General features: G+C 44.1%; 4 protein-coding genes and 6 long non-coding RNA genes across 31 annotated transcripts; 5 read left to right on the plus strand and 5 right to left on the minus strand.

Annotated features, from left to right (window-relative positions):
• The first annotated feature begins 23,525 nt into the window (after positions 1-23,525).
• Positions 23,526-26,179, plus strand: LOC127348811 (uncharacterized). The gene is made up of 3 exons (XR_011744458.1): positions 23,526-24,022; positions 25,017-25,903; positions 26,016-26,179. It is a non-coding gene; the product is annotated as an uncharacterized lncRNA (long non-coding RNA).
• A 297-nt stretch (positions 26,180-26,476) lies between these two features.
• Positions 26,477-30,000, plus strand: LOC127294844 (uncharacterized). Of its 7 annotated transcripts, XR_007847106.2 has the most exons (6): positions 27,128-27,323; positions 27,422-27,682; positions 28,142-28,200; positions 28,923-29,219; positions 29,328-29,418; positions 29,646-30,000. It is a non-coding gene; the product is annotated as an uncharacterized lncRNA (long non-coding RNA). The 7 variants fall into 7 exon arrangements; XR_011742886.1 differs by adding an exon at positions 26,477-27,118 and having other exon boundaries at positions 27,239-27,323; positions 27,422-29,219; XR_011742887.1 differs by adding an exon at positions 26,477-26,995 and having other exon boundaries at positions 27,239-27,323; positions 27,422-29,219.
• On the minus strand, positions 29,115-30,370 carry LOC139830537 (uncharacterized). The gene is made up of 2 exons (XR_011742889.1): positions 30,062-30,370; positions 29,115-29,962 (listed from the first exon to the last, which is right to left on the minus strand). It is a non-coding gene; the product is annotated as an uncharacterized lncRNA (long non-coding RNA).
• A 3,057-nt stretch (positions 30,371-33,427) lies between these two features.
• Positions 33,428-34,131, plus strand: LOC127294843 (uncharacterized). Its single transcript, XR_007847099.2, has 2 exons — positions 33,428-33,696; positions 33,802-34,131. It is a non-coding gene; the product is annotated as an uncharacterized lncRNA (long non-coding RNA).
• An 18,949-nt stretch (positions 34,132-53,080) lies between these two features.
• On the minus strand, positions 53,081-56,179 carry LOC127294842 (uncharacterized). 2 transcript variants are annotated; one of them, XR_007847098.2, is made up of 5 exons: positions 55,718-56,178; positions 54,395-55,533; positions 54,133-54,306; positions 53,606-53,970; positions 53,081-53,513 (listed from the first exon to the last, which is right to left on the minus strand). It is a non-coding gene; the product is annotated as an uncharacterized lncRNA (long non-coding RNA). The 2 variants fall into 2 exon arrangements; XR_007847097.2 differs by having other exon boundaries at positions 53,606-54,306; positions 55,718-56,179.
• Positions 56,180-57,465: 1,286 nt separating this feature from the next.
• LOC127294840 (uncharacterized) lies at positions 57,466-64,122 on the minus strand. 14 transcript variants are annotated; one of them, XR_011742894.1, is made up of 10 exons: positions 63,630-64,121; positions 63,429-63,538; positions 63,278-63,341; positions 63,034-63,094; positions 62,491-62,549; positions 62,122-62,404; positions 61,507-61,768; positions 59,465-59,887; positions 59,055-59,375; positions 57,466-58,587 (listed from the first exon to the last, which is right to left on the minus strand). It is a non-coding gene; the product is annotated as an uncharacterized lncRNA (long non-coding RNA). The 14 variants fall into 14 exon arrangements; XR_007847094.2 differs by having other exon boundaries at positions 61,507-61,581; positions 61,645-61,768; positions 62,122-62,549; XR_007847086.2 differs by having other exon boundaries at positions 59,465-59,586; positions 59,817-59,887; positions 62,122-62,549.
• Positions 64,123-77,405: 13,283 nt separating this feature from the next.
• On the minus strand, positions 77,406-79,315 carry LOC127294838 (GDSL esterase/lipase At5g45910). The gene is made up of 6 exons (XM_051324741.2): positions 79,052-79,315; positions 78,770-78,946; positions 78,471-78,686; positions 78,099-78,247; positions 77,719-77,995; positions 77,406-77,635 (listed from the first exon to the last, which is right to left on the minus strand). Exons 1-6 carry the CDS (start codon positions 79,308-79,310, stop codon positions 77,442-77,444), a joined length of 1,272 nt encoding a protein of 423 aa, XP_051180701.1. The 5' UTR covers positions 79,311-79,315; the 3' UTR covers positions 77,406-77,441.
• Positions 79,316-117,662: 38,347 nt separating this feature from the next.
• LOC127294836 (uncharacterized) lies at positions 117,663-119,731 on the minus strand. 2 transcript variants are annotated; one of them, XM_051324739.2, is made up of 2 exons: positions 119,391-119,630; positions 117,663-119,281 (listed from the first exon to the last, which is right to left on the minus strand). In XM_051324739.2, the coding sequence occupies exons 1-2, from the start codon at positions 119,480-119,482 to the stop codon at positions 117,874-117,876; spliced, it is 1,500 nt and encodes a 499-aa protein (XP_051180699.1). In that variant the 5' UTR covers positions 119,483-119,630; the 3' UTR covers positions 117,663-117,873. The 2 variants fall into 2 exon arrangements, with proteins under 2 accessions (XP_051180699.1, XP_071674936.1); XM_071818835.1 differs by having other exon boundaries at positions 117,663-119,731.
• A 1,532-nt stretch (positions 119,732-121,263) lies between these two features.
• LOC127294837 (uncharacterized) lies at positions 121,264-122,867 on the plus strand. The gene has a single exon (XM_051324740.2). The coding sequence runs from the start codon at positions 121,830-121,832 to the stop codon at positions 122,670-122,672; it is 843 nt and encodes a 280-aa protein (XP_051180700.1). The 5' UTR covers positions 121,264-121,829; the 3' UTR covers positions 122,673-122,867.
• Positions 122,868-124,361: 1,494 nt separating this feature from the next.
• Positions 124,362-125,049, plus strand: LOC127348810 (uncharacterized). Its single transcript, XM_051374708.1, has one exon. It carries the CDS (start codon positions 124,618-124,620, stop codon positions 124,921-124,923), a length of 306 nt encoding a protein of 101 aa, XP_051230668.1. The 5' UTR covers positions 124,362-124,617; the 3' UTR covers positions 124,924-125,049.
• Positions 125,050-144,179: the final 19,130 nt, after the last annotated feature.

The raw sequence follows: 144,179 nt of genomic DNA on the forward strand, positions 1-144,179 counted from the left end.
TAGACAAACAAGAAGTCCCTAGTATGCCTCTTAAACTAGCTTGTTAATTAATGGATGATTAGTTTCATAATCATGAACATTGGATGTTATTAATAACAAGGTTATATCATTATATGAATGATGTAATGGACACACCCAATTAAGCGTAGTATAAGATCTCGTCATTAAGTTATTTGCTATAAGCTTTCGATACATAGTTACCTAGTCCTTATGACCATGAGATCATATAAATCACTTATACCGGAAAGGTACTTTGATTACACCAAACACCACTGCGTAAATGGGTGGCTATAAAGGTGGGATTAAGTATCCGGAAAGTATGAGTTGAAGCATATGGATCAACAGTGGGATTTGTCCATCCCGATGACGGATAGATATACTCTGGGCCCTCTCGGTGGAATGTCGTCTAATGTCTTGCAAGCATATGAATAAGTTCATAAGAGACCACATACCACGGTACGAGTAAAGAGTACTTGTCAGGAGACGAGGTTGAACAAGGTATAAAGTGATACCGAAGATCAAACCTCGGACAAGTAAAATATCGCGTGACAAAGGGAATTGGTATTATATGTGAATGGTTCATTCGATCACTAAAGTCATCGTTGAATATGTGGGAGCCATTATGGATCTCCAGATCCCGCTATTGGTTATTGGTCGGAGTGAGTACTCAACCATGTCCGCATAGTTCACGAACCGTAGGGTGACACACTTAAAGTTGGATGTTGAAATGGTAGAAATTGAATATGGAATGGAGTTCGAATATTTGTTCGGAGTCCCGGATGAGATCCCGGACATCACGAGGAGTTCCGGAATGGTCCGGAGAATAAGATTCATATATAGGATGTCATTTTATGTGAATTAAAATATCGCGGAAGGTTCTATGGAAGGTTCTAGAAGGTTCTAGAAAAGTCCGGAAGAAACCACCAAGGAAGGTGGAGTCCACATGGGACTCCACCTCCATGGCCGGCCAACCCTAGTGGGGGAGGAATCCCAAGTGGACTCCCCCTTAGGGGGCCGGCCACCCCCCCATATGGGAGGTGGAAATCCCACCTTTGGTGGGAGTCCTAGCTTGGCTAGGTTTCCCCCTCTTATGGGAAGTTTTTGGTTCGGGTCTTATTCGAAGACTTGGAGACCAACTCTTGGGAATCCACCTATATAATGAGGGGCCAAGGGAGGGGGCCGGCCACCCTAAGACCACAAGCTGGCCGCCCCCCTTGAAGTGGCCGGCCACCCCCTCCCAAACCCTAGCCGCCCCCTCTCCTCCATATCTCCCGCGTAGCTTAGCGAAGCTCCGCCGGACTTCTCCACCGCCACCGACACCACGCCGTCGTGCTGTCGGATTCAAGAGGAGCTACTACTTCCGCTGCCCGCTGGAACGGGGAGGTGGACGTCGTCTTCATCAACAACCGAACGTGTGACCGAGTACGGAGGTGCTGCCCGTTCATGGCGCCGGAACCGATCGTGATCAAGATCTTCTACGCGCTTTTGCAAGCGGCAAGTGAACGTCTACCGCAGCAACAAGAGCCTCCTCTTGTAGGCTTTGGAATCTCTTCAAGGGTGAGACTCGATAATCCCCTCGTTGCTACCGTCTTCTAGATTGCATCTTGGCTTGGATTTCGTGTTCGCGGTAGGAAAATTTTTGTTTTCTATGCAACGTTATCCTACAGTGGTATCAGAGCCGTGTCTATGCATAGATGGTTGCACGAGTAGAACACATAGGTTTGTGGGCGTTGATGCTTTTGTTATCTTTAGTTGAGTACTTTGCATCTTTGTGGCATAGTGGGATGAAGCGGCTCGGGCTAACTTTACATGACCGCGTTCATGAGATTTGCTCCACGCTCGACATGCAACTTGTATTGCATAAGTGGCTTTGCGGGTTGTAACATCCCAAGTTTCAACAATAATAAACAAGAGAGATAATTTCCCCAAACCCAAAATTTTGCAACTAACAAAAACTTTTTCTATACATATAGTGCCACATATAGATATATGCATTTGAGTGATATTCTTTTGTGCAATTGCCATGATGAGTGTTAGTATGTTTAAACCTGGCTATGTGAACCCTAAGCAAGATCACTAAACCCTAATTTGAAGGGAAATGGAGAAAATGAGAAAAACTCATTTTCCACTCACATACACTTTATGCATTTTGGCAAATCTTCAACCAAGGCCAAGATTGCTTGCTCCCTTGCTTCTAAAATACTTCAATGTGATAAACTAACACAATTGCACCCTTGAACCAAGAATCAAATGCAAAGAAATCAAAAATCCTACATACATATGATAATGGTCACTTGACCCAAAAATATTTTCTTCACCTCTTTACCCCCCTGGTTTTCTCATCTCTTGAACTAAACTTGGTCAACCAAAGACATGTCATCCAAGACCATGTCAAGGTGAGCAACTTTGATGTTGACCACCATGGCTAGAGTGGACTAGGTTGACCAGAATAAAAGTGACAAGAGGGGATGCTGAAATAAAGAGAAGATTATGTCACTTTTGACATTTTGCAAAACAACTCCAAATTGAGTGCCACCACCACCAATACTTCACATTTATGTTATAAATGAGATTCACCAAAAAGAATTTCAAAATTCAAAAGAAAAGTTCATGCGGCCATTATGTCGAACAGGTGGCAGGCATCATTTCCAAATTGAGACACACCCTTTTACACACTGGTTTCTTCCCTAAACCCCTTTAATTCTTGATCATCACACTCTCTTACAACCCCTGCTTCACCCTAGTGCATGCTCTGGTCGATTAAAGTGAGAGGAGAGGGGAAAGAAACCCTAGACTAAGGCACACCGTGGCCATGCCGGCCACCTTTGGCATCTCCACCTCCAGCCCTCATCTCAACTCTTGCCCTTGTCCTGGAGCATCTACACTGCACAAGGACACGAATGGTACAAGCCCCTGCAACGCCACGGCTCTACTTTGGCCAGAACGCGCGTGGCCAAACCGCGCCAGGGCGTGCCAGTCGACGCGGTGAGCGCGCCCTGGACACGCCGGTCCGTCGAGCGCTCGAGCAGCCTACTCCTCGCCCTGCATCCCTACCGCGACGTTGAGTAGCTACTCCCCGCCCTCTACACGCTAGACACAAGCCCAGGCCTGCCCCTGCACCGTCGCCGTCGTCCTCGACCAAATGATGCCGCGCGCCCCGTGACAAACCCTGCAAGCTCCCGAGCCATCCCGTCGCCTTTCTCTACGCCAGCTAGCCGTTGAGCATCGCCAGGACGACGCCTACAAGATGCCGTCCTCGCCTTGCCCCTTCGATCGACGGAGAGGCCACGCCGTCGACGCTCCTCCACAGCACACCCGGCCACCTCGCTCCCTCTATAAATAGCGACGATCAGCACCTCATCTCTTCACACAATCCACTCCCCTCACCTCACTGAGTCTCCTCCACCCATCAATTTCACCAGACCTCGCCGGAGCTGCTCGAATCGCGAGCTCAAGACCGCCGGAGCCCGCGGAAGCTCTTCGTCGATTGGAGCCTCCCCGAGCGCCGCTGCTGCACCAGGCCGTTCCTCGTCGACAACCACTTCTCCGCGCCTACTGCCTGAGACCTGCACCGGCCTGGTACGCCCTCCGACCCCCTAGGCTCGCCGCCAGGGAGCCCGCTGCTCGTCGGAGAAGACGACGTTCACACGCCGTCGGATCCTAGTCTAATCCTACGGCCTAACGCGCGCGTACCGCTTCGGCGTTCAAAGAGGCGCCGACAGGTGGCCCCCACCATGTCAGCGCGGCCCGAGCGCACCAGATGCGTGTTGGGCTGCGAAGTGGGTTTTTATTTCGTTTCGGCCCAGTAACTCTTCCCGCCTAAGCCCAGGAATTCAAATCCAGTATATTCTTTATTCAAATTTTGCTCTGCTGAATGTTTAGTAAAATTTGAATAGTTTGAATTCTGCCAAACCAAATCTAGCAAACCTTATACCGTTGGAAAGCCCATGAATTTATCTATCCAATGCCACTGGCCCCATCCCCATTTTCATTATAGATTTAATTTGACAAAAAAGACAAGACAGGGACTTTTGCACATTCAAACTTTATTTAAAATTCAACCAGAATAGTTTTTGAAGTAATTCCAATTCTAATAAATCACAAATGATGTCCTCTAATTGATGATGCAATAACATAGCCCTGTTGCTAGTATGATCATGGACTAGATCAAATAAAATGGCTATGTAGTCATTTCTAGAGCTTTTTATAGTGGAATTCAAACTCAACCCCAATATGAGATTTACCTCTCATTTAAATTTTGATCCTAAGTACTAATAACCAGGGGAAATGACTTAGGCTAATGAACCCTTGAGAATTACTACTTAGAGATTTTAATTCATTTAAATGTTAAGTTTTAGAACTATGTGAAGTGTAGCACTTCAATTAAATTGAACTCACATATAATAGATATGAAATGTTGACTTTGGGTCAACCTATATTTCATACCTTATTATTATATGGAGAGATTAAATCTTAATAAGAGGAAATGAAAAGAAATGATTTCTTTTAAAGACCTACCCACCAAATTTAAGAAATAGGAATAATGAGAGGAAATCATTTCTCTTTCAAATAAAGACAAATCAAATAATCCACCATGCCATGTTTGATTGATGATAGGACTAGTGTGTGAACTATTTTGAGTGCCTCTAGTTTAGTATGTGAGCTTGGTTTAGTATTTATACCTCGTATTCGTATATAGACGCTAGTAACGAGGAATACCAAGAGGAGGAGGGCTACTCTCAGGAAGAAGAAGAGAACTTCGATAACTACCCAGCTCAAGGCAAGCTAACCCTTGCTGAAAACAAGTGCTTAGCTCTACAAGAGCAAAGGCACCTTCACACTTTACTTTTATGTATTACCTATCCCATGTTTTTACTTACCATTGCTCTTGCTTTTATTTCAAAGTACTTTTTGAATTATGATTCACTAGTCTGGATTAGAACAAGAGCATCAAAGTTAGCCTAAGCAAATAAAGCTAGATAGCACCCCCTCATGACTAGTTGCTTTTGCTAAGAACTAAAATTGACTACTCTAGATGGGAACATTTGTGAAATGAACTGAAGTGAAAGATTTTGAAGGTGAATATGACCTTGAGGAGATGGTGTTTTTTTTTGAATAAAATAGATGATTGAGTTTGAATGCGATACCCTTCCAATTATGCAAGTACCCCCACAATACCTGATTATGGGTAGGGCTTAACTAGAAACTTGTGTATTTTAGTATGGGTTCCCTCTTAACAAACATCATAGGGGTTACGCTGCGGCTGCCTCCGTTACTTGTGGATTGATGTTGAAATGAGGGGAATAGATCGTCCACTACTACTTCGCTTCCGCTACTATTTGTGATGTTGAACAATATATTCGTGTAATATTGGATCATGTGATCTATGGTTGTAAGACAATATGTGTTGTAATAAATGATGACTCTATGCTACTTACTATTATGTCTCGCAAAAACATTATTCCTGGGATTGCGATGTACGGCATAATAGGCATCTGGACTTAAAAATCCGGGTGTTGACAAGTTGGTATCAGAGCCATTGTTTGACCTTAGGAGACCCTAGTTAGAATGGACGCTCAAAAACTTAGTTTCAAATTCCATGATTTGACTAGTTATGAAAACCTTATTCACCTTCTTACCTTGAAGAGTCTCTTACAAACTTTAAATTCATGCCCTTCTTCTAAGTGAATTAAAATTTGGAACACTTGCACTTATCTAACTTAATCATCTCATCTCTCTACAGATGGATCACGTCGTGGACGCGCAGCCCTTTCTCCAGACTGAGTTCTATCAGTTGGGGAACGGTGGAGAGATCATCTTCGAGAGGGACCTCTTCTCCCTCTCAGAGTTCCTCGGGCGCCCACCACCGGAAGTCTTTGGCGGAATGCTGAATGACCAACCCGGTGGTCAACTTCAGTGGGTGATCATGGTGGACCTTCGTGGAAGGTTCACGCTCCCAATGAGCGCAAGGATCCAGTTCTCCTTCAGGGAGAACAACTGGGCGGATGGTCTCGCAAGGGGACTTCAGGAAGGACTCGCACGTCTGTGCGGGCAAAACTTCATGGACTTCACGGATAGTCGCTTTGTGCACTATGCAAGGCACAACTCCCTCGGAGTGCCAATGAACCTGCCGTCACACCCGCAGCTTCGCCACCATGTTGATCATCTTGACTTCATGTTGAGCGAGACCCGCGTCGACCTCGACAACTCCCGCGAATACGCCAACCACACTCACATCCAGTTGGCGCAACAGGCGGACACCATCAAGGTGATCGCCGGAGAACGCAGGGCACTCCGCCGTGCCAACCAGAAGAAGGATCACGCCATCAACCGCCTGAAGGCCAGGATCGCCACTCTGAAGGCGACCATCGCTGCCCAAGCTGAGCAGATTCAGGAGCTGGAAGGCGAAGGTGAAGGGGAGAACATCCAGGGGGACGGCTACTCCTACGTCAGCAACGACGACGACTACGAGGAGGAGGAAGATGACGACCTGGAGTTCCACCCTTACGAGGATGGCCACAAGCACCTCGATGCCGGGGTAGACAATGTCTACCCTATCAACGTCGATGGCGAGTAGTTCCGTCTGAGCACTTGCGCCCCGTGTTATGTATCGATCCTTTGTACCGCCCCATGTATCGTAGTTTGTTGAAAGGGTTCTTAAAACCCTCCTGAACATTTGGCTTGTAATATGTGCTACCTCCATGACTATGTTTGTGTGTGTATAATATTATTATTATTAATATGAATCAAGTTAAGTTAAAATTATATCCCAAAATGAGCCATAGACATTTCCCTCGTATCTCATGATCCCTATCACTGTTCAGATGGCACCCCCAACTCGCAACATGACTCAGGAGGCAATGATGCAGATGTTGCAACAGATGTTAGCTGATAGAGAAGTTGAGAGAGCTGAACGGCAAGCCAACCTAGCTGCACTTCAACAACTGGCTCAGGGCAATCAAGGCCACGGAAACCACGACCACCCAGGGTCAAAACTGAAAAACTTCCAGAACACTAACCCACCCGTGTTCAACAAGACAGAGGAACCCCTCGATGCTGATGATTGGCTCCAGACTATGGAGAACAATCTCGAGGTTGCCGGAGTGGAGGACAACGAGAAGGTGTTGTTCGCCACCCACTATCTGGCTGGACCTGCACGTGCCTGGTGGACAAGTACCCGCGCCTTACATGCGGGGAACCTGATGACTTGGGAAGACTTCAAACTCAAGTTTAGCAAGTACCATGCGCCCCCGGGTTTGATTAAGAAGATGAGGGATGAGTTCAGGGAACTGAAGCAAGGCAGAATGACCGTGGTAGAATACCGCGACAAGTTCCTCACTTTGTCAAGGTACGCCCCGGATGAGACGGACACCGTCGAGAAGAGGAAGGAGAGGTTTCTGAATGGACTGCATGATGAGATGCAGACTGTACTGATCAACATTCCCTTTGCTGACTTAGAAGCCCTCGTTGACTCCGCCATTCTGATGGAGGGGAAGATACACTAAGCCAATGAGAACCGCAAGCGCCGTTTGATGAACCAGAGTGGGCCCAGCAACAACCACAAGTATCGCCCCAACTCAGGTGGAGGGTTCGCCCCAAGAAACAACAAGCCCCCGATGCAGAATCCACGTCCGAGTTATCGAGAACCGGAGTGGAGGAAACCAGTCGGGAGGACACAACAACTACAACAACAACAGCAACTTCAACCGCGCTCCACCTCGCGCCCCCAACAATAACTCCAACACTGCTCCAAGGACTGGGAGCAACGCTGTTCCCATCACCCCCAAGGACAAGTCCACCTACAACTGCTACGAGTGCGGAGTAGCTGGGCACTTCTCTTATGAGTGCCCCAAGAAGCTCGCCAAGACTGCCGCCAACACCTCAGGCCCTGCGCAGCAGCAGCGTCGGGTCACCACCAATAAGAAGTTCGCCCCAACAACCCGAACAACCGCAACGGCCGCCTCTACCACATGAATGCAGAAGAAGCTCGGGAAGCCCCGGACGTTGTGCTGGGTATGTTCTCTGTTAACTCAATACCCGCAAGAGTCTTTGTTTGATTCTGGAGCATCGCATTCATTCATTACCGAAGATTTTGCATGCACTAGTAAGATTCAACCCATCAGTTTGAAGCATGTCATGATAGTTCAAATACCTGGATCAACAACTAAAGCTAGAAAAATTTGCAAAGATGTGCCCATCAGAATACATGAAATAGAATTCTATGCAAATTTGATTGTTCTGGGAGCCAAAGGTATGGAAGTAGTCCTGGGAATGGACTGGATGGCGAAACATCATGGACTGATTGATTGTGCCAAGAAGGCCATCACCATGACTAGTAGCACCGGAATAATAGTCGAACACATATCTGAACAGATGCCCCGAAAATTCACCTGTAACCAAAGCCTAGCCAAACCCACTTTGGAACAGATCAGGGTCGTTTGTCGATATCCTGATGTGTTTCCGGATGATCTACCCGGTATGCCCCCAGATCGGGATATCGAGTTTATCATCGAGCTAATCCCCGGAACCGGACCTATAGCCCAGAGAGCCTACAGCATGAACCCGGCAGAGTTAGTGGAACTGAAGAAACAGCTGGATGATATGCTATTCAAAGGTCTGATTCAACCAAGTGCGTCACCTTGGAGATCGCCAGTTTTGTTCGTGGATAAAAAGGACGGTGCCACTCGTTTGGTTACGGACTATCGTAAGCTTAACGATGTCACCATTAAGAACAAGTATCCGTTGCCCAAGATAGAAGATCTGTTTGACCAGCTGACCGGAGCCCGAGTATTCTCGAAGATTGATCTGCGGACAGGATACCATCAGCTGAAGATTCGTGCCACCGATATCCCCAAAACTGCCTTTACCACCAGATATGGATTGTATGAGTACAATGTCATGTCATTTGGATTGACCAATGCCCCCGCTTACTTCATGAATCTCATGAATAAGATCTTTATGAACTTCCTGGACAAATTTGTCGTTGTCTTCATCGACGACATCCTCATATACTCCAAGTCCGAGGAAGAACATGAGCAACATTTGGAAGTGGTCCTAGATACCCTTCGGGAACATCAGCTGTATGCCAAGTTCAGCAAGTGTGAGTTTTGGTTGAAAGAAGTAGGATTCTTGGGTCACATCTTGTCAGCCGGAGGAATTGCCGTTGACCCCGCAAAAATCAAGACTGTTGAAGAATGGAAAGCCCCAACTACCCAGACTGAAGTTCGTGCATTTCTCGGATTGGCGGGATATTACCGCCGATTCGTTGAAGGATTCTCGAGCATAGCAAGACCGATGACCCAATTGTTGAAGAAGGACCGGAAGTTCGAATGGACCGATAAGTGTGAAGAGAGCTTTCAACAGCTCAAGTTAAGACTGACAACAGCCCCAATACTGGTTATGCCGGACATTGCCAAACCATTTGATGTGTACTGCGACGCCTCCAAGATTGGTCTTGGATGTGTGCTGATGCAAGAAGGCAAAGTGATATCTTACCTATCAAGACAGCTCAAGCAGCATGAACAGAACTATCCAACTCATGACTTAGAGCTAGCAGCGGTGGTGTTAGCCCTGAAGGTATGGCGTCATTACCTCATGGGTAATCGATGCGAGGTTTACTCGGATCACAAGAGCCTGAAGTATATCTTCACGCAGAAGGAGCTGAATATGAGACAGCGCAGATGGATAGAGTTAATCAAGGATTACGACATGGAAATCCACTATCACCCCGGCAAGGCCAATGTGGTAGCGGATGCTACGGAAGTAAGCTGCCATGTCAGTTGAACTCCATGTTAGCAATTGAGCAACCTAGCCTGTTTGAAGAGTTTGAGCAGTTTAGGCTTGAACTGGTTAGCGAAGGATACCTCGCCAGCATTGAACTCCAACCCACCCTGATTAGTCAGATCAAGGAAGCTCAGAAAGGAAATGTTAGCATTGACGGAATCAAGAACCAAATAGCCGCCGGAAAAGCACCGGGATTCACCGTGGAAGAAGAAGGAGTGCTATGGTATAACAAGCGCCTTTGCGTGCCGTCAGACTCAGAATTGAAGCAAGTTATTCTGAAAGAAGCTCACGACACCCTATACTCCATTCACCCCGGAGGGACCAAGATGTACCAGGATTTGAAGGAACAATTCTGGTGGCATGGAATGAAGAGAGAAATTGGAAGCTACATCGCCAAGTGTGACATCTGTCAAAGAGTCAAGGCAGAACACCAACGCCCTGCAGGACTGTTACAACCCCTACAGATTCCCGAATGGAAGTGGGATTCCGTAGGAATGGACTTCATCACCGGACTGCCCAAGTCTAGTAAAGGAAATGATTCCATCTGGGTAGTGGTCGACAGACTAACCAAAGTCGCCCACTTCATCCCCGTCAAGACCACCTATCAAGGACCGAGGCTCGCAGAGCTATATATCTCAAGGATAGTCAGCCTGCACGGAACCCCGAAGTCGATAGTATCCGACAGAGGATCCCAATTCACCTCCAGATTCTGGCAGAAAGTACATGAAGGACTCGGAACTCGTCTGAATTTCAGCACAGCCTATCACCCGCAGACAGATGGACAGACTGAAAGAGTCAACCAGATACTAGAAGATATGTTGAGAGCATGTGTGCTAGAGTATGGATCTAAGTGGGAAGACTGCTTGTCGTACGCAGAATTCTCATACAACAATAGCTACCAAGCCAGCTTGCAGATGGCCCCCTTCGAAGCACTGTACGGAAGGAAGTGCCGTACCCCTCTGAATTGGTCGGAAGTAGGAGAGAGTCAAATCTTTGGACCAGATATTCTCCGAGAAGCCGAAGAGAAGGTTCACAAGATCCGCGAGTACCTCAAGACAGCCCAATCAAGACAGAAGAGCTACGCTGACAAAAGACGCCGAGAGATGACCTTCGAGATCGGAGATTTCGTATATCTCAAAGTGTCCCCCCTTAAAGGAATGCAGAGATTTCAGCTTAGAGGAAAGCTCACACCCCGATATGTCGGACCCTTCAAGGTCCTGAGTCACCGAGGAGAAGTATCCTATCAGCTGGAGTTACCGGAAGAAATGTCAGCGGTGCACAATGTGTTTCACATCTCGCTACTCCGGAAGTGTTTAGAAGTACCTGAGAAGACCGAGGTTTTCAAGAACATCGACCATCGAGCTGTGGATATCAACTCAGATCTGACATACCGCGAAGTACCTATTCGCATCCTGGAAGAAGCTTTCAGAACCACCCGTACCCGAAGTATCAAGTTTCTGAAGATCCAATAGAGTAATCACACCGAAGAAGAAGCCACTTGGGAGAGAGAAGACTTTATGAGGACTGAGTACCCAGATCTCTTTAGTACCTAGTTTTCTCAGATCTCGGGACGAGATCTTTTGTAAGGGGGAAGGGTTTGTAACATCCCAAGTTTCAACAATAATAAACAAGAGAGATAATTTCCCCAAACCCAAAATTTTGCAACTAACAAAAACTTTTTCTATACATATAGTGCCACATATAGATATATGCATTTGAGTGATATTCTTTTGTGCAATTGCCATGATGAGTGTTAGTATGTTTAAACCTGGCTATGTGAACCCTAAGCAAGATCACTAAACCCTAATTTGAAGGGAAATGGAGAAAATGAGAAAAACTCATTTTCCACTCACATACACTTTATGCATTTTGGCAAATCTTCAACCAAGGCCAAGATTGCTTGCTCCCTTGCTTCTAAAATACTTCAATGTGATAAACTAACACAATTGCACCCTTGAACCAAGAATCAAATGCAAAGAAATCAAAAATCCTACATACATATGATAATGGTCACTTGACCCAAAAATATTTTCTTCACCTCTTTACCCCCCTGGTTTTCTCATCTCTTGAACTAAACTTGGTCAACCAAAGACATGTCATCCAAGACCATGTCAAGGTGAGCAACTTTGATGTTGACCACCATGGCTAGAGTGGACTAGGTTGACCAGAATAAAAGTGACAAGAGGGGATGCTGAAATAAAGAGAAGATTATGTCACTTTTGACATTTTGCAAAACAACTCCAAATTGAGTGCCACCACCACCAATACTTCACATTTATGTTATAAATGAGATTCACCAAAAAGAATTTCAAAATTCAAAAGAAAAGTTCATGCGGCCATTATGTCGAACAGGTGGCAGGCATCATTTCCAAATTGAGACACACCCTTTTACACACTGGTTTCTTCCCTAAACCCCTTTAATTCTTGATCATCACACTCTCTTACAACCCCTGCTTCACCCTAGTGCATGCTCTGGTCGATTAAAGTGAGAGGAGAGGGGAAAGAAACCCTAGACTAAGGCACACCGTGGCCATGCCGGCCACCTTTGGCATCTCCACCTCCAGCCCTCATCTCAACTCTTGCCCTTGTCCTGGAGCATCTACACTGCACAAGGACACGAATGGTACAAGCCCCTGCAACGCCACGGCTCTACTTTGGCTAGAACGCGCGTGGCCAAACCGCGCCAGGGCGTGCCAGTCGACGCGGTGAGCGCGCCCTGGACACGCCGGTCCGTCGAGCGCTCGAGCAGCCTACTCCTCGCCCTGCATCCCTACCGCGACGTTGAGTAGCTACTCCCCGCCCTCTACACGCTAGACACAAGCCCAGGCCTGCCCCTGCACCGTCGCCGTCGTCCTCGGCCAAATGATGCCGCGCGCCCCGTGACAAACCCTGCAAGCTCCCGAGCCATCCCGTCGCCTTTTCTCTGCGCCAGCTAGCCGTTGAGCATCGCCAGGACGACGCCTACAAGATGCCGTCCTCGCCTTGCCCCTTCGATCGACGGAGAGGCCACGCCGTCGACGCTCCTCCACAGCACACCCGGCCACCTCGCTCCCTCTATAAATAGCGACGATCAGCACCTCATCTCTTCACACAATCCACTCCTCACCTCACTGAGTCTCCTCCACCCATCAATTTCACCCAGAGACCTCGCCGGAGCTGCTCGAATCGCGAGCTCAAGACCGCCGGAGCCCGCGGAAGCTCTTCGTCGATTGGAGCCTCCCCGAGCGCCGGCTGCTGCACCAGGCCGTTCCTCGTCGACAACCACTTCTCCGCGCCTACGCACGAGACCTGCACCGGCCTGGTACGCCCTCCGACCCCCTAGGCTCGCCGCCAGGGAGCCCGCTGCTCGTCGGAGAAGACGACGTTCACACGCCGTCGGATCCTAGTCTAATCCTACGGCCTAACGCGCGCGTACCGCTTCGGCGTTCAAAGAGGCGCCGACAGGTGGCCCCCACCATGTCAGCGCGGCCCGAGCGCACCAGATGCGTGTTGGGCTGCGAAGTGGGTTTTTATTTCGTTTCGGCCCAGTAACTCTTCCCGCCTAAGCCCAGGAATTCAAATCCAGTATATTCTTTATTCAAATTTTGCTCTTGCTGAATGTTTAGTAAAATTTGAATAGTTTGAATTCTGCCAAACCAAATCTACCAAACCTTATACCGTTGGAAAGCCCATGAATTTATCTATCCAATGCCACTGGCCCCATCCCCATTTTCATTATAGATTTAATTTGACAAAAAAGACAAGACAGGGACTTTTGCACATTCAAACTTTATTTAAAATTCAACCAGAATAGTTTTTGAAGTAATTCCAATTCTAATAAATCACAAATGATGTCCTCTAATTGATGATGCAATAACATAGCCCTGTTGCTAGTATGATCATGGACTAGATCAAATAAAATGGCTATGTAGTCATTTCTAGAGCTTTTTATAGTGGAATTCAAACTCAACCCCAATATGAGATTTACCTCTCATTTAAATTTTGATCCTAAGTACTAATAACCAGGGGAAATGACTTAGGCTAATGAACCCTTGAGAATTACTACTTAGAGATTTTAATTCATTTAAATGTTAAGTTTTAGAACTATGTGAAGTGTAGCACTTCAATTAAATTGAACTCACATATAATAGATATGAAATGTTGACTTTGGGTCAACCTATATTTCATACCTTATTATTATATGGAGAGATTAAATCTTAATAAGAGGAAATGAAAAGAAATGATTTCTTTTAAAGACCTACCCACCAAATTTAAGAAATAGGAATAATGAGAGGAAATCATTTCTCTTTCAAATAAAGACAAATCAAATAATCCACCATGCCATGTTTGATTGATGATAGGACTAGTGTGTGAACTATTTTGAGTGCCTCTAGTTTAGTATGTGAGCTTGGTTTAGTATTTATACCTCGTATTCGTATATAGACGCTAGTAACGAGGAATACCAAGAGGAGGAGGGCTACTCTCAGGAAGAAGAAGAGAACTTCGATAACTACCCAGCTCAAGGCAAGCTAACCCTTGCTGAAAACAAGTGCTTAGCTCTACAAGAGCAAAGGCACCTTCACACTTTACTTTTATGTATTACCTATCCCATGTTTTTACTTACCATTGCTCTTGCTTTTATTTCAAAGTACTTTTTGAATTATGATTCACTAGTCTGGATTAGAACAAGAGCATCAAAGTTAGCCTAAGCAAATAAAGCTAGATAGCACCCCCTCATGACTAGTTGCTTTTGCTAAGAACTAAAATTGACTACTCTAGATGGGAACATTTGTGAAATGAACTGAAGTGAAAGATTTTGAAGGTGAATATGACCTTGAGGAGATGGTGTTTTTTTTTTTGAATAAAATAGATGATTGAGTTTGAATGCGATACCCTTCCAATTATGCAAGTACCCCCACAATACCTGATTATGGGTAGGGCTTAACTAGAAACTTGTGTATTTTAGTATGGGTTCCCTCTTAACAAACATCATAGGGGTTACGCTGCGGCTGCCTCCGTTACTTGTGGATTGATGTTGAAATGAGGGGAATAGATCGTCCACTACTACTTCGCTTCCGCTACTATTTGTGATGTTGAACAATATATTCGTGTAATATTGGATCATGTGATCTATGGTTGTAAGACAATATGTGTTGTAATAAATGATGACTCTATGCTACTTACTATTATGTCTCGCAAAAACATTATTCCTGGGATTGCGATGTACGGCATAATAGGCATCTGGACTTAAAAATCCGGGTGTTGACACGGGTGTCTGTCTCTCCTACTATAGTGAAGATTCAATTTATTCTTCTATTGACAACACTAGTATCACCGTTGTGGTTCATGTTCGTAGGTAGATTGGATCTTACTCGAAAACCCTAAACCACGTAAAATATGCAAACCAAATTAGAGAACGTCTAACTTGTTTTTGCATGGTTTGGTGATGTGATATGGCCATAATGTGATGATGACTATGTATGAGATGATCATTATTGTATTGTGGCAACCGGCAGGAGCCTTATGGTTGTCTTTAAATTTCATGTTGAGTAGTATTTCAAAGTAGTTGTAATAGTTGCTACATGGAGGACAATCATGAAGACGGCGCCATTGACCTTGGTGCTTCGCCGACGATGATGGAGATCATGCCCGTTGATGATGGAGATCATGTCCGTGCTTTGGAGATGAAGATCAAAGGCGCAAAGACAAAAGGGCCATATCATATCACATATGAACTGCATGTGATGTTAATCCTTTTATGCATCTTATTTTGCTTAGATCGCGACGGTAGCATTATAAGATGATCCCTCTCACTAAAATTTCAAGATAATAAAGTGTTCATCCTTAGTAGCACCGTTGCCAAGACTTGTCGTTTCGAAGCATCTCGTGATGATCGGGTGTGATAGAATCAACAAGTGCATACAACGGGTGCAAGCCAGTTTTGCACATGCGGATACTAAGGTGGCCTTGACGAGCCTAGCATGTATAGACATGGTCTCGGAACACGTGATACCGAAAGGTAGAGCATGAATCATATGATTGATATGATGAACACTTTGAATGTTCGCCATTGAAATCACACCTTGTCTCGTGATGATCGGACTTAGGTGCGGTGGATTTGGTTTGTGTGATCACTAAGACAATGCGAGGGATATTGTTTTGAGTGGGAGTTCACCTAGTTTTTAATTAAGTTGAATTAAAATTTGAACTCAATTTGTCATAAACTTAGTCTAAACTATTGCAAATATATGTTGTAGATATGGCGTCCTCAATCAATTTTAAACCAGTTCCTAGAGAAAGAAAAGCTTAAGAGCAACGGTAGCAACTTCATCTAGATCGGTTCCGTCATGTGAGGATTTTCCTCAATGGCGGAAATCTGAAATATGTGCTTGATGCACCGCTAGGTGACCCTCCTGCAGAAACTGAAACCGATGAAGTAAAAACTGTTTACGCAACTCGGAAAACTCGGTACTCTCAAGTTCAGTGTGCCATCTTATGCAGTCTGGAAGCCGATCTTCAAAAACGTTTTGAGCACCACGATCCACATGAGTTGATAAATGAGTTGAAGACTATATTTGAGACTCATGCGGCCGTGGAATGCTATGAAGCATCGAAACACTTCTTCAGCTGCATGATGGAAGAAGGCAGCTCCGTTAGTGAGCACATGCTCGCCAAGACCGGGCATGCGAAGAAACTCAGTGACTTGGGAATAGTGATTCCTAATAGACTGGGGATTAATCGTGTCCTTCAATCACTGCCACCTAGTTACAAGAACTTTGTGATGAACTATAATATGCAGAACATGAACAAAGAGTTACCTGAACTCTTCTCCATGCTAAAATCTGCTGAGATTGAGATCAAGAAAGAGCACCAAGTGTTGATGGTCAACAAGACCACCAGCTTCAAGAAACAGGGCAAGTCTAAAGGCAAGAACAGGAAGAGTGGCAAGAAAGCTGCCACGCCTCCTGTGAAACCTAAGACTGGCCCTAAGCACGATGCTTGAGTGCTATTACTGCAAGGAGAAGGGACAACTGGAAGCGTAATTGCTCCAAGTATTTGGCGGATACGAAGAGCGGCCTTGTCAAGAAGAGGAAAGAAGGTATATCGATATACATGTTATAGATGTTTATCTTACGGTTCTCGTACTAGTACAGGTATTTGATACTGGTTCGGTTGCTCATATTTGTAACTCGAAATAGGAACTAAAGAATAAACGAAGACTACTAAAGGATGAAGTGACCATGCGCGTTGGAAATGGATCCAAAGTCGATGTGATCGCTGTCGGCACACTTCCTCTACACCTACCTTCGGGATTAGTTTTAAGCCTCAATAATTGTTATTTTGTACCCGCGTTGAGCATGAACATTATATCTGGATCTTGTTTAATGCAAGACGGTTATTCATTCAAGTCTGAGAATAATGGTTGTTCTATTTTTATGAATAATATCTTTTATGGTCGAGCACACGAAAAGAATGGCTTATTTCTGTTAGATCTCGATAGTAGTGATACACATATACATAACATTGATGCTAAGCGAATTAAATTGAATGATAATTCTACTTATATGTGGCACTGTCGTCTTGGTCATATTGGAGTGAAACGCATGAAGAAACTCCATATCGATGGATTACTTGAATCACTTGACTTTGAGTCACTTGATAGATGCGAAGCATGTCTAATGGGAAAAATGACTAAGACTCCATTCTCTGGTATTATGGAGCGAGCTACTGACTTATTGGAAATCATACATACCGATGTGTGCGGACCAATGAGTGTAGCATCGCGTGGTGGTTATCGTTATGTTCTAACCTTCACAGATGATCTGAGTAGATATGGGTATATCTATTTCATGAAACATAAATCCGAGACTTTTGAGAAGTTTAAGGAATTCCAAAGTGAAGTAGAAAATCAACGTAACAAGAAGATTAAATTTCTACGATCTGATCGCGGAGGTGAATATCTGAGTTATGAGTTTGGCATGCATTTAAAGAAATGCGGAATACTTTCACAATTGACACCGCCGGGAACACCACAACGTAACGGTGTGTCCGAACGTCGTAATCGAACTCTCTTAGATATGGTTCGTTCTATGATGTCTCTTACTGATTTGCCGTTATCATTTTGGAGTTATGCATTAGAGACAGCCGCATTCACTTTAAATAGAGCACCATCAAAATCCGTAGAAACGACACCGTATGAATTATGGTTTCATAAGAAACCTAAGCTGTCGTTCCTGAAAGTTTGGGGTTGCGAAGCCTATGTAAAGAAGTTACAACCGGACAAGCTAGAACCCAAAGCGGAGAAATGCGTCTTCATAGGATACCCTAAGGAAACTATAGGGTACACTTTCTATCACAGATCCGAAGGCAAAATCTTTGTTGCTAAGAACGGAACCTTTCTTGAGAAAGAATTTCTCACTAAAGAAGTGTCTGGAAGAAAAGTAGAACTTGATGAGATTGATGAATCTATACTCGTTGATCAGAGTAGCGCAGTACCGGAAGTTGTACCGATCGCCTACACCAACAACGAGAGGAAGCTAATGATAATGATCATGAAACTTGAACGAGGAAACTACTTTGAACCTCGCGGATCGACAAGGGAACGTGCCACTCCTGATTGGTATGATCCTTGTCTAAATGTCATGATTGTGGATAACAATGATGAGGACCCTGTGACGTATGAAGAAGCGATGATGAGCCCAGATTCCAACAAATGGCAAGAAGCCATGAAATCCGAAATGGGATCCATGTATGATAACAAAGTATGGACTTTGGTAGACTTACCAGATAGCCGAAAGACTGTTGAGAATAAATGGATCTTCAAGAGAAAAACAGATGCTGATGGTAATATTACTGTCTATAAAGCTCGACTTGTCGCAAAGGGTTTCCGACAAATTCAAGGAGTTGACTACGATGAGACTTTCTCACCTATAGCGAAGCTAAAATCTGTGAGGATTTTGTTAGCAATAGCTGCATTTTTCGATTATGAGATTTGGCAGATGGATGTCAAAACGGCGTTCCTTAATGGAGACATTGAGGAAGAGTTGTATATGGTACAACCCAAAGGTTTTGCCGATCCTAAAAATGCTGACAAAGTATGCAAACTTCAGCGTTCAATTTATGGACTGAAGCAAGCATCGAGAAGTTGGAACCGACACTTTGATAAGGTGATCAAAGACTTCGGGTTTATACAGTGTCATGGAGAGGCCTGTATTTACAAGAAAGTGAGTGGGAGCTCTGTAGCATTCTTGATATTATATGTAGATGACATATTATTGATTGGGAATGATATAGAACTATTAAGCAGTGTAAAGGGTTATTTGAATAATAGTTTTTCAATGAAAGACCTTGGTGAAGCATCATATATATTAGGCATCAAGATTTATAGAGATAGATCAAGACGTCTAATAGGGCTATCACAGAGTACATACCTGGACAAGATTCTAAAGAAGTTTAGAATGGACGAAAGTAAGAAAGGATTCTTACCTATGTTACCAGGCAAGGTCTTGAGTAAGACTCAAGGTCCGGCTACGGCAGAAGAAAGAGAAAGGATGAGTCAGATCCCCTATGCCTCGGCAGTAGGCTCTATCATGTATGCCATGCTATGTACAAGACCGGATATAGCACATGCTGTTAGTTTGACTAGCAGATATCAAAGTGATCCAGGAATGGAACAACGGACAGTGATCAAGAATATCTGAAGTACTTGAAAAGAACTAAGGATATGTTTTTTTGTTATGGAGGTGACCAAGAGCTCGTTGTAACAAGTTACACCGATGCAAGTTGGAACAACGATCCCGATGACTCTAAGTCACAATTTGGTACGTGTTTATATTGAATGGTGCTGCGATGGCTGGGCAAGCTCGAAAGCGATTGCACGGTGGCGAAATCCTCAACAGAATCGGAGTACATAGCGGCTTCGGAGGCTTCATCAGAAGCGGTATGGATGAAGAGGTTCATTATAGAGCTCGGTGTGGTTCCTAGTGCATTGGACCCACTAGTCATATATTGTGACAACATGGGTGCCATCGCCAATGCACAAGAACCAAGGTCACACAAGAGGCTGAAGCATATCAAGCTGCGTTACCACTCGATTCGCGAGTACATCGAAGATGGAGAAGTAAAGATTTGCAAAGTACACACTGATCTGAATGTAGCAGATCCGTTGACTAAAGCTCTTCCTAGGGCAAAGCATGACCAACACCAGAATGCCATGGGTGTTAGGTATATTACAATGTAATCTAGATTATTGACTCTAGTGCAAGTGGGAGACTCAAGGAGATATGCCCTAGAGGCAATAATAAAGTGGTTATTATTTATATCTTTATGTTTATGATAAATGTTTATATATCATGCTATAATTGTATTAACCGAAACATTAGTACATGTGTGATATGTAGACAAACAAGAAGTCCCTAGTATGCCTCTTAAACTAGCTTGTTAATTAATGGATGATTAGTTTCATAATCATGAACATTGGATGTTATTAATAACAAGGTTATATCATTATATGAATGATGTAATGGACACACCCAATTAAGCGTAGCATAAGATCTCGTCATTAAGTTATTTGCTATAAGCTTTCGATACATAGTTACCTAGTCCTTATGACCATGAGATCATATAAATCACTTATACCGGAAAGGTACTTTGATTACACCAAACACCACTGCGTAAATGGGTGGCTATAAAGGTGGGATTAAGTATCCGGAAAGTATGAGTTGAAGCATATGGATCAACAGTGGGATTTGTCCATCCCGATGATGGATAGATATACTCTGGGCCCTCTCGGTGGAATGTCGTCTAATGTCTTGCAAGCATATGAATAAGTTCATAAGAGACCACATACCACGGTACGAGTAAAGAGTACTTGTCAGGAGACGAGGTTGAACAAGGTATAAAGTGATACCGAAGATCAAACCTCGGACAAGTAAAATATCGCGTGACAAAGGGAATTGGTATTATATGTGAATGGTTCATTCGATCACTAAAGTCATCGTTGAATATGTGGGAGCCATTATGGATCTCCAGATCCCGCTATTGGTTATTGGTCGGAGTGAGTACTCAACCATGTCCGCATAGTTCACGAACCGTAGGGTGACACACTTAAAGTTGGATGTTGAAATGGTAGAAATTGAATATGGAATGGAGTTCGAATATTTGTTCGGAGTCCCGGATGAGATCCGGACATCACGAGGAGTTAGGAATGGTCTGGAGAATAAGATTCATATATAGGATGTCATTTTATGTGAATTAAAATGTCGCGGAAGGTTCTATGGAAGGTTCTAGAAGGTTCTAGAAAAGTCCGGAAGAAACCACCAAGGAAGGTGGAGTCCACATGGGACTCCACCTCCATGGCCGGCCAACCCTAGTGGGGGAGGAGTCCCAAGTGGACTCCCCCTTAGGGACCGGCCACCCCCATATGGGAGGTGGAAATCCCACCTTTGGTGGGAGTCCTAGCTTGGCTAGGTTTCCCCCTCTTATGGGAAGTTTTTGGTTCGGGTCTTATTCGAAGACTTGGAGACCAACTCTTGGGAATCCACCTATATAATGAGGGGCCAAGGGAGGGGGCCGGCCACCCTAAGACCACAAGCTGGCCGCCCCCCTTGAAGTGGCCGGCCACCCCCTCCCAAACCCTAGCCGCCCCCCTCTCCTCCATATCTCCCGCGTAGCTTAGCGAAGCTCCGCCGGACTTCTCCACCGCCACCGACACCACGCCGTCGTGCTGTCGGATTCAAGAGGAGCTACTACTTCCGCTGCCCGCTGGAACGGGGAGGTGGACGTCGTCTTCATCAACAACCGAACGTGTGACCGAGTACGGAGGTGCTGCCCGTTCGTGGCGCCGGAACCGATCGTGATCAAGATCTTCTACGCGCTTTTGCAAGCGGCAAGTGAACATCTACCGCAGCAACAAGAGCCTCCTCTTGTAGGCTTTGGAATCTCTTCAAGGGTGAGACTCGATAATCCCCTCGTTGCTACCGTCTTCTAGATTGCATCTTGGCTTGGATTTCGTGTTCGCGGTAGGAAAATTTTTGTTTTCTATGCAACGTTATCCTACACTCTCCTCTGCTAAGTTGGCAATACCATCATGCGTATCGTTTTGGCTCATTGATGTAGCAGGCCACCCATCTCTCTCCTCCCAAGCCCCGTGATACGTCTCCGACGTATCGATAATTTCTTATGTTCCATGCCACATTATTGATGATATCTACATGTTTTATGCATACTTTATGTCATATTTATGCATTTTCCGGCACTAACCTATTAACGAGATGCCGAAGAGCCAGTTGCTATTTTCTGCTGTTTTTGGTTTCAGAAATCCTAGTAAGGAAATATTCTCGGAATTGGATGAAATCAACGCCCAGGGGCCTATTTTGCCACGAAGCTTCCAGAAGACCGAAGGAAAGACGAAGTGGGGCCACGGGGCGCCGCCACACTAGGGTGGCGTGGCCCAAGGGGGGCCCGCGCCGACCTAGCGTGTGGGGCCCTCGTGTGGCCCCCTGACCTATCTCCTCCGCCTACTTAAAGCCTTCGTCGCGAAACCCCCAGTACCGAGAGCCACGATACGGAAAACCTTCCAGAGACGCCGCCGCCGCCAATCCCATCTCGGGGGATTCAGGAGATCGCCTCCGGCACCCAGCCGGAGAGGGGAATCATCTCCCGGAGGACTCTTCACCGCCATGGTCGCCTCCGGAGTGATGAGTGAGTAGTTCACCCCTGGACTATAGGTCCATAGCAGTAGCTAGATGGTCGTCTTCTCCTCATTATGCTTCATTGTCGGGTCTTGTGAGCTGCCTAACATGATCAAGATCATCTATCTGTAATGCTATATGTTGTGTTTGTTGGGATCCGATGGATAGAGAATACTATGCTATGTTGATTATCAATCTATTACCTATGTGTTGTTTATGATCTTGCGTGCTCTCCGTTATTAGTAGAGGCTCTGGCCAAGTTTTTACTCTTAACTCCAAGAGGGAGTATTTATGCTCGATAGTGGGTTCATGCCTCCATTAAATCTGGGACAGTGACAGAAAGTTCTAAGGTTGTGGATGTGCTGTTGCCACTAGGGATAAAACATCGATGCTATGTCCGAGGATGTAGTTATTGATTACATTACGCACCATACTTAATGCAATTGTCTGTTGTTTGCAACTTAATACTGGAAGGGTTCGGATGATAACCTGAAGGTGGACTTTTTAGGCATAGATGCATGCTGGATAGCGGTCTATGTACTTTGTCGTAATGCCCAATTAAATCTCACAATATTCATCATATCATGTATGTGCATTGTCATGCCCTCTCTATTTGTCAATTGCCCAACTGTAATTTGTTCACCCAACATGCTATTTATCTTATGGGAGAGACACCTCTAGTGAACTGTGGACCCCGGTCCATTATTTTAATCGAATACAATCTACTGCAATACTTGTTCTACTGTTTTCTGCAAACAATCATCATCCACACTATACATCTAATCCTTTGTTACAGAAAGCTGGTGAGATTGACAACCTCACTGTTTCGTTGGGGCAAAGTACTTTGGTTGTGTTGTGCAGGTTCCACGTTGGCGCCGGAATCCCTGGTGTTGCGCCGCACTACATCTCGCTGCCATCAACCTTCAACGTGCTTCTTGGCTCCTACTGGTTCGATAAACCTTGGTTTCTTACTGAGGGAAAACTTGCCGTTGTACGCATCGCACCTTCCTCTTGGGGTTCCCAACGGACGCGTGCTGTACGCGTATCACCCCGTCTCTCTACTCTGGGCAATACCAGTCTGCGTATCGTTTGGGCTCATTGATGTACGCATTCTCCACGGGGAAAACCCCAGGGCCACCCGTCTCTCTACTCTGGGCAAGGCAGAGGCAGAGGGCGTGGAAAATTCAAGGAGGTACGGGATGGGAGGCGGCAAGAAGCGGAGCATGGGCCGCGGCTAGAGAAGTCCGAGCGCCGCTGCCATTTCCAAGAGTGACCATGCCGAGATGGCCCACAAGCATCTGGCAAGGGATGCATCGGCATCGTGGCAAAGGCAACCATCCTGCGATAGTTTGTTTGTTCACCATGGTGGGTTTCTACCAAATCTTCTTCAGTCTTCCCTCCCCTCCCGATCTCTCTGAATGCCCATTTATGCAGATTTGACATGTGATCTGGTTTGAACTAACTTGATATTTTGGTACAGATTCGGTTATGGTTGATGCAAGCCTAGGCTCCTCCAAAGTTCACTTTCTTGGTACAGCTTCAATGATGCTACAACTTTCATTCTTGAGGTAAGGGAAATTACCTCTTATATGATCGTTTATTTTTCTGTGTTGTTATGCGAATAGGAGTTGCATTGTATGGAAATAAGCTATTTGTAATAACTGAGATGGCTTCCTTGTTTTTGACTGGTCAAGAAAATTGATGCCTTGCAATTTAGTTTTTGAAGTTGAAGTGCATACATGGGCGGATCTAGCCTATGGGCAAGGGGGGCAGCTGCCCCCACTTAAATCTCTAATCTCTTTGTAAATTCTAGCTTAAATAGAGGTTTGCCCCCACTTAAAAAATATTTTTTCTTCAATAAGTACATTCCTGCCCCCTCTCAATTCTCATCCTAGCTCCGCCCCTGAGTGCATATGCATGTTGTTCAAGCAGTGACACTTTCAGACATTTCTGATTTTTATATCTCAGTTATAGGGCTCTCCAGGAACTGGTTGTATGATGAAAGATGTGTGTGAAAAAAAAACTTGTGTCAATTAATCCCATAGCTTGTGAGTCTAATAGCCACAGTTTTTAGGCAGCATTTAAAAGCGTGGACTGCATTGCTAAAAGATGTCATGTCTACTCTGAACATTACCTTTAAGAAGCAGCAACATGGTTTTAAAGGCGACGCCTTGGCGCCTTGAGGAGGGGTCTCTTTGGCGCCTAGGTGGGCATATTTCCAAGACGGAGGGGTAGCGCTTGGACGCCTAGGCGACGCTTTTTAAACCATGAGCAGCAGGTGGATAGAATTCTCTAATGCCTATATATGTATTGAAAAGTGTGTTGACTATTAGTTTCTAGGTTGAATAGACTATGGCGATGCAAATTTTGCAGCCACAAGCCATTAAGCATAGCTATGCGGTCAATCAGGTTAATTTGTCTTGTCTCGATAATACTTGAATCACAGATATACAATGGGAAGCCTATGGGTGTTATCCACAAATACCTTTCTATATTTCCGTGATAAGTTGGTAATTAACATGAAGCTTGTTTATATATATTTTTTTTAATCTTTCCATGCAGGTTATTTTGTCTTTACAATCTGTTTCTTATACACAATCTGTGGTAGGAAAGAACACAGCTTGAGACTTCCCAGTTATACAAGGTAGCTGGAGTCAATCCTCTAGCAGGTTCATTAATTTTTCTTCCAAAACCAAGTTACATTAAATGTGAAATTAATTATATGGTATATCACCTCATATTAGGTTCTAAATGGTGACTATTCATATTAGCTAATCATATTTCCTACTTCCTATACTCTATAGTTATTTAGGGCAAGTATCCCTATTTCTGATTGAATACCACCATTGCTATTACCACTAGAAGCCAATGTTTTAGTTTTCAGTGGGGTTTTAATATTTATTTATAGGGAACCTTGCCTAATTTTATCTTTTCATATGCGGACTAACGAAATGCAGTCTACAATGGGCTCGAAGAAGGGTGATAATGTGTTTCGACAAAACTGACTACTACTCTCAGGTCCCCTTTTATCTTTCTGTCCATGCTCTGTTAAGTGATCACCAACATTAATATCATCTAGAAGGACCTAAAAGTCAAAAGATAATTTTGAACAAAATACAGGGCAGGTGAATGCAAGAGGTTCCTAATAAGATCATGAAACAACAAAGGTGCCACCGATTTGCCGGCTACCAGCCCATCTCTCCTATTTTCTGCACTCTCTCATTCTTTTCCTCCCTAACCGCAGGAGGACCAACAACAACGACGAAGGACGGGAGCCACCATGGATTTTCTATTCAAGACCTCCTGCTGGCTCATGCTCTGCTTCGAGGTATTCTCATGGCTGGCATGAGGTACAAGCAGATGCACTCGTGGTTGTCAGACAGGTCCTGGCAGCGGATTGGGAACAAACCATCGACGACAGCTACTTTGCTGACTCTGCACATCCTCGGGTATAACAGATTCAACATAGATTGTTTTATTTGTTCAGCAGCTTGCTCAACATCTTCATCTGCTTTAGTTTGACAAATTTACTATCAAGACATTTATGTTTTTTTTGTGCAGAATTTCGTGTGGAAGAAGCATGGGTATTTCAAGCTGGATGTCTGCTATATCTTGATCTGGTATTTCAAACATGGGTATTTCAAACTAGATCTAAGTTTCTAGAGGCTTAAAAATATTGTGACATAAGAGGTATGCATTCTCTGTGGTTTTGCATATGGAAGTTGTGATATTATACCCTATATAAAAGTTAGACAAGTTAACGCTTTCATAGTGATTCAGATACTGTAGATGTGCAAATTATCCTCTCTTTCCTCTAATAATTATGTGACACGTAGTTCTTCTTTTCTACTTTGCTGGTACACATGTTTTTGGTTTCTTTTTTCTTTTAACTTACGGGTAACCGGCAACCGGTTCTAAGGCGTGCACGTCCGGTCATTGCATTGGCCCTCACTGCGATAGCCTGGTAGGTATATATATTTAGTGTTGGGATTTTTCCCATGGGTCAAAGCGGTGGTCTCTAGGCCTGCGTAGAAATATCTAGAGATCACTAGCTGTGTAGCTCACCAGCGGGAGTATCTCGAATTCTCCACCCCATCTTCCCCACTAAATTCCATTCACCATATTCCACCGGTACTGCCTTGGATGCAGACCGTCGCACCACCCAAAGGCCTCAACGAGCTCGCAATCATGGAGGGACTATGCTTCGGCACGGACCAGTCTGCTGCGTGCTTCCGTGCCTTAACTCACCGGGTGGCCGCCGCTTCCGCTGGTGGGTCGCAGCACCGCTGCGGGAGCTGCAAACCAGGGTCTTCACGGGCGGCCGTGGTGAGGGGCTTGGAGCGTGCGGAACTCTGGCTGTACGGGAGTGCCGTCGAGTCGTTGAGGTAACTCACGCGGGCGGCTGAACGTTGTCGAGCCACGGCCTGCTCCAGCGAGACACACCTCTGTGTGGTTGCCATCCGCGGCGGACATCTCGCGGCACACTTCAGGGTACGCCAAGGCAGAACACAAAGGCGCCAAGAGATAGCTGCTACATCATGGTACGGCCAGCATGTTCCTTACCGCTTGCTTTGGACTTGGGTTGCTTCGATCTGGTAAATATTTAAATTACAGCTGCTCTCAAGAAAATCAGTACGCAGATATATTGGTATACTTTTTCTCAGGTATATACATGGATCCAATAATTATAATATATTCTTAGCTTTGGATGTCTGTAGTTGATACTCATGATCAGAATTAACACTTAGTTATTTTTACGGGCTAAATAATCTGAAATCTAACAGTGTAGAGCAAATCCAATGATCAGTGCTGTCTGGGGAAGAAAAGGGGCGTGCATCAGTTCTACAGAATGCTGATAAGTACCAGAAGGTAAGGAAGAGAATGGCATGAAGAAAATTTCGTACATGCCAGTTTGCAAAAGAACTAATACTTAGGTTAACCGAATCTGGCTTCTTTGTTGTCTTAAGCAATTAGAGAAGTTGGAAAGTTCAGCTAGCCAAGGTTTTCGCAGAGGACAAAGGCATCCAACGCAATCCAGTCACTGCATGTATTAATTCCAATCAAGAGTTTCCTTTGTTCAGCATTGTATACACTCATTAGTGTTGTCTCCTTGCTTTTATTCTTTTGTTTTCACAGTGCTTGGGCATAAGAGGAGGAGCTGTCTGGGTGGTGTTGATGTGGTCTTGGCGCTCAGAGAAAGTGAATACGTCATTTTGGAGTATTACATAGTTATGAGTTCACTTTGCTTTACTCTCTTTCTTAGATGTTAAAATCTTCATTTTTGGTCAGTGGGATCTGATCATTCAGTTTTACTCTCACCCAGTGGCCCAGTAAGAAATACTTTTCTTACTATTTTGCGGTGTACTATTCTTTGCACTGAATTATTTCCACCAAATTGTATGTTCTTCAGCATCCATGTCATGTCCTCATTTCTTCAGACTGGACGTAGATTTTAACTGCAGAACTGTGACAGTGCACCTATAAGCCTGCCACCAGATCTACGAAATTTTGCATTTCTTCCTCACAGTACTAATTAACAAAAATAATTGTGGCTTTCATGGGATTCTTAAACAATTTTTGTACAGCAAAGATTTTTTTGTGATTTCTGTTTCGTACTCCTGGTTTTCTATTTCTTCATGGTTACTTATTACTAGGAATCCTAATTAGTCCCTTTCTTTTTTCCTTAGCGGCTCTGAGATAAATTCATGACCACGTATTTCAGATGGGAGGTATTTCTAATAAAGAGGTATGTAGAAGGTCTTGCTTTGATCTTTATATCCTATAACTTATTAATTTAGTTACGGGAGGTAAATCATTATTATTCTACCTCCAGTCGATCTATGTGTCCTTAGGTCTCAGTATAACCACATATAAATTTGTTGTGTGCCTTAGTTTGATAGCTATCCATAAAACTAACGGACCCAATGTGGCAAACCTGTAGGTTTTTTTGAACTGCAGAAACATAAAGTGAGATTTGTGGTTTTGATTCAGCGGTTCATGGGACCCACAGTTTTACCTTTGTTTAGGTACATTGTTTCATTAGTTACAACTAAGAGAATGCCACTTATATGAACAAAGTTGATATTTCGTATTTTTGATCAATCAACAAATTAGTCGTCAGCTGCATCGACTTGCAGACAGCAAGTATCCTATTCTTGAGTTCTACTCCTATATTGGACGGATGCAGCTGAAAATACTTTTAGCCACAATGAGATGAAGATGTTGATGTATAATCGGATGCATTATCTATGAACTTCTCGACCCCATTGATGTTGGAAAATCAAATAGACTTTCCAGGTCTTCTATATAATTCCTTTTAACCAGCTTAGTTCTATTTTCATTTCTACCAACCTCTTTTCACGGATTATTGATCTATATCATCTCACGGCTTTAAGATTTTACATCATTCACACGCATTGCAATATAGCATCTAAAATTGCATATGATCGTGTGCGTTTTGTTTTTCAGAAATACATGTCAGATAATCTTTGAACTGTTGATGCATTGGATGGTTTGCTGGATACGCTGAAAGCAACACACATCAGTTTGAATGACTTGACCTTAATGCTTCTCCAGTACTTCTTTTGATCTTTTTAAAGAACTGGATGGAGCCAACAATGAAAATACTCATGTAGTAGCAGTACCAACAAATACTTCACCAGATCATATTCCATAAATTTCTTTCTTGAAGAATTATAGACTGACCCAAATTAAATGAGGCAGTTAGCCAGTATCTCCAGTGACCTTCCATGAGAGAACTTAAAGGTAGCAACTCTCGCAAAATGAACACTGAATACTCGATTCGCTGAATGAACGCTTCCAAGCGAGCAAGTACTGATCAAATCATTCACATTCTTTTTGTATTTGTTGCAGATACTTGAGTAGGTGTTATAGGCTAGCCTCTTTGGTAGAATTTCTTGAGAAGGCATTGCTGTGTAAACATGAAAGCTTACTTTGTCCACAGGTAACAAAAGTTTCCTGTTCTTTCATGTAATGTGCGCTGGTGTTCAAATGTGTGTGAGTGTTCAGATACAAGTTGATAATCTCTACGCGATATGCATGTAGGTATTTATTAGTATGGCTATCTCTTAGGCACGCCTCTTTTCCCAGTGTATCTTGCATTCAGATGGCTACGGCGGTTCGTTAATTTTCTTTTTCTCATGGCTTACTTCGACCATCACTTCACTGCAGGACCGAAACTACACTCAGAGAATTGGCTTCAGATATCTACTGATATCAGCTGCAGATATTCAGCGCTCAAGCTTCCCGCAGCAATTGATGCAGTTGCGGACACGTCTTATTTAGCTTAGATCATCCGATTGCAACATTATGAATGTTTTTTTGTTACCAGTTTGCTCTACGCTATACTACATAAGATACACTATAGAAGATAGTTCCTTTGGTGTGCTCTCTGTTTAGCTGTAGTCAGCGTGCTGAGGACTATCCTTTTTCTCATCTGTCTTTGTACTAGGCAAACTGAACATAAAATTCAGAACATCATATTTTTCCTTCAGCGCAAGAAAAAGAATCCAGAGATGATTATGCAGCTCGCTAGCACATGTAAATAAAATTTGATTTTAATAACTCAATGAAGAGAAGAAACCTACCAGTTGATAGCAGATCAATTCGATTTGCCTCTCATGGTTCTCTATCCGCTGCAGGTGCCTGGTCCCTGACCAACTTCTCTTCGTCCAGTGCCTCTGCAATGCTGGATATCGACCGGCACTCCGGCAGTAGAGCCCCGGCTCCGTGTATGTTTATAGAATGAAGCTTCCCCTTTCTTCTCCTCAGTCTATACCAGCCCCAAAAAACTAGATCTCGACTGGCCGCAGAGCCTCATCACTATACATGCCGACAAAACAGAACCCCTTCCCTTTTTCCATGCGGTCTATCTTATACTGGTTCCTTTCTTTAGACACTCGCTCACTCAGATACATGGACCATCATTGGAAAATATACAAGCGAGAAAAACAGGAAAATTCTGATAAAAAACATCCCATACTGTCCTGAATAACTAAACCGGCCTAGCATATCACCATTGTTTATTAACCAATTTAATAGATAAAATGGCACACTATCATCATTACAGTAAGGTGGGACTCCGATCTATAATAAGTGTCATGATTTTAGTTCAAATTTAACTAAAAATGACTTGAACCACCACACTTATTATGCATCGGTGGGAGTATTAGAATTGATTTCTTTGGATTTTTCTTTTATGTAGTCCTTACTTGAGAAGCCTACACACCATCGCTTGCTGTGATATTAATATATTCTCTTTATTGAAAAACATTTGGCTGTGATGCAGCACTCCTCCAATCTAGAACCGGTTTATCTGAGCCGCTATATGCGCTTCAACTTAAGTTCACATGGTTTTTGCTCTCACTGATGTTTTCCTGTTGCCCCTCTGCTATTTGTTTCCTCATTGTAGATAGCTCTTAGATTGGCTCGACCTGTGAGGCAAGTTTTCCATGATAAACTTATGTGTCATTACTTTTCTTTGTTCCCTTCTATTTTCTGTTGATTTTCTCTTTCTTTTACCATTTTTCCTCTCTTAATTTTTTTTGCTTCACCTATTTCTTTCTTTGTTTGTTCTATTTTTTATCTATGTGTTTTTTACAACAAATCGACATTTCTATCTAGATTTCAGTGTCACTTCCTAATTTTTGCTACTACTACGGGCGCGGCGTGCCGCCGCGCCTACGCCTCCTAGTAGTTACCTACATGGCATCAATCAAATTTGTGCAGACAGTGCATGTTAATAAGATTTTCTTAAATTTGATCAGTTTCATATCAGGAAGTATGTATCTTTCTGTGAAATTTCTTTTCCTTCAATTCATAACTAAAATTCTGCTCATATTTGAGAGAATTGGAGATGGATGCTATGATGGTGATTGTTGATGTTAGAAGCACAAGCAATTGTTACTGTTGGTGTGACAGCCTGGTGCGCTATTTTGTCCTGGCCCTTCTTTTTCTTCTCTACATATATGTTTTCATTGGTTTTCTTCTTGTGAAACTTCTCTAATATTCCTGCATTTTTTTTGTTGTTGGTAAAAGTGGTAGTTAGGTTTGGTTTTGCAAAACCCTATGTAGATTTGGCAATGAAATTCTCGAGGATCAAGGAAATATGAAAACCATTATTTGCTAAATTTAGTTGCAGATGTAGTTCCTTTATGAAATGGTGGTTGCAAGGTATTAGCCATATACACCATGTTGGATGAGGATGCTCCAGGAATTTGGTCAGGAACTTTTGTGACCCAGCAAGCCATCGATACAATTGATTACATTGTATCATAGTCTGCAGAGGTTATTTTGAGATGAACATGAAACATACAGAGGGAATTATGCTTACTATCCACATGCTTTTCTAAGAACATATACTGTCGCACTCACATTATTTTTGTAGATGTTGCTGAGAATTCATATAAGTGGAGCCAGACCTTATCTATTTAGCTTTGCTTAGCATCCTTCCTAGCTGAATTATTTCAGAGGCCTTTTACCTCAAATAAAGTGTCCAGTTTCAGTACCTAATTACTTGGTACACAAATCTGCTAATGTTTATTTATACTCGGTGTACCTTCCTTCAATTCTTTGCACGATTCTCGTGTCAATTCACTAATAATCACTGGCAATCTCTTCAACAGACAAGAGGCGAGCTCTCTTCTTTTATGTGTGCCAAGTTCATACACTATTTAAACTGTTTTAGGTATTACAACCATCGAAGAAGGCTCAGATATAATAGCGCAAGAAGAAAACCTAACTTATCTTTATATGGGTGGGTCTGAGCTTCTCTGCCTTCTGTACCTGGCCATCTCCATCCTGCACGGCAGCCGATGCCTCAAGGTAATACTGTGACATAGAAATTGTGAATACGTTGACCTGTTGTCGATTCGCTGCATATTTTCCTCTATACATTTTTCTATGCTTTTCCTGATTTATTGATTGCTTTAGGTATTTTTCGAACCATAGGTTACATTTATTGACCTTCTGGTCCATAAGAAACGGAGTATGGATGCTCAAACAATGAATTCAGCATTGATATTAGATTTATACTGGCACACATTAAATTCAGAATTCACTGAGGTTAGCTTTCTTCTATTGTTGCTTAAGCCTGCCAACTCAGTAGGTTATCAGTCTAATTAAGTACTCTTAAGAAGTTAGTATCTTTCTCTTTGTGTTGTGCTTCACATAATGGCTCTGCTTGGACACTATGCCTTGTGCTAAAAATAATAATTATATGGCATATTTATGGATGTCTCATTTAGCTTTTTTAGGGTTCAATTGAAGAATACAAGTCGAGGAAACAACATGTTCCACTGATCCAAGACTTCCGAAGTTGGGCACAATAGTAAAGATGCTTCAAATTAAGAAACGGTGAACTAGATGCTAAATATTATTAGACTGCAATATCTTTGGAAAATATTACTGGTGGTGAATTTTTGACGTTAACTTACTCTAATAGATTTAGATGTTAATTCAAATGATATTCTAGCCTTGATTTTTCGTTGACCATATGCTGATGTGCATACATGTATTTTAATGCCAAATGAAATGGTCATTAATTCGGTACAAGGAACTGTTTTGCTCTGTAAATTCACGGAGCTGTAGTGAAATCTCAGTAGTGCATCAGAGCAAAAGGTTTGCGTAGAAACTTTGCTATTGACCAGATCCATTTTTGTGTACTACGTGTCTATATTTCTTCTTCCCGCGTACAGCCCGAGCTCAAATTCTATGCTTGGGTGTTCCAATAACTAGAAGCAACAACAACAGCGCCAGTGTCCGTCATCCTCTTAGTCACACGCTTGGATGTTCCGACTTCAGCCTTTGTTAAGGCTTTGGATAGCTATAAAAAAGCATTCAAAAAGTGGTCCTGCATTTCCAATAGACTTTATTGTGACCTTTGTAACTTGGATGATGAGTTGAGTTTCTTTTGACATGTGTTGCAGACCTCAGTTAAGTCTTTGGAAAGCTATAACAACATCGTGACCTAATGTATATATATATATATATATACAATTCATCAGTTGCGCAACCACAAGTCACACCATTGTGATATGCCTTAGTCTATGGCTGTTTTTTTTGTGAAACCAGTAAAATGAAACATATAGTATGCACATCCTTATTGGGCCCTATATGCTATAAACAAGATCGTTTGTGGGCCCTATATGTCGTTCGGGAGTTGTCCTGGAGAGGCATTTGGAGAAAAAGAGGAAGCATTACTTCTGTTAGATGAAACATCGAGGTTCATGAGCACTTTTTTTGTATTGAACTTGAATTGACCTTATATTCTTGCCATCTATTTCTTCAACACAAATAACTTCTGGTTATTTTTTCATTTTGTTTGCAGTAGAGCTAGCTCTTGGTGATGTAGGTTCCTTGCGCCATTCTTTTGCTCCGCATGTAGATAGAATCCATCCGAGCTACTTCCCTGGTGGCCAAGCTCGGTTTTACTTTTCAAAGTTCCTGTTGCTTCAGATGGTGCTCCCATGTTTTTCTATCAGCAAATGCTTCGTATTGTGTAACTTAGCTATGCTTGGAGGACCCTGCTAGCAGTTAGACCTTGGCTAGATTTCCATATAATGTACACAAGAATTTCATCGGCTATGTTATATAACAAGTTTAGAAGAATATTAATATATTAGCTTAACCAGTACCTATTTTGACTCCATGTTAAGATGTTTGTTTCTCTGTTTGAAATGTAATGTGTTTATCCTAACTTCATCCTATTTATTTTGCTTTGAACCTAAAAAAATATTATTATGTTTTGCCTAATTTTTATCATCGTTATACAAAATGTAAATATGTGTGAAATCCACGGGATCGTGCGCCAAGGCGCACATCTAAATCTAGTAATAAATAATGTCTACTGATTTACATACCATGATACAAGCTTGGCAAGTTTTTTTTTGCGCGACAAGAAAATAATGAAATAATGTCTACTGCTTTTCACAATTTTTCGCGACAAGAAAATAATTCTTTTTAATTTTTGTATACCAATCACACTGAAGCTCGGGAGCCAAATAAAATTTTCCCAATATATCATATTAACACATCTATATTTTAATATTATCATATTACTAAGACCGTTATATTTTTTTTACAAGATTGTACATATAGGCTTAAAAAAATTCGATATATGAACTTTTGTTAGGAGAATGAATGGTATAATCCTATCATATAAATCCATAGCTACATAACATTTACAATTTCTTTTAATTCATTTTCTTATAAAATGAGAGAAAACATGATTTAACTTATAAGAACTCCATATCAAGGAATTGAACCGAGCTTTCTATAAAATTTACCGATTAATATGCACATATAATCATGCTTTTTACACGGACAAGTACCGGGGGCAACTTTTGAAGGATCAGCAAAAAAATTTGGGAACATTAATGCACGAAGTGAAAAAAAACATCAACTCGACTCACATTGACGTGTTATGTGAAAGAAAACATGTGGAAGACACATGAAAGAGTATGTGGTGATCATGCATCAGTTTCTACGTTTAATGTTATTTATTTATATACATCCAGTTGTACATCGTGCAAACAACTCAGCTAATATACCAACTTTTTTTTTGAAACAGTGATACCAACAAAGAGATTGAATTACAACATATAGCTATGCACAAAGGATAAATATGCATTGAGCTGCTGACCATCTACACCAGAGAGCATACCCCAGTAGAGGTAAAAGCCTCGCAGATTGCAGCTTAGTTTGTCGCTGTCCTAGCTTCAACTTTTTATGTTATAAACATATTATTGAGAAAACATAACCCACTACCATCCAAATTTCTCTAGTGATTTTTTAAAATAATACGCTCTTTCATCATTTTTATAAATAATACGCGATTTTCAAAACTAGGACCCGGTCGGTCAGACGGCTGCCGATAGGCCAGCCAGCTGCCTACCAGGGTGCTGGTTTGATGCATACGATACTACTTCACGTTGCTTTTCATCCATACAGTATGATGGCTGCCATGCCTCACGGCTGGTCGGCCACCAGATTGCCAGTCGTCATTTGGTCGGTCGATCGAGTATTAGATTCGGAAAATTTTAGAATCATATATTATTCCTAAAAAAGTTTTAAAAAGGTATTATTAAAAACACATTTCTCTAAGAGATATTTCATTTCATTTTGTTATTTGTTTACAACATACTAATATATTAATTTACAAAATAGAGATAAAGTTAACCAATACCAATGTGTTTTGTAAAACAATTTCTCAATGAAGGAGACAAATAGACGGAAAATAGGTTTAAATAATTCAAAATTATTTTTTAACGTTTTTACTATAGATGATGCCCTCGCATTTGCGAGGGCCACCACGCTAGTTATATATTAAAAGTACATGATAGGTTAAAAATACTACAAAATCCCCCAAAGAATCAAAACATGTGATCGTTGATTTGATAGGCTAACAAATCATGTATATGTCGCACATGTCGGTTAACTAGAAGCAAAAGAAAATACTAGATCATGATATGCAGGATAAGATAAATTATTGGCCCAAATAGATCATGATATAGAGGACAGGATCTTCACCTAACCCCGCTCTGGCCACTCTCATGCACAAGAAGTTCGCTGTCCCTGCCACCGATTTTCTCCCGCGTGTCACCGGAGTTTGCTCGCTGCTTCCGTTGCGGTGAGATGGCGGATCGGGAGGGGTGGGTTTCTCTCACCCGGGTGGGCGAAATCCATCGAAGAGAAAGCTGTAGTCGGAGAGAAGGGAAGAGATCTGATTACAGGATGAAAATAGGCACGAATGCTAGAAGCGGAACCGCGGCAGGAGCCGGACCAACGAATGGCGGAGGAGATCCAGAGGGAGGATGAAATTCATGTGTTGGATAAGTGATGACACAAGGTTCTGTTTCTATGTGTGTACCTTGCATCATCGGAGGAGCGGGTGCTCATCTCGGAGCTGTTGATTAATCACGTTGCTAGTAGACTAGTAGTAGCAATTTCCTTAGACACAAATAATGCATCGTGCATCATGTGCTAGAAGTAGCAGTATTTGAACACTAGATTGCATGGAGGCACAAGATGGCCATGAGGCAAACGTGCAAGGCTGCAACTTGCATGCGCGGCTTGATATTTTGGCTTGCATTAGTCAAATTTCTACACCTGGAAGGTTGAAGGAGATATGCCCTAGAGGCAATAATAAAGTGGTTATTATTTATATCTTTATGTTTATGATAAATGTTTATATATCATGCTATAATTGTATTAACCGAAACATTAGTACATGTGTGATATGTAGACAAACAAGAAGTCCCTAGTATGCCTCTTAAACTAGCTTGTTGATTAATGGATGATTAGTTTCATAATCATGAACATTGGATGTTATTAATAACAAGGTTATATCATTATATGAATGATGTAATGGACACACCCAATTAAGCGTAGCATAAGATCTCGTCATTAAGTTATTTGCTATAAGCTTTCGATACATAGTTACCTAGTCCTTATGACCATGAGATCATGTAAATCACTTATACCGGAAAGGTACTTTGATTACACCAAACACCACTGCGTAAATGGGTGGCTATAAAGGTGGGATTAAGTATCCGGAAAGTATGAGTTGAAGCATATGGATCAACAGTGGGATTTGTCCATCCCGATGACGGATAGATATACTCTGGGCCCTCTCGGTGGAATGTTGTCTAATGTCTTGCAAGCATATGAATAAGTTCATAAGAGACCACATACCACGGTACGAGTAAAGAGTACTTGTCAGGAGACGAGGTTGAACAAGGTATAAAGTGATACCGAAGATCAAACCTCGGACAAGTAAAATATCGCGTGACAAAGGGAATTGGTATTATATGTGAATGGTTCATTCGATCACTAAAGTCATCGTTGAATATGTGGGAGCCATTATGGATCTCCAGATCCCGCTATTGGTTATTGGTCGGAGTGAGTACTCAACCATGTCCGCATAGTTCACGAACCGTAGGGTGACACACTTAAAGTTGGATGTTGAAATGGTAGAAATTGAATATGGAATGGAGTTCGAATATTTGTTCGGAGCCCCGGATGAGATCCCGGACATCACGAGGAGTTCCGGAATGGTCCGGAGAATAAGATTCATATATAGGATGTCATTTTATGTGAATTAAAATGTCGCGGAAGGTTCTATGGAAGGTTCTAGAAGGTTCTAGAAAAGTCCGGAAGAAACCACCAAGGAAGGCCTCCATGGCCGGCCAACCCTAGTGGGGGAGGAGTCCCAAGTGGACTCCCCCTTAGGGGGCCGGCCACCCCCCCATATGGGAGGTGGAAATCCCACCTTTGGTGGGAGTCCTAGCTTGGCTAGGTTTCCCCCTCTTATGGGAAGTTTTTGGTTCGGGTCTTATTCGAAGACTTGGAGACCAACTCTTGGGAATCCACCTATATAATGAGGGGCCAAGGGAGGGGGCCGGCCACCCCAAGACCACAAGCTGGCCGCCCCCCTTGAAGTGGCCGGCCACCCCCTCCCAAACCCTAGCCGCCCCCCTCTCCTCCATATCTCCCGCGTAGCTTAGCGAAGCTCCGCCGGACTTCTCCACCGCCACCGACACCACGCCGTCGTGCTGTCGGATTCAAGAGAAGCTACTACTTCCGCTGCCCGCTGGAACGGGGAGGTGGACGTCGTCTTCATCAACAACCGAACGTGTGACCGAGTACGGAGGTGCTGCCCGTTCGTGGCGCCGGAACCGATCGTGATCAAGATCTTCTACGCGCTTTTGCAAGCGGCAAGTGAACGTCTACCGCAGCAACAAGAGCCTCCTCTTGTAGGCTTTGGAATCTCTTCAAGGGTGAGACTCGATAATCCCCTCGTTGCTACCGTCTTCTAGATTGCATCTTGGCTTGGATTTCGTGTTCGCGGTAGGAAAAATTTTGTTTTCTATGCAACGTTATCCTACAGTGGTATCAGAGTCGTGTCTATGCATAGATGGTTGCACGAGTAGAACACAATGGTTTGTGGGCGTTGATGCTTTTGTTATCTTTAGTTGAGTACTTTGCATCTTTGTGGCATAGTGGGATGAAGCGGCTCGGGCTAACTTTACATGACCGCGTTCATGAGATTTGCTCCACGCTCGACATGCAACTTGTATTGCATAAGTGGCTTTGCGGGTGTCTGTCTCTCCTACTATAGTAAAGATTCAATTTATTCTTCTATTGACAACACTAGTATCACCGTTGTGGTTCATGTTCGTAGGTAGATTGGATCTTACTCGAAAACCCTAAACCACGTAAAATATGCAAACCAAATTAGAGAACGTCTAACTTGTTTTTGCAAGGTTTGGTGATGTGATATGGCCATAATGTGATAATGACTATGTATGAGATGATCATTATTGTATTGTGGCAACCGGCAGGAGCCTTATGGTTGTCTTTAAATTTCATGTTGAGTAGTATTTCAAAGTAGTTGTAATAGTTGCTACATGGAGGACAATCATGAAGACGGCGCCATTGACCTTGGTGCTTCGCCGACGATGATGGAGATCATGCCCGTTGATGATGGAGATCATGTCCGTGCTTTGGAGATGAAGATCAAAGGCGCAAAGACAAAGGGGCCATATCATATCACATATGAACTGCATGTGATGTTAATCCTTTTATGCATCTTATTTTGCTTAGATCACGACGGTAGCATTATAAGATGATCCCTCTCACTAAAATCTCAAGATAATAAAGTGTTCATCCTTAGTAGCACCGTTGCCAAGACTTGTCGTTTCGAAGCATCTCGTGATGATCGGGTGTGATAGAATCAACAAGTGCATACAACGGGTGCAAGCCAGTTTTGCACATGCGGATACTAAGGTGGCCTTGACGAGCCTAGCATGTACAGACATGGTCTCGGAACACGTGATACCGAAAGGTAGAGCATGAATCATATGATTGATATGATGAACACTTTGAATGTTCGCCATTGAAATCACACCTTGTCTCGTGATGATCGGACTTAGGTGCGGTGGATTTGGTTCGTGTGATCACTAAGGCAATGCGAGGGATATTGTTTTGAGTGGGAGTTCACCTAGTTTTTAATTATATTGAATTAAAATTTGAACTCATTTTTTCATAAACATTAGTCTAAACTATTGCAAATATGTTGTAGATATGGCGTCCCCAATCAATTTTAACCAGTTCCTAGAGAAAGAAAAGCTTAAGAGCAACGGTAGCAACTTCACCGACTGGTTCCGTCATGTGAGGATTTTCTTCAATGGCGGAAATCTGCAATATGTGCTTGATGCACCGCTAGGTGACCCTCCTGCAGAAACTGAAACCGATGATGTAAAAGCTGTTTACGCAACTCGGAAAACTCGGTAATCTCAAGTTCAGTGTGCCATCTTATGCAGTCTGGAAGCCGATCTTCAAAAACGTTTTGAGCACCACGATCCACATGAGTTGATCAATGAGTTGAAGACTATATTTGAGACTCATGCGGCCGTGGAATGCTATGAAGCATCGAAACACTTCTTCAGCTGCATGATGAAAGAAGGCAGCTCCGTTAGTGAGCACATGCTCGCCATGACCGGGCATGCGAAGAAACTCAGTGACTTGGGAATAGTGATTCCTAATAGACTGGGGATTAATCGTGTCCTTCAATCACTGCCACCTAGTTACAAGAACTTTGTGATGAACTACAATATGCAGAACATGAACAAAGAGTTACCTGAACTCTTCTCCATGCTAAAATCTGCTGAGATTGAGATCAAGAAAGAGCACCAAGTGTTGATGGTCAACAAGACCACCAGCTTCAAGAAACAGGGCAAGTCTAAAGGCAAGAACAGGAAGAGTGGCAAGAAAGCTGCCACGCCTCCTGTGAAACCTAAGACTGGCCCTAAGCCTGATGCTGAGTGCTATTATTGCAAGGAGAAGGGACACTGGAAGCGTAATTGCTCCAAGTATTTGGCGGATCTGAAGAGCGGCCTTGTCAAGAAGAAGAAAGAAGGTATATCTGATATACATGTTATAGATGTTTATCTTACTGGTTCTCGTACTAGTACCTGGGTATTTGATACTGGTTCGGTTGCTCATATTTGTAACTCGAAACAGGAACTAAAGAATAAACGAAGACTACTAAAGGATGAAGTGACCATGCGCGTTGGAAATGGATCCAAAGTCGATGTGATCGCTGTCGGCACACTTCCTCTACATCTACCTTCGGGATTAGTTTTAAGCCTCAATAATTGTTATTTTGTACCCGCGTTGAGCATGAACATTATATCTGGATCTTGTTTAATGCAAGACGGTTATTCATTCAAGTCTGAGAATAATGGTTGTTCTATTTTTATGAATAATATCTTTTATGGTCGAGCACCTGAAAAGAATGGCTAATTTCTGTTAGATCTCGATAGTAGTGATACACATATACATAACATTGATGCTAAGCGAATTAAATTGAATGATAATTCTACTTATATGTGGCACTGTCGTCTTGGTCATATTGGAGTGAAACGCATGAAGAAACTCCATATCGATGGATTACTTGAATCACTTGACTTTGAGTCACTTGATAGATGCGAAGCATGTCTAATGGGAAAAATGACTAAGACTCCATTCTCTAGTATTATGGAGCGAGCTACTGACTTATTGGAAATCATACATACCGATGTGTGCGGACCAATGAGTGTAGCATCGCGCGGTGGTTATCGTTATGTTCTAACCTTCACAGATGATCTGAGTAGATATGGGTATATCTATTTCATGAAACATAAATCCGAGACTTTTGAGAAGTTTAAGGAATTCCAAAGTGAAGTAGAAAATCAACGTAACAAGAAGATTAAATTTCTACGATCTGATCACGGAGGTGAATATCTGAGTTATGAGTTTGGCATGCATTTAAAGAAATGCGGAATACTTTCACAATTGACACCGCCGAGAACACCACAACGTAACGGTGTGTCCAAACGTCGTAATCGAACTCTCTTAGATATGGTTCGTTCTATGATGTCTCTTACTGATTTGCCGTTATCATTTTGGAGTTATGCATTAGAGACAGCCGCATTCACTTTAAATAGAGCACCATCAAAATCCGTAGAAACGACACCGTATGAATTATGGTTTAATAAGAAACCTAAGCTGTCGTTCCTGAAAGTTTGGGGTTGCGAAGCCTATGTAAAGAAGTTACAACCGGACAAGCTAGAACCCAAAGCGGAGAAATGCGTCTTCATAGGATACCCTAAGGAAACTATAGGGTACACTTTCTATCACAGATCCGAAGGCAAAATCTTTGTTGCTAAGAACGGAACCTTTCTTGAGAAAGAATTTCTCACTAAAGAAGTGACTGGAAGAAAAGTAGAACTCGATGAGATTGATGAATCTATACTCGTTGATCGAGTAGCGCGATGCGGAAGTTGTACCAAGCCGCTTACACCGACAACGAGAGGAAGCTAATGATAATGATCATGAAACTTCGAACGAGGAAACTGCGAACCTCGCAGATCGATAAGGGAACGTGCCACTCCTGATTGGTATGATCCTTGTCTAAATGTCATGATTGTGGATAACAATGATGAGGACCCTGTGACGTATGAAGAAGCGATGATGAGCCCAGATTCCAACAAATGGCAAGAAGCCATGAAATCCGAAATGGGATCCATGTATGATAACAAAGTATGGACTTTGGTAGACTTACCTGATAGCCGAAAGGCTGTTGAGAATAAATGGATCTTCAAGAGAAAAACAGATGCTGATGGTAATATTACTGTCTATAAAGCTCGACTTGTCGCAAAGGGTTTCCGACAAATTCAAGGAGTTGACTACGATGAGACTTTCTCACCTGTAGCGAAGCTAAAATCTGTGAGGATTTTGTTAGCAATAGCTGCATTTTTCGATTATGAGATTTGGCAGATGGATGTCAAAACGGCGTTCCTTAATGGAGACATTGAGGAAGAGTTGTATATGGTACAACCCAAAGGTTTTGTCGATCCTAAAAATGCTGACAAAGTATGCAAACTTCAGCGTTCAATTTATGGACTGAAGCAAGCATCGAGAAGTTGGAACCGACGCTTTGATAAGGTGATCAAAGACTTCGGGTTTATACAGTGTCATGGAGAGGCCTGTATTTACAAGAAAGTGAGTGGGAGCTCTGTAGCATTCCTGATATTATATGTAGATGACATATTATTGATTGGGAATGATATAGAACTATTAAGCAGTGTAAAGGGTTATTTGAATAATAGTTTTTCAATGAAAGACCTTGGTGAAGCATCATATATATTATGCATCAAGATTTATAGAGATAGATCAAGACGTCTAATAGGGCTATCACAGAGTACATACCTGGACAAGATTCTAAAGAAGTTTAGAATGGACGAAAGTAAGAAAGGATTCTTACCTATGTTACTGTGCAAGGTCTTGAGTAAGACTCAAGGTCCGGCTACGGCAGAAGAAAGAGAAAGGATGAGTCAGATCCCCTATGCCTCGGCAGTAGGCTCTATCATGTATGCCATGCTATGTACAAGACCGGATATAGCACATGCTGTTAGTTTGACTAGCAGATATCAAAGTGATCCAGGAATGGAACACTGGACAGCGGTCAAGAATATCCTGAAGTACTTGAAAAGAACTAAGGATATGTTTCTTTGTTATGGAGGTGACCAAGAGCTCGTTGTAACAAGTTACACCGATGCAAGTTGGAACACTGATCCTGATGACTCTAAGTCACAATCTGGGTACGTGTTTATATTGAATGGTGCTGCGATGGCTGGGCAAGCTCGAAGCAGTGCACGGTGGCGAAATCCTCAACAGAATCGGAGTACATAGCGGCTTCAGAGGCTTCATCAGAAGCGGTATGGATGAAGAGGTTCATTATAGAGCTCGGTGTGGTTCCTAGTGCATTGGACCCACTAGTCATATATTGTGACAACATGGGTGCCATTGCCAATGCACAAGAACCAAGGTCACACAAGAGGCTGAAGCATATCAAGCTGCGTTACCACTCGATTCGCGAGTACATCGAAGATGGAGAAGTAAAGATTTGCAAAGTACACACTGATCTGAATTTAGCAGATCCATTGACTAAAGCTCTCCCTAGGCCAAAGCATGACCAACACCAGAATGCCATGGGTGTTAGGTATATTACAATGTAATCTAGATTATTGACTCTAGTGCAAGCTGGAGATCAAGGAGATATGCCCTAGAGGCAATAATAAAGTGGTTATTATTTATATCTTTATGTTTATGATAAATGTTTATATATCATGCTATAATTGTATTAACCGAAACATTAGTACATGTGTGATATGTAGACAAACAAGAAGTCCCTAGTATGCCTCTTAAACTAGCTTGTTGATTAATGGATGATTAGTTTCATAATCATGAACATTGGATGTTATTAATAACAAGGTTATATCATTATATGAATGATGTAATGGACACACCCAATTAAGCGTAGCATAAGATCTCGTCATTAAGTTATTTGCTATAAGCTTTCGATACATAGTTACCTAGTCCTTATGACCATGAGATCATGTAAATCACTTATACCGGAAAGGTACTTTGATTACACCAAACACCACTGCGTAAATGGGTGGCTATAAAGGTGGGATTAAGTATCCGGAAAGTATGAGTTGAAGCATATGGATCAACAGTGGGATTTGTCCATCCCGATGACGGATAGATATACTCTGGGCCCTCTCGGTGGAATGTCGTCTAATGTCTTGCAAGCATATGAATAAGTTCATAAGAGACCACATACCACGGTACGAGTAAAGAGTACTTGTCAGGAGACGAGGTTGAACAAGGTATAAAGTGATACCGAAGATCAAACCTCGGACAAGTAAAATATCGCGTGACAAAGGGAATTGGTATTATATGTGAATGGTTCATTCGATCACTAAAGTCATCGTTGAATATGTGGGAGCCATTATGGATCTCCGGATCCCGCTATTGGTTATTGGTCGGAGTGAGTACTCAACCATGTCCGCATAGTTCACGAACCGTAGGGTGACACACTTAAAGTTGGATGTTGAAATGGTAGAAATTGAATATGGAATGGAGTTCGAATATTTGTTCGGAGTCCCGGATGAGATCCCGGACATCACGAGGAGTTCCGGAATGGTCAGGAGAATAAGATTCATATATAGGATGTCATTTTATGTGAATTAAAATGTCGCGGAAGGTTCTATGGAAGGTTCTAGAAGGTTCTAGAAAAGTCCGGAAGAAACCACCAAGGAAGGTGGAGTCCACATGGGACTCCACCTCCATGGCCGGCCAACCCTAGTGGGGGAGGAGTCCCAAGTGGACTCCCCCTTAGGGGGCCGGCCACCCCCCCATATGGGAGGTGGAAATCCCACCTTTGGTGGGAGTCCTAGCTTGGCTAGGTTTCCCCCTCTTATGGGAAGTTTTTGGTTCGGGTCTTATTCGAAGACTTGGAGACCAACTCTTGGGAATCCACCTATATAATGAGGGGCCAAGGGAGGGGGCCGGCCACCCCAAGACCACAAGCTGGCCGCCCCCCTTGAAGTGGCCGGCCACCCCCTCCCCAACCCTAGCCGCCCCCCTCTCCTCCATATCTCCCGCGTAGCTTAGCGAAGCTCCGCCGGACTTCTCCACCACCACCGACACCACGCCGTCGTGCTGTCGGATTCAAGAGGAGCTACTACTTCCGCTGCCCGCTGGAACGGGGAGGTGGACGTCGTCTTCATCAACAACCGAACGTGTGACCGAGTACGGAGGTGCTGCCCGTTCGTGGCACCGGAACCGATCGTGATCAAGATCTTCTACGCGCTTTTGCAAGCGGCAAGTGAACGTCTACCGCAGCAACAAGAGCCTCCTCTTGTAGGCTTTGGAATCTCTTCAAGGGTGAGACTCGATAATCCCCTCGTTGCTACCGTCTTCTAGATTGCATCTTGGCTTGGATTTCGTGTTCGCGGTAGGAAAATTTTTGTTTTCTATGCAACGTTATCCTACAAAGGTTTGTAAGTGGTGAGCTGGTATGTGCAACTTACTAATAGTACAAATTGGGATCCTTTGTAGGGAAATACAGATTGGCTCTTGGGTGCCACACACCTCTATACTTGGAGAAATAAAAAAAATTAAAAATGTTTTAAAAAAATTAAACTTTTTTTGGGAATCAAAGAGGATCAGGTATTGTACTTCAAACAAAATATTTTTCTTGGAAATTACTTTCATTGTATCCTGGGTAAAAAGAACAAACTCGAAACGCCCCATGACCAGGTACTATTCACTTTATATTTATCATAATTTTGTCTTTTTTGCCCTAGATGGAATCATTTCCCTTCCAAACATTTAACATTTTTTTATGAGTACAAAGTACAAACTTGATCATCCTTGGTTTCCAGGAAAATTCAAAAAAATTGACTTTTTAAAATTACTATAATTTTTTTAGTCTATGGGGGTGCGTTGCACCCGAGAGCCAAAAATCCCCTTCCTCCTTTGTAGGGAAATAGTTTTCAGCACACTAAGTAGTGAAGAAGAGCACAAGAGAAGCATCAACTTTGAGCTGCACCAAAACTACTCGTGTCCTCCGTTCTGTTGGAGTTTGAGTGTGTGTGTGTGTGTGTCCAAAGGTGATCCATGTGAGTAGCATAGCTCTAAGTAGTAGGAGCTAATAATTGGTATCGGATCCAAGTTGTGTAGTTATGCCGAATGGTTGAGGTGTAGGCGGGTCAAAGACGTCGGAGAAAATGGAAGTCGGGATCGAGGATGTTAAGCTTCATGCACTAGCCACTTGAACTAAAAGTCCGAACTGATGGAAAGGGCTAGGCAATCCACATATACATTTCACAACACCCCCACTCGCGTGTGATGGGAGAAGAGAAAGTCAACACGTGAAAGAAGAAGAGCACACCGAAACAGCGGTGGCTAAAGAGGGGGCAACCGCAATTTTTAGGCTTAATTGCGAAAACCATTTGAAAGCCAGGATTTGAACTCGATACCTGGGGCTCTGATACCATGTTAAGCTTCATGCACTAGCCACTTGAACCAAAAGTCCGAACTGATGGAAAGGGCTAGGCAATCCACATATACATTTCACAACAGAGGAGAGGATCACGGCTCTGCTGGCAACGAACAACGGCGGACCGGAGCTAGCAGCTCCGCGTTCTGCGTGTGATGCGGGTATGTCCTCAACTGCCATTCCTCTCATAACATGGCCCAACTACCAAGAATGGTTGCTTCTCATGTGCGTCATTCTAGAGGGCCGTGGCTGGTGGAAAGCGGTGGAAACAGGTGACGCGGAGTTCACCGACGACAGGCTAACACTCGAAGAAATCCTTCGTGTTGTGCCTCCGAAGATGCTCACCACTGTCGCCGTCAAGAAGACCTTCAAGGAAGCATGGGACACACTCAGAACTCTACGACTCGGCGCCGAGCGCGTGCGCGAGTCGAGGGTGCAAACACTGCTCCTCAACTACGACAAGATCAAGTTCCGTCTAGGGGAGTCAATCAACAACTTCGCCATGCGACTCCAAGCTCTCGCCAACGAGTTGGAGGTCGTCAGCAACCCGATCGACGAGAAGAAGGTCATCCTCAAGCTCCTCAGTATCGCTCCCAAGAGATACAAGCAATTGTGTTGGTCGATTGAGAGCTTGATGGACTTGATTAACTTGTCCATTGAGGAGCTCGCCGGCCGGCTCAAGGTCTTCGATGAACGAGATGATGACGAGCACGACTCTAGTGGAAAGCTTCTGCTCACAGAGGATCAGTGGCGCGCTCGCATGCATCGTGAGCGCGACGTTCTGTCGGTAGCAGTGGTAGCAACTATGTGCCGAACCGGCTCTGCAGCAGAGTAAGATGCGGGCACGCCTAGGGCGACACACGTAATAAGGCTGGAGAGGGCGGCCAATGTGGTCACGACGCAAACGGCGCACAGCAAGACAACAAGTGTCGGCCACTGGGCTCGTGAGTGCCGTAAGAAGCAGCAGGATGAGGCACACTTAGTGCAAGCCGGTGACGACAACGAGCCGGCGATGCTAATAGCACAAGTGATTGACGTCATGATGGATCCCGAGCGCATTGCTGGCCATGTCTTCCTCAACGAAGAACACGTGAAGGTACGACTTGGCGACGAGGCAGAACCCATCAATACGACATGGTATCTAGATATTGGTGCATCGAACCACATGACGTGCGACCACATAGCCTTCGCCGACCTTGACGAGAAGGTCATTGGCTTGGTCAAGTTTGCGAAAACTTCATGGTGAACATATACGGACGCGATACAGTAAGGTTTACTAGCTTTCATTAACCTTAGGTACTAAAATTATTTCGTGAAAATTCAGGCGGAACAATTCTACTTGTCCGGGATGAAGGAAGCCGAATAACTCTAGAAGACTGACTTCATAACATCTTTTGATAAAATTTAGCGGGGAAGCAATCAGGGCCAGGGTTTCTATTGTATTACATTTGGAAAACCGATTTTTTAAATTCATCCTCAGTATAAGGTGTTGTAAGTAAGCTTTTTTCCTCGTCTGAAACCTAGAGGATATCATCTATTTGAGCCTCATCCAAGAAGAAGTTGCATTCCTCATGTGCGTTGAACAAATCTTTGTAACAATTAGTAATATATTACTTTAGTTGCTCATGGCCTTCAATCGTAACTTCATCCGGAACTAGAGATCGAATGAGTTTCTTCATGTATCTCCCCAATACTATGGAAGTATCTTCTATTCGAATACCCTTCAGAATGAACTAGAACATAGATGTGCGTTGCTGTGCCTGCCCATCTATATTACTATAAAAATGACATTGTAATAATATAATCTGGTATGTAGAAAAAATAACTATCTCAATATTCAACTAAATCATCCCACCATTTCATAACAATGGAAGCAGCGTAGCAAATTTTATTGAGATTACCTGATGATATAGTGAGAAATATAACTTTATGGATACAACGCTACAAATATGCATGTTTTTTTTTTGGCTTCAGCAGCTATTCAGTATTACAACAACTTGCAATATTTCATTATCAAAATTTTATTACATTCCATAAACTGGCCCCGAATGACCAATCAATATCTTCTGCCAAAGGGTGAATCTGTAAAATTGTCAAAATGCCAAAAGTCCCCACGAGCCAAATGTTCTAAAGGTTGGGCTTTAGATTGAACTGAAAAAATCTCGACTCATGGCTTTGAAACCATGTGTAGACCATGTGGAGGTATCCAACTCAATTTTGTACTTGACATAATAGCGAAGCATCGACTCAAACTGTTATCTTCCCACCTATTTTTGACGAAGTGGACATCGGAGCTTGGACCGTCCCTATCTCCCGCTACAGTGTTAGATAGGCGATTTCTGAATCTCCTCCTCGATCCACCTCGCCGCTGCGCGATTCGGTCGATTCCTCGCCTCCGCCGGCCGCTCCGGCGGCGGGAGGTCGGGGAATCACCGGATCCCAGCGTGTACATAGTGTAGGGTCAAGTTGGTGGCTTGCCGGCGGCGTTGAGGAGGTGACGGCGGCGTTGGCGTGGCCTTTTGTGGAGGCGGGTTCCCTCCCTGTTGGCGGTGCTCTGCTGGGCAGCGCTGCAGGTCTGCCTCCGTCCTGGCGTTCGTGGCTCGGTGGAGCAACGACGCGCCCTTCCCCCGTGCTGGAGGCCGAGGAGCGGCGGCTCCGGCGGGAGATGTTTCTGGAGTTGACGGTGATGGCGAACCAGATCGAAGCCGATGGTGTTGATGCAGGGTGGAGGCTCCTTCGAGCCGAGGTCCGTGGACTTCCCGTCCGTCAGGGGGCTCCTTCCATTCCAAGGTTGCAGAGGAGGAGCGACGGCGGCGCGCCGGCGGCACGTCTTCTTCGACGCCGGTGGCTTTGGTTTCCTTCAGGACTGTGCTGTAATTTTGCTTTTCTTGTGGGTTGTCTTGTAAGGTTCCTGGTTTAATATCACTGTTTTCTTTCCCGCAAAAAAAAAAAAAAAAAAAGAAAAGGATCAGGACATTGATGGCTCGATGTATGTTACTAACTGATCCTGTCACGGTCTCTTGCTAGATTCACATGTGAGCAGAACTCGGGATATGCCTTCTTTTGCATCTGGACAAATGGTGACACATCCTGTACAAATTTTTAGTAGCACAATATGTCATAAATCATTTTATGTTGGTGCATATTCTTATAGGTGCTCCCTCAGTCCGGGTTTATATGTACTGCGCATCCCTAGATTGTTAATTTATTAATATAATATGAAATGTATACCATTAGAAAATACAACATCGCTGCCCAAGCTCCCTGGTGCCCGCTCTCGCACGTCTCCACCTCTATAAACTCCAAGCCTCAAACGCCGCCCCAAGCTCTGATTTCCCTGGCCGCAAAATGAGCTCATACGAGCAGACCACGCCATAAAATCCTGTTGCCCATGCGATTTTTCTCTGGCTAGCCCGCCGGCGTCGCGAGACCCCTGGCTAGCACAACGGCGGCCCGGGCCTCGCCGGCCTCTGAGCCCTTACCCTACTCCCGCCGGATGCGGCCATGAGGACCAAGGGCCCGACGAGATCTTGGCCATGGTGGGGGAGGGGTCCGGCAGTTGAGGTCCTGCTCCCGGGGAATCCGACTCGTGAGCTCGCTGCTCTTGACCTACTCCAGTCGGAACTGGAGCTCATGCCGCCGCCCGTCAACGCCATGAAAGATGTGCCTGTGGTGGCCTGGCGGGGAGGCCGCTGGGAGCTACCGGGTGGGATCGAGGTGAGAGCGCGGGTAGGGAAATCGAGGAGGGGAGGGTGGACGGTGGGAGCGGCGGGCGGAAGGGAAGACGTGGCTGCGCTGGAGACCGGCGACGGGGAAGATGCGGTAGCGGCGACAAGGGAAATATGAGAGGCGAGGAGATAAGATTAATCGGCGGTCCACCGATTAGCAAAACGTGGATGAGGAGGTTCGGCCGATTTTGCCGGATCAGTTGATCCACCTTTTTAAGGGAATATTCCCTACCAGTGGATGGTACCATCCATCTCGGTTACAACCAAACACAAGTGAAAGAGGGACCATTCCATCTCATCCCTCTTTTAGTCAGCAACCAAACGCACGCTTAGCCAGCGAACAAAGCAGGATCAGCAGCCCACCGCCACACCCAACTGGCAGCCACCTGGTCGATCTACGCCGACCAGCGCCACCGGACTTTTCCGGCGGGAGTAACGGAACCCCCGACCGAGAGAACCCCGTCCCCGACCTCCAGCCCCTTCAATCTTCGCCGGCCGCCCCTAACTCAGTTTTCCCCATCCTAGAACTCCAGCCCTTCCAATCGTCGGTGGCCAAGCTCCCTGGTGCCCGGTCTCGAACGTCTCCGCCTGTGTGAACTCTAAGCCCCAAACGCTGCCCCAAGCTCCGATTTCCCCGGCCCGAAATGAGATCATACGAGCAGACCACGCCGCAAACTCCTGCTGCCCATGCGTTTTTTCTCTGGCTTGTGCCGTTCGAATTCCTGCTACTGCTAGGATAGTGCATAGAGACGTTCTGTACCACTTGATGCTCCTATGCTAGTCTATGGGAGATGGTGTAACACGGTGAGTTAAAAAAACATTTAAATTGCTCCTGCTAGAATTTGTGTATTCAAATGGATCCATGTGTTAAAATCAGTCAAATAGATCACTGCCATAGTGCCATGGCCCATGTGACGAGTGCATGCACGTAATTACCTGTATTGCAAAATTATGTAATTTATTTAAATCTAGTGAAAAAAGCTTAATTACGGAAACACATTTATTTTTTGGGCAATTATTTTGAACTGGAGGAAATAGTATAGTCAACACTTAGGGCCTCATGAGCACCATAAAACTAGGCCACCGTACACGTACCAACACCCTCCTCCTCCCGCCGCCCCCAACTCTAGCCACCCACCAACACCCTTCACCTCCAGCTGCCATCGCCTGTGGCGCCGCCGGGCGAAGCCCTAGTGGCGTGGCAGCAGCGGGGGATCCTCTCCGGCTACTCCGGGTAACAGCTCAGCTTGGTTTATCTATGGTTTCGGGGGACGTCGTGGGGATGGTGGAGGCAGTGTCGTGTCGGAATAAGGTTGCTGGAGCTCGATCCCCATCGAGCTGCTGGCCGGGTATCCTCTCAGATCTGTGGATCTAGGGAAGGTGGTTTCCCCGGGTGCGGTAGACTTTTGACCCTGTCGTGGAGTTTGTGGAGTCTGTTCTGGAGTCGGAGGAGTGCTGATGATGTTGTCTTCCCCCTGGCCGACCGTGGTGGCGAGGGAGAGGAAGGGGATGGCACCACCGTCTTCCTTTTTAGGGTTGTTTGTGTTCTTCTGGTGTAGTGTGGCTGCCGCGTCTTGCAGCTTTTTCTGGCCAACCTTGGTGGCGAGGGGAGGATGCGGTACTGCTTGCTCTTTTCCATCTCCTGTTTGCCCGATGGTCCGGAAAAGATTTTTAGCTCTCACCCTCAAGGTTGGGCACTCCTTCGGTGTTCAAAGCCCAGTGTGGAGACGGCGGGGGCGGTGATACGATGGTGTTGGAAGATGGGCTGCTTCTGGATCCGGTCTATGTACTTGGTTGGTCACGACGAGGAAGATGGGCTTGTTTGCGTTTTAGAAGTATGGTGTGAGGTTATTCCCGAAAAAGTCTGGGATCATATTGTATTTTATTTTATTTTTGGATTCGTTTGTAATCGGTTTGCCAATAAATTTCATCAGTTGTTATCTAAAAAAAAACACTTAGAGCCTCATTGGTCCCCCCACAACGGGTTTCCCCATTTCTCCCCCTCACGTGTAATTTGGCCTGACTTGCCCCAACATTGACATTACGTTTGGAAGCTAGCAATTTTACTTAGGCGGTTCGATTGGTAAGTTGCACATTGAGAAAGGTTGTGGTTAACTAAACTAGTCAAATCATAATCACCTCTAATCTACCTAACCATTCATCGATTTCGTTGAGTGTTTCAAACTTGTTTTTGTCTTCCTTTCTGATCGAATTTTGTCAACTTTTTGCATGGTCGACCATTTCAAAATCTCCTCGGGGAGTAGCTTCACTTCACGATTTCACAATACTTTAGTGTTTAAATTTTTCGGTTTAGACCTTCGTAAACGAGTAGATCTACAATTTCGTAGCATGTATTATCTCTACTACTATAATGTAGTAGTTTTGAATTTGAATTTACCAGCTTCTTCCTAGATTTCCGCCAAAACATCTCTGAAGCTATCACAACCGTTGATTTGCAAAGTGAAAATCTACTATCCACCGTTCATCAGTTATTGTTGGACATAATCCAACGGTCGGCGTGCATTGGATTCGCTCCATCCTGGGCGCACCCAATCAATGCACGGTCTGAATGTTCTAGGACCTAGCTGAATTTTCTGAGAAAATTACACAAACCAGTAACTCTCAGGGAGAGTGTTGCACAAACCAGTGATTTGAACTTTATTTTGCACAGACCAGTCACTCTAGTGGTAGTTTGTTGCAAGGAGCTCTAATGACTTTATTTTGTTGTTTAACAGTTTACCTGGCAACCACCGTGGCAACATGCTAAGCCACTCTTTTCCCTCCAAAATTGCCACAGCTAGCTGTAACACTGATCAACAGCATGCATCAGTTTTGATGATAAAAATAGATGCATTCTAGCACAAATAATGACAACAATAGTAGGGACATTATAGAATTAACCATTCGATGATAGGTAAAAGCATTAGAACAGTAGGAGCATTTGTAAGAAAAACAACATGAACAATGGAGCATTGTAGCATCAAAGATGACAACAATAATATGATCCCATTCGGATCACCATCATGGCTCATAGAAATATTTACAAAATTTGCGTCTCTTCGCACATGCGTCCAAAAAAGAAATATGCTTGGTCACTAAGCGTAGCATTAAACATCATTCTTCTTCTTGCCGATTCTCGGCATCAAGACCTGCAGTGAAGTAACTATACAATCCGGAGCTTAGATACCCCCCTCCCATTTTTTGTCCCTGTGGAGGTGCATATGTTGGAGCAGCTTGTCTTGGTGGAATCCATGGTGCGTGTCCTGAAGCTGGAGCATGGGGCATTACATCAGAGGTTCTTGTAGCTTCTGGTGTAGTAGATGAAGTTGGGCATGCACTTGATGCTTGTGTCGTAGTAGATGAAGTTGAGTGTGCACTTGCAGCCGGGGGCACAAATAGATTAGGGAACTTTCGGTTGCTCTACACAAAGAAAAGGAAAGACAAGTATGTTAGGCAAGCTTTTGTGGTCTTAAGTTAGCATATACAAAGAGTAGCACTTGACAGTAATTTACCTTGTGCCTTTGTTTTCGGACAACAAGATGGGATTTCAACGGCTGGGTAAAGTGGTGTATCTATGCCCTTTTAGCTTGCAGTTTGAGCATGTTATGGCTGCCACATACCCTCTACCATTATACCCAGTCTCGGTAGGACCCAATCTCCTTTTATTTATTTTTCCTTACGGGGTGCCTAGTGAAAACTGGAGGATCTATGCCTGGAGTATCAGTTTTGGTCCAGTCATGCTGCCCTGGCACTGGGAATATTATATCTTGATATGCCTTTTGATAGCACGGCTTCTTGAAAAACTCTGAAACATGATCTTCCGGGTGGTCATGGTGCCTCGCATAAATAGCAGCGTTTGCATGTTTGCAAGGAATTCCTGTGAATTGCCATTTGAAACAACCCCTAAAGAAAAATTGGAAATTTGCATATATGTGCCTAAGGCAAAATCTTTGCTCACATTCAGGAAATATTTTAGAAACTGCATTTAAGAGGCCTTTTTGACGATCTGACATGATTGTGAAAGGATGACCAGACTTACTAGTGCCACCACCTAGAGCATATCTTAGTTGCATGAGAAACCAGCACCATGTTGATGTTTCCTCTTTTCCAACAACTCCAAAGGCTAGTGGGTACAAGTTGTTATTGCCGTCCCTTCCAATGGCTGCTAATATTTGAGCACCATTAGCTATCTTGATGAAACAGCCATCAACACCTACAAGCAATGTATGATAGCTATTAGGCATGCATTATCAACGGAAATAACATAGAACGTGTACAATAAAGGTAGCACATGTACTTACCAATGAAAGGTCGACAACCTTCTAGAAATCCTTCGATATGAGCATGGACGCAAAAAAGAGACCATGGAACCTAGGATTCTTTTGTGGATCCGGATTAACAATTGTCTGCACGACACATCGACTCCCTAGGTTGCAGTCTATCACGGTCTGGAGATAGTCCCTTATACGGAAATATTGTCTTTTGAGATGCCCCTCCACATTCTGCAATGCCATGTTTTTGGCCCTGTAGGCCATGTGTTTTGACACCTTAACTCCATATTGTCTCTTTATCATGGCTATCAAAGCTTTCACTTTCATATCCGAATCAGTTTTGATGTCTTCTTCATAGGTGTTGTTAATCCACTCACTGTTTATCCTTGAAGATTCTGGTGTGGTGCCACATGTGTGAGGCATCACAAGCTGCCGAATGCAATGAGTCTTCTCGCCTTTGATAATTGATGTGGTCATGGTGAATGGACATGTACCATTTAACTTGCAGCAAACTACTATTCTGCTAGGTGTATTTTCAAGAAATTCGTAGTTGCGGCAGTTATGGATGTGGTGGTTCACAAGCGCCCTTCTGCATTGATGCACATCAACAAAACACATGTGCAAGCATATTTGATCATGTGCATTTTTCCTTTACTCATCATAGTAGATTCTCTTCTGCATTATTTGATCTACTCTTCCTCTAAGTGACAGACAAGCTTGTTTTAGGGACAACTCCATCGTCATCACTAGAATCTGAAAGATTCTTGCAATCTTCGTTGTCTTGATCACTAAAGGTCAGGCCTTTATCTTCTACACCTGCTGCATAATCAGCTGCCCTCTTTTTCACTTTCCTTGTCATCATTGCCCTTCATTTAGCTTGCTTCACTTTACTTTCCTTCTGTAATTCTTCCTTCGACTTTGGTGCCTCTTCTGCAACAAGTTCTTCATAAGTGGGAGTTGGATAAAGTTCATCCACATCTGAATCTCCTTCGCAATGCACAATAAAAGGCTCCACATCAGATTCTGATTCCTCATCCGACCCTTCCTCCACCTCCAAAAATTGTTCTCCTTTCACTTGATCATGCACACAATCTTCAAAGTTGACACTCTGTTGTGTACCAGCAATCAGAGACATCATTGACCTCCCCATCCAAGCCTCATCATCCAACCTATAAATAAATATGACATCAAATTAGCGCGCAGACATCTATATCTCAAACTACCTGGTTTATGCATTATTTACCATTCTAGTGAGTAAATGGAAATGTCACAAGTTTGTACACAGCCACAACTAAACCCTAACGAGATCATCAGAGACTAATAGCAAAGGGAATGAGCGTCTCCGCGGCTTACTGAGTGAATGGCTCCAAGTCGTCGGATTTCATTGTTCCCGTCCATGCCGCCGGCCGACCGCTGCAGCCTCCGACGGGTCCTCCTAACGAGCTACCATTGACTGGGAAGAAAGGATGGAGACCAGGAACAAGTCGGTCGTGGACCAGATCAACTCGACCACTTGGAGCTGCTCCTATCTCCGGCCGGGAGTTGCCGCCGCCATCTCCTCCTGCTGGCCACATCGGGCCGCCACCGCTCGTGTCCCCGTCTCCTGCGAAGAAGGGAAGTGGACAGGGATCGAGTCGATTCCGTCCCAGAGCGGCTCGATCTCGTTGATCCACTCCCGTCGCCGGCCAGACGTCCCGCCAACGTCGCCTCCGGCGGCCACATCGGACCGCCGCCGCCTGGGGAGAGAACGGGATGCAGGGAAAAGGAAACGTCCGCTCTCGTGATGGTCCAGCGAAGGGAGCGGCAGTTTAGATGAAAACGTGCTACCTGTCAGCGTCCTAATTAACTAATACAGTACACTGTTAAATACAGAGCTGGTCTCTTTACAGCTGATTAGTTCTGAAGTTGCTGGCCTGTGCAACGAAATATTAAAGTCGCTGGTTAGTGCAACATTCACCCCAAGACTTACTAGTACTAGATTTAGATGTGCGCCTTGGCGCACGATCCCGTGGAGATCATGCCAATGTTCATTTCGTATAACAACGATAAAAAATAGCGGCCAATATGACAACACATTTCTTAGATTTCACTGGAAGCAATTAAGATAGAAATCATGAATCTCATACTCTTAGTTATTGAAAACAATAAAAAAGTTCTTATGATGTAAGTTGGAACATTTTTGGATCTCCTGATACTCAATTATTTGTTTCGTTGCTGGTCTCGCTGCTTCTGGTGTTGGTTGCTGATAGAAGAAGAGAAATTGAGGAGTCGGATGGAAGGGGCTGACAGGAAGGTTGCGCATTGGCGCACGATCGTGGAACTCGTGCCGATAAACAATATGTATAACGACAATAAAATTAAGTGAAAATTTGATAATGTGGTCCTAATGTTTCACAAAACGAAGTCAATAGGATGAAGTTAGGATAAAGCACATGAAATTACAGACATAGTAGGAAACACATATTATAGTAGCAAACACTCGATCGCTATGCAAAGAGCAATAAAAGTAAGCAAGGAACAACAAAAGCATCTTCTACATATGCATAATCCAGATGTGGTACGTGCTCGAGGGTGTCGCTAGCAACCCGAGCAATGTGTTTCTCGTTCTAGTAGCGTATTTAGTTGTACAATGTAAACGTAAGCTCTAACAGACGTATATGCGGAAGCAATATTGCAATAAGCCGTCTCAGCCGTACCTATATTCGGCCTTTTCAATTGCTATGTTGTCCGATGGGCCTCATGTTGGACGGGCTAGCCCACGAATGTTTTCCCATGCGTGTGATATGCATTCCGAGCGCTTAATCGTTTTTCTCTCCAAGCTTTCCTTTGTTTTTTAACTAAGAGTGACCAAGACGCAACATAGAACTGAGAGAGAGAGTCAATGCAAAGCAAGCTATAGATGAAAGGTATTCCATCGATGTCTGTAACTCCACATCGAAGTAAAATTAGAGATTTCAACGTAGCAGATGATGAAGGTCCGGACGCTAGCTAACCGACAGACTATCCACTGGAGTTTCGGTGCTCTGGTGTCACAAATCCTGTCAATTATATGGAAAGTCAGCCTTGGAATCAACCATTCAAGTCAAAAATGCGAGCTGACCTTCTGCTAAAAGGTATGTTCCTCTTTAATGAGTAGGAAAAGGCATATTTTATCTACATGCCCCAGTTAATTATATCAGTTAACTCAAAATTCTTATTTCTGAGTTAAAGAAAATAACTATGATGTTTCCAATTTGATGGAGAACGTTTTTATCTCTGACACAATTTTCTAGCACACATTTCCTCCTATGTCTCCCTGTAGAATTTACCCTAGCCGTATTGGCAAGAAAGTCGTGCCAAAATACACCCCCCTGCAGCCTTCCTCTAGTATGCAATTTCTAAATATATACATGAATCATCCCATGATAGGTTTACATGGGATTACCAGTTTCTCAATCCAAATTTATTTATGCATCAGAAAACTTTGACTGTTGAAGAATGACAGACACGGGCAAAATCTCCTGATTGACAATGGTACAATCAATCTATCCTTTTGCGGGTCTTCAAGCCAGGACAACTATTCTTCCAGACGCGATTGTCTTCATAAAGTCAGGCCTGCATCATCAAGGAGCAACCAGAAGGGCCATTCCAATTTTCTAAGCAAATAGATAAAATCTTTGAATAGATTATAGTTTAAAATTTATTGAGAACAGTCATGCATTAATTTTATTTTCAGAAGATCCTGGGGAGAAAAGATACCTGGAATTTGTGGTCTGAGTAATTCAAACTTTCAAACTTCAAATTCACAAAAGCAGGCAGTGCAATCCATTGAGATTTTCTGTATGCTCTCATATAACTAAGTCAAACAGTTAATTTCTTCTGAAGCAGGAAATCAATCCATTGAGATTTTCTGTATGCGCTCATATAACTAAATCAAAACCACCAAAAGAAAGCAGAAATTTAGCACATAGAGGTCATGGCTTATTACTAAGTGAGCGGCTCACAGCCATCAGATGTAACATAAAGGTGCGCAAGACTTAGGGTGCCATTTAGGACATTGATTGCAACAATACAGAGTGACAAACTGACAACACAGAGCCTAACATGATATAGCAGTAGTTGAGTCTAATTCCCAAAAGCATCTCTGCACTTCATTGACTGTTGTAGGAGGTAGAAAACTAAATATCTACAGTCAAACGTCTGCAAATATAATTGAATCAAATTCTCTCGGCTCAACCTTGTACCTGCAATGCAGATTAGACGATTAGGCAGTATAGTGTCCAAAGTAGAAGAATCAGTTTTCTAAAAAGTTTATACGTAAGCAGAATTAGTCTATACTCACTGTAGTGCAGAATAAGAAATCTGAATACAGAAAAAATTCATTTAGTGTACAATATACTTACAAAGGTGCAAAGCACAAATAAGACTAAAGAAAACTACCTACATATTATATGATCCAGAGAAACACTGACATATACATCACTTAGATGTGGCTAACTTGACATAACAGCAGTAGCATATATATTGCATCAAAGAACAAAAAGAACATCAAGCAGCACATTTCAGTTTCTTCACAGCCTGATTACAAAATCGCATTTCTAGGACCTTGCTTAACATGTAATAAAAGAAAAGTTGGCCAATTTAATTTAATGATCATGAATAATAAACAAGTAGCTATAAATACAGAGGTTATGAATAATTTAGACCTCACCTCAGCTTTCTGACACTTGAACTGCACCCTTGATACATATCATTAGTCATAAGGCAAGAAATCATCACTTCTTAGTCCTTGTAGATAATCGCAAGGGTAAAGTAGAAATAAAGAGGGGACCTATGAGTAGATAATCCCAATGGTAAAGTAGAAATAAAAAGGGGACGTGTGAGCCTACCTATGAACAAGAAAATAACCATATAGAAATCTTAGACATAAAAAATACACCACTGGGGGTTGGCATCAAGGAGGACAAAGGACATAGGGTCCACCATTTCTATTGATTCAAAACACCTTAATGAAGGATAGCGAATACGTAAACTGCAAAAGCGAGAATATCCGGGTTCAGTTAAAGCTAAACAAACGATTGTACAACCCTGCTTATCTACCTAAATGCTAAGTAGTTGTACCTCTGAGAAAAATGATGATGCAAGGCAGAGACCGTATCTTTTTCATACGAAGGACATGAAGCACAGTAAGGATGCAGAAACCATTATCACCCTCTTAAAGGAACTATTTTTTCAGATCCAACCTGCAATACAAATTCAGCCTGTACAATTCCTAGGATTCTTTATCCTTAACTAATCATGTTCCTATTGCTATAAAAACATAGACCTGTTAATCCTAACAAATAAACAAAAAAGTGAAAATCCTATATCTAAAGGTTGTTACTTGAGGCCCTAGCTAGGCTGGATAATTTTAAATTGAGATAAATCTAGAGTTCTATTATTAACAGAACAATAGTAAAAATAAAGCACATACCATGAGTGCTTTGCCATCAAGGACGGATGCTCTTTCTCCGTGTACACAATATTGCATTGTTGTACTTCCCACTGGTCAAAGCAAAACAAAATAAATTAAAATAATACATGAAGGAAAATAATAGAGCTGAAAAGTCGCCACCATGGCAATAGTTAGGAAATAATTCTCTTTGTACAGTTATATGTTAATTCTCTCAATACAGTTATATGTCTAGCCCAACGGCATCCTTTGAAAGGTCTTTATTTTTCTCCTTTGCAAGTAGCCAAGTAGACTTTCTATTGGCCTGATTGTGAAACCAGTCCAAATGAATTGTATGGATTGCTTCTAGCCTAGATCCAGCGTTGTAAAATAGGGCTTGCAGAGATGTCCTTACAACTGAGGCTGCTAGCCCCATTTACAGTATAGAGTAATAGCTGCTCTGTTTCACCGGCTGAACAAACGATTGGAAAGGTTAATAATTATTCTCGTTATATATTTAAAATTATGCCAAAGTTCACAGGAAATGAGGCGGTTAGCCCAATTTACAGTATAGAGTAATAGCTGCTCTGCTTCACCGGCTGAACAAACGATCGAGAAGGATAATAATTATGCTCATTATATATTTAAAATTATGCCAAAGTTCACAGGCAAAGTATAAGCATTTTCCATAATGCAAAATTTACAGGATTACACTTTCCAGGATGGACAACAATTGGTGATCCTCTCAGATTATTGTCTGACTTCCTCTAAGACAAACTAAGACATTCATCACAGCTATCAATAGAGGAATCCTTCAATTCTAGGCTTTCCCATTGTCCATTTTATTTTATGAACAATGCATACGTAAGAACAGCATAGAGGTGTAGATAAACCAACGTGGAAAGAACATCAGTATAACTATTTTTTGAAGGAAAATATCAGTTAACCAAAGAACACCAAAGACTTAAAGAAGCAACTGTTTTTAGAGGAAAGAAGTAACAAATGTATGCCATGGAAATAAGAAACTACTAACAAAACTGTCATATATGGCTGGCCAGTAGGATTGAAGCATTCAAGTTCAGGAAATTCACATGCCTGCCTAATAATCAGCGCAATTTGCCCAGCCTCAGATCCTTCCATATATCCAGGATCCAGCCCCAGTCCCCATAAAATTAACCTAGGGTACCAATCTCTATTCAGTGTAAAAAAACTAAAATACACACCATTCACTTCCCTTTATACGTCCTAGACAATGCATAATGCTCTCCATACTCTAAGTTACGTTTATCTTGTTTTAAGCACATAATTTATGGGTTACCACCTTGTTAGCTTTGTTGTTTGCATTAAATAACAGTGTCTCTCAAAATAACCTTGTTTTATAAGATTAGTATTCGATAACCTTACATGATATATAGAGATTTATCATCTTCAATACAAGAAGTACATTCAGCCATAACACCTGGGCGAACCAGTGAGTTTACGTAAAAGAATTAGCAGATAAAATATTAACAGATGTCAAAACTGCATTAAGTGAGATGTTATAACATGTGAATGAACGAAAAAAGACAGGTACATAATAAACATGCTTAGGTGTGCCATCCTTAGTCAACTCAAATAGGCTGACATGCCTTACTATCCAATGAGAGGCTATCTTGATACACGTAACTGTTCAATAAAAGATAATAAAAGCTAAAAACAAAGCTGCAAAAAATAACAGGTAACCATTGCTTACCTGCATCTTTAGTGGAGGAGTGGGCGTTGAGCCATGCCACAAACGCAGAGCCGCAGATGAAGGCGCAATCCATGGCTGTGCTCGAGCAGTAAGCTCATGATGCTGCATCCATACACAAGTTTAGAGTCGTGTTATTACCTCATCAAGACTCTGAAGCGTATTACACTCCCACGAGCAACGAAGCATCCTAAATGACACATCCACGTAAGCTCCAGGTCAAGGCCAATGTGTTTTACATCTCTTGTAGCTATAATATGAGCATCTGAAATTTAAAATGAAGCAACACGTTAACATAAATATCCAGATGTTTCAGCCATGGGCCTTGACTGACATGGTATATAAGCAAAACATAAGTGGGCCAAGACAATGAACACATTCAGATGTAAAAATTCTAATCTTCAGAATAGACAAATTGGAATATAACATTTAAGATAGCATGTACAATCTCCAGAAAATAGCCGTTTATTCATATATCTGAGTTGAGATAAAAGGTCCTACTCAAACACCAACACATATTAGATTTGGTTGCGATATCACAAAAAGCAATTTAGATGAAGTGGATACAGGGATAATAAATACTGAGGAAGCACATGTGAGAGACATTTATAAACTAACCTTAACTGTCTGAATTTTCTGTAGTGGAAAATATTCAGTGTCCAAAATATTTGAGCCAGTCCAGTCCTGCAATTTTCCAATTGTGTGCTTGGAGTCACCGCCAAGAGCTTTTGTGTACTTGGAGTCACCGCAAAGAGCAAACCATCAAACCCAATCATGTAGGTATAAACAAAAGAATCTGACATGCACAAATTAATTTATGTACGGAACTGTTGTCTCTGACATCACTAGGAGAGGCAAGAAGAAACCTGAATCTTTATTAAATGCAAGGACCTCTTCACCTCTGCTCAATACAAATATCAAAAGCATCACTGTCATCAGGTAGAAGAAAGCGCCAGTGTCATTAGGTACAAAAAATGTGTGCCTTACACTCCCTTGCTCTGCATCCTCTTCTACATCTTTCTTAATCGTTTCTTGTACCTAGAACACTGCACTAAATCCAGATTAGTGAGACAAAATAAAATAGACCAAACCTACAGAGAAGGCACAACCAGCGGCAAACATTCACCTAAATAAAATTAGAGAACAATAATTGATTTAAGTTGTATTTTTTAAACCATATCTACTTGGAATCTATTCGAAAGACAAGAACGCACGCCAACAAACTATGACAGGTCAAGAAAACCAAGAATCATGAAATAATTTTCATCTTCCCTGTTTAACAGGCCTAGGGAGTAAATCCAAAAGAAAACTTCTTCTGTTTGAAAAATACATGATCCCCGAACCAATTACTAAGAAACCCTTAATTAGGAGAGATTTGTGGTTACTCTGCTTTACCTCCATTAAGGTATTTTTTGTATTGTTGTCATATGCATTATATGATCTTAATCTCTCTCACACTCGCTAAAATCTTGTATGTCGACAGAAGTAAGAACAAATGATGTATGTCGACAGAATATCAAGTGAGCCTACCTGTGGGGAAATAACGGAATGCAAACGGATAGAATTTCTGGAAATTAGAAGGCCTTGTAACCTGGATTGTGAAGATCACATTATTAGCAAGCAGTTACAGTACAACTGAATATCATCATTTAGTTGTAGCTTGTTGTTCCATTCAATCACAAGACTTTGGCAATTGAATTCTGTTCAAGTGAGGGTTCACCACAGGTTATTTCACCCTTGACAAATACGATCATTTCAAATATAATTAACTTACATACTCAATTCTTCTTCCCCTTCCAATCTCCCTCACTATCAGCAGCCAATCACCCGAACAAGAACTGGATGCACAAGCTAAAAAGGTAAGAGAAATTTGCCTCAAAATCTAGGAAAAAATGTCCCAAAAAATTATTCGGGAAAGGAAATACCTCACAAGGTGCAGTGGCCATGCTTCTCTTGTTGGAGTAGATCTGAGTTCTTTCTTGCATCCTCTTCCATCTCCCTGACCCTTTGTTTTTTTCCTTTTCCATCTCCCTCACTAGCAACAACAAAGAACCCAGACAACTAAATTCACAAGGAGAAAAGGCAAGAGAGGCAGAGAAAGGGAGAGGCAGAGAAACCTGGCTCACCTCGTCTCACTCTGGTAGGGGTTTGGCGGCTGCTCGTTTTCCTCCCGTTGAGCAAGGAGATGAGGAAGAAGCAGAGTGGGGTGAGCAGCGTGATGTGCTCTCCCGTCGGAGAGCAACCAGTCCTATTGGCGAGGGCACGGCGCATGGTCGTGGGCTGCGCTGCTCTTGAGGCCTGCTCCTGGTCTCCGCCCCACCGCTGCACCTCCATCCGCAACCAGCTCTGGTTGCCAAGGGACGAGCACTGCCTGCCTCCTCCGTCCCTCCGCCTCCCGCATACCAACGAACAAGGACGGGGACGCTGTGCCATGGAGTGGTAGGAGAGAGCACGGAGCTGCCGACGCGAAGAGGGAGGAGAGCATGAGCGATTGGTGGAGCGGAAGGAGGGGGATTGGGGAGGACGAAGCGTGCGAGGTGATTGGGGTCCGGCGCCGCCATTGGCCAGGACCAAGCTCGCGTGGGGATTGGGGGAAATGGGCTAGGGTTTCTGTCCCTGGGATGTCCCCTTTTATACCCCACGGTAAAAAAAACGAACGGCCAAGATGCACATCAGACAAGATCCGACGGCCCACAAGCGTTAATCGCTCTGAGGCCCCCTATGGGGGGCATCTATTATATCTCTTAATGTGCAATTTTCTCGAATTTTCTAGAGAATCGCAATCCATTCAGCCTTTCAACGTGGGACCAAGATCTAGTGAGTTGGGCACTCTGATGCGAGTGAAAAAATAAAAGTAGGAGTAGACATGCACATGTAATTTAGGATGTGTTTGGTTGGGGATTCATACTGCATGGGTTGTGGCCAACCATATTTTGCCGGGCCACCCCATTCGTCTGAGTGTATGGTTGTCTGGTTGGAGCGAATCGAGTTTCGTGATTGGTTTCCTGAGTGGGAGTGAATGGAACAAACCACTCTCGTGTTTAGTTGTTTGAGTCTGAGTAAATGGTGCGAACCAGTTTTCATGTTTGGTTGATTGAGCGAACCAAAAAAAGTGAGAAAACAATTTACTTGTTATTTCAAATTTGTGCAAATATATAATCAGATCCCTTCGAGTAAATTGAAACCAAAACACAACAGCAACCGATTATATACCAGACTCACAAATACGAAATTTTTGACACACATAAGATCACAAACATAGAAGGGTTCGACACACATATTCGTTCGACAAATATAAGATTCGGCCACACATAAGATCACATACATAGAAGGTTCGGACACACATAAGGTTCGACACACATAAGGTTCGACACACATAAGATCACTCGACCTTATCTAATATTTCCACTCTTTGTTGATGTACCTAGCCATCCAAGTCTTCTGACCTGTGTGTCCCATCTTCATGAAAGCTTTGGCACTTTTAGGATTCTCAACCAGAAAAGCAAAATAGTTAGCAATTTGCGCCTCGCTAAAGCCTTCCATACCCAACAAAGTTTCATATAGTGCATCAGGGATTTCATCAAAATCTACCGCAGCCAAAACATTTTGTGAAGTGAAAGACTTTCTACCACGAAAAGCTGGCTCCATGGCCTTAGGCACAGAACATCTCACGTGGGTACCATCAATTGCTCCAATGCAATCCTAATTCATCAACATTACACCCAGTTAGCAGCCTAGTAATATTCTAGAGGTTCTAAAATCTCCCATCTATTGCCTACCCATCTTACCTTAAAATATGGATCCCATCGATGGTTGCCTGCAATTTGAGGTGCAATATCCAGGGAAGGTGGTTTGATGTATTCATCTCGCAACTCACCAATAGCATGCAATACTAAGTTGAAATATCTGCTTGTAGTTTCAGTTGACCTATCAAAATTTGTCGCAACTAACCTAGTTCTCAGATTGTGGCCAATTGTGTTGAGGAACATTGCAACTTGCTCCTCAACAGACAAGTGTATAGTATCTTCAAGCAAATGACGTTCCCTGAACACATTACAGAACCGAAAAAATGCTCCTTTACCAAGCCTAAGCATGTTTTTGCAAGTAGTCTCATCCCTCCAGATTTGTTATTCAAATACTCCATACACATCCTATCTCTTTCAGCAATTGGTGCATAGCAAATGGGTGGTCGTGCTCTTCTTTTTTTTTAAGACTCAACAAGAACCACAGCCATGACCATCCAAACATATGCAGCAGCAGCCCAAATTAACAAATTTGTTTGATTTCCCATCTAAAGGCAGATCCAAAATTTAATTTCAGCAAGCAATTTCTAGGGATTTCAAAAACAAAGCAACCTTTGGAGAATGATGTGTGTACCTGGATGAAGAACAAAACCAGTTGAATGCAGGAGGAGGCCGCCGGTGTCCCTTGCCGCTGCTGCTACTGCTTCACAGGCCGCCGCTCCTTCCCGTGCTGCCGACGCCGCTCCTTCCCGTGTTACCGCCGCCGCGCCGCTCCTTCCCTTGCCTACGGCCGCACCGGCCGCCGCCTCCCGTGCAGTACCTGCGCGGATCTTCGATGGGAACGTCCGGCGGCTAGGGTTCCATCGTGGAGGGAGCCAGGAGGTCGAGGGGTGAGCGAAGGGGGAGAATGAGCGAGTCCACTCGCGGGCCGGGTGATTCCACCGATTTTGCCGTTTCCCCCGATTCAGCATATTTGGGGTATATTCCCTCCCTGGCCGCTCCGCCCCCTACCCACTCGCGAACCAAACAACGGGCGAACCGGTGCGACCCGACGCGAGTCGACCCAACTCCCCCAACCAAACACATCCTTAATGTGGAGCCTAGCATGACCAACAAGTGACGTGAGTTAGCCAGCCAAGTTGTCTTCTCTCTCACGTGCAATTTCATTCATATCTCATCAAAATCCTTCTTTTATGGAACCTAACTTACATACTTTATAGGTTCTAAAAAACAAGAATTATATATGGTAATATTTAAAAGTTAAATATTTTTTATGAATTGTTTGACCGATCACTTGTTATGAGTGTGGATTTTTACAGCTCTGGCGAGAGTGAGCGCGTTTTTTAAATGATTAAAAAATGGCATTTTGAAGTTTTAATAATTTTTAAAATGTAAATGTAGGAAAAAATGTAATTTAGAAACAGAGAAAAGTCTTGCCTCGAAATACCCATTATTTTAGGCTGTGTATAAATGATAAAGTTTCACATCTTAAGTAGTGAACAGTGCAAATTTTCAAACCTCCCAAATCTGTCATATTTTCTCATTTTTCTTAAGCCCACTATATAAGGTATTTTGGGTTGCGATGTTGTGTGTTGGTAGCATACAACATTATCTATGCATGTATAGACGTTTTTTTAGTTTTTGAAACTTTGAAGTCACACTTTAAGATTTTGAAAAATGCCGATCTCCATGACACTCAAACTCAATTTATGCACTTCTTATCTTTTCTTTAGAACCCACTTACAATAAGAAATCTAATTTGGTAAGATGTTTTGTCAGTTAAATGAATCATGTAAAACTTAATATTTTGTCAACATTTAATTTCAAACATATACATACTCATAATGAATGGTCCACTATTTATTTTGTCAGTTTGTGTTCAATTATACTTATATTTCATAAGTATTTTGAACGAATAAACAATAATAATTCTTAAAGAACCGTCTGTCCTTTTTAGAAATAAATCTATACTCTTCTACTTATTTTTGGCAACGTGCAAAGCACGTGCTGCTTACTAGTTATATATAAAGACATAAATGTTACTCGTATACAAATGTTAAAATGGAAAACTATGAACACAAAAGTCATGCATGAACCGTAAGATGAAACTACTCGAAGGAATTTTGAATCGCGCGAACGGATGTGAACTTGACTAAATTCAACAAAAAAAAACTTCAAACGAGACACAAAATTGTCATTCAAATACTCTATGAAACCATAACTGTTCATGGAAATTGATTCGTAACATCAATACACATCTTTTTCAAGTACAACATATTTCAAACCGATCGGGAGGATATAGCTCCTACTGTGGTCACCTCAGGGGAGAGCTACCGCGAGGATGTGGCAGGAAGCCGCAGTGAGAGTTGCTCGGTGTAGCGCCATGATGAGAGGGGCTAACAAGTGTCCACATTATTGGTTTGAGAGGGGCTTGCTTGTGTTACTGCGGGTGCTAATAGGTTGGGTGATATGACGTCGGGAGAGTACTATTTTGTAATAAGCACATGGGAATTTACTTTTTTTAAGAACTTTTTTGCTTAATTAATAGATTAGGACACCTTTTGCCCCCGTTTTGAAAAAGAAAGTAGCCAACGTCGGTACCTAGACAAGACCTCCGTCTTTGCTGGTATAGCCCAACGTTACTACGATGCATGGATTATAAATTGTACAGTATGTTGCTTAACTCCAGAAGCGTGATTTTATAAAAAAAATATCCTCCAACACAGTGCACAACCTATAAAGGGCCAAAGTAGCGAAAATGCTGATCTGAACACGGGCATAGATGCTCCTGTATTCATTGTCTACATTTACAATTTTCTATTTGGCTAGCATGGTCCACATGTGGGTCCTGTGTAATAATGCGTTGATCTCGTTTGGAGATGGGTGCGAGATAGATGGAGGTTGCGAACTCTGTGAAGTATGCAATGACGCATCCTCAAGGTTTTGCTTTTTGGATGATGTGTGTTGATGTACCGTCAGCGAGTATGATCTTGTTCATGATCCCCCCTTCATCGTAGGTATAGCGAGTTGTCGTTAGGAAGAAGGCTTCGACTTGATCTTTGTATTCCTCTTGCAAGACATTGCGAATAATTTAATAAAAAAGAAAGTAGTGATATAAACCCTTGCAATGGAACCTCCACCATATCAACACATACCATGGTTCCATTGCCCACCACATAGTCATATTCATAGTTATGAAAATAGTGGTTTTGCTTTTTATGCAGTAGTGATAAACATAGTACTTTGCAAGTAAGTTGGTAAAAATACTCAAATGACATGAGCAAGCGATGAACTTGCCTTTCTTGACTGCAAGATTATGCAGACAAGGTCTTCGATACGCAATAACTCCAAATTCTGAAATAGCATCATCGTCCGGTAAAGACGATGTTTAAAAGATTGGCAAGGATGCAATAATGCAGAAGTATGAGATGCAATCGCTCTAAGCGTGACCTAACCCCGATGATTTAGGATTAGTGAGTTGAAATGATTTGTTTAGGATGTGTTGCACTTTTACAGTGGTTCACAAACAAGGATCTTATTAAGGTTGCTTACTTGGTATCATAAGTAAGTAATGCAATACACTACAATAATAATTTTATTAGCACACAACAATAGCATTTGGTGTAATCCTATCATGTAATGGATAGTTGTTGGTTTGATTACTATAAGACATGGTTAATGATTGATTATCATATACTTCAAAAGAATAACTTTTGAAGAACATGTTCTTTGATAAAGAACAAGTATGATAATTAGGTTGGTGGGGTTCTATGGTTGACTATGGTTCCAAGTAGCTTCTGGAATAAGGAGTAGATGGATTCTAACAAGGTTGGAAGCACACCTAAGGCAATTCATTAAACATGGTTGCTATCAAGGTTGGTATATCTTGCTGGTGATAGCTGGTTATTGGCTATAGGTCCTATTAGGCAGGATTGATGAACATACTTCTTAAGTAACAAGAAATATTACAATTAAGGTTCAGGTTGTCTAGGTTTTACTTTTGAATTCATCAAGTAAAGAATAATTGGTTCCTAAATAAGGTGGTTTATAAACATGTTATACTATTAGGGTTTAGGGTGTATGGCAATTGATGCCAAATATTAAGCATGGTTTCTATATAGAGTTCATCACAATGGTGTGATGCTAAATAGGGATAAATAAGGATGATGGCTTTGGTAATAGGATCTAGGGTTTACACTTGGTTGACCCTACTTGATTATTTAGGTCTGATGAAGATGAACACATGGGATACCCATATATTAGTGATAGGTCTTCTACATTTTATGTGGCCAAGACAAGTATTTAGTTGCTTCTATGGTTCTATGATTTGAAACAAGGTACCATGATCACATGATCTAACCTAGGGTTTAGGTTAGAAGCAAATTAAGGTTCACAAGAAATAGTGGGGCTAAGGTTCCTAAATGGAATTAGGGTTTTAGGTTTCACATGAGATGATGAGGTTCTAGTTTTCATTCTTATGGAGAGAGTGGATTTGGTAACCGCGTGTATACGTGAGCACGCATCCATTATCGTTGGATTCGCTTTGAGATTCTAACCTCACAAACGGACACCAAACGCTGTTAACCTACTTTTTCAAGTTGATGTCGTCCTCTTTTTTTTCCTCCCCAGCGCTCCTCAGCGGCTTCTGCGCGCACTGGAAGACCTCCGACTAGCCCCTCGCGCCAGCACCTCCGCGAAGCAATAGAGACCACAGGGGAGAAGCCAGGGCAGGAACCCGTGCCTCGAATTAATAACATATGAAAAAACGCATACGCAGAGACAAGAACACTGAACACGGATGTATCAAGTATACAGTATAACATAGTAATATGATTGTATAAATCTCACATCTCGTATGGCCCCAGGATTGGACTCAACGAGAGGAGAAAGATTAACAGCAAAATCTTCCGAAGGTTTCTAATGAAAGCGCCAAAGCTAAATTAAAACTCGAGAATTTGAGAGTTTGAGTTATTGGTGGTGAACCACAGCCACAAACCCACCGGGTCCCGGATCTAGATCGAGCGGCCGGGGAAGCACGCTGCGGCAGCGGTCGCGAGGGCGGGCGCGGGCACGACGATGCGGGCGAGCTGGCCGGACTCGTGGAGGCGGCGGACCTCCTCGGCGCCGCCCGAAAGTGCGGCTTGTAGAACGAAGAGCTGGCGAGGTCACGTCGGAGCGGGGGATGTCCGCGGCAGAGGCGCTGGCGAGCTCCGGGCGAAGCCGGGCGTCCATGTAGCGGTCGCGCTCGTCGACGGCGGTGCGCAGCCCCGCGAGATGGCGCGCACGGCGCTGCAGTCCTCGGAGGCGATGGATGACGCGCGGCGACGACGCGCCGGGCTGCGGCGACTGGTGGGCGGCAGGCTCCGGGTGGAGGAGGGACAGGACGTCTTTGAGGGAGGGGGCGCCGGCAGCGGCGACGAGCTCGATGGATGGGCATGGGGTGGACCTGGGAGCGCGTCTCTTCACCCAGGAAGGCCACATGGGGGCGGGACGGCGAGCAACCGAGAACGAAGGAGACGGAACAGTGGAATTTCTTTGGTTCTTTCCTTTACCTTTGTGTGCTTATCGGGTTTTGCTTTGCCGGATGCGTGGGGCCGTGGGCTCCATACAACTGCTGAGACAGATTCCACCAAACGGACAAACGAACGGTGTTATCCACGTGTCACATATTCAGCGCGTGCTCACGTATACACCCGGTCACCAGGCTTCTTTTGTTCTTATGGAACTAGGGTTTACTAATTACCCTATAATTTTTGAATTAATAACTTGTTTGCAAAGTTAAAGTTATTAATAACTTTGAAATAAAAATAATATTGGATTTGGTATTTTATTATTTTTAAAGATTTTTAGTAATTAGGGTAATTATTAATCAGGGTTTAAATCTTTCTAATAAGGATTTATCAAATTAACAAATAAATTAAATTAGTTGTAATGTTTTCTTTATTTATTTACTGGTTTTTTATTTAATTTGTAAGGTTTTCCTAACTATTGAATTTTAATTCAATTAAGAATAAAAGAAAAGGCTTAATTATTAAGTTTAAAATAATTAAATTTTTATTAATAATAAAAATTCCATATCATATTTTTATTGGATAGATTTTTCTTTTCTAAATTTTTTGATATCTTATTTATATTTTTCTAAGTTATAATGAATTTTCTAAATTCACTCAAAGTTTCAGCAATTATTGAATTTGAAATAAAACTAAAGAAAGACTAAATCTACCCGAGCTTTTTACCCACAGAGACACTGACCAGTGGGCCAGAGCCCACGTCAGCTGTCACCGTGGCGCCGATGTGGAATGGCTCACGGTGGCCGGCGGGGCAGTCGACAGCAGCACCGGCGTTCCCGCGCACCCGAGGTCTAGCTACGGGTTCTAGTCGAACCAGCTCAAGTGGGTGAACCAAATGGTGGCGGCGCCGCTCCGGTTTGGTCACCGGAGCGTGCCCGGCGACGAGGTGATGCGGCGGCGGATACGGTCACTCGGTGCGGCGACGCTACGATGCGAATTAGGACGCAATAGGGGGCTCTAGAGAAGCGGAAGATCGCCTGGATGCTTCCAGGCATGTCGCTGGGGTCAATGGAGGATGGAGACGACGCGTCGGTCACCATTTCTTTCTTAGTACCGCAGAAGGGAACGACGAAATTACTCCTCCTCCGAGCTCCCCTCGGCCTGTGACTCCACCAGACGAACGAGGACATCAAGGCGCTCCTCCTGAGCTCAACGGCGGCCTCTGGGGTGGTCAGAATCACCGGGGCGAGATGGTTGCCGGTGAGCTAGGGCTTCGGTATGGCAACGAGGAAGAAGAGAAATGGGCACTAGGGTTTGCTCTCCCGTATTTATACGGTCTTCGGTTGGTCGTCGTCGAGAGCCTGGTCAGCAACGGCGGCCGGGACGTGGCTCTCCTCATCGTGCTAGCGACCTCGCGCGCGGTCTTATCCTCGCGAAGGGGTAAGTGGGCCATCTGGGCTGCGAAGTGGCACTGGGCCATGGGCTGCTGCTGGGCTCGGTGGCCTTCCAGGTAAGTCAGGTGAGGCTTTTCTCCTCTTTTCCTTTTTCTGTTTTTATTTTCTGTTTTCAAATTCTATTTTAAATCCTGGTTTTAATTCAAGTTAGAATTCTTATCTATTTTGCAGTTGTTTATCAATTTAGCTTTCATGAGGACTAATACTAGGATCATTGTATTACTGCATTGTTTTTGAATAAACATTAATATGTATGTGGGCCTTGTTGCAATTTTTAATTAGGCAAGAATTTAGGTATTAATTTTAATGTCCTTTCTCATTTGTGATATAACTCCCTGTTGAATAATTAGAGTTGATTATTCTTATTCCAAATGTTTTGGAAGTTATTTTTAGGACTTGGTTTCATATTGGAGGAATTGGTCAATTGCACATGATTTTATGTGAGCTCCAATATTAGGGTTTTATAATTTCTATCATAACCCCTCTTATTAAGGGTAATACTATCATTATATTTGAAAGTATCTAAGTATGTATTGTTTCCATCATGGTTTATCTTGGTTACAAAGTTAAATGGTTGTTAACCATGCATGGGTTTAATTATAGGACTTAGCATTAGGTGGCTCTTTTGTTTTATGATTGAAGCATAGGATTTGATTAATGAACCATTAGGGTTAAATTGCTAATTACCTAATGACACATGGGTTGAATCTCAATTATGGCCTGGGTTTATATTATGATTACCATAGTGATGAATAAACTATGGTTGAGATATAATTCTAGTTTATAGAGTTGGAATGACATAATATTGCATTTGCTAGGGTTTAATCTCCCCTAACTATGATAAGGTGGTGAATTACTTAACATTTTATGTTCTCCTCTAGTTACTAAGATATTGAGAATTGGTTTTATCTTATACCAATAGATTTCTATTGTATCCTTAACCTATTGTTAAAGTAACTAAAGTAACTATATTTCTTTTTATAGTTAACTTTGGTTAAAATGATGAATAGTTTCTCACCATATAAAGTATGGAGTTTTACTCTAAGGTTTTCTTAGTTTTCTTAAGTGAAGAATACGTGGGATATAGATGTAGTAGGATTTTACGTATGTACACCAAGTGATTCACAAGTTAAGGTTGGGATATAAGCCTAGGGTTGCTTACTAGTTACCTCCCTATAATTTCATGTGGTGAATGATATCTACTTATCTTATTAAGATTTAACTTATCCTCACATACCTAAAGAGCATGTTCAGGGATTAGGCATGATCAACTTGTTCTTAATATCTTCTACCTCAGATTCTAAGGTTTATGATCATTACTCAATTTATAATGATCAAGGTTTGGCTTCCTAAAGTATTTCTAATGGAATGGTTTTCACTTCCATGATCAAGTGTTGTCTTGATCAACTAGGATATAGCACTTCTATTTTACTTTCTATGGTGGAACTACTATGGTTACCTCAATAATTTATATCCCAGGAGAATACCTGAGATATTCTGTTAGGGTTCTACTTAAATAATGATGATATAATCATCTAGTATATGGATAGTTCTCTCCCTCAAATTCAAGTGTTGCCTCAACTAACTTGAGTGTAGCACCATAGCTTGAGCTCTCTTTCATAGGAATAGTTATTCTAGGGTTTATGGTGTATTCACAATATCTCAATAGGTATTTAGTCTAAAACTCCACTTGGCTATCTTGGTTGAATTAATCTCCTCCTTACCTTATCAATTCATGGGTAGGATCTTGTTCCACTTGATATTGGGTTATCTCACCACTCCAAGAGGAAATGGTTTACAATCTAATACTTTAGTTCAATGGTATTTATTCTTAAATAGGTAAAGCTAAGAGTGGTATAAATGGTCTCTCTCATTTGGGAAGGAATTCAATGATAACCTAAGGTTATTCTCCAAAGATAATGATGTGGTCACCAATATCTATGGTTGACATAATTGAGTTCTCTCTCTAGAGAATGTCTTGAATAATATCCTAGGGTTCCTCTTAAAGATGATGATTTAAATACTTGGATGTATATCCAAGGTTTAGCTCAAGGTTTGTTATTGCTTCTCTAATAATTATTATAGAACTCTCACCTCTCTAGGTTTGATGTATAATAATCTGGAATAGAGAAGGATATATACTTCTAGAGTTGATCTCCTTTTTTATGTTTCCAAGATTGAAATAGAATGAATACCATGAGGTTCATGGTAGGATCAAGGATTAGTTTAAGACATGAAAAAGATAAGTCAAGAATGGTTTCTCCATTTTATTGTTACTTGATTTCAATTGAGTTGGTGTTCATATGTTATGACAAGGATTACCATATTATAATCTTTTATAAGATCAAGCAATTGATCATTGAGTAAAGTGTTGTTGTGTTGATTTTAGTTCCATTTGATCTAACCCTTTCGATCAAATCATCTCTACCCAAAACAAGGTTTTAAATAAAGTCACATTGAGATTTATAGCGCTTGACTTGATGAGCTACTTCAGTTACACCAAGGTCAAGTGAAACTTCAGTTACTATGATTGTTTTACTTTAAAGCGCAAAAATTTCCCAGATTTTCTATGCATGAATGCAATGCACACATCTGTTTCCTCTATTTTTGTAACCCCAATACCTAAGATATTACATCTTGTTTAGGGTTTAGGGTTATGGTCGTTACCTAGGGGTCGGTTCATTGTATAATGGATTAGTTTTAGGAGAGTCTTAGTTTGTCTGTACCTAGATCTTCAGTGACATTTCTCATTGTTGAGTCGTGTTTGTAACCTGTACTAGGAAGTTTATCGCGGCGGCACGCCGCGCCCTTTGTTGCTAAATTGTTTGTTATAGTATTTTTTAATTACTACAATATATGAGTTATGTGAGGTACCGCAAAAGTTTCGGTGTTTCTTTAAAGTAATACATGAGCGGCATGTTTGGATTTGTTTTTTCCAGCACCCATAGGTATCGCTGAAAAATGTAGAGCCAATTTCCTCGCAAACAAATCATGAGGGCAATATTCTTCCATAATAGGAACCTCATTTGCGTGAAGAAGTAGAAGTGGAAGGATCAAACTCCTCCAACATAGAAGTGGAAGCATCAAACTCCTCCAACCTGGAAAGTTAGGAAGGATAAAAGTGTAAAATTAATTATCTGAAACATCTTAAATAGCATTTTCTATTAGAAGTTGTATTTTCGGCAATCAAAGCTAGGGAACCGCTAATCATGAGGTGATGGAAAAAAATAGGTTGAAAGTGAAATAGGAAGGGAATGATGAAGGTACCGAGGTTATAATATTCTTCCCAAGTGGAAAAGAGGACAACCTGTGGAGTAAGTACATATTTTCGGTGGTACCCTAGAATAACACAATATTATTTTTCCCAAAAAAAGGAGGTAGCGAATATTGGAATATTTTGGAATTATTGCTGGATAATTATTACATCGAGAAAATAGCGTAGATGTTGAAGATTTCTACCGATATATTACTTTAGGGGGAAAATAGATAGCTACCGCCTCGCGGAAAACTACTGCGAAAAAAGATAACAGACAAATTAGAACTACGGCGAACAAATTACGCTCCGGTGATAAACTACTGGCGGGTAATTAAACTAATGTGAAATATTTGTACCGATGAATTACTACCAAAAGTTACTGTTAAAAACTTGGAAAATAATTGTTATAAATTTTTACAAAAATCATGAATAGATGAGAGCGCGGAAAAGTAGTAAATAGGTAAAGATATCTCGTGAGAAAAAAACTACTACGAAATAGTTAATGCGCCAAATTAAAATTAGTACTGAAGAACTATGCTTCAGTAAAGAATTAATGATGCACAATTAAATTTCTATGTGAAATTGCTACCAATGATTACTGCAAAAGTAACTATCAAATTGTCTAAAAAGTTACTTTCAAAAGAAAAAAATCAAAAGGAAAAAAACGCAGCACTGTTCATGTGTACTGTTCATGCCACACGATGAACAGTACCTTGAATCGCTGTGGATTGAGCAAATGGGCTCAGCTTTTATATATAGTATTATTATGGGCTTTCCCTCTTCTTAATATATATACATATATACATGCAATCCTCCTGCTCGGAAAAAAAAAAGAGATACTCGGGCCAATTTGGTCAAGTGGACTTCGTCGCCTGATGACCAGTACGCTGCAAAGTCAGCATTTCACATCAGCTCAGGCCATCTGGAAGAATGGAGCCCTGCTGAAGCGTATGATTTATAGACAGAGGTAGTATATGATTTATGTTTGCAATTAAAATATTTGAAACGATATTGATAATTTGACTAAACATATATCCAAAACGTGATCTGGTGAGCTGCAGGGTGAAGAATGTATACATTTGCTGGGAAAATATAAACGGACACAAACCAGTCCAACAAATTTTATCGAGGAAGATGCCACAAGACACTAGCAATGGATAATAGCAGAACTACTTCTCCCCGTTCTTTCTTCGATAAAGGGGCACTTTTATTACTCATAAGAAATTTGTCACCATACATTTTTTCGATAAAGGGAATATATTAATATCGAGAGATACCAATTACACCCAGCCTCTGCAACAACGCACCACCCTAATGGCACTACGGATACACACATCCAAAAAAAGGAAAAGAAAACTAAGAAACAAAAGTCCCGCTGCAGTATCACCGACCTAACAACAGCAATACATCCACCACCATGACAACACCTGAAATGCAGACTCTCCAAAAAACGACGCCTCCAAGAAGGGAACAGTGCTCCAACACCGTCGTCGTCCGATCAAAGATCTTAGGTTTTCACCCTGAAGATAGTCCCCACTCTCAAAACAATGCCTCCACTAAGGTCACTGCAGCACAACCGTGAGTTAAGCAGGACCTTGGGTTTTCACCCTGAAAGGTAGGACTCTGCGCTTCACATGTATTGTCGCCCCCACTTTCATACCGCTGCTGTGAAGCCCGGACACCAAGCAAGCCCCTCAACAGCGCGGAGACTTGAACCTCCCTTAGCTAGTCACCATACATGGATAGTAGCAAAACTATAAAATGACTTTCTGCAACCACAGCAAGTCACTATACCCGCAACAACTGAATATCTTATTCGCAAAAAAAAATGAATACCCCGATCATGACAATTGCAGTCTTTGGACAAATCCATGTACTACAAACATTTGCATGCTGACGTGTGAAAAACACCTTAATTGTAAGATTCCTCTTTGTACTCTGAATTTGAATCCAAGCATTATTTGACCGTTGATGCTTACAGTCCATTAAACATGGTGTCGGCAACGAACTTGTTAGCAGCCTCCGTGTAATGGATCCCGTCCCATGAGACGGACTTGGACGGGTCCGCGCAGGTGGTTGATAGCGGCGTCCCGCAGAAGAAGGCGAAGTTGAAATTGTACGGCCCACCACCGCCGCCGCAGCACGCCGCCAGGGGCTCGCTGCCGAAACCTGCATGCCGGGAAGAAGCAGTGAGAAACTCACCGCTTACTATCAAAGAGGGGACGGTATGTCGGGCGGCGTGAGGCGGTCACCGTATTCTCCGGGCGACGAGACGATTGCGGTGACAGGGGTGTACAGGTCGCCGTAGTAGATAGACGTCCGGCGGTAGGCTCGCCGGAGCTTGGAGAGCATGCGGTTCAACGCGCGGTTGTGCAGCTGGGCTAGCCGGTTGAACCGCGCGATGCAGCCGGACTCCGTGTCGTAATAGCCGCTGGCGCCGCTGGGTAACAGGGCGAGCAGCTCGGGCTCGCAGCCCATAGGTATCATCCCCGCCACCACAATTCTCCTCGCACCAGCATCGATCACGTCCTGGGTAGAACGTAGAAGAAGACATGTAAGCAACGGAAAACACCGAAATATTTGCCGACTTGTGTTAGTCGCCGGTGAGCTGAGTGAGTTGACCGGTACTTACAATCAGGGCCGAACGGATGACACGGATGATGTCCGGCACCAAACTCTCCGCTAGGCCCGCCGTGTCGTTGTTCATGAGGGCGAAGGAGTAGTCGTTGAATCCGATCTCTCCGATGTAGAAGAGGGAGCTCGCCATCATCTTCCGCTGCTCTGCAAGTAAGCGAGGAGAGGATTCTCTCCTAATCAGCGCTTGTCATTTGTCAACCGTATGAGCTGATCAACTAGCTAGTTGATCGAAATTCAAGATTCCTCGACTAACTGCACCATTTGATTACATGAATATGAGTTATAAGTTAATTGCAACTGAGACTTTTTCAGTTGCAAGTGGTGATGCAACTGAAGAAATTTATCCAAATAATGGTATACTACTTACCGTTGCGTGTTGAGTTAAGAAGCTTCAAAACACCGTTGAACCAGGTGGTCTGGTTGCTGAGAGAAATCGGCACGAACGATGTTATCCCTTTGGACTTCAGAAAAGCCATGTCAAGCGCCGTGGCACCGCCCACTGCGAAATTCACGCCCTGCAGGAAGTCGTTTGCAGTCTTGCCGGCGAGGTACGGCGTTGGCTGCGGCAACTCCAAGGACTCCACTGTATCCAAAGCAAGGACAAACAAATGCGAGCTCAGGAATGCATGTCAACGCATATCTATCACTAATAATCGCTATTTGTACCGATGAAGTCGATGACGAGGCGGCCGTCAGAGGCTCGGTTGCTGGTGCTTTTCAAGCGGGTTTGGCCGGAACGCGCGGTGGCCGGGAGGATGGCCGCGTTCCGGGTATCGGTGAGCGAGCGTCGTCGGAAGCCGTCTACAGACCTGCTGGCGAGGTACGGCAACTTGAGCAACTCCACTGTATCCACAAGGACACAATGTGAGGTTAATTATGTAATGAGGTCAGCGCAGATCAATCTTGGAAGCAGAATTAGCTATTGCTTGCGGACTGGTTTATATATACCAATGGAGTCGACGACGACGTTGGAGGCCCTGCCGCCGGCGCCGGGGCGTTTAAAGTGGGTTTGCCCGTAAGGAGCGTTGGTGAAGGGCCCTCCGGCGGTGGCCGGGAGGATCGCTGAATTCCCGGTGTCGGTGAGTGAGTCGCCGAAGCTGAAGACCCGGTCAAACCACGCCTGGCCGCCGCCAGAATCGGCCTCTCCGGTGACGGCGACGAGGAGAACGGCCGCTAGGGCTAGGAGGAGACGAGAAAATAGTGCCATTGCGATTTGCGAGTATCATGAGCTCACAATCATCACTATTTATAATGCTGCTTCCTTTTTCCAACCCCAAAAAAGTCTGAGAACATCTCCAATAGGATGACGCAAATGGATGTTGCCATTTGTGTTTGGACGGACGAAAAATGCAAGTCGGGCTGTTCGCGGAGACGCAAACCTGGCTCAAATATGCGTCTGGACGCGCCGACTATTCGGCCGAGTCTAGCGGACGTTTCGTCAGGACCGCCTGACAGCAACTCAGGCTCGATGCGTCTTCTCAGGCGCGCTAGTACCGGTGCCGAGGCGTCGCTTCGACAGTCTGCGACACGTTAATGGCGATGTCTAGCGTGCCGAGCAGCCGCCGCGCACCTCTGCGCACGAAGTAGTAGCGATGCCACGCGTGCTGCACCCATCGCCTGCCTCGGGCATATATAACATTAGTAGAAAAAGGGGCTTCCATCCAGGCCTTTAGTACAGGTTTCCTTACGAACCGGCACTAAATGGTGCATTAATACCGGTTCCACTGCCCAGGCCTTTAGTACCGGTTCCAAAGGACCTTTAGTACCGGTTCGTGACACGAACAGGTAATACAGGGTCCTTTTTTTGCTTTGTAAAATACAAATGAAAATGATAGAAAATTCAAAAAAATAAATGTTTTCAGATTCTTATATGTTATGCAACCTACTATTCGGTAAAATTAAGAAATTCGAATTTTGACTTTTTTTGCAAAAAAAGTTTGAAAAATGGTAAAACCGCATTAACTTTTGCATACGACGTCGGAAAAAAATGTATAATATATCAAAATGTTCGTGGGAAAAAGTTACATCCGAATTCACCCGGGTTTACCCGGTTAGCCAATTTTTAGATTCTCAAAATTCCAAATGAAAATATGAAAGCAGGAACATTTTAGTTTTTTCCAGAAATTTAGAATTTTATATATTTTAAAATTTTAAAATTTTTTTAAAATTAAAATTAATAATTATAAGATTTTTTGAATCCCAGAATATTACTATTACATTTAGAAAATTATAATATTTTCAAAATTTAGGTTTTAGGTTTGGAAAAAAATATTAAATAACTAAAAATAATACAAATTAAAAATTAATTTTATTTATTTAGACAACATTATTATTACATCATTACTTTTGTTTATTAAAAAAATTATTTAGAATTTAAACAATAAAGAAGTGTGACATCGATTAACATGTTAATAGGATTGATATGATACTACAATCAACAACATGCGCGCGAAGCACTTGGAAGTGGGACGGAAAGGAACTCGAAAGTTAAGCGTGCTAGTGTTGGAGTAGTGTGATGATGGGTGACTGATGACCCACAAGTATAGGGGTGTATCGTAGTATCTTCGATAAGTAAGAATGTCGATCCCAACGAGGAGCAGAAGGTGTTGACAAGCAGTTTCGATGAAGGATTCACTGTAATGCTCACATACAAGTATTCAGGGGGTTTTGATGTTGCAGATGAATAAAGTACGAGTAAGTAAAGTGCGAGAGTAACAATTGCAGCGAGTGGCCCAATCCCTTTTAGCACAAAGGACAAGCCGGTTTGTTTACTTATAATGACCAAACGTTCTCGAGGACACACGGGATTTTAGTCTAGTCCTTTCGCTACATACGGCTAATCAATCTTCATTGTTTTGATAAGTGTTGTGTGGGTGAACCTGTGCTAATGTACCGCCCTTCCTATGACTAATACATACTTGTGATTATACCCCTTGCAAGCATCCGCTGATAACCCACAAGTATAGGGGATCGCGATAGTCTTCGAGGGTAGTATAACCCAAATTTATTGATTCGACACAAGGGGAGGTAAAGAATACTTATAAGCCTTAACAACTGAGTTGTCAATTCAGCTGCACCTGGAAAAGCACTAGCAACAGGGGTGATGTGAAAGTAAAGATAATATGAGAGCGTAGTAATGATAACAAAGCAAAAGTAATAGCAATATGAGAGCAATGGCACCGGAAAATAGTTGATACTACTTCCAATGACATGTAGAACAAGTATATAATGATGAGAGATGGACCGGGGTTCCCAGCGATCTACACTAGTGGTAACTCTCCAATAACAGGTGACAAGTGTTGGGTGAACAAATTACAGTTGGGCAATTGATAGGAATCAAAGCATTAAGATAGAACATCAAGATTATTAATCATGTAGGCATGTTTTCCAATTATAGTCGTACGTGCTCGCAATGAGAAACTTGCACAACATCTTTTGTCCTACCAGCCGGTGGCAGCCGGGCCTCAAGGGAAACTACTGGATATTAAGGTACTCCTTTTAATAGAGTACCGGAGCAAAGCATTAACACTCCGTGAAAACATGTGTCCCTCACATCACCGCCATCCCCTCCGGTTGTCCCGATTCTTGTCACTTCGGGGCCATTGGTTCCGGACAGTGACATGTGTATACAACTTGCAGGTAAGATCAATAAACAATGAATATCATGATGAAACAATAACATGTTCAGATCTGAGATCATGGCACTCGGGCCCTAGTGACAAGCATTAAGCATAGCAAGTTGCAACAACAATAACTTCACAAACTTTATAGATAGACTAATCATAATGTATCATCCATCGGATCCCAACAAACACAACACCGATTACATCAGATGAATCTCAATCATGTAAGGCAGCTCATGAGACCATTGTATTGAAGTACATGGGGGAGAGTATACCGACATAGCTATCGCTAGAACCCGTAGTCCATGGGGGAACTACTCACGGAGCATGATGGAGGCGGTGGCGTTGATGGAGATGGCTTCCGGGGCACTTCCCCGTCCGGCAGGTGCCGGGACAGAGACTCTGTCCCCCGAATTGGAGTTTCGCGATGGCGGCGGCGCCCCTGGAGTCTTTCTGGAGTTTCGTCAATTGGTCCGGTGTTTTTAGGTCGAAAGGGATTTTATAGGCGAAGAGGCGGCGCAGGGGGGCACCTGGGGGCGCCACACCCTAGGCCGGCGCGGCCAGGGTCTGGCCCGCGCCGCCATGTGGTGTGGTGGCCCCCTGGCCCCTCTCCGACTCTTCTTCGGTGTTCTGGAGCCTTCCGGGAAAAATAGGAGGTTTGGCGTTGATTTCGTCCAATTCCGAGAATATTGCCCGAACGACCTTTACGGAACCAAAAGCAGAAAACAGAAATCGGCACCGTGGCATCTCGTTAATAGGTTAGTTCCGGAAAATGCATGAAATCATCATAAAGTGCAAGCAAAACATGTAAGTATTGTCATAAAACAAGCATGGAACGAGTAAATTATGGATACGTCGGGACGTATCAGGCATCCCCAAGCTTAGTTCTGCTCGTCAGAGCGGTAAACGATAAAAAGAATAATTTCTGTAGTGACATGCTACTTACATAACCTTGATCATACTATTACAAAGCATCTGAAATGAATGAAGTGACTCAAGGCAATGATCTATAGTTGCTAACAAATAGATAACATATAGCAAAACTTTTCATGAATAGTACTTTCAAGACAAGCATCAAAAGATTGCACAAGAGTTAACTCATAAAGCAATAGATTCAAAGTAAAGGCATCGAAGCAACACAAAGGAAGATATAAGTTTCAGCGGTTGCTTTCAACTTTCAACATGCATATCTCATGGATAATTGTCAACACAAAGTAATATGATGAATGCAAATATGCAAGTATGTAAGAATCAATGCACAGTTGACACAAGTGTTTGCTTCTAAGGTGGAAGGAAGTAGGTAACTGACTCAACATAAAAGTAAAAGAATGGTCCTTCAAAGAGGAAAGCATCGATTGCTATATTTGTGCTAGAGCTTTGGTTTTGAAAACATAAAGAGAGCATAAAAGTAAAGTTTTGAGAGGTGTTTGTTGTTGTCAACGAATGGTAATGGGTACACTAACTACCTCGCCAACCGGACTTCCAAGAGCGGCTCCCATGAATTATTTGCTTGTTTATGTGGCACTCCTTCCAACCTTTCTTACACAAACCATGGCTAACCGAATCCTCGGGTGCCTGCCAACAATCTCATACCATGAAGGAGTGCCTTTTTATTTTTGTTTTATTATGATGATGACAGTCCCCCCAACCTTTGCTTACACAAGCCATGGCTAACCGAATCCTTCGGGTGCCGTCCATCAATCACAAACCATGGAGGAGTGTCTATTTAAGTTAATTAATTTGGGACTGGGAATCCCGTTGCCAGCTCTTTTTGCAAAATTATTGGATAAGCGGATGTGCCACTAGTCCATGTGAGAGTCCGTCAAAAGTAAATGACAAGGTTGAAAGCTAAACACCACATACTTCCTCATGAGCTATGAAACATAAACACAAATTGAGAAGCATTTTGAATTGTTTAAAGGTAGCACTCAAGCAATTTACTTTGGAATGGCAGGAAATACCACATAGTAGGTAGGTATGGTGGACACAAATGGCATAGTGGTTGGCTCAAGTATTTTGGATGCATGAGAAGTATTCCCTCTCGATACAAGGTTTAGGCTAGCAAGGTTGTTTGAAGCAAACACAAGTATGAACCGATGACAAAACTTACATAAGAACATATTGCAAGCATTATAATACTCTACACTGTCTTCCTTGTTGCTCAAATACTTTTACCAGAAAATATCTAGACCTTAAGAGAGATCAATTATGCAAACCAATTTTAACAAGCTTTACGGTAGTTCTCCACTAATAGGTTTAAACTACATGAAAAAAACTTAATCATACTTGAGAGCTCAAAACAATTGCCAAGTGTTAAATTATCCAAGACATATGAGGCATTTTCTTTTTCCAACCAAATAATAATAAGTGTTGTAGCTTCCAACTTTTATCATTGAACATTAGAAGTAAAACGAAGAACAAGTGTTCATATGAAAAAGCGGAGCGTGTCTCTCTCCCAATCAAGGATTGCTAGGATCCGATCTTATTCAAACAAAAACAAAAATAAAAGCACACAGACGCTCCAAGTAAAGCACATATGATGTGACCGAATAAAAATATAGTTTCAGGGGAGGAACCTGATAAGTTGATGAAGAAGGGGATGCCTTGGGCATCCCCAAGCTTAGACGCTTGAATCTTCTTAAAATATGCAGGGATGAACCACGGGGGCATCCCCAAGCTTAGACTTTTCACTCTTCTTGATCATATATCATCCTCCTCTCTTGACCCTTGAAAACTTCCTTCACAACAAACTTCTCATAAACTTCATTAGAGGGGTTAGTACTCAAAAAATTTGAATCCACCTTGGTCCTGTAGTGGCACATTGCAAGAACTCAATAAAACATTAGCTACAGCCCTCTACGTCTAGAAAAGCTCGCTTAAAGTCCACAAGAGACAATGCAAAAAAAACAGAGACAGAATCTGCCAAAACAGAACAGCCAGTAAAGACGAATTTTAATAAAATACTTCCGTTGCTCAAATCAGAAAACTCAAAACTAATTAAAGTTGCGTACATATCTGAGGAACACGCACGTAAATTGGCAAATTTTTCTGATTTTTCTACAGAGAAAACAGCCCAGATTCGTGACAGATAGAAATCTGTTTCTGCGCAGAAATCCAAATCTAGTATTAACCTTCGATTAGAGGCTTCACTTGGCACAACAAAACACAAAACTAAGATAAGGAGAGGTTGCTACATTAGTAAACAACTTCCAAGACACAAATATAAAACAAAGTACTGTAGCAAAATAACACATGGGTTATCTCCCAAGAAGTTGCTTTCTTTATAGCCATTAAGATGGGCTCAGCTGTTTTAATGATGCACTCGCAAGAAATAGTGTTTGAAGCAAAAGAGAGCATCAAGAGGCAAATTCAAACACATTTAAGCCTAACATGCTTCCTATGCAAAGGAATCTTGTACACAAATAAATTCATGAAGAACAAAGTGACAAGCATAAGAGGATAGAACAAGTGTAACTTCAACAATTTCAGCATATAGAGAGGTGTATTAGTACCATGAAAATTTCTACTACCATATTTTCCTCTCTCATAATAATTTTCAGTAGCTTCATGAACAAACTCAATAATATAACTATCACATGCAGCATACTTCTCATGATTTCCAAACACATAATTTTTATCAAGTTCAAGAATAATGAAATAAAAACTTTCAAACTTACTTTTATTAATAATATAACAAGGTAGTTGATCAATCTCAAGAGATATGGGACACATAGATAAAGTTAAATCCTCTCCAATCCCATTTTCATTAATAGTACAATTAATAGTATCAAGTAACATAGGACCATCATCTAGAGCTTTATCATAAACATTTGCTAAGCAAAATTCTTTAGTACCATGCATTTCGACATCAGGCACAAACAAAGCATTATCATAAGATTTATCAAAGTAGCATGGATTATCATATATAACAGTAGCATAATTATTCTCACAAGTTTTACTTATAGGAAATATTTCAAGAGAATCCACAGGAACATAACATTCAACCTCTTTCGGTAAGCATGGAGGACAATCAAATAGTGTAAGAGATAAAGAGTTACTCTCATTAGAAGGTTGGAATGGGTAGCTAATCCATTCTTCCTCCTTTTGTTCGTCGCTCTCCTCTTCTTTTTCATCCAATGAGCTTTCAGGTTCATCAATTTCCTCCTCTTTTTCATCCAATGCGCTTTCAGGTTCATCAATTTCTTCTTCCACAGGTTCCTGCAAATTGTGAGTGCATTCTTGTGCATTAATGAGTCTCTCTTTATAGTCAATGATATAAGGATTATCACTGAAGCATTCTATGCAACAATTAAGGATAGAAGAGACATAATCTTTAAGGTCCTTACAAACAACACAAGTTTCATAATTCTCAACCATGAAGGATTCGATCTCAGAAGCTCCCATAAATACGACAAATTGTTCTACCTCTTCGAACCCATAATGAATATAGCAATTCCGATTATAGTTCTTAATTAAAAATTCCTTACTAAAGCCACATTGAAAATTAAGATGTTTAGTATCCTGTTGAGAGCAACAGTTTATATCATGGCGTTTAAGCAAGATTTTAGCAATTGTATTCACTTTTTCTATCATAGCACTCATTACTTCACCAGCTCTTGATTTTCTATAATTATTATAACATTCTATAAGCTCCAAGTAGGTTGTTGGTTCTCCCATAACAGCAGTTTTTTTTAATTTTTAGGTTTTTCAAATTTTTATGGATTTTTGGGTATATGAGGAAAATAAAACAAAACAAAAACTAACTAAGCAAAAGTAAACTAAGCAAAATAAAACTAGACAGAAATAAACTAAGCACAAATAAACTAGGAAAAAGTAAACTAAGCAAAACAAAATAAAATAAAACAGAGAGAGAGGTAGAGTGTACTCCCCAGGAGAACTTATGAGTAGAGCTATGCCTCCCCGGCAACGGCGCCAGAAAACAGTCTTGATGACCCACAAGTATAGGGGATCGCGATAGTCTTCGAGGGTAGTATAACCCAAATTTATTGATTCGACACAAGGGGAGGTAAAGAATACTTATAAGCCTTAACAACCGAGTTGTCAATTCAAATGCACACGGAAAAGCACTAGCAACAGGGGGTGATGTGAAAGTAGCGATAATATGAGAGCAAAGAGTAACAAAGAATACAAAGAGCAAAGAATAGCAATATGAGAGCAATGGCACCGAAAAATAGTTGATACTACTTCCAATGACATGTAGAACAAGTATATAATGATGAGAGATGGACCGGGGTTCCCAGCGATCTACACTAGTGGTAACTCTCCAATAACAGGTGACAAGTGTTGGGTGAACAAATTACAGTTGGGCAATTGATAGGAATCAAAGCATTAAGATAGAACATCAAGATTATTAATCATGTAGGCATGTTTTCCAATTATAGTCGTACGTGCTCGCAATGAGAAACTTGCACAACATCTTTTGTCCTACCAGCCGGTGGCAGCCGGGCCTCAAGGGAAACTACTGGATATTAAGGTACTCCTTTTAATAGAGTACCGGAGCAAAGCATTAACACTCCGTGAAAACATGTGTCCCTCACATCACCGCCATCCCCTCCGGTTGTCCCGATTCTTGTCACTTCGGGGCCATTGGTTCCGGACAGTGACATGTGTATACAACTTGCAGGTAAGATCAATAAACAATGAATATCATGATGAAACAATAACATGTTCAGATCTGAGATCATGGCACTCGGGCCCTAGTGACAAGCATTAAGCATAGCAAGTTGCAACAACAATAACTTCACAAACTTTATAGATAGACTAATCATAATGTATCATCCATCGGATCCCAACAAACACAACACCGATTACATCAGATGAATCTCAATCATGTAAGGCAGCTCATGAGACCATTGTATTGAAGTACATGGGGGAGAGTATACCGACATAGCTACTGCTAGAACCCGTAGTCCATGGGGGAACTACTCACGGAGCATGATGGAGGCGGTGGCGTTGATGGAGATGGCTTCCGGGGGCACTTCCCCGTCCCGGCAGGGTGCCGGGACAGGGACTTCTGTCCCCCGAATTGGAGTTTCGCGATGGCGGCGGCGCCCCTGGAGTCTTTCTGGAGTTTCGTCAATTGGTCCGGTGTTTTTAGGTCGAAAGGGATTTTATAGGCGAAGAGGCGGCGCAGGGGGGCACCTGGGGGCGCCACACCCTAGGCCGGCGCGGCCAGGGTCTGGCCCGTGCCGCCATGTGGTGTGGTGGCCCCCTGGCCCCTCTCCGACTCTTCTTCGGTGTTCTGGAGCTTTTCGGGAAAAATAGGAGGTTTGGCGTTGATTTCGTCCAATTCCGAGAATATTGCCCGAATAGCCTTTCTGGAACCAAAAACAGCAGAAAACAGGAACTGGCACTGTGGCATCTCGTTAATAGGTTAGTTCCGGAAAATGCATGAAATCATCATAAAGTGCAAGCAAAACATGTAAGTATTGTCATAAAACAAGCATGGAACGACAGAAATTATGGATACGTCGGGGACGTATCATCCGCAACTACAAGAAAGTAATTAAGATAAATCTAACCACAGCCTTAAACTCTGAGATCCTGCTATCCCTCCTGCATCGATATACCAACGGGGGTTTAGGTTTCTGTCACTCCGGCAACCCCGCAATTGGCAAACGAATACAAGATGCATTCCCCTAGGCCCATAAAGGTGAAGTGTCGTGTAGTCGACGTTCACACGACACCACTAGAAGAATAACACCACAACTTAAATATCATAACATTGAATATTACTCAACCATACTTCACTACTAACATTTAGACTTCACCCATGTCCTCAAGAACTAAACGAACTACTCACGAGACATTGATACGTCTCCGACGTATCGATAATTTCTTATGTTCCATGCCACATTATAGATGTTATCTACATGTTTTATGCACACTTTATGTCATATTCGTGCATTTTCTGGAACTAACCTATTAACAAGATGCCGAAGTGCCAGTTGTTGTTTTCTGCTGTTTTTGGTTTCAGAAATCCTAGTAAGGAAATATTCTCGGAATTGGACGAAATCAACGCCCAGGGTCCTATTTTGCCACGAAGCTTCCAGAAGACCGAAGAGGTGACGAAGTGGGGCCACGAGGTGGCCACACCCTAGGGCGGCGCGGCCCAAGCCCTGGCCGCGCCGACCTGTAGTGTGGGGCCCTCGTGTGGCCCCCTGACCTGTCCTTCCGCCTACAAATAGCCTTCGTCGCGAAACCCCCAGTACCGAGAGCCACGATACGGAAAACCTTCCAGAGACGCCGCCGCCGCCAATCCCATCTCGGGGGATTCAGGAGATCGCCTCCGGCACCCTGCCGGAGAGGGGAATCATCTCCCGGAGGACTCTACGCCGCCATGGTCACCTCCGGAGTGATGTGTGAGTAGTCTACCCCTGGACTATGGGTCCATAGCAGTAGCTAGATGGTTGTCTTCTCCCCATTGTGCTTAATTGTCGGGTCTTGTGAGCTGCCTAACATGATCAAGATCATCTATCTGTAGTTCTATATGTTGCGTTTGTTGGAATCCGATGAATAGAGAATACTATGTTATGTTGATTATCAATTTATATCTATGCGTTGTTTATGATCTTGCATGCTCTCCGTTACTAGTAGATGCTCTGGCCAAGTAGATGCTTGTAACTCCAAGAGGGAGTATTTATGCTCGATAGTGGGTTCATGTCTCCGTGAATCTGGGGAAGTGACAGAAATCTCTAAGATTATGGATGTGATGTTGCCACTAGGGATAAAACATTGGTGCTATGTTCGAGGATGTAGTTACTGATTACATTACGCGCAATACTTAATGCAATTGTCTGTTGTTAGCAACTTAATACTAGAGGGGGATTCGGATGATAACCTGAAGGTGGACTTTTTAGGCATAGATGCATGCTGGATAGCGGTCTATGTACTTTGTCGTAATGCCCAATTAAATCTCACAATACTCATCATAATATGTATGTGCATGGTCATGCCCTCTTTATTTGTCAATTGCCCAACTGTAATTTGTTCAACCAACATGCTGTTTATCTTATGGGAGAGACACCTCTAGTGAACTGTGGACCCCGGACCAATTCTCTATACTGAAATACAATCTCTCGCAATACTTGTTCTCTTGTTTTCTGCAAACAATCATCATCCACACTATACATCTAATCCTTTGTTCTGACAAGCCGGTGAGATTGACAACCTCGCTGTTTCGTTGGGGCAAAGTACTTGGTTTGTGTTGTGCAGGTTCCACGTTGGCGCCGGAATCCCTGGTGTTGCGCCGCACTACATCTCGCCGCCATCAACCTTCAACGTGCTTCTTGGCTCCTACTGGTTCGATTAAACCTTGGTTTCATACTGAGGGAAAACTTGCCGCTGTACGCATCACACCTTCCTCTTGGGGTTCCCAACGGACGCGTGCTGTACGCGTATCAAGCACTTTTTCTGGCGCCGTTGCCGGGCAGATCAAGACACGCTGCAAGGGGAGTCTCCACATCCCAATCTCTTTACTTTATTTTTGTCTTGCTTAGTTTATTTACTACTTTGTTTGCTGCACTAAACCAAAATACAAAAAAATTAGTTGCTAGTTTCACTTTATTTGCTATCTTGTTTGCTATATCAAAAACACAAAAAAAAATTAGTTACTTGCATTTACTTTATCTAGTTTGCTTTATTTACTACTGCTAAAATGAGTAATCCTGAAGTTGAAGTTCATACGTTTAAGCAACGAGGGGGAGAATGTTTAAGAGATGCTTGGTATAGAATTAGTGATGCCCATAATAGGTGCACTAAGAAACACTCCACCACTATCTTACTCAGGAATTTTTATGTTGGTATCTCTAGCTGGAATAGGTATGTTCTTGATAGTCTCGCGAAAGGTAACTTCCTAAGTACTCCTGCATTAGAAGCTAGTTGCATTATTGAGAGTCTATTTGGAATACCCCCTGTTGATGAAGTTAAAACTGAAATCTCTCTCGAAGATGTTATGAAAAAATTGGAAACCATAGAGAAATTTTTTCCAAGTGTTGCAACTAAATTGGAAATGTTACTTGATAAAACTGATGAACTTGATAAATCCTTAGGAGGAATTGATGAAAGAATTAGTGTCCTAGGAACTTGTGCTGTCCATGATGATCAAATCAATAGGATTGACGAACTTGAAAAAGCTATGGGAACCTTGGGTTCAACATTTTCTTCTCTTAAATATAAGGAGAAAGCTTATGTGGGTAAGGAGCAAAAGTTTATGTATGTCTCTAGAGTGCCTAAACCAAAGAAGTATTATTATAGGCCTAAAATTGACAAAGCCCTTAGTACCACTACGGATGGGGGAGCTCATGATAACGATGCACCATCTCTTGATAACACTTGATACACACTTTCTGCACCTAGCTGAAAGGCATTAAAGAAAAGCGCTTATGGGAGACAACCCATGTTATTTTGCTACAGTACTTAGTTTTTATTTTGTGTCTTGGAAGTTGTTTACTACTGTAGCAACCTCACCTTATCTTAGTTTAGTGTTTTGTTGTGCCAAGTAAAGTCGTTGATAGTAAAGTTCATACTAGATTTGGATTACTGCGCAGAAACAGATTTCTTTGCTGTCACGAATCTGGGAAAAATTCTCTGTAGGTAACTTAGAAAATTATGCCAATTTACGTGAGTGATCCTCAGATATGTACGCAACTTTCATTCAATTTTAGCATTTTCATTTGAGCAAGTCTGGTGCCTCGATAAAATTCGTCAATACGAACTGTTCTGTTTTGACAGATTCTGCCTTTTATTTCGCATTGCCAGTTTTGTTATGCTCGATGGATATTTCGATTCCATTGACTTTCAGTAGCTTTGTGCAATGTTCAGAAGTGATAAGAATGATTATGTCACCTCTGAACATGTATATTTTGATTGTGCACTAACCCTCTAATGAGTTGTTCTAAGTTTGGTGTGGAGGAAGTTTTCAAGGATCAAGAGAGGGAGATGATACAACATGATCAAGGAGAGTGAAAGCTCTAAGCTTGGGGATGCCCCGGTGGTTCACCCCTGCATATATCAAGAAGACTCAAGCGTCTAAGCTTGGGGATTCCCAAGGCATCCCCTTCTTCATCGACAACATTATCAGGTTTCTCCCCTGAAACTATATTTTTATTACATCACATCTTATGTGCTTTTCTTGGAGCGTCGGTTTGTTTTTGTTTTTGTTTTGTTTGAATAAAATGGATCCTAGCATTCACTTTATGGGAGAGAGACATGCTCCGCTGTAGCATATGGACAAGTATGTCCTTAGGCTTTACTCATAATATTCATGGCGAAGTTTCTTCTTCGTTAAATTGTTGTATGGTTGGAAACGGGAAATGTTGCATGTGGTAGTGAATAATAAAATACTTGTAGAACATTGAGCTTTGATAACTTGATTCTTTGCAAATGTTTTGAGATATTTAGATGGTAAGGCTTGCTGGATAAATGAGTTAAAATTAGTAGTGGATTGTTGTCTTTAAGCTTGTGCCGTACTACAAACTCTATTTAAATAGTTGAAGGCGTAGTTGGACTTGATAGCTTTCCATGTCTGAGAGTTCATCGTAATAACTAAGTTGTGCTGAAGGTCGAGGGAGCTAGCGGGGTACTTGTGCCACCGTGAACGGCCCTCGTTGGAGTAAATTTTAATCATGCTCTTAATGATGAACCTGCTAGTTGTTTGCAATAAGCTTGTGAGTTCTTTTTGACTAATGTTAAGTTACGGTTTTTGGCACTTCCACCATCCAAATTTGCTAGCCTCTTCGGTACTGTGCATTGCCTTTTGCTCACATTGAGAATTGTGCATACTTCGCCGGTACATCCAAACCCGTGGGAGAACTTTCTCTTGTTCTCCTACACATAAGCCCATACATCTCCTCAAAACAGCCACCATACCTACCTACCACAGCATTTCCATAGCTGTTCCGAGATATATTGCCATGCAACATCCATTTTACATTACATGCCATGTTGTCATTTATTATTTATATATTGCTTTGCATGATCATATACAGCTGATGTGTGGTTTACCCATGTTACGCTAGATCATTGCACATCCTGCTACACTGGCAGAGGCATACATTTTCATACATCATGTTTCATTCATTATGAGTTATTTGTACCAAAAAGTGTGTTTTCATATTAGGATGTTGCCCCTAAAAATGAAAAGAGCCGTGGAGGCCATCAAAAAGAAAAGAAAAAAAAAGGAAAAAAGAAAAAAATGAAAAGAAAGAAAAAAAAAGGAAAAAAAGAGAATAAAGAAAAAAGGGGCAGCATTACTATCTTTTATCCACACTTGTGCTCATGTTTTAGCACCCGCATTATTCATAGTCATCATTTGTGCTCATGTTCAGCACCTACATTCATATGAGAGAGTTTTCATGTTTTACTAGTATAACTATGTGGGGAACTTACACTATAGAACTTGGGTTGTATATTCCAATGATGAGCCTCCTCAAAAGTGCTCTAGGTCTTCGTGAGCAACCAAGTTGGATGCACCCCCACTAGTTCCATTGGAGAGCTTTCATACACATATAGCTCTATGTGCATCCGTTGCATGGCAATCACTACTCCTTGCATAGCTTCGATCATAAGGCTTCCTCTTGTCTAATGGTCATTTACAGCTTTGCAAGCCTTTCTTCTATTTGGCCTTCCAAACCCCCATTAACGTTCTTTATGCCATAACATCCTGGTGCTAATACCAAATGCTTGCGCTCACCGATTGAGTAGACTTCGAAACAGTTGATTCATGACGTTCATGTTTATGTTTACTTGACTGAATCCTTCTTATGTTGTGAAAATTTACTTGATGCTTGGAATGAAGGATAGAACTTCTATGCTGAATGCTTAATACATCTTTAATGAACTTTGTACGGTTGCATGTCTTTAAAGCAATAGTTCATGAAAACTTCTAGCTTGTCTAACTCTTGCATTATCATCTCTTATGTCAATATAGATACTTGCTTTGAATGATTTGATCTCAGCTCATATGCTTTACAAATAGTATGATCAAGGTTATGATGGTATGTCACTCCAGAAATTATCTTTGTTTATCGTTTACCTGCTCGGGACGAGCAGGAACTAAGCTTGGGGATGCTGATACGTCTCCGACGTATCGATAATTTCTTATGTTCCATGCCACATTATTGATGTTATCTACATGTTTTATGCACACTTTATGTCATATTCGTGCATTTTCTGGAACTAACCTATTAACAAGATGCCGAAGTGCCGATTCTTTATTTCTGTATTTTTTGGTTTCAGAAATCCTAGTAAGGAAATATTCTCAGAATTGGACGAAATCAACGCCCGGGGTCCTATTTTGCCACGAAGCTTCCGAAGACCGAAGAGGAGACGAAGTGGGGCCACGAGGTGGCCACACCCTAGGCGGCGCGGCCCAAGCCACGGCCGCGCCGACCTGTAGTGTGGGGCCCTCGTGTGGCCCCACGACCTGCCCTTCCGCCTACAAATAGCCTTCGTCGCGAAACCCCCGATCGAGAGCCACGATACGGAAAACCTTCCGCAGACGACGCCGCCAATCCCATCTCGGGGATTCGGAGATCGCCTCCGGCACCTGCCGGAGAGGGGAATCATCTCCGAAGGACTCTACACCGCCATGGTCGCCTCCGGAGTGATGTGTGAGTAGTCTACCCCCTGGACTATGGGTCCATAGCAGTAGCTAGATGGTCGTCTTCTCCCCCTTGTGCTTAATTGTCGGGTCTTGTGAGCTGCCTAACATGTGCAAGATCATCTCTCTGTAATTCTATATGTTGCGTTTGTTGGGATCCGATGAATAGAGAATACTATGTTATGTTGATTATCAATTTATATCTATGTGTTGTTTATGATCTTGCATGCTCTCCGTTACTAGTAGATGCTCTGGCCAAGTAGATGCTTGTAACTCCAAGAGGGAGTATTTATGCTCGATAGTGGGTTCATGTCTCCGTGAATCTGGGGAAGTGACAGAAATCTCTAAGATTATGGATGTGTTGTTGCCACTAGGGATAAAACATTGGTGCTATGTTCGAGGATGTAGTTACTGATTACATTACGCGCAATACTTAATGCAATTGTCTGTTGTTAGCAACTTAATACTGGAGGGGGTTCGGATGATAACCTGAAGGTGGACTTTTTAGGCATAGATGCATGCTGGATAGCGGTCTATGTACTTTGTCGTAATGCCCAATTAAATCTCACAATACTCATCATAATATGTATGTGCATGGTCATGCCCTCTTTATTTGTTAATTGCCCAACTGTAATTTGTTCACCCAACATGCTGTTTATCTTATGGGAGAGACACCTCTAGTGAACTGTGGACCCCGGTCCAATTCTCTATACTGAAATACAATCTACTGCAATATTGTTCTACTGTTTTCTGCAAACAATCATCATCCACACTATACATCTAATCCTTTGTTACAGCAAGCCGGTGAGATTGACAACCTCGCTGTTTCGTTGGGGCAAAGTACTTGGTTTGTGTTGTGCAGGTTCCACGTTGGCGCCGGAATCCCTGGTGTTGCGCCGCACTACATCTCGCCGCCATCAACCTTCAACGTGTGGCTCCTACTGGTTCGATTAAACCTTGGTTTCATACTGAGGGAAAACTTGCCGCTGTACGCATCACACCTTCCTCTTGGGGTTCCCAACGGACGCGTGATGTACGCGTATCAGACATCATATGGAACATGATCAGAGGTGATATGATGGTGAATAACAATCTGAACATAAACCTTGGTTCAACGGTTTCACTCAATAGCATCAATAACAAGTAGAAATCAACACCGGGAGAGTTTCCCCTATCAAACAATCAAGATCAAACCCAAATTGTTACAGCGGTGACGATGTGCAGCGGTGGAGATGGCGGTGATGGTGATGGAGATGATGTCCAACTCGATGGCGGTGACGATGGCGTCGATTTCCCCTTCCGGGAGGGAATTTCCCCGGCGGATCTCAGCCTGCCGGAGAGTTCTTTTCTCTCTGGTGTTCTCCGCCCCGTAGAGGCGGCTGTAACTCTTCGCGAGGTACCCTCTGGAGCTTAGGTTTTCGGGACGAAGGCATACGCGAAGAAAAGGAGGCGAGAGGGGGCTGTGGGCCCCCTCCTCACACGGCGGCGCAGCCAGGCCTTGGGCCGCGCCGGCCTATGGGGTGGGCCCACCTCGGGTCCCCTCGGCTCCCCCTTCTGGCTCCCTCCATCATCTGGAAAAATAGGATTTTTCGTATAATTTTCGTCAACTGTTGATCTTACGAAATATTGCATTCTGACGGCGCTTTTTCCAGCAGAATCCTGGCTCCGGTGCTCGATCCTCCAATAATCATGAAACATGCAAAATAGATGAAATAACATAAGTATTATCCCCAAATATGAAATATATCAATGAATAACAGCAAATTATGATATAAAATAGTGATGCAAATTGGACGTATCAACTTCCCCCAAGCTTAGACTTCGCTTGTCCCCAAGCGAAACTGACCTCGGTAAACAGGACCACATGTTTATAGAGTGAAGAGTCGATAAATAAAATACGGACAAGAAGCATCATATTCATTCACACAAGACATTCTAGTAAACATCGTCCTCATATAATTCAACTTGAAACAAGTAGAAGGTAATCACAAATGAAGGTGCATAAGAAATCATAATTGGTGATGGCAAACTTTGTTCTTGGTCAGAGAACAATTAACAGGTTATACTTATCTTACCGAGCAGCGCTCTCATGTTAAGGTTTATATGGTACAACTTGCATACTCAATCATAATAATCTCCTCATGATCATTGATAACTTGCAAAGCTATATTCATTTAGATAAAACTTGTACTAAACAAGGAAGAATAAAAGACATGATAAAGCAAATCACAATATAATGGTTTGATCACAACAACTCAAATGCTTGCTTAAGATGGAAGGAAATAGGTTTACTGACTCAACATAAAGTAAAAGACAGACCCTTCGCAGAGGGAAGCAGGGATTAAATCATGTGCTAGAGCTTTTCAGTTTTGAAATCATATAAAGAGAATGAAAGTAACATTTTGAGAGGTGTTTGTTGTTGTCAACGACTGGTAGCGGGTATTCTAACCCCCTTGCCAGACAAACCTTCAAAGAGCGGCTCCCATTTTATTTTTATTTTGTGTGGCACTCCATCCAACCTTTCTTTCACAAACCATGGCTAACCGAATCCTCGGGTGCCTGCCAACAATCTCATACCATGAAGGAGTGCCTTTTTATTTTAGTTTTATTATGATGACACTCCCCCCAACCTTTGCTTACACAAGTCATGGCTAACCGAATCCTTCGGGTGCCGTCCATCAATCACATACCATGGAGGAGTGTCTATTTAGGTTAATTAATTTGGGACTGGGAATCCCATTGCCAGCTCTTTTTGCAAAGTTATTGGATAAGTGGATGAAGCCACTAGTCCATTGGTGAAAGTTGCCCAACAAGATTGAAAGATAAAACACCACATACTTCCTCATGAGCTATAAAACATTGACACAAATAAGAGATAGTAAATTTTGAATTGTTTAAAGGTAGCACACGAAGTATTTACTTGGAATGGCAGGAAATACCATGTAATAGGTAGTTATGGTGGACACAAATGACATAGGTTTGGGTTAAGGTTTGGATGCACGAGAAGTATTCCCTCTCAGTACAGGTCTTTGGCTAGCAAGGTTAATTAGCAAGCATAAGAGTCGAGGGAAACAAACAAATATACATGTGATAGAAACAACCATGTATCTTCCTTGCAAGCACAAACAGTTTTAACTTCAGAATAATAAACTATGAGCTAACAAGAAAGAAAGATAATGAAACAACTACATGTATTTCTCTTTTCTACTTAAACTTCAAAGTGTTGTTGCTGTTGACCAATGCTAAGTTTGCCAGAACCAAATAGATTTATTAAATGCTCCCAAAGTGATACCAATACTAACAACAAGATAAATCATATAATAGAGATTGCAAACTAAAATAAGATGTGCAATATGTAAATGATAAGACTTCTCATTAATATTCCATAACGATAACTCACACCAAGGGATACATAGACAATCAACTAAAGGAGAGATACTTCCACACTGCAACCCATCTTATATGATAACTTCCCTACTCATGATATGGCACTACTTGATAATAAAAAGTAAAAGATAGTGATGATGTGATACCGCGGCACTCCCCCAAGCTTGGAACAAACCAAGGGGATGCCAATACCGATGATGAATTACTCCTTCGGCGATGGTGGTGATGAATTCCTGACAAGCTTCTCAACAAGCTCCTGAAGCTCATCAATCTTGTACGTGAGGTTGCGAATCATCTCCGAATTGTGCTCGACGCGGTTAAGAAGTATGTCCGACGGCGAGTCCCAACTCTTGGAGTTATTTCCCCACTCTTCACCCTCAGGCTTCATCCTTCCTGCAGTGTTAGAACGATCTATATCCCAATTGCTAGGCAATGCTGCCTTGGGAGTCCTTTCAATTTGACTATTGAAAATTAGATTGCGGAAGGGATGGTGAGTGCCTGAAGAAGATGTCTTCGGAGCTAGGTAATGACGTGGAACCCTTCCTCCGGTGCGAATTCTTGCGCTCTTATTTGCACTAAAAGGGTTATCCACCACCTCGATGCTTGCGATGGTAGCACGCGGGTATGCGCGCGAGTCTTCCTCCACCTCTTCTTCATCCTCTTCCTTGACGCTCTTGTCCACCTCTTTCCACTCGAGATCTTGAATATCTTCATCCGATAGCTCCTTGCCCTTATTCTTGGAGACCATGGTGCTTCTAGACTGAAAACAAATCCTGGCAGAAACAGCTCGAAACAAAACACGTCGAGAAAACGATATACGGACCTCCAGGGGTCCGGGGGATTATATAGCAGGAATTTGTATGTAATAAGGAAAGTACCAGGTCGAACCAGAGTCGGAAAGAGGCGACGGGGCGGCCAGCTCATAGGGCGGCGCGGCCTGGCTGGGGCCCGCGCCGGCCTATGAGGGCACGCCTGATACGTCTCCGACGTATCGATAATTTCTTATGTTCCATGCCACATTATTGATGTTATCTACATGTTTTATGCACACTTTATGTCATATTCGTGCATTTTCTGGAACTAACCTATTAACAAGATGCCGAAGTGCCGATTCTTTGTCATTGCTTTTGGTTTCGAGAAATCCTAGTAAGGAAATATTCTCGGAATTGGACGAAATCAAAGCCCGGGGCCTATTTTTCCACGAAGCTTCCGTAAGTCCGAAGGAGAGACGAAGAGGGGCCACGGAGGGGCCACACTATAGGGCGGCGCGGCCCCCCCCCTTGGCCGCGCCGGCACTGTAGTGTGGGGCCCCGTGCCGCCTCTTGACCTGCCCTTCCGCCTATAAAAAGTCTCCGTGACGAAACCCCCGCATCGAGAGCCACGATACGGAAAACCTTCCAGAGACGCCGCCGCCGCCGATCCCATCTCGGGGGATCCAGGAGATCGCCTCCGGCACCCTGCCGGAGAGGGGAATCATCTCCCGGAGGACTCTACGCCGCCATGGTCGCCTCCGGTGTGATGTGTGAGTAGTCTACCCCTGGACTATGGGTCCATAGCAGTAGCTAGATGGTTGTCTTCTCCCCATTGTGCTATCATTGTCGGATCTTGTGAGCTGCCTAACATGATCAAGATCATCTATCTGTAATTCTATATGTTGCGTTTGTTGGGATCCGATGAATAGAGAATACTTGTTATGTTGATTATCAAAGTTATATCTACGTGTTGTTTATGATCTTGCATGCTTTCCGTTACTAGTAGATGCTCTGGCCCAGTAGCTGCTTGTAACTCCAAGAGGGAGTACTTATGCTCGATAGTGGGTTCATGCTCGCATTGACACCTGGGACAGTGACAGAAAGTTCTAAGGTTGTGTTGTGCTGTTGCCACCAGGGATAAAACACTAGTGCGATGTTCAAGGATGTAGTCACTAGTTCCATTACGCACCATACTTAATGCAATTGTCTGTTGCTTTGCAACTTAAGTCTGGAGGGGGTTCGGATGATAACAAGAAGGTGGACTTTTTAGGCATAGATGCAGTTGGATGACGGTCTATGTACTTTGTCGTAATGCCCAATTAAATCTCACTATACTCATCATGATATGTATGTGCATGGTCATGCTCTCTTTATTTGTCAATTGCCCAACTGTAATTTGTTCACCCAACATGCTGTTTATCTTATGGGAGAGACACCTCTAGTGAACTATGGACCCCGGTCCAATTCTCTTTACTGAAATACAATCTCTTTGCAATCTTTGCTCTCTTTGTTTTTACGCAAACAATCATCTTCCACACAATACGGTTAACTCTTTGTTACAGCAAGCCGGTGAGATTGACAACCTCACTGTTTCGTTGGGGCAAAGTACTTTGGTTGTGTTGTGCAGGTTCCACGTTGGCGCCGGAATCACTGGTGTTGCGCCGCACTACATCTCGCCGCCATCAACCTTCAACGTGCTTCTTGACTCCTACTGGTCCGATTAAACCTTGGTTTCTTACTGAGGGAAACTTGCCGCTGTGCGCATCACACCTTCCTCTTGGGGTTCCCAACGGACGCGTGTCGAACGAAGAGACAATACGTCAACCACGCGCATCAAGCAAATTTCTGGCGCCGTTGCCGGGGAGATCAAGCAAATTTCTGGCGCCGTTGCCGGGGAGATCAAGACACGCTGCAAGGGGAGTCTCCACTTCTCAATCTCTTTACTTTGTTTTTGTCTTGCTTAGTTTTATTTACTACTTTGTTTGCTGCACTAAATCAAAATACAAAAAAATTAGTTGCTAGTTTTACTTTACTTGCTATCTTGTTTGCTATATCAAAAACACAAAAAAATTAGTTTACTTGCATTTACTTTATCTAGTTTGCTTTATTTACTGTTGCTAAAATGGCCAACGCTGAAAATACTAAGTTGTGTGACTTCACAACCACAAATAATAATGATTTCTTATGCACACCTATTGCTCCACCTGCTACTACAGCAGAATTCTTTGAAATTAAACCTGCTTTACTGAATCTTGTTATGCGAGAGCAATTTTCTGGTGTTAGTTCTGATGATGCTGCTGCCCATCTTAATAATTTTGTTGAATTATGTGAAATGCAAAAGTATAAGGATGTAGACGGTGACATTATAAAATTAAAATTGTTCCCTTTCTCATTAAGAGGAAGAGCTAAAGATTGGTTGCTATCTCTGCCTAAGAATAGTATTGATTCATGGACTAAATGCAAGGATGCTTTTATTGGTAGATATTATCCCCCTGCTAAAATTATATCTTTGAGGAGTAGCATAATGAATTTTAAACAATTAGATACTGAACATGTTGCTCAAGCTTGGGAAAGAATGAAATCTCTGGTTAAAAATTGCCCAACCCATGGACTGACTACTTGGATGATCATCCAAACCTTCTATGCAGGACTAAATTTTTCTTCACGGAATTTATTGGATTCAGCTGCTGGAGGTACCTTTATGTCCATCACTCTTGGTGAAGCAACAAAACTTCTTGATAATATGATGATCAATTACTCTGAATGGCACACGGAAAGAGCTCCACAAGGTAAGAAGGTAAATTCTGTCGAAGAAACCTCTTCCTTGAGTGATAAGATTGATGCTATTATGTCTATGCTTGTGAATGATAGGACTAATATTGATCCTAATAATGTTCCATTAGCTTCATTGGTTGCACAAGAAGAACATGTTGATGTAAACTTCATTAAAAATAATAATTTCAACAACAATGCTTACCGGAACAATTCTAGTAACAACTATAGGCCATATCCTTATAATAATGGCAACGGCTATGGTAATTCTTATGGGAATTCTTACAACAATAATAGGAGTTCACCCCCTGGACTTGAAGCCATGCTTAAAGAATTTATTAGTACACAAACTGCTTTTAACAAATCTGTTGAAGAAAAGCTTGGGAAAATTGATATACTTGCTTCTAAAGTCGATAGTCTTGTTGCTGATGTTGATCTTTTGAAATCAAAAGTTTTGCCTAATGAGAATCATCATAATAAAATTACTACTACAGCAAATGCCATTCAAGTTAGAATTAATGAGAATATAAGGTTAATGGCTGAACTGCGTGCTAGGTGGGATAGAGAAGAAAATGAAAAACTAGCTAAAGAGAAGAATATAGCTAAAGTTTGGACTATTACCACCACTAGTAATGCTAATGCTACACATGTTGCTGCACCTCCTACTCATACTAATAAAAGAATTGGTGTTAGCAATGTTTCCACTTCTAATGCAAAGCGAAAAACTGCTAAACTGCTAAATCATTTAAACTGCTGTGATAAAGCTGCTGAAATTTTTTCCAACATTGGGGATGATGATCCCATTGCTTTAGATTATAATGGTTTGAATTTTGATGATTGCCACATCTCTGAAGTTATAAAGTTCTTGCAAAAACTTGCTAAAAGTCCTAATGCTAGTGCTATAAATTTGGCTTTCACGCATCATATTACAAATGCTCTCATAAAAGCTAGAGAAGAGAAACTAGAGCGTGAAGCCTCTATTCCTAAAAACTTAGAGGATGGTTGGGAGCCCATCATTAAGATGAAGGTTAAAGATTTTGATTGTAATGCTTTATGTGATCTTGGTGCAAGTATTTCTGTTATGCCTAAGAAAATCTATAATATGCTTGATTTGCCACCGCTGAAAAATTGTTATTTGGATGTTAATCTTGCTGATCATTCTACAAAGAAACCTTTGGGCAAAGTTGATAATGTTCGCATTACCGTTAACAATAACCTTGTCCCTGTTGATTTTGTTGTCTTGGATATTGAATGCAATGCATCTTGTCCCATTATATTGGGAAGACCTTTTCTTCGAACTGTTGGTGCTATCATTGATATGAAGGAAGGTAATATAAAATATCAATTTCCTCTCAAGAAAGGTATGGAACACTTCCCTAGAAAGAGAATGAAGGTACCTTTTGATTCTATTATGAGAACAAATTATGATGTTGACACTTCGTCTCTTGATAATACTTGATACACACTTTCTGCGCCTAGCTGAAAGGCGTTAAAGAAAAGCGCTTATGGGAGACAACCCTTGTTTTTACCTACAGTACTTTGTTTTTATTTTGTGTCTTGGAAGTTGTTTACTACTGTAGCAACCTCTCCTTATCTTAGTTTTGTGTTTTGTTGTGCCAAGTTAAGCCGTTGATAGAAAAGTAAGTACTAGATTTGGATTACTGCACAGTTCCAGATTTCTTTGCTGTCACGAATCTGGGTCCACCTCCCTGTAGGTAACTCAGAAAATTAAGCCAATTTACGTGTGTGATCCTCAGATATGTATGCAACTTTCATTCAATTTGAGCATTTTCGTTTGAGCAAGTCTGGTGCCATTTTAAAATTCGTCAATACGAACTGTTCTGTTTTGACAGATTCTGCCTTTTATTTCGCATTGCCTCTTTCGCTATGTTGGATGAATTTCTTTGATCCATTAATGTCCAGTAGCATTATGCAATGTCCAGAAGTGTTAAGAATGATTGTGTCACCTCTGAATATGTCAATTTATAATGTGCACTAACCCTCTAATGAGTTGTTTCGAGTTTGGTGTGGAGGAAGTTTTCAAGGGTCAAGAGAGGAGTATGATGCAACATGATCAAGGAGAGTGAAAGCTCTAAGCTTGGGGATGCACCCGGTGGTTTACCCCTGCATATATCAAGAAGACTCAAGCGTCTAAGCTTGGGGATGCCCAAGGCATCCCCTTCTTCATCGACAACATTATCAGGTTTCTCCCCTGAAACTATATTTTTATTCCATCACATCTTATGTGCTTTTTCTTGGAGCGTCGGTTTGTTTTTGTTTTTGTTTTGTTTGAATAAAATGGATCCTAGCATTCACTTTATGGGAGAGAGACACGCTCCGCTGTAGCATATGGACAAGTATGTCCTTGGTTTCTACTCATAGTATTCATGGCGAAGTTTCTCCTTCGTTAAATTGTTATATGGTTGGAATTGGAAAATGATACATGTAGTAATTGCTATAAATGTCTTGGGTAATGTGATACTTGGCAATTATTGTGCTCATGTTTAAGCTCTTGCATTATATGCTTTGCACCCATTAATGAAGAAATACATAGAGCATGCTAAAATTTGGTTTGCATATTTGGCTTCTCTAAGGTCTAGATAATTTCTAGTATTGAGTTTGAACAACAAGGAAGACGGTGTAGAGTCTTATAATGTTTTCAATATGTCTTTTATGTGAGTTTTGCTGCACCGGTTCATCCTTGTGTTTGTTTCAAATAAGCCTTGCTAGCCTAAACCTTGTATCGAGAGGGAATACTTCTCATGCATCCAAAATACTTGAGCCAACCACTATGCCATTTGTGTCCACCATACCTACCTATACTACATGGTATTTTCCGCCATTCCAAAGTAAATTGCTTGAGTGCTACCTTTAAAATTCCATCATTCACCTATGCAATATATAGCTCATGGGACAAATAGCTTAAAAACTATTGTGGTATTGAATATGTCATTATGCACTTTATCTCTTATTAAGTTGCTTGTTGTGCGATAACCATGTTTACTGGGGACGCCATCAACTATTCATTGTTGAATTTCATGTGAGTTGCTATGCATGTTCGTCTTGTCTGAAGTAAGAGAGATCTACCACCATATGGTTAAGCATGCATATGTTAGAGAAGAACATTGGGCCGCTAACCGAAGCCATGTTCCATGGTGGAAGTTTCAGTTTTGGACAACAATCCTCAAATCTCAAATGAGAAAATTATTAATTGTTGTTATATGCTTATGCATAAAAGAGGAGTCCATTATCTGTTGTTTATGTTGTCCCGGTATGGATGTCTAAGTTGAAGAATAATCAATAGCGAGAAATCCAATGCGAGCTTTCTCCTTAGACCTTTGTACAGGCGGCATAGAGGTACCCCTTTGTGACACTTGGTAAAAACAATGCATTGTGATGATCCGGTAGTCCAAGCTAATTAGGACAAGGTGCGGGCACTATTAGTACGCTATGCATGAGGCTTGCAACTTATAAGATATAATTTACATGATGCATATGCTTTATTACTACCGTTGACAAAATTGTTTCATGTTTTCAAAATCAAAGCTCTAGCACAAATATAGCAATCGATGCTTTTTCCTCTATGGAGGACCATTCTTTTACTTTCAATGTTGAGTCAGTTCACCTATTTCTCTCCACCTCAAGAAGCAAACACTTGTGTGAACTGTGCATTGATTCCTACATACTTGCTTATTGCACTCATTATATTACTCTATGTTGACAATATCCATGAGATATACATGTTACAAGTTGAAAGCAACCGCTGAAACTTAATCTTCTTTTGTGTTGCTTCAATATCTCTACTTTGAATTATTGCTTATGAGTTAACTCTTATGCAAGACTTATTGATGCTTGTCTTGAAGTGCTATTCATGAAAAGTCTTTGCTATATGATTCACTTGTTTACTCATGTCATATACATTGTTTCGATCGCTGCATTCACTACATATGCTTTACAAATAGTATGATCAAGGTTATGATGGCATGTCACTCCGTAAATTATACGTGTTATCGTTTTACCTGCTCGGGACGAGCAGAACTAAGCTTGGGGATGCTGATACGTCTCCGACGTATCGATAATTTCTTATGTTCCATGCCACATTATTGATGTTATCTACATGTTTTATGCACACTTTATGTCATATTCGTGCATTTTACGGAACTAACCTATTAACAAGATGCCGAAGTGCCGATTCTTGTTTTACTTGTTTTTGGTTTCAGAAATCCTAGTAAGGAAATATTCTCGGAATTGGACGAAATCAAAGCCCAGGGGCCTATTTTTCCACGAAGCTTCCAGAAGTCCGAAGGAGAGACGAAGAGGGGCCACGGAGGGGCCACACTATAGGGCGGCGCGCCCCCCCCCCCCTTGGCCGCGCCGGCCTGTAGTGTGGGGCCCCCGTGCCGCCTCTTGACCTGCCCTTCCGCCTATAAAAAGTCTCCGTGACGAAACCCCCCGTCCCGAGAGCCACGATACGGAAAACCTTCCAGAGACGCCGCCGCCGCCGAGCCCCTCTCGGGGGATCCAGGAGAGCGCCTCCGGCACCCTGCCGGAGAGGGGAATCATCTCCCGGAGGACTCTACGCCGCCATGATCGCCTCCGGATTGATGCGTGAGTAGTTCATCCTTGGACTATGGGTCCATAGCAGTAGCTAGATGGTTGTCTTCTCCCCATTGTGCTATCATTGTCGGATCTTGTGAGCTGCCTAACATGATCAAGATCATCTATCTGTAATTCTATATGTTGCGTTTGTTGGGATCCGATGAATAGAGAATACTTGTTATGTTGATTATCAAAGTTATATCTACGTGTTGTTTATGATCTTGCATGCTTTCCGTTACTAGTAGATGCTCTGGCCAAGTAGATGCTTGTAACTCCAAGAGGGAGTACTTATGCTCGATAGTGGGTTCATGCCTGCATTGATACAGGGACGATGAAAAGTTCTAAGGTTGTGTTGTGCTGTTGCCACTAGGGATAAAACATTAGTGCTATGTTCAAGGATGTAGTCACTAGTTACATTACGCACCATACTTAATGCAATTGTCTGTTGCTTTGCAACTTAATACTGGAGGGGGTTCGGATGATAACCTGAAGGTGGACTTTTTAGGCATAGATGCAGTTGGATGACGGTCTATGTACTTTGTCGTAATGCCCAATTAAATCTCACTATACTCATCATGATATGTATGTGCATGGTCATGCTCTCTTTATTTGTCAATTGCCCAACTGTAATTTGTTCACCCAACATGCTGTTTATCTTATGGGAGAGACACCTCTAGTGAACTGTGGACCCCGGTCCAATTCTCTTTACTGAAATACAATCTCTGCAATCTTTGCTCTCTTGTTTTCTGCAAACAATCATCTTCCACACAATACGGTTAACTCTTTGTTACAGCAAGCCGGTGAGATTGACAACCTCACTGTTTCGTTGGGGCAAAGTACTTTGGTTGTGTTGTGCAGGTTCCACGTTGGCGCCGGAATCACTGGTGTTGCGCCGCACTACATCTCGCCGCCATCAACCTTCAACGTGCTTCTTGACTCCTACTGGTCCGATTAAACCTTGGTTTCTTACTGAGGGAAACTTGCCGCTGTGCGCATCACACCTTCCTCTTGGGGTTCCCAACGGACGCGTGTCGAACGAAGAGACAATACGTCAACCACGCGCATCAACGCCCTCGTGCGTCTCCTCCACTCCGTTTCGATCTCGTAATATTTCATATTTTCCATAAACAACAAAAACATTGTTCGGAAAGTAAATTGCGAACTTTTTATTACCAATACTGTTACCTATTCAAAGTCGAGTTCTGGCGGACTGTCAATTTGACCTTTGATGAAGGCCTCCGGTGTTTCCACTCGAATAACATCAACATCTACATTGTAAGAATCACCTGAGATATAATGCTTGAGTCTTTGTCCATTCACCACTTGTGTGGCATTGCCTTGGAGAGAGCTAATTTTAATTGCTCCTGAACGATACACCTACTCAACACACAAGCGAAGCGTCCCAGCTTTGCCTTAATGGTGACGAAGGGGCAGGCGAGACGTCTCCACGCGTTGCCGGCGTTCGCACGCCACCGCGCGTTCCCGCGCTTTCTTACCGTGGTATCTTCCCGCCTCTTATGGCGACGCCGGCGTCTATAAACCCCCCCCCCCCCCCCGGCTCAATGGCAGCCACCACAGCCGTCGACACCCCTTTCTCCGCCGCAAGCACAACCATGCATAATGATGAACCGCCCCGGCGCCAGCCAGTTCCCTCCACCACCGTCTCCACCACCACCTCCACTACCCGAAGCACCGCAGTTCGACATCGACCGAGAACAAGGCGTGGGAGGAGGCGGCGCTGGCGGACACCATAGCGGCGTTCGACGCCGCCACGACGGAAGAGGCGCGGAGGCACATGGTAGACGAGATGGGCGAGCGGTGGCGTGCAGAGCGGCGGTGCCTACACATGGAGTGGTATTTCCAGTACCGTGAATGGCGGGAGGCGATGGAGCAGCGGCGGCGGGAGGCGGTGGAACGTCAGCAGCGGCAGGCGGCGGAGGAGCGTCAGCAGCAGGAGGCAGTGCTGGCGGCAACAGAGGCGACCTGGGGGATGCGGGTGGATGCGTTGGCGGCGGAGGCTGATGCGTTGGCGGCGTAAATGGAGACGCAAATGGAGGAGAAGGAGGAGGAGGATGAGAGGCGGATGAGGACGAGGCGGAGGAGAACGAGGACGAAGACGACAACGACTTCGAGTGGTCTGATGACAACGGGCCGCACCCAGACGAGGCGGCGGATCAGCAACGAGCGCTCGTCGAGTCCTTCGAGTCGGAGAAGAAGCTCCAGGACGACGCCCGTGCCCACGAAGACGCGCAGATTCGCCGCGCCGTCGAGCTCTCCCTCCAGGCGGCGCAGCAGGGGAGGGTAGGCGACGACGCGCTGCTGAAGCAGAGGCGTCTAGTCACCGCCCTACGCATGGAGAGGCGGCGCACGGAGCAGGAGCTGCGGCGGAGGGGAGGCGACGATGGGGCGGGGCCGTCGAATGCACCGCCGGGCGACCAGTAGGCTAGGATTTAGATGAAATCTAGCCGTTTTCATTCGAACTTGTAATATATAATCAAGAGTAAAACGCTTCGGGGGTCACGAAGTTGCCATCGATGAGCGTATTAGTCACGAACCGGGAAAATGATAAGTATTGGTCACAAAGTTGCAAAATTTTGTCTCGTTAGTCTTCTTGGTGACGTGGTGCCATGAGTGGTCACGTGAAACGCGCGTGCGGCTAGCCCGTAGCCAAAAATCTGACAGAAATTATTGTAATATTGTAAAATCAATATAAAAATATCTATAGGCCCAAATTTATCAAATAATATATCGTTGGATTCAGAAAAAGGAGTGGAACACTTTGGTACTGTTGGTTTGCACTTTTGAAAAACTTACATATATTCAAATTTTAATGAGTGTTTATGGTGTTTTTGACATGATTTAAATTAAGTGAATGCGTTTAACATTAAACCAATACCAGGCGTAAACTATGTCTAGTTCGTGCCTTTAAGGTTTAGCTACGGTTTAGGTTTAGGCGACTGCGTGGGCGACTGCGCCGCCGCCTCATCCACGACCGGGAGCATCACGAGTATGAGTAGATTTAGCGTATTAGAGATGGATTCGGAGGCTCAGCAATCAGGAAATCGTGTTGGTGTTGGTGATCTCTTCCCGAGTCAAGGAAGAGTCCAGGTTCCAGACAGTCGCCGTGAGGGTTATATGCAGAGTACGATGCCTAAATCGCCCTCAAACAGATCTGCGTTCTTCTCTAACCCGCTGTTTGTTCCCGACCCTGGTAAACTCGATCCAATTCCGGTGATGTCGGCCACCAACGATGGGGGTGAAAAAGGGGGATCCGGTGAGGAACCTACCCACCCGAAGTCGCTTGGCGGACGGATGTTGCTGTTAAAGGATAAACCAGCGGATGGTGATCAATACGTGGTGGAAGAGGTGAGTTCTAGCAACTGGCATGCTCCGATCTTGGAAGGCTTGGGTGCAGATGAAGAGGATCTGATAGGAGGTGAGGTGGATATGGAGGATGATGTGTTCATTGAGGATGATCCAGATGAGGTGCCGGCCGCCGAACCTTTGCCATGACGGCTCCATGCTAGGTATGTTGGGCAGAATTCGCCATCAGCGGAAACGCTCAAGGAGCACTTTAAAAAAGTTTGGAGACTACGCACAGGGGTGATCTTTGCGCCGATCAAGCCAAAGTGGTTCACGGTCACCCTTTTTTCTGAAGGAGACTACAATTTTGTGATCAATGGTGGACCATGGGTACACTTGGGCAATGCTCTCCTGGTCAAGGCAATGGTGGGCGCAGCGCGACCGTCTGAAACTGATCTTACAACGATACCACTGTGGGTAAAGATCTTTGATGTGCCCTGGGACAAGCAGACTGATGCGAATGGAAGGAAGTGGGGAAGGAAGCTGGGTAAAGTCCTAGAGGTTGAGGCTGATCCGCTGGGCACAAAATTCAGAGACTTTCTAAGAGTTCGCATTGAAATCCCCATAGATAGGAGGCTGCAAACGAAGATCACAACTGGCGTCAAGGAGAGGCCAGAGACGCATCAATCATATCTCCTGCGGTACGAACGAGTTCCATACTTTTGCTTCTGGTGTGGATTTATTGGTCACAATGACACGACATGTGAGAAGAAGAGAATTGGAGTGCCATCCTTGGCGTATGATGCCAGCCTGCGCACGTCTCCGATGCGTAAGTTTGAGTACCGCGAAGCTTATGAACCACCGGTGGTTGGGTCTGCGGTGAAAAAGGGGCTTGATTTCTCGGTCAGTGATGATAATTCTGGAACACTTGGTCAGCCCAAATCGCGCAACAGAAATAGGCCGGTATACCGCAAACCTGTGGCTGTGATGCCTGAGGAGATAGGTGCCAGGGATGGGTTTGAAGCAAAGGAACAACAAGGTGATAAAAATACTGACAGGGATCTTGCAGTCATGTTGCAAGCGCTGCGCGTGCAATATCCAAAGGAATCGTTAACTGAAATAAGGGAAAGATGTTGGAACCATCTAGACAAGCTGGCTAGTAAAGGGGAGATGAAGATGCCTGTTCTGGAGGATATAAGCCAGCAAAATAAGGTACCTGCCGTGTTAGTGCAGCCAATAGCCATGGTGAATTATCCTGGACGGGTCGGTACATCGGACATGATCCCTGCACTGCGAGGTTTGAGCTCATGGGCACCCTCTGAAAGTAGTGCTGATACAAACATGGAGGTGTCTTCAGTTCTTGGGAAGAGGTTGGCGAGTGACACAGAGGAAGAAACAAAGTCACATGATCAGTCTAAGGCACTCACTCTGCATTCAGGAGAGGAAGGAGGAAAATTTCAGAAAAGGGGTAGGGTGGTCTCGGATAGGCAAGGAAATATAAACTTTGGACCGATGGAAGGAGTGGAGGTTGTGGAGGCTATCAGCCATGGGGCCGCTGATCAACTGACGGGTTCGCAAGACGCGACCCGTCAGCAACAATGAGTTGCTTCGGATGGAACTGTCGGGGTGCGGGGAACAAACCGACAGTTCGTGAGCTTGCAGCCTTGTCAAAGGGTGCAAATGCTAAACTAATTTTCCTCTGTGAAACCAGGCAGAAAGCGGATAAAATGAAAAGGTTACGTGGTAGGCTGGGAATGAGAGGTTTTGTTGGTTTTGATAGCAATGGCCTGAGTGGTGGTCTAGCGCTGTTTTGGGATGAAAGCTTGTATATTGATGTTCAGGAAGTAACAGCTAGATATATCGATGTGTTTGTTCGGTTGGCGCCGCAGGACCCTTTATGGAGGCTGACATGTGTGTATGGTGAACCACGGCTAGAAAATAGACACCTAATGTGGACCACCATGGAGAACTTAAGGGTCCAATCTGACTTGCCCTGGTGCGTGCTTGGAGATTTTAATGAAGTTATGTGGTCGTTTGAGCAAATGTCCAAGAACCGGCGGCCAGAGCAACAAATGTTGGCTTTCAGAGATGTGCTTGAAACATGTGGCCTTGTTGATCTAGGATTCACAGGCTATCCTTTCACATATAATAATAAGCGAAGTGGAAACAATAATGTGCAAGTTCGTTTGGATCGTGTTGTGGCGGACAACGCTTGGAGAAATATTTTTGTGGAAGCTCAGGTTAAGCACTTGGTGAGCCCCTGTTCTGATCACACACCGTTTACACTGAGTTGTGAAAAGGAGAGTGGGCCGCGGATCCGGGCCAGTAGTGCTCGCTATGAGGTGATGTGGGAAAGAGAGGCGAGCCTCCCGGAGAGAGTAGAAACGGCATGGAAGCAGGCTGGGCTAAAAAAGAACTTGGGAGAGGTGTCGGCTGGGCTTGGAAGGGTCATGACTGACCTCCAAACCTGGAGTAAGGAGAAATTTGGAAATGTAACAAAACAGCTTGAGCAATCTAGGACTCGGCTAGAAGAGTTAATGAACATGAATGCTGACAGGGCAGAAATAAGAAGGGTGACAGACCACATGAATGAATTGTTGTATAGAGAAGAGATGATGTGGATGCAACGGTCACGTGTAGATTGGTTAAAGGAGGGGGATAGAAATACCAAATTCTTTCACAGTAAAGCTATCTGGAGAGCTAGGAAAAACAAAATAAAAAGGCTGTGTGATGATGAGGGTGGCTGGCATGACAACCATGATGCTATGGGCCGAGTTGCCACCACTTATTTCCAGAAGCTTTTCACAATGGATCCGAGTTTGGATGGAGACCCAATACTTCAGCTTATTGAACCAAGAGTTGATGATGCTACAAATGCAACGCCGTGTGCAGAATTCACGGACAAGGAAATAGCTGATGCCCTTTTTCAAATTGGGCCTACGAAGGCTCCAGTAAGGACGGTTTCCAGCGCGTTTCTTGCAAAGAAATTGGCTATACCTCAAGGAGGAAGTGATCAACGGTGTGAAGGAATTTTTAGGACCGGGGTGATGCCACCAGGAGTTAATGACACGATTATAGTTTTGATTCCAAAGGTTGATGTGCCAACTAAGATGTCTGAATTCCGGCCTATTAGTCTCTCGTAATGTGATTTACAAAGTGCTCTCCAAATGTTTGGTTAACCGCCTTAGGCCGGTCTTGGGTGACATTATATCTCCGGAGCAGAGTGCATTTGTGCCAGGGCGACTCATTACCGATAATGCTTTGATTGCCTTTGAGTGCTTCCACTATATTCAAAGCAAGAAAAGGACCCGAGAAAAGAGCTACCGTGCATACAAACTTGATCTGTCAAAAAGCATACGATCGTGTCGATTGGAGGTTCTTGGAGCGAATGTTGAAAAAGATGGGCTTTGATCACCGGTGGGTACAATGGATCATGACATGCGTGACCACGGTGAAATATGCAGAAAATTAAATGGAGCCATTTTGGATACTTTCGCACCGTCGCGTGGGCTACGGCAAGGTGACCCTCTATCGCCATTTTTGTTCTTGTTTATTGCTGATGGTTTGTCCGCACTCTTAAGTCGCAGTATTCAGTTGAATGAGCTACAACCACTGAGGATATGTCCGCAAGCGCCAGGATTGTCACATCTCCTCTTTGCGGATGACACACTCCTTTTCTTCAAGGCGAGCCAAGAGCAAGCGGTACAAGTGCTGCAGATCTTGGATGTGTTCACGGCAGCAACAGGACAGCTAATAAATCGTGCTAAGTGTTACGTAATGTTTGGGAATAGCTGTCCAGAGGGGTAAAAATTGCAGTCCGGGCCTCTCTTCAGGTCCAGGAGGAAGCATTTGAGGACAAGTATTTGGGGCTGCCAACGCCCGAGGGACGTATGCACAGAGATAGGTTCCAAAACCTACGGGAAGATTGACAAAGAGAATTCTCCGAGTGGGATGATGGGCTGCTTTCACAAGCGGCAAAAGAAATTCGATAAAAGCTGTAGGCCAATCGATACCAACATATCTGATGAGTGTGTTCAAGTTGCCCTTCTCTGTTTGTGATGACCTCACAAGGATGATCCGAAATTACTGGTGGGGATCAAAGAAGGGGAAACGAAAAACTCACTGGAAGGCATGGGAACAGCTAACGAAACCGAAGTCTTTTGGGGGCCTGGGGTTCCGAGACTTTCGCCTCTTCAATCAAGCGATGCTAGCTGGACAAGCTTGGCGCTTGCCGACCCAGCCAGAGAGCTTGTGTGCTAGGGTGCTAAAGGCGAAGTATTACCCACGTGGTCACCTACAGGATACAGTTTTCCCAAGAGGTGCGTCGTCGTCATGGCAAGCAATACAACATGGCCTGGAGCTTCTGAAGAAAGGGTTAATATGGAGCGTTGGGAACGGTCAGAGCATCCGCGTATGGAGAGATCAATGGATACCAAGACCACACTCTTTTAGACCTATCTCCAAACAACGAAGGTGTCGCATCCGAAGAGTTTCGGGCTTACCGACACCGAAGGCTCATGGGATATGCGGACGCTACGTCGCTATTTCCTCCAGGTTGATATAGATGAGATAGTAAAGCTGAGACCATCACCAAGGCTTCATGATGATATATTGGCGTGGGCTCCAGAGAACTCGGGCGTCTTCTCGGTCCGAGTGCGCATCGGCTGGCATGGGAGTTCACATATCGCCGTTCTTTCGAGGCCAGCGAGCAGGGCACCGGATGGCACTCGTGCCATCCGGAAGGCGATGTGGAGGTGCCCTGCTCCTCCTAAGGTACGCACGTTTGCATGGCGTGTAGCGACAAATTCCCTAGCTACTTGGGAAAATAAGCAAAAAAGAAATATGGAGATAACTGACATTTGTGTCATTTGTGGTGTGGAACGAGAAACTACTTTCCATACCTTTTGTAGGTGCCCATCGGCGGTGGCGCTCTGGGAGGCCATGAGGGAGAAGTGGAACATACCGGCGCTAAAGGAGGTGAAGAACACGGGGACGGAATGGCTTCGCACATGCCGGACAATCGTGATGACACGACGCGAGCCATGATCCTCATGACTTTCTCGGAGGATATGGCATGTACGCAACGAAATTGTCCACCTCAAGCCGGCGCCTAGCATTGAGAGCTCAAGGCGGTTTCTCTGCAGCTTATATGGAGTCACCACGGGGATCAAACAATTTCCACAAGCTGACGTTATAAAGGGGAAGATGGTGGTGCAATATCCTGGGGACAAGCAAGGTGCATACCAACAAAGGAAGAAGCAGAGAGATGAAACATTCATGAGATGGCAAGCTCCGTCCCCTGGTTGGGTCAAGCTCAATGTCGATGGCTCGTACATGCAGGCGGAAGGAGTTGGAGGCGCGGGGATGGTGTTGCGAAACTCTGAAGGTGAAATCATTTTCTCTTCCTGCCGTTACCTGAACACTTGTTCATGTGCGCTGGAAGCTGAACTAGCAGCTGTGATGGAGGGTATAGCTTTGGCGAAGCAGTGGTCTAATCTACCGGTGATTGTCGAAACGGATGCGTCCGAAGTGGTCAGATTGGTGTCATCTGGAGAGGGAGATAGATCTTCTTTGTCTGCCCTAGTTGGAGAAATCAAGCTTCTGATCAGGGAGTCCGTGGATGTGAAGTTAGTTCAGATTAAGCGGGAGCAAAATTTAGTTAGCCACGCTTTAGCTGCTGTTGGGCGCACTTCGATGCGTTCTGAGGTCTGGCTAAGGTCAGGACCAGAAAACATTCCGATGCTTTGTCGGCGAGATTGTAATTCCATGGTTTAATCAATATATATCTCTTTCACAAAAAAAAAAAAAAAAAAAAACCAATACCAAATGACTCATATTGAAATTGCCCATCCACTTGCCTGTGGTAGAATTTTGAAACTGAAATTGCCCATCCACAAGGAGTACAGGCGTCCCACCGCAGAAACGGGTGTGCCGGACGCGAGCTACCCGGGTTGGAGAATTGGAGGAGTGCCTGAGGCGGACGGATTGGCGCCGTAGGGTTTTCCAACGCCGGAAAGGAAAAATCCCCAACCGGCTCGGAGAAAATTGGGCAGTAAGAGAAGTGGTTTCGGATGACGTGGCACGTACACGCTCTCGGTCTCTCTTTCCACCGCAACCCCGCTGACTCTACACGCCGTCGTCCCCGCCGCCTTCCTGCTCTCTTCACCGATGACGCCGCCCATTCCTCTCGTCGCGCCGTCGCTGCTGCGCGGCGCGCCCACACGCCGTCCTGACTCCTGATACAGCGATGTACGGCGAGCAGGGTGAGGTAATTCCGTCCACCCCCTTCTGAGGTGGGTAATGGGCCCATCTGCGCGCTGCTCTGATCGTAGGTAGGCTTTCTTCGATTGCTTCAGGTTGGGAAGAGATGATTCGCAATCAAAGCAGGTCCTCTCTTCACCAGATTCAAGGATCTCCATTTAGTATCCTTTGTACATCTCATCCACTTTTTTTTGTTCACTTCACTCATTCCTGTCTAAATATGAACGTGTTTTTTAATAGTCTTGTTTAGTATCCACGAGAATACTGATGAATTGTTCTCATTTGAAGTAATCAATTAGTAGTTCGTTGAGATTTACGGAACAACCAGATCACCCGAAAGCTTCAACTGGTAATAATTTTCCTTTCATCCCGTGTGGAATTTCTGTTTCATTGATCCCTTGAATCATATGCCATTCAAGTTGCATAGTGTTTTTCTTGCTCTTTTTTCGCGAAAACGCAAAAAGCTTTGCGTTTCGATTCATTGATAGAAAAGAAGTTTACATTACAAGCCTAAGATAAGGCTGGGACACCCACACACACCCAACACTCAAAACGCGATTACGATAAAAGGCCGAAATCCGTCGAGTGCTCCTCTAACACGCTACAGTGTGAGTTCCTCCGCCAAACAGAACCCATGCCGATGAAAGTCGCAGTGCTTGTGCATCATCGAAATTACCAAGAACCTGCCAGCCGCAGCCAAGAAGCGTACCACCCGGATCCCGCGAGCCCACCCAGCTCAGCTGGGAGCATTGCTGCTCCAGGGACGCTGTCGGCGCAGCGGCTACCTCCTAGCAACCTCAACGAACGCGCAAGCGTGGAGTCTTCAGCAGCCCGCTATCAAGCACAGAGGCCAGCCCACCACTGCTCATCCAGAGGCCTGCTCGCGCTGTCCGAGGAAGATCCTCGTCGCGCAAGCCACCGCGATACCCCTCAAGAGGCCGGCGCGCCACCTACATCGCAAGACACCTCCCATGCGGCCAACACAGAGAACCCCGAGGAAGAACCACTGCCCGAACTCAAGTTCTCAGGACGACGCCTCCAAGAAGGGTACGACGTCAAAGACACCATCGCTGCGCGATTTGGCATGCCAAATCTGAGGTTTTCACCCGGAACCTGAGACCCTTGACGAGGGAGGTGCTAGAACTCCTCGATGACGCAACACAGGAAACGGCGCCCTCAGGCGTCACCGTCACCGGCCCCGAAAGGCAGGGCTTTCGCCCGGAGAATAGTACCTCACCACCGCAAGCAGTGTCCGCTCTTCGCCTAGAGCTCACGCCCTGGCCTTTCCACTCAAAGCACTAGCCTTGCTAGGACAACCCGCCGACAGCACGTCCAGCGTGCCAGATCGGGGGCAGCCATGCCCACAAAGGGAGGGCAAGCCGCATGAGAGAGGCACCACCAAGCCGCAATCGGCACATGTGCCGCCAATGGGAGGGCTCGCCGGCAAGGCTGCGCGCATCCACCTCAGAGAGGTATCGCCGGCCACCCAGCACTGCACACCTCGCCGCCAGCATCGCACGGACGCCCCGAGCCGCCACGCCAAGATGGCGTTGGGCTCAGCTCAACCTGACCGAGCAGCAGCACCTCTGCGCTTGGAGCCAAGGAGGACAGGCGAGGAGGAGGCGTGTAGCCCCATCCAGGCGCAGGTGCACAAAACGGCCGGGGCCCGCCCGCCCCAGATCGAGCCCGAAGGGCCCAGATCTAGGCCAGTAGACCCGCGCCGCCACGGCGCCAACTCCGGCCGCCCAGCACCGTCGCGCCAACCCAGTGCCGTCGCCGACTTTCCCAGCGTTGTCGCCATCTTCCCTAGCGCCGTCGCCGTCGCCGGACATCCGAGGGGCTCCCGCCGTCGCCATCAGGTCCGCTCGCGCTTCCCGATGGGCGGCCAGGAGGTGGAGATGCCCGCCGCCGGCGTCACCGCGCGGGCTTTGCCCGGCAGCTCCGGCCGCCGGCGGCGGGGGAGGGGGCGGAGGGGGTTGGGCTGAAGGGGGAGGGGGTTGTGTTTCTCTTGCTCTCGCTCTAATTATCTATAGCATTGCAAAAGTGTGTTTAGTAAAACTAGATCTATGTAATTGTTAGAGCTGAGTATGAATTTAGTAATACATGTATTATTACTATTATTTTTAGCTTGAACAACATTGGTCTCATTCTGCCTCCCAACTTGCAATGACTACAGTACTACACCGCGATGAATGTTATCTAAACGAAGAACATCGGTGATAGTAACTTATTCATGTACATATACACTCTCCCAACGAATGTTCTGCAGGACACACTGAATATTCTGCTGCAGTTCAACTAGTATGTGGAAAGAAAAGGGATAAACTTCGGTTTAATATTTATTGTTTACACGAGCATTAGTTTGTTTTGTCCTAACAAAAAACATTACATGCATCCAGGGCTTGGCATTGGGTTTTGCATGCAGCGGGAAGTAATCAGATAGTTGCTCCTTCAACCTGTGAACCATCCGTTTCTGATCCCATCCCCATAGAAAGAGATGACAAAGCATACTACAAATGAAACTGCTGCAACCCAAATACCTGACTTGTTATCTTCCGCCATCTCTGGAACTTTGTCAATACTTGTAAGATCAGGATTTCCCGTGGAATCGACTGCCACCTGGTTAAATGTAAATATTGGAAGAGATCCAGAGAGCTGATTATAAGAAATCACCAATTGTGTCAGCATTGGCATAACGGCAAGCGATGATGGTATCTGACCAGACAAGCTGTTGTAGGAAAGATCAAGAATCTGCAAGACCAGTAAAGAGCCAATGTCTGAAGGGATGGACCCACTGAGATGGTTGTGACTTAGATTCAAAACCGGACCCAAGGAGATTGGCATGGTGGGGATGAAACCAGTAAGCTCATTGTCCGCAAGATCAAGTTCAGTAAGATACTGCAAAGAGCCGATTGAAGTTGGAATGGCGCCAGAAAATGAGTTTTGGCTAAGGTTCAATACACTAAGTCTACTAAGTTTGCCGATCTCAGTGGGCAATGCACCATTCAATTCATTGCTTGCCAGATTCAAGAGAACCAATTTATTGCATTTGCCAACCTGCAAGGGTATACCTCCCACCAAGTAATTATTCTCCAAGTCAAGATAGGACAGGCTTGAGGCGTCACCAATCGAGCTGGGGATGCTACCGTTGAGCATGTTCCCTCCAAGATGAAGGCGAGAGAGGCTGCGAGAGAATCCTCGCGGGATGTGCCCTTCAAGCATGTTGCTAGTGAGATCAACGGTATGCAAACCTGGAGCCAAGAATAGATCAGAAGGTATCTCACCACTTAGCATATTGTAACTCAAATCCAACACCTTTACATTCTTGGTGATTCCACTTGGTATGGAGCCACTGAAGTTGTTCTGGTCAGCTGCACAATGAGCTAATGTTGTCACACTCGACAAGCTGCCTGGTATCATGCCACCCAGATCATTGCCTGTAAGGAGCAACGTTTGAAGATTGAAGAGCTTGAAGAACTCATCCGGCACGTCACCTGCCAGATTGTTCTGGCTGAGATCCAACAGAGTGAGATTCTTGTACCGGAATAAACCCACTGGAACCTGACCGCTGAACTGGTTATTGGATAACACAAGTTCCTCCAAAGAGTGGGCCATATTTGTGGGGAGGTCACCATCAAGTCTATTGTAACTAAGGTTCAAGATTCTCAATCGGGGCAAATAACTCAGCTGTCTGTCGACACTTCCATTCAGATAACTGAAGGAGAAATCAAGAACCTCCAGTTTGTGGAAACCAGAGAAGTCATCAAGCGGACCAGCCACCTGGGCGTTGCTCAAATTGAGCACGCGCAGTCTTGCACCCAAGGGGCATGACGCCAATTGTTGTGGAAAATCGGTGAATCTGTTTTTCGAGAGATCCAAAGATTGCAAAGTATCAAGAGAGCATATGGAGGAGGCAAGTGCAGTGGAATCAGACAGGCCAAAGGCAGACATTGAGAGGTGGAGGACACCTGCAGAAGAACCGGAGCGCTGGGAAAACACAGAGCAAGTGACCCCACTCCACAGGCAGGGGTTGGAGTCGCTTGTGTTCCAGCTGGTCCATGGAGCCATATTAGAAACCATGCTTGAAAGTTTTCTCATGGTGCTTTCTTGAGCTTTGCTTAGCCGTGGTGATTGCACGTCGGCCATGGACATATCAAAGAGGAAGAGAAACAGCAGTGGTAGCAATAACCCATAGTAAGAACATGAGCCATACCTGTTCTTCTCCATGGTTACTTCTTTCTTGTGTAACCTAGTTGTTTGCAGATGAGAAGGAAACAGGTAGAAGAAGCAACTGTACAGAAAGGAAGATATTATTAATGAAGAGGCAGATGGGGTGTCGCTGCCACTTGGCTTATTAATACCATTCTCGATCCGGTGTGGCAAGCCTGACAGCCTCAGATTAGTACTCCCTCCGCTTTAAAATGATTGAAGTTCTAGTTTTGTCCTAAGTCTTTAGAGTTTGACCAAATTTATAGGGAAACATGGCAACATCTGCAACATTAAATCTGTACTTGTATGATGAATCAAATTAAACTAATTGGTGTTGTAGATGTTGACATAATTTTCTATAAACTTTGTCAAACTTAAAGTAGTTTGAGTTAGGACAAAACTAGAACTTCAATCATTGTGAAACGGAGGGAGTAGTACTCATCGTGTCTTGGTCAACTTGCAAGGTGGAACTCCGTTCATGTCACCGGCAAGTGGGCCTGACTAGTGCGATCTAACTTTTTTTTTCAGCTGTGCTTGTCTAATGGAGTATATTTGTTCCAGTTCAAACAAAAAGAAGTCAATGCCGACGGTAAATAGAAAATTAATGGCAGATTGCTGTTATAGCAGTTATATGTGTTCACTAAAAAAATTCTTTTACAACACATAAATGAACGTATATTTGCACAAATATCTGGCAGTAGCCTTATTGTTGCACAATGTACATTATTTACTGTTTATATATATTTTCTCAACATGCATGTCTTTTTTAAACAACTGGCTTGAGGAAAAACTTTTTTTTTGAGGGATCGAAGTAATGACCGATGAGATCAAAAGTGTTGGCATGCCTGGTGGCCTTAATATGCCAATTTAAGATGTATCTTCTATTAGGATTATTTGATAACACATGTTTCCTTTTCTTTCATATTAAAACAATTTCCCTCTAAAAAATGAAATATGATAAGTTCCCAACTCCGTGACAGCATTAGGTTCTATTTTCAGTACCTGTGGAATGTCTTAATTGCAACTTTCGCCAACTCTGCAAGTTTGGTTGGTGTTCGCGATACATTGGACTAGAGGAAATAATATAAGCTGCTTTTTTTCACCCCTGCTGATTTCTATATTTGTTATTTTGAAGATCTTGATGTATATTGTGCTATGCAATGATATCTTAGAATTGAATGACTGTTTATTGTTTTTAGTGGAGAATGACTGTTTACTTGTTTAGTAAAGGCGCAAGTTTAATGCATCCAGAAGATTGCTGAGGATTTAGAACCTAGTTTCCCATAGTATTTGATTGGCGACAGCCATCAGACCATGTGATAAATTTCTGGATTGTGCAATATGATGTGTCTCCTTTAACAATTAGTTTGAAGCATCTACTTTTAGAACAGTCTTCAAATGGGGGCAGCTGAGTTTTATTGTTGATTTTTATAGACATACTAATTGCTTCCTAAAAGTATTTTGTTTCTGTGAGAAACACAATAATTTAGCATTTTAACCCTCGTCTGATCACTGATGCCACATAAGAGCCGCTCCTCTAGTGGAAAACAAATCTAGAATCAAACCTTTTTAGATTAGTTCCACATGTATGTTTCAAGGCTAGTTCATTCATCTTTCAAAAAAAAAGGCTAGTTCATTCCGTTATTACTTTAGCAGGTTGCGACATCAACAGCAGACGCTAGAAATAGTAGGTACTTCTCCACCTGATTTGCTCTGCTTCTGCGTCATGTAACATTGGCCATCTCAGTCAGAATCATGTTTCTTGTTTCCATAGCATAGCAGTTTGTTACAAGGCTCCTTTCTACTTTAAGAACTCCATGCCCCAACTGAAAAAACTAAGATTTCTCCCAACCACCCTCATGACACCGGAATTTCTTTTCTGCTGTATGTTTCTCTGACAGCAGTTGTTACCGTGATGTTCTGCTTGGGGCCAGCCAGCCAAGAGTGCCCGCAAAGCATCCCTGCTTCAGCTCCACTCCTGCAGATTTTTCTACACCAGTCTTGGGAGTTGTCTGTGACTTCTTTTAGGTGTCAAGTCATGGTCCTTGCTACTGGGAAACTGGTTGCTTGGGACTAGCTAGCTGCTGGTGGCCAGTGTGCTACTGAAGTGGAAGCAAAGAAACCAGTCTCTCCCTTCATATAACCTCCACGAGCTCGTGGATGTTTGTTGCAGTCCAAATCCTTGACAAAGCACAGCTATGGCATCTGACCGTGTCGAGGTTGACACAGCCCGCCCTTTCCGGTCCGTGAAGGAGGCGGTTGCGGTGTTCGGCGAGCGCATCCTCGTCGGGGAGACCAACTCTAGATACAGTAGCAATTCTGTTGCCATTGCCAATTCTCATGCCAATGCCACCCCTAATGCCAAGCTTGAAGATAGTGGTACTAGCAGTGCCATCACCCTTTCTCCAAATGCGATGGCAGAGGTAGAGGCAGAGCCAGAGTCAGAGGCAACAGCAGCTATTGTGCCTATGTACTCTGCGCCCTCCTCGCCGCCATCGTTCGCATCTCCGCGGTCGGGATATGAGGATGATGATGACGAAGGTGAGTATGATCGCCAAGATGAGGAAGCTGGGCTCGCGATCATGAGCTCCATCAAGAATCTGGAGGCGGATGTGGCCGACACGAGACGGGAGGTGGTGCAGCTTAGGAAGAGGGGTACCGAGATGGAGATGGCCGTGGCCAGCCTCAACGCGCAGCTCCACCGAGGCCTCTCGAGGCTGGCCGAGATTGAGGCGGACAAGGCGTCTGCAGCGGCACGGCGCAGCATCGGGGGAGACACCGACGTGACGTCGGCAGCGATGCTGCGGAGCGAGCGCTGGGCCGAGAAGTCTGGCATGTACAGCAGCGAGTACCTGCCATCGTTCAGCCACGCGCTGAGCCTCGGCGAGTTTGACGACGACGACAACCTACCCTGTGGCAGGAGGAGGAAGGCGCAGAAGGTGAAGCCAATCGTCCCCCTCATCGGTGACATCCTCTTCTCCAAGAGTTTCTCCAGGAGGAAGAGCACCAAGGACAGTGGCGATCTTTCCAGCGTGTGTTAGGGTGATCACCGGCTGTGATTTGTGCTCACTACACAGGATGTGGCTGCTTGTGTGTGATTTGGATGGAGCCTGTTTTCGATTTATCTCCATGGTTTGGTCCTTTCTTGTTTCTGTTCATGTTTGCGTGAGCTGTAAATGTAAGTACTGGTGAACATTTGTATTCAGACAGATGTGTGACTGACTGACTGCAGTGCATGTTATCATCTCTAACCTGACCTGTTTTGCACTGAATTGTTCGGCTACGGCACTTGATCTAGCAGCACTATGAGATGCAAATTTCTATTTTGAACTGAAGGCCTAAGCCCGACCGTTTAAATTAATTGGTGCGACTAGTTCTCCATCACCTGAGTTCTTAGTTGAATTTCGGTTACAGCCAACTCACCGGTAGCACGAATTATGAAGCAAATCTACTTGTCCATATGTATTTTTCCTAGTTGCAACTCAATTCATATGTATTTTTTCCTAGTTGCAACTCAATTCACAACTGAAAAAAATCTCTGTTAACTTGCGAACCTTGCAACTCGAATGCACGTATCACGGTGCAAATCTGATGGTAAGTAGTCGACCGAGAACTTGCAAAACCATAATAAATTAATAGCACCAAAAAGGAACACCTTGGAACAAGGGCATTGAAAGTAAACCGGGTCAACGGGCTATACATGTTTACTGGCAGGGCAGTGTTGTCTCACCTTCAATCTCTGTCAATGGAGGGAATGGAGGGAACCCTGCCCCATTCGAACAACATACGTCAACTCCGGTTGATCGGAGTTCTCCCCCGAGCACGAGCCGGCACACCAACACACGTTGCATGCCCCCCCCCCCCCCCCCCCCCCTCCCCCACAGACTTGCGCATCACCATCAGTACCACTGCCAAGGCACAACCGTCATTAGAGGGACGCACCGTAGGCTCCAAGACGGCACGTTCATGGAAGGGTACATTGCACCGAGTTCCCATCACCGCTCGATCCGAGAGGAATAGGGGATTTCGCTAGGACCTAGGAGCATTGAAAGGGATAGAGAGGAAACTGCAATGGCGTATTCAAGAACAAAACAACGTCCAAAGGCGTCACCACCGTTGGAAAATAAAATTTTCTTGATCTATGAGGACAACTGTCATATATATTTTTAGATTAATCTTTAGGGGCGGTGTTTCTGCATCCAAATGAATCCCGGGGTTTAAAGAAGACTTCACATTGTATGTGTTGATTTCGTTGAAGACCTGTGAAGCTTCACGAAGAAAAAACATTTGTTGACCTCAGAGAAAAAATAAAAATATTATTGTTAAACAAAATTTAAGCAACAAATCTGTTTTTTTATAAACACGACAAAAATAGATTGGATGCAAGAAAGAAGTTGCCAAAAATAATTTGGTGTGGGTCCTGGCAACTTTGCCACGTGACAGTTTTAAAAAAGTTGCCATCAGCCATATACTTGAAGATCCGACGGTTGCTTGGCAGGAGTAAAATCCTAATGTTCGTGCAATAAATTTTTCCAAAATATTATTTTTGATATATTTTACATGGCACATAGATATGAGCATGTCTTGTTATTCAGATTTTTTTTTGATATTATTAATGTCTTTTTTCTGTGTTTTGAGTTTCGGAGCTTATTATAGAGTGTGCACTGCTAAATCGCCACCATTTTCTCTTCACCACTCCTTCCATTTTGACCACCCTGGTTTGCGCTTTCCCCTGTTGATCGATCACCTCTTCCATTCTTCAATCCACAAAAGGAAAACGTCATCACAGATCAGAGCTTTTGCGCATTTCGCTCTATTCCTGGTCCACGAACAGGCCGAACACAACAAGGCGAGGACCGGAGGCCATTGATCGACGCCGGCCGGCCACTGCCGATGCACGCCGCCCTCGTCTTGCTCTCACTGAAGCGCGTCTCGGCGTCCCTCCTCGCCGCGCTTTCGTTCTCTTAAGCTCCGATCCAACGATCGATGGCGCCGCCCCAGCAGGGGGAGCAGTGCGGGCGGCCGGCGGGAAGCGTCTTGGTGTGGGTGGTGACGGTGCTGCTGCTCCTGGCCGTGCTCGGCGGCGGCGGGTGCCTCGTGGCCTACGTCGTGCTGCCGCCGGCGGAGTCGCCCGCATGGATCCCCGCCGTCGGCCTGTCGCTCGTCGCGCTCCCGTGGGCGTTCTGGCTCGCCACCTGCGTGTACCGGTGCGTCACCACGCGCTCCGCCGACCGCGCCGTGGCGCCGGCCGGCGGCGGCAGCATTGTATCGCGCAACTCGCCTGGCTTGTGATCGAGACTGATTTCGCTGTGAGATACCGCTAGCTACTTGCCACGTATGTAAGAGGATTAAACTCTTTCCACAACCGAAGAGGATGTAATCGTTGTAATGTTGATTAAATCTGTTGCTGAGTAAAAATCTTCATCATAGAGAATATAGGAGGGATCTTAGTGTGTTACATTCTTTCAAATGAAAAAAGATATGTGTTGCAATATCGAATGGATACGTCTGTTTGTAGGAAAAGGCACCACGGAAACTTTATTGATTATCAGCAATGGTTACATCATTTGTAAGCAACCTAAAAATAAAATCCGGTAGATCGTCCAGCCAAAATCGACTGGGTCCCTCCCCCTTACAAGTGCATTCTTCATAGATCGTAGTTGTGGTTCCAATGGAGTTGCCGCGGTCTTGCATTGATAGAATAACATCCATACAATAACTGTTTACAATCAACTTTGAACGACCAACCTGGCTAGCAAGCAGAAGACCATCTCGTAGCGCCCGTGCCTATGCCATCGGAGCATCAGCGACGGGTGATAGCATGCAATAGCTATCAGCAATGAAACCACCTGTGCCGGCCGTTGCGGATAACAGCTCCCATCGCCCCTGTAAAAGTGTCAGCATGAAACGAGGCATCGAGATTCAGTTTTGTATAGCCGTCCTTTGGTTTCTCCCAAGCGCCTCGCGAGTGGATACGTGTTCTTAGTGTTCAGAGGTCGTGCAAGCATACCATACTGTGTGCTACATTCTTCCAAATGAAAAAGACATGTTTTAGTGATGTTTGTATATGATTGGAGTGCTAATGTGCTCTATTGTATTCATGGTTTCTAAAAAAAGCTGTAATGATGTGATAAAAGAACTTTAGGAGGTAATTATTTCGAACATCAAAAGCCAAGCATGCTTGCTCCTACAATATTGTTTTTTGTTATGTTTCATGTAATTCCATGGTATTTCCACAAACTTATCGTTTTCGAACAAAAGGCCGACGAAAATCATAGAAGAAACCATGGCATTTCACTTGGTCATGTTGTGACAACTTAGCATGAACGAATGACTCAATTGATGAAATATTTAGTTCTTAAATACAGCCAGAATGGAATATGTGCAAAGAGTGATAATACAACACCTTTTAGATGTTCCTTCGATTGTAAAACATACCTTTGGATTATAGATGGATCGATTAGGGATAGTCATCCGGGTGGTCATGTCATAGATATGCTTTTCATGAAAAATAGCTTATCATGTATTGCTATCACCATGATTTCCCTTTCATATCAGAGGAAAAAGATGCAATTTTAGGAGAATATAGAGTGTAGAGCATGTTCATGTTTATTTCAAAAAAATTGGCCTTAGCTAGTGACAACTGTCGGGGGGAAGACCCCGGGTAGGGCAATGGACGCGGAGCAGCCGGCTGGCCACTGGCCGGCTCGCGGCAAAGGCCGGCTGAGGAGCAGCCGGCTGGAGCCGTGGCCGGCTGGTCCGGAAGCCGGCTGGCTCTAAGTCCTAGTCGGCCTGGCTACGGCCGTCTACGCTATGGCTGGGCCGACTTCTACAAGCCATATCCGACTGGGGTTTATACTCCAGACCGACTCGAGGCTGGCGAGTCTTACACTAGAAGGAACTGGGTAGGTGGTCCGAGTTCGCAGGTCCACGCTGACCTCATCTCCCGTAAAGCGCGGGGCACTGTGGAGCAATAGTGCCACGCGCCGGACAGGCCATCATGGCGTACGTCGGTCCGTACCGGCTACAGGGCATGATGGCGACAGAGACGCTTCCTCTCCATACCGCTGACTCAGGCAGCCGGATGGGACAGGCCATGAGGCCTCAACGGCTACTGACGTCAACGCCTCGGGAAGGAGCGGAAGCCGGAGCCGGTCAAGCCGGCCAGTAGACTATAGGGTCTTTTATGTAAAGTGCCGGCGCCTGTATAAGCCGCACCACCCCCTCTCGTGCAGGGGATCGATCATTCTCACTTCATTCTAGCCCTAGCGCTGCCCTGTGAGAGAGACCATCGTCTACCTTAGCCTCCCAGGGCAAGCCGGATACAGCTCAAGGAGCACCATGTATTGTGTGATCATCTTATACACTCATAGCAGGAGTAGAGGTGTTACCTCCATAGGAGGGCCTCAAACCTGGGTACGTCGACCGTGTCACTCGTCCCCATACCCGCATCCGGATACCGCCGTGAGATCATCTAGGAACCACCTTCTTTAGCCACCCTATGGCATATGCCGTGACGATACCACGACATTTGGCGCCCACCGTGGGGCCTTCATCGTCCTCGGCCGGTGTCTTCATCCGGACGGGCCTCACCACCACCACCGGCGAGCGAGTCGCTTCAGGCTTGATCTGGAGATTCGGCTCCCTCGACTGCGTCAGCGACAACGCTGGCTGCTTCGCCGACCGGCCCTTCCCAGCCGACGGCAGCGTCATCTCCTTCGGCGGCCACGACGTCTACGTCGCCACCGTCGCACCGCCGCGCTACCCGCGGCAGGTGCTGCGCTGCGCAAGCCCTCCTCCAGGAGCCGGCGCCAGCAGCATTCCCGCCAGCCCCGCCATCATGCAAGTCATGATGGCTGGCGAGGAGCTCCCCACCAAGTCCACTCGCGGTCGCGGCCCCAACTTGGAGCGCAACGTCGACCCCCACGCATCCGGCTCGGGCCCAAAGGCGCCCGCGCCACCATCCCGGCTGGACGAAGTCCGGGCGAAGCTGAGCTCTCCGCTCACCGCAGGCGGCGACGCCACCACCGTCGAGGCGGACCTGGAGGCGCATCGCCAGCTCCTCCTCAAGCAGGCTGACGAGCTGGCCTCTGCCAAACGCCAGCTGGAAATCACCCAGCGCGAGTACGAGCACGCCCATGGCTTCAAGCCAGGCGGCAACAACCCCAGCCGAGCCGGCATGATCCGCCGGCGAGGAGGCGGCCTAGGCGCCGAGATCGAGCGCGACGGCGCGGAAGCGCCGGCTCCATCCATGGAGCTACCCGTCTACAACACCCCCGACAAGAACATCCTCGCAGCCGAAGCCGCTGCGAAGGAGCTGGGCCTCCTCGAGGGAGAAGAGCTGCGCCGCCAGACGCAGCGCGTAGCTGACCTGTGCCAGGCTGCAGCCGAACAGACAATGGTCCCCAGGTATGGTTCTCCCAAAGCTCCTCCCGTCCGCGCTGCTGCAGGCAACAGCAAGGACCCCCACAGGGACACGGCCGAGTCCTCCTCGCCAGCGCCAAGCCGGCGCAAAGACTCCCGCGCCACCCACGCAGGTTCAAGACGGACAAGCCGGCTGGACAGCGGCCACAGCGGCCGCAGCCGGCCACCACCAAGCCGGAACCAGGAGCACGACTCCGAGCAGGCGGCGCCAAGGCGCCAGCACCGGCCGGCTCCAGAGCCAACCGGCACCCGCCAGCCGGCACGTTCCCGGCTGGGCCCCCGCATCGAGCCCACCGACGCCAGAGACCGCCTTGACCGGCTGGTCGAATCCCGCATCGCAGAAGAAGAGGGGCCGGCTTGCCCAAAGTGCTTCGGGCCCCGCATCGCCAACGAGCCCATGATGGACGGCTTCCAGCTCCCGCGCGACACCCCCAAGTACGACGGCACCGCCAAGCCGGAGGACTGGCTGCTGGACTACTCCACCGCAGTCGGCATCTCCAGGGACAACAAGTGCTGGGCGGTGCGATACTCCCCCCAGATGCTAGTCGGCTCCGCCCGCACCTAGCTCAACAACCTGCCAGCCGGCAGCATCAACGGCTGGCTCGATTTTGAAGAAGCCTTCATCAGCAACTTCACCGGCACCTACCGCCGGCCGGGTCGCCCCCAGCAGCTAGAGATGTGCAAGCAGGGCCCGGACGAGACGGATCGCGCGTACCTGACGCGCTGGTGAGAGACGCGCAACTCCTGTGAGGGCGTGCACGAGATCCAGGCCATCAGCTTCTTCATGGGCGGCTGCCGGCCCAACACCATGCTGTGGCACAAGCTGCGCCGCAGCGAGCCCAAGACCATGGCCTCCCTCATGGCCATCGCCGACAAGTACGCGCTGGCTGAAGAAGCCGGCAAGGCGCCGGCTGAAGCATCGCCGGCTCCCTCCAGGCGGGACCACCACAAGTCGGCCGAGCATAAGCCGGCAGAGGGCGCCTCTCATGGCAGCCGGCGGGACAACTACCGCGGCAAGCGGCACAGCGACCAGCCGGACCGCCGGTACGGTTCAGCCCATGTGGCAGCCGTGTCGGACAACGCGGCTGGCGGCAGTCGGCGCCAGAAGCAAGACCGGCAATGGGAAGCCGAAGTACACGTTTGAGCAGATGCTCGACTCGCCGTGCAAGTACCACAGCGGCAAGAACCCCTCCAAACACACCACCCGCGACTGCCACTTCATGAAGCGGCTGACCAGCGGCGAACCTCTCCCGCCTCCACCCCCGCCCCCTCCAGCCGGCGGGCCGGGTGGCCAAGCCGGCGCAGAGAACGCCAACCTCGAGCACCACGAGGCTAACCAAGTGCACCATGGTCGATATCTGGCCGAAGATGCTACCTACATCATCTTCACCTCCGAGCCCGAGGACAAGACGAGCCAGCAGAGCCGTTCCCTCGAGGTCAACGTGGTCATACCACCGGTCCCCCAGTACCTAAACTGGTCAGAGCAGGCCATCACGTTTGATCGCCGCGACACACCGGCTGTCCTTCCGAAGCCGGGCAGTTACGCCATGGTCCTCGACCCCACCATTGGCACGACCCGGCGCAGCGTGCGCTTCTCGCGCGTCCTCATCGATGGGGGCAGCAGCATCAACATCCTCTACCGTGACACCGCCCGCAAGCTAGGCATCCAAAAAGCCGAGCTGCGTCCCACCCCCACCGTCTTCCATGGCACTGCCAGGCCACTGCTGCCAGCCGATTGGCCGGATTACGCTGGAGGTGATGTTCGGGAAGCCGGATCACTTCCGCACCGAGAGAATCGAGTTCGAGGTGGTGGACCTCGTCAGTCCCTACCACGCGCTCCTGGGCAGGCCTGCCCTGACCAAGTTCATGGCGGTGCCCCATTATGGGTACCTGAAGATGAAGCTGCCTGGCCCTAAAGGGGTCATCACCATAGCTGGCGACTATCGCCGCTCCATGGACTGCGCCACGCAGAGCTCCAAGATGGCCCAGACGCTGGTCATCGCCACCGAGAAGCAGCTCATCCACGAAGATGTCGCCTTGGCCAGGGCCGCGCAGACTGATATGCCGGCTGCAGGCAACCCGGCTGGGACGACTCACTTCCAGCCGGCCAACAACACCAAGAAGATCCTGCTGGACCCGGCGCAGCCGGACAAGTACGTCACCATCGGTGCCGGCTTGAACAAGAAATAGGAAAGCGATCTCACCAGCTTCCTCCGTGAGAATCGGGTCATCTTCGCATGGACTCCAAGAGACATGCCGGGTGTGCCGAGGGAGTTGGCTGAGCACCACCTCCACGTCCGGCCTGAAGCCAAGCCGGTGAAGCAGCCTCTTAGGCGCTTTGCCGAAGAAAGAAGGAAGGCCATCAGTGAAGAAATCGCCCGGCTGCTGGCAGCCGGCTTCATCATGGAAGTGCTGCACCCGGACTGGTTGGCGAACCCGGTCCTGGTCCTGAAGAAGAACGGCTCCTGGCGCATGTGTATCGACTACACCAGCCTGAACAAGGCGTGCCCGAAGGACCCCTTCCCCCTGCCGCGCATAGATCAAATCATAGACTCGACTGCCGGCTGTGAACTGTTGTCTTTCATAGATGCCTATTCAGGCCACCACCAGATTCCTTTGAATCCGGATGATCAAATAAAGACTTCGTTCATTACCCCGTATGGGGCTTATTGCTACACGACTATGCCGTTCGGCTTGAAAAATGCAGGCGCCACCTATCAAAGGTGCATGCAAAAATGCTTGCAGGATCAAATCGGCAGAAACGTTCACGCATATGTGGACGATGTCGTTGTAAAGACCAAGGAGACGACTACCCTCCTTGATGACCTGAGAGAAACGTTCACCAATCTGCGAAGATTCCGGATGAAGCTCAACCCGGCCAAGTGCACGTTCGGTGTGCCATCCGGCCAACTCCTTGGCTACCTCGTCTCTCAGCGAGGGATCGAAGCCAACCCGGAGAAGATCAGTGCCCTAGAGAAGATGGAACTGCCGCAGTGCCTCAAGGACGTCCAGAAGTTTACTGGTTGCCTGGCCTCCTTGAGCCGCTTCGTCAGCCGGCTGGGGGAGAAGGCACTGCCCCTGTACCAGTTGATGAAGAAATCGAACAAGTTCGTCTGGTCACCGCAGGCGGATGAAGCCTTCCGTGACTTGAAGCGCGTGCTCTCAACCACACCCATCCTCGCATCGCCGGCTTCGATGGAGCTGATGCTGTTATACATTGCTGCCACCAACCGAGTGGTTAGCGTCGTCCTAGTGGTGGAGCGCAAAGAACCCGGCAAGGAGCAGCCGGTTCAGCGCCCAGTCTACTACCTTAGCGAGGTGCTTTCCCAGTCAAAGCAGAACTACCCCCACTACCAGAAGGTCACCTACGGCGTGTACATGGCGGCCAAGAAGCTCAAGCACTACTTCCAGGAGCATCCCATCAAGGTGGTTGCCACAGCAACCTTGGCGGAAATCATTGGCAGCAAGGACGCCAACGGCCTGGTTGCCAAGTGGGCTCTGGAGCTAGCCGCCCACACCATCCTCTACGAGCCACGCACGGCCATCAAGTCGCAAATCCTAGCGGACTTCTTCGTCGACTGGGCCGAGATGCAATACCTGCCGACTGTGCCTGATTCCACACATTGGAAGCTGCACTTCGACGGCTCGAAGATGCGCAACGGCTTAGGAGCCGGCATCGTCATCACCTCTCCTAAGGGAGACCGGCTGGACTACGTCCTGCAGATCCACTTCGCCGCATCCAATAATGTGGCGGAGTATGAAGCGCTCATCCATGGGCTAAAGCTGGCCAAGGAGATAGGCGTGCGTCGCATACTCTGCTTCGGCGACTCCGACTTGGTTATACAGCAAGCATCTGGCGACTGGGACGCGAAGGACGCCAACATGGCCTCGTACCGCTTCCACGTCCAGCAGCTATCCGGCTTCTTCGACGGCTGCGAATTCCACCATGTGCCACGAGCAAACAACGAGGCGGCTGACGCCCTATCCAAGATTGGCTCAACCCGGCAAGCTATTCCGCCGGGCGTTGCCCTGGCTGTTCTCAAGAAGCCGTCCATCGCACCGTCACCGGACTCGGATTCAATATTCGTGCCGGCTGACCCGGGGGCTGCTCAGCCGAACCCGGGGGCTTCATCGCCCAAGTCGGGGGCTTGAAAGCCAAACCCGCCGGCTTCCATGCCGAACCCGGGGACTTCTCAGTCCAACCCGGGGGCTTCATCGCCAAACTCGGGGGCTAGCAAGCCGAACCCGCCGGCTTCCAAGCCGAACCCGGTGACCATGCAGTCGAATCCGGAAGCTCCCACGCAGGAGGCCTTGTTGGTTAGCGTATTCGATATAAGATGCGTACCTTCATGGGCACAAGATTTCCTCTCCTACCTCACCGACGGTGTGCTGCCTGATGACAGAGTCCAGGCCAGGCAGATTGAGAGAAGGGCCAAGGCCTATACCATCATCAACCACCAGCTGTACAAACGCAGCGTAAGTGGGGTGTTCCAGCGGTGCGTCGAGCCGGCTGAAGGGATTGAACTCCAACGGGAAATCCATCAAGGAGAGTGCGGCCATCACGCCTCCTCCAGAGCCATAGTGGCCAAAGCTTTCCGGCACGGTTTTTACTGGCCGACTGCGCTCAAGGACGCAGAAGAATTGGTGAAGAAGTGCAACGGCTGCCAGCGTTTCGCAAAGAAGAGGCACTCGCCGGCTTCCGCCTTGAAGACCATCCCCATCACGTGGCCATTTGCCGTATGGGGCTTGGATATGGTGGGCTCGTTCAGAACAGCGCGAGGCGGCATGACGCACCTCTTGGTGATGATTGACAAATTCACCAAGTGGATTGAAGCCAAGCCAATCAAGAAGCTGGACGGCTCCACAGCCGTCACATTCCTCAAGGAAATCATCGTGAGATACGGCTACCCCCACAGCATCATCACCGACAACGGCAGCAACTTCTCCCAAGGCATCTTCTCTCGCTATTGCGAGGAAATACGGATCCGGATGGACCTAGCCTTTGTGGCGCATCCGGAGTCTAACAGACAAGTGGAGAAGGCCAACGGCTTGATCCTAGCCGGCATCCGGCCCCGGCTGGTGGAGCCGCTCGAGCGAGCAGCCGGCTGCTGGATTGAAGAGCTGCCCAATGTACTATGGAGCCTGCGCACAACGCCAAACCGCTCAGTTGGCTACACACCATTTTTCCTCGTATACGGGGCCGAAGCCGTCCTGCCGACTGATATCGAGCACGACGCGCCAAGGATCAAGCTCTACACAGAAGCTGAAGCTAAAGAAGCTTGCGAAGATGGAGTCGACCTGGTCGAAAGAGGCCCGACTGCTGGCCGCGTCCAGATCCACCATTTACCAGCAAAGCCTCCGACGCTATCACAGCCGGAAGGTCCAGCCCTTAACATTCCAAGAAGGAGACCTAGTGCTCCGGCTGATCCAACGGACAACCGGACAACATAAACTGTCATCCCCATGGGAGGGTCCCTTCATCGTGAGCAAGGCAGTAGGCAATGATTCCTACTATCTCATAGATGCCCAAGAGGCTAGAAAGAACAAGCCGGACAAGGTTGACGAGGAGACTAAACGTCCCTGGAAGGTCAACTTGCCCCGCCCATTTTACACTTGAGAGCAGGAATGTATGTATCCCTTGTACTCCTTTTGTATGCTATGAAAACACAAGCGCCAAGAGCGCCGTTTCCGACAAGTTTTTCGCGTACTCTACTTTGTTTTGCCGATTGGCTAACACCCTCTCACGCGGCCGGCTAAGTAACGTGATCCGGTTTCCGACAGCCGGCTTCCGATCCAGCTACAGACCGCAACCCGGCTGTCCGGCTGGCAGGAGTAAGGCCTAGGGAGCCGGCACGCGAAAGACGGTTAAGGGAAAGTGTGAAAGCGAATCGACTTGCAACCTTTCATAAAAGTGCCGGATTGCCGAACTCGGCTCGTTCGACTGAAATACTATCGGCCTCACCCAGCGGCCCGCTCTTGATCCGGCGACGGATCGCAAGTCGGACGTACGATCGGCAAGAGCAAAGCCAAAGAGTGGGGCGGATGGGAAAAAGCGAACAAGTCGGAAGAAAGCAAGATGGCACACAAATGATTAACAAACACATTAAAGTGTGACATAATAAAAGGATAATAATATTCATACATATGCACCCGGCATTCCGGGGATTTAACGAATTTTTTTGCAAAAGCAACGCCTAAGACAGGTCTACATCTAAGGACCGGCTGGATCAGGACCAGCCGGGGGAGCATCAGCAGAGTCGGCTATCGGGTCGTCCTCAGGAACGTCCTCCGCCTCCTCGTCTTCTGTCTCCTAGCCCTCGTCCTCCAGCGGCGGGTTCGGATCCTTGACGAAGATGCCCTTGTCGACGAAGTCGGCAATGGCGCAGGCTCGGGCAAGCCGGGCAGTTTTGGTCTCGGCTGGGAGCGCGTCTTCCACGCCGGCCCGCCGGCACTCAAGTTGCTCAAGGTCGACCTCGCTGTACCAAGAGAGCACGAAGGACAACGCCATATCGACTCCAGCGCGCGCGGCGGACTCCTTCCAGTCGAGGAAGCGGTCAGGCGCCTTCTCCAGCCAGGAGATGAGGTTGGAGAGATGTGGTGACCCGGCATACCACTGCATGGTGTAGTATGCAAGTCTGATATAACACCAATGAAACACAGTTCCACTAGTATTATATCGCTCAGAGTGGTACAACAGAAACATATGCGGGTCCAAGGTATGTCTATAGAATTACAACATTGACTCTGTTACATAAGATCATCACAGCCTCCTACTTTACAATGAGGTAAATCTGCAAATAAACTCCAGAAGAACGACTCGTAGTCTAATCCTATCACGAACTCTATTTGTAGAGTATTTGACTAGCTACAGAGGCTATGAATAGATTCTAGCTAAGTAGGAGCTAGGTTTAGGAAGCTAGTTCCCTTCTATGGCTAAACTAGGTTTTCTCCTTGATGTATGTGGTATCTGACTCCTCTGACAGGGTCTTGTATCTTGAAGTAGTTGTTGACTCCTCGGCCTTCGAGTTGCACTGTAGATACTTCTTGATGCCTCCATATCTAAGCAGGGGATTTAAGAGTGGGATGAGTACGAGCGTACTCAACAAGTTCATTATAGGAAAGAGGTGTTTAATGCACTAGCTACGGCATTAGACCAGAAAGTCTAATACCAATGCAAGTTTTAATAACCATTTCTTCAAAAGGTTGCTTTTATTCAGAAGAACTATGTCCGTCAGCCTTCACCGGTTTACTAGAACTTCATGGAGCTCCTTTCCGGCCGCGTTCGCAGTCCCATATCCCGGAACAGGGAGTGACAGGTCACGGTTCTTTACACTCTGCAGAGGTGTGTTGCTTTACCCATAAGAGATCTTAACCTTGGTGCCAACCGGGCGCGCAACCCATCCACACTTCCTATGGTGTGAGGCCCGGTATAAGGTCTAGCCAATCATGTTCCTCCGCTACCTCGAACACCCACCCTTTGTTGCATACTCCGACCCTGGGTCCACGCCGGCCCCATTATTCCCATAGATTTCAGGGTGGACTCCGACCACGACGTCAATGCAGGGCTCTACCATACATTCCTACGCCGGCAGATGCAACCCATCATAGACCTCATTACCGTTGGGACTTCTACGGGTTCCCACCCCTGCATCAAGTCTCGCAAGATCATGAGCACCCGGTAATGAGCATCCGTTGATGAACGAGAGGTGGAAACACTTTTGACTATTCCGTCCCACTCCGGATCTTATAGTTAACACGGAGATTACGACACAAGAATCACTGGCGACATTTGTTGTTTAATCCTAGATGGATATAAACCCTTGCAATGGAACCTCCACCATATCAACACAATCCATGGTTCCATTGCCAACCACATAGTCATATTCATAGTTATGAAAATAGTGGTTTTGCTTTTTATGCAATAGTGATAACCATAGTATTTTGCAAGTAATTTGATAGAAATACTCAAATGACATGAGCAAGTGATGAACTTGCCTTTCTTTACTGCAAGATTATGCAGTCAAGGTCTTCGATACGCAATAACTCCAAATTCTGAAATAACATCATCGTCCGGTAAGGACGATGTTTAAAAGATTGGCAAGGATGCAATAATGCATAAGAATGAGATGCAATCGCTCTAAGCGTGACCTAACCCCGATGATTTAGGATCAGTGAGTTGTAATGATTGGTTTAGGGTGTGTTGCACTTTTAGAGTGATTCACATATAAGGTTCTTATTCAGGTGTGATTACTTGGTATTATAAACAGGTAGATAATAAGGCATAATAATCAATTGAGCACACAAAGAATGATAATTGGCATAATGTTAACAAGTAAAGAACAGTGGTCAGTTTTAGTACTATATGGCATGGTTAATGATTGATTATCATATACTTTAAAAGAATAACTTTTGAAGAACATGTACTTTGATAAAGAACAAGTATGATAATTAGGTTGGTGGGTTCTATGGTTAACTATGGTTCCAATTGGTTCTGGAGTAGATATTAGATGGATCCAAACAAGGTTGGGATTCGTCAATACCAGGTGGAGTTATGCCTAGGCATCCTAAGTAATTAATTACACATTGGTGCTATCAAGATTGGTTTATCTTGCTAGTGATAGCTGGCTAGGGTTTATAGGTCCTTATAAGCAGGGTTGATGATGATTCCTTATTTTCTTCAAAAGAATAACTTTTGAAGAACATACTTCTTAGGTAATAAGAAGTATATCAATTTGGGTTGAGGTTGTCTAGGGTTTGCTTATTGGATTCACTAAGTAAGGAATAATTGGTTCCTAAGTAAGATGGTTCATAATTATGAACTACTTGTAGGGTTCAGTGGACTATGGCTATTTAATGGTAGGCATTGGTATAGTTACTATTGGAGTTCATCACAATGGTGTGATGCTAAGCATGGAGGAATAAGGATGATGGTCTTGACAGTGGAAGCTAGGGTTTAAACTTGGTTGACCCTACTTGATCAACTAGGTTTAGTGATATGCATCCAGGGAATACTAAATTGCTAGTGATAGGGTTCTACATTTTATGTGGACATAGGTATGTCTTTTAGTTGCTAATGATGGCTCGATGCTTTGAAATAAAGTACCATGATCACATGTTCTAACCTAGGGTTTAGATTAGAAGCAATTTAGGTTTCCTATTGATTATTGGAACTAGGGTTTGGTGCATAGTTGAATTAGGGTTTTAGGGTTCCACATGAAATGATAAGGTTGTAACATCATTTCATAATGAATTAGGGTTTGCTATTTACCCTATGGTTCAATGATTAATAACTTCATGGTAAAGTTGAAGTTATTAGTAACTTGGAAATAAAAATAATATTGAAATTGGCATTTTATTCTTTTTAAACAATTAATAATTAGGTAATTATTAATTAGGGTTTAAATCTCTCTAATAAAGATTTAACAAATAATAAATAAAGAAAATTAGATTTCATGTTTTTCTTTATTTATTTATTGGTTTTTATTTAATTTGGATAGTTTTCCTAATTTCTGAATTTTAATTGTATTAAGAATTAATGGAAAATGCTTAATCAACACGTATTAAATAATTGAATTTTTATTAAAAATAAAAATTTCATATTATATTTTTATTGGATAGATTTTTCTTTTAGAAGAATTTTGATATTTCATTTGTATTTTTCTGAGTTATTATGAATTTTATATGAATTTGTAAAGCTGCAGTAATTATTGAATTGGAATTTAAACAGGAAAATATTAACTACACCCGAACTAGTTTACACCCAGTGGCTGACTGGTGGGCCTAGGCCACGTCAGCTGCCACTGTGTCTTTGACTGTGGTCAAAATTGACGAGGTGGCGTTACTGTGGCCGGCCGGCGGTCAGACGGCGATGATCGCCGGTGATTTGGCGCTCGCGCGGACGGAACACGCACACCACTTGATTCAGCGTGCCACAACGAAGATAATGGTACCCGCACCGCTCCTAAATGGTCGCCGGAGCTCGCTCGCCGGCGAGGCCGAACGGCGGCGGACACGGCACACGCGGCTAGGAGTCTACGGACGACGATTCGATGCGATTGGAAGCTCATAAGATGCGCGGGCTCACAGTGAGCACGACGGGCATGTCAGTGGGGTCGATGGAGGCTTGCTTCGCCGGATTTGGGGTCGCCGGCCATCGGAGGGATGAGCTCGTCGGAGACGCTCCGGGGCCTCCCAGCTCGATTCCTCCCGTATGCTGGGCATGTCGAGGATGCTGAAGCCGATGGTGGTCACGGCGGTGGTCGGGGAGGCTCCAGTCATCGGCGATAGGTGGTGACCGTGCGAGCTAGGGTTTCCTACTGGGACGAAATTGAGCAGAGGAAGAAAAATTGGAGGCTAGGGTTCGTCTAGGGGTTTTATACCACGCGGGAGCACGCCTCGTCACGCCGTCGGTCGAGGAGGAGCCGCCAGCGAGAGAGGAAGCAGAGCACGCCGTCGTGCTGGCGCTCATGCGAAGGAAGGGGATGAGGACGAGCTCGTCCTCGAGATTTTTTTACCGAAGAGGTATTGGGCTGGCCTTGGGCCGTGGTGTTGGGCTGTGATGGGCTAGCGTGGGTGGGCTGCTCAGCGGGCTGTACGGCCAGGTAAGGTCCTGGTGAGGTTTTTCTTCTTCTTCTCTTTTTCTTTTATCTGTTTTCTTTTTCTGTTTTATAATTCTGTTTTGAATTCAAATTTGAATTCATTTATATTTTGCAGGTGTTTACCAATTGGTCTTTTATGAAGACTAATAAAAGTATTATGGTAATACTCAATTGTTTTGATTAAACATTTCACATATGTGAGCTTTATTACAAATTGTAATTAATCATGATTTTATGCCCTCATTTTAATTTCCATTTTCTTGTGTAATTAAATCTATTTTGAATTATCAGGGTTGATAATTTCTATTCTAAGTGTTTTAGAATTTATCATTAGGGTTTGAGCTCTTGGTTGAGAATTTAGTTCCCTGCATATGATTTTATGTGATCCTCTATTTATTAAGATCTTGTAATTTTGATTATCACTCTATGTCAAGGTTAGCACTATTATTATATTTTAATAACACTTTGATTTACCTAGAGTAGACATCACTCTCCTCATGGTTGGACTTTGGTTATAAAGATAGGTGGTTGTTAATCACATTTATGGTTCTAATTATAAGATGTATCACAAGAGTTTTCCCAGGTTTAATAATTATAGCTTAAGACTTTATTAATGTGCCATACTAGGTTTCTAATGATATTTACCTAATGGCAATTGGTTTGAATCATAGTCATGGCCTAGGTTTATATTATGATCACCATAGTCATACATAACTAGGGTTGAGGTTTAATTCTAGGTTGTGAGATGAGATGACACCATATTGCATGTGCTAGGGTTAATCTCCCCTAACCATTATAAGGTGGTTGTTTATTTAACATTTTATGTTCTCCTCTAGTTACTATGATATTGAGAATTGGTTTTATCTTCTACCAATTGGCTTCTATTATTAACCTCAATTTATCATTTAAGTAACTACATTGGTTATAGTTCTTTTTATAGTTAGCTTTGGTCATATGGATATATGGTTTCTCACCATATGAAGTATAGTGTTTAATTCTAAGGTTTTTCTTAGGTTCATTAATTGATGAATGAATGAAAAATAGATGTGGTAAGATTCTACTTATTATCACCAAATGGTTCATAAGTAAAGGTTGGGATGTAAGCCTAGATTTGATTACTAGTGATCTCCCTATAATTTCATGTGGAAATGGGATCTACTTATCCTAGTAGGGTTTAATTAATCCTCACATACCTCAAGAGCATAATCATGGATTAGGCATGATCAACTTGTTCTTAATATCTCTACCTCAAGTTCTTAGGGTTTATGATCATCACTCAATTTATAATGATCAAGGTTTGGCTTTCTAAGGTACCTCTCATTTAATAGATTTCTCACTTCAATGATCAAGCATTGTCTTGATCAATTAATGTCTAGCACTTCTATTTTACTTTCTAGGATGGAACTTCTATGGTTGCCTCATTAGTTTATATCCCAGGAGAATGCCTGGGATATACTGCTAGGGTTTTACTCAAGGAATGATGGTTTAACCATTTGGATATTTGAATAAATCTCTCCCTTGAATCCAAGTGTTTTCTCAACTAACTTGAGTGTAACACCAGATCTTGAGCTCTCTTATATAGGAGTGGATTATTCTAGAGTTTATGGTATGTTCACAAGATCTCATTAGATAATAAAGGGTTAAGTCTCCACCTAGATGCTTAGTTGGATTAGTTGCTACTTTACTTCATCATTTCATAGATATGATCTTACTCCATTTGGCATTGGCTATCTCACCACTCCCAAAAGATATGGTTTAACTCCTAATGCTTTAGTTCAATGGTTGTCACTTATTCTTAAATAGGTAAAGCTATGATTTGCATGATTGGTCTCTCTCATTTGGAAAGGTCTTTAATACTAACCTATGGTTAGGCTCCATAGAGAATGATGTGGTCACCACTATCTATGGTTAATCATAGGTGGATCCTCTCTCTAGGAAATATCTTGAATAATATCCTAGGGTTACTCTTAAAGATGATGATTTGAATACTTGGATGTATATCCAAGATTTAATTCAAGGTTTGTTAATGCTTCTCTAATTATAATAGAACTCTCACCCCTCTAGGTTTGATACTTAATTATTTGGAATAGAGAAGAATGTATATTTCTAGAGTTGATCTCCTTGTCATGTTTCCAAGAATGAAATAATATGAATACCATGAGGTTCATGGTAGGATCATGGATTTGTTTAAGACATGGAAAAGATAAGTGAAGAATAGTTTCTCCAATTATTGTTACTTGATTTCCAATTAAATGGATGTTCATAAGTTATGTCAAGGAATATCATGTTGTGATCTTCAATAAGATCAAGTAGTTGATTTTATGAGTAAAGTGTTGTTGTGTTGATTATTAGTTCCATTTGATCTAACCCCTTAGATCTAATCATCTTTACCAAAACAAGGTTTTAACAAAGTCACATTGAGGTTTATAGCGCTTGACTTGATGAGCTACTTCAATTCCACCAAGGTCAAGTGAAACTTCAGTTGCTGTGACTGTTTTACTTTAAAGCGCGAAAATTCCCAAGATTTTCTATGCATGAATGCAATGCACACATCTGTTTCCTCTATTTTTGTAACCCCAATACCTGGGATATTACAGTCTCTACCCCTTAAACTAAACTTCGTCCTCGAAGTTTGATCTCTCTCACGTTTCGGAGTGTGGATCTGACTTGTATAGACTAAAACTTTTCTCGAACTCCATGGTGATCTTTCTGGATATAATTGAATATATCCCTTGTCCAGATTCTTCCTGGAATCCATTAGGGTTTGTCTCTGAACCATGGTTCTTACTTTGATTCATTGATTTCTTCCAATTCTATAAGCTTGTTTCCTTTCTCATTGAAGAATCAATGATGGGACTTTTTCTGGTGCTGCTAGTCTTAACTGAGGACTAATTTAATAATAAACTCCTAATTGATAAATAGGTCTTTGTTTTCCCTTACTACCAAAACTGCAATAATGGTACTAAGTAAGGTACTTACCGTGGAAATGTTCGTGATGGTTTATTTCCCTAAGAATGTATTAGACTCATTTAGTCCATCCAATCATGGCTTATTATTGATACCTATATCTATTTTGGTTTCTTTAGGTTCCATGAAAGGAATCATTCTATTAGTCTGTGGTTCTGGTATGGTCAATTTCCTTCGGTCTTTGGCTTTCTTGAGCTGTATTTGGTCTATGGTATTTTCTTCGTCTAACTTCTTTATGCTTAACTTACTTGTGCTTTCGTACTTCTGAGTAAATACTACCCACTTTCTCAAGTTATAATCCACTTCTTACTTCCTCGAGGTATAAACCTCGGCTTCTGGTCTGACATCCTTCTGAAAGTAGTGTTCAACAATCTTATGAAAATAAGATTGAACTTCCTTTCAGTTCAGACCTTCATCATCTATCTTGCTCAAAATATTGAGTTTTTGTACTTCCAACTCAATCTTTACTCTACCCCTTAGAGTTTTCTTATGGTCTTCAGCTCCATTTCTTCCAACCCTTGGATTGATGGTTAGAATATTGGTCTAGGTGTAACTTATGGTTTATATTCTTCTAAGGTCTTGTGAAGAATGTTTGTGGTATATCCACTCAGTTGTGGACATCCAATGTGAATCCCTCGACTAAATGATTATAGGTCATGGTTATTTGGTTAACAAAATTTTATTTGTTCACAACTTCTTGGTACAATTAATCCAATGATGGACTACTTGATACCAATTGTAGCTATTTGTTATCTAAAAATGGATTCTATTATAGGTTCTGATCAACTGGACGAGACATCTTCTAATTTATCTCACAGTATTGATCTTATATTAACTGTGGTCTTCTGATATCAACTATGATCTTTTTATATCTGCTATGGTTTGATAGGTTATCTTCCTTCTTTCGGGGTTTATTTTGCAAGAAAACCACTAATTGACACTATGAATATAGTATCCTAAGTGATTTCCGATGCATTCCCTCTTCCATGATGACTAGAGATCTGCTTGAGCTTCACCATAATCATCATATTTCTCACTTTCATGCTTCTTCTGTACTAAATTACTCCTTTGTTGAGGTATGCATGAGTTTCTGATTGTACTTCTTTCAGAGTATTGTGGTTACTTCCCACAACTTTACTTCATTTCTCCGATGAACCTTCATCTTGTCTCCGGAATCTTCCAGAGTTCGTTACTTCCTCACACGGATACCATTACCCTCTAGATCTATAGCATCAAGTAAGGACTTGATATTGCAACATGCATTTGCATACCAAAGTCAAACTTCATGTATGGATCTAGTCAAACAATGAAAATCCAATAAAATCCAAGAAGATTCAGCTTTGTGCATATAATAGACACCATCATAAGCCTGAATATAATAGTTGAGTAAGACATCTCTAAACATCAGGCTCTGATGTGTAGTATATAACCCCACATAATATAGGTTTATATTGTGATACTTAGCACGAATATATGGGATTCTACTATTTGTCTCAACTTTTACCTTAATTGCACATTTGCAATGAGATAAACTTGATACAAAGTGGTTTGGGATGGTTAAGGTTGACCTAATTTTGTTTGGAAATACTAACAAAGTATTATATCATATATAAGTGCTGTTGAGGACTATTTTGTATGATACCACTAGTTCTAGTATGGTTACTCTAAACACATAACTTCCATGTGTTATTACCATGTAACTAGGGTTCTGATGTACTTGACACAGTTCCCATGGTTTTGGAACACAAATCTTGTTTTTTTTTTGTTGAAGACCTGACTTCTTATTGTTCTCCTCCTAAATGTTTATGCTGTTCTATTCCATCACATAATGATTCCCAGGTGAATCATATATGATTAGCAACTCTAACTTGTAGTAGACATATATTTTTCCTATCACTCTTCCTTATTTCCCATGATTGACTCATCATGGTCTTTTCTACCTCATATGACTCATAGTTATCACTTATTATCAATTGTTTCACAAGTTTAGATAAATTTTACTTACCCTATTACTTGTCTGGGTCTACATCTTCTATTAGGATATCTTTAATTATCTTCATCACTTGATATTACTTCTATTACAGGTCTGAGTAATTCTTATTTATTCATAACATATGTTGGTACACATCTTCCAATAGGATAGCTTCCTTATGGTTGTATCCTCTCTTTGGACTACCATGTATTGTGTACCAACTGTGATCAACTCATCTATTGTTTTAAGGACTTATTGATGTGCTACATGTCTGGGATTAGCTAACTTTACTTAGGAAAGATAGGTAGGAAATGTTGACTCAAGTGTGTCAGGATTATTCTCAAGTGAATATCCATTTCAAGTCATAAGAATATTTAGTTTAACTAAGACAACTTCCTATAGACACTATGATACGTCCAATTTGCATCACTATTTTGTATCATAATTTGCTGTTATTCATTGATATATTTCATATTTGGATACAATACTTATGTTATTTCATCTATTTTGCATGTTTCATCATTATTGGAGGATCAAGCACCGGAGCCAGGATTCTGCTGGAAAAAGCACCGTCAGAACGCAATATT

This window comes from Lolium perenne, chromosome 4 (assembly GCF_019359855.2).
Source record: "Lolium perenne isolate Kyuss_39 chromosome 4, Kyuss_2.0, whole genome shotgun sequence".
NCBI classification, from domain to species: domain Eukaryota; kingdom Viridiplantae; phylum Streptophyta; class Magnoliopsida; order Poales; family Poaceae; genus Lolium; species Lolium perenne.

Bases quoted from the DNA above. Each gene is read 5' to 3' on its own strand.
- LOC127294836 (XM_071818835.1), bottom strand. From the start codon at position 119,649: ATGGAGAAGAACAGGTATGGCTCATGTTCTTACTATGGGTTATTGCTA.
- LOC127294837 (XM_051324740.2), top strand. From the start codon at position 121,830: ATGGCATCTGACCGTGTCGAGGTTGACACAGCCCGCCCTTTCCGGTCC.
- LOC127348810 (XM_051374708.1), top strand. From the start codon at position 124,618: ATGGCGCCGCCCCAGCAGGGGGAGCAGTGCGGGCGGCCGGCGGGAAGC.
- LOC127294838 (XM_051324741.2), bottom strand. From the start codon at position 79,310: ATGGCACTATTTTCTCGTCTCCTCCTAGCCCTAGCGGCCGTTCTCCTC. The intron at 78,947-79,051 runs GTATATATAAAC...TTGTGGATACAG, and splicing joins CGTCGTCGTCGACTCCATTG to TGGAGTTGCTCAAGTTGCCG. The intron at 77,636-77,718 runs GTGACCGCCTCA...CCCGGCATGCAG, and splicing joins CTCGTCGCCCGGAGAATACG to GTTTCGGCAGCGAGCCCCTG.